This window comes from Protopterus annectens, chromosome 15.part0 (genome assembly GCF_019279795.1).
Source record: "Protopterus annectens isolate FY-2018-M chromosome 15.part0, PAN1.0, whole genome shotgun sequence".
Classification (NCBI taxonomy): Eukaryota; Metazoa; Chordata; order Ceratodontiformes; family Protopteridae; genus Protopterus; species Protopterus annectens.
The window spans coordinates 644,267,059-644,411,237 of NC_056749.1; the positions used below are offsets into that span (position 1 = coordinate 644,267,059).

Sequence of the window (144,179 nt, forward strand, 5' to 3'; positions counted from 1 at the left end):
TTTGCTCTGAGCTACTGCACAATGGTACCGCCTATACTGAGACAACAGATATTGCCAATATACTGGCTGACAGATTCAGTGCCAACTTTACCCCCCCCCCCCAATGGACCAATCACAGTACCAGTAGATTGCCAGGCACCCAGTATTACTACTGCACAGGTTAAAACAGCACTGTCCAAGGCCAAGAATACAGCTTCTATGGGACCTGACAATATCCCTGGGTGTGTTCTACATGATCTACAGAGTGAACTGGCACCTCACCTGTGTGGACTGTTCAATCACAGCCTCACCTCAGGCTTTGTCTCTACTGAAAGGAGCACTGCTACAGTCATCCCTCTCCACAAAGGAGGAGCGACTACAGACCCTGGGAACTATCACTCCATTAGCCTGATGAGTCTGATATGCAAAGCTGTAGAACACATCATGATGGACCTAATAAAAAAGGATATAGGGAATGTCCAAACTCTGGATCCCACACAGTTTGGTTTTGTGAAGGGTAGATCATGCCTGCTCAACTTGGTCAACTTCTTTGAGTCAGTCACCAGAGCTGTGGATGAAGGCAAGGTGGTTCATGCAGCCTACCTTGATCTGGCCAAGGCCTTTGATACCATTGCCCACTCAGGAATCATAGAAAAACTCACTAAGCTAGGGATCAACCCCTATATCACTTGGTGCATTGCAAACTGGCTCACAGATAGAACCCACAGTGTGAAAGTAGCTGACTCCAAGTCACACTGCCGACCAGTCACAGGTGGAGTCCCACAGTGTTCAGTCCTGGGTCCTCTCCTGTTTGGTAAATACTTCTCTGAAGTCCAGGCCAACACAAAGGGACTATGGTTGACAAAGTATGAAAACGATTGAAAGATGGCAGCTATTATTAACTCCCCAAGTGATGTTGACATCCTACAGAAAGGCCTCAATGAGAGCAACGACTGGTGTCAGAACCATGGCCTTAAGCTCAATGCCAAAAAATGTGTTGTCATCCCCTTTGAGAAAAACCCAGTTCCCACGAATTAACACATCGATGGTAGTCCACTAAATACAGAAGGCGTTATAAGAGATCTGGGAACACAGGGTGACAAGAACCTCTCTTTTAACCACCACATTGCCACTGTCATCAGAAAGTCCTTCTACGTAGCATATCTCATTACTAAGGGTTTTGTGTCCAGGATGAAAGAGGTCATTGTCTCCCTCTACTCTTCCCTCATTAGGCCAGTCTGAGTACAATGCCTAATTTGACATGTACCTCACTGGACAACTGCAACAACTGCAAAGGCCACAAAAGTACCTCACAAAGAGGATCCTAGGCCTTAAACACTTGTCCTATATGGAAAGACTCAAAAAAACTACAACTATTCTCTGTCTCATATCACCTACTTAGAGGCAATCTCTGCTTGACTTACAAAGCCATGTCTTACCCAGCTCTGTTAGAAATGCTACATCTAAAGAAATCCCAATCCCTCCACACCACATGCTCCAGAGACCTCAGCCTCATTACCACAATCAACGGAATGTGCTGCAGGTACAGGTTCATAACCCAGGGATTGTCAATGCTATGGAATAGACTTCCCATACATGTCAAACAGAGCACCTCACTCACCCTCTTCAAGGGAAATCTTGATGAGTAGATGGGAAATAGAAAATTCACCCCAGGGATCACTCCAGTGGCTCTACTCGACAGAGGCACTGGGAACTAAGGTCGGGTGGCATGATGCCAGGGTAATCCTATGGGCTAGGCTTGTAAAGACACACTTATGAACCTATAGGCTTGGGCCTGTTTCTTTTAACTATGTGCTGCATACTATGAACATGAGCTTTATTACTGTGCCTTCAAGAGAAATTCTCATTTGTAAGCATTTTTGTTTGCTTTTCTGTGAGCTCATATATCTGACAAATCTCAATGGCCTTATTCAAAGTTAAATCACTGTCATGAAGCAAAATCTTTCTCACAGCATCATCTTTAATACCCCACATACATCTGTCCTTTATCAACTCATCAATTAAATCACCAAAATCTGCATGTTTTAGCCTTATTTCTTAAGCCAGTTATATATGCTGCAAAAGTTTCACCAGGCTTTTGATCCCTTGTGTAAAATAAGTCCCTTTGCATTGTAACATTTGTCTGGGGGTTGCACATCTCTCTAAATTTATGTTTTAAGCACTCAGAATCCTCCCTTGACTCAGCCTGTATAAAAATATGACAGTTTTCCCCCTCTCCCTTATAGACAGCAGGTGCAAACACAAATGGACTTCCCTTTCTATGGCTTCTAACCCAATTAAATTAAGCAGAATAAATGTTTTTGCATGGTCATCTTTATCAGAAAATGCAGCCTGTATGGAAATGTCACACTCTTATTCAAGCACTCTCCAGTTCTCTGCAATATTACTGTCAAACACAAGTGCAATGGGTTTTCAAAATCCATCCGCCATGCCCACAGAGTATTTGTTTGGGCATAAGCAGAAAATATGGCCCTTGTAATTATGTATAAACTGTCCTGTGAGCTTGCAACAACATTCAAATGTGCAATAAACTCTTCAAAATATTGTACTTTCTGAAATATACTCTGAAATGGCTGTATTTTCCAAAATAACTTTAATGTAATACAGCACAAACAATCGAACACTTCATACACTTCTGATAACTTGGATATCTTTGATTAATATGAAAAATACGTGCTTAGTGAAAATGTGGTCATTTCCTCTTATTTTATTTATTTTATGCAATTCGGACTTTATTTCAAAAATTTTCTGTAGAAATTAGAATATTTTTATCAATATCGAACATATTGGTTATGTGAATATTGTTTAGAGCATTCTGTATGCCTCATTTCATAGTTGTGAATAAGAAATAGTGCTGAGCAAGTTTAATATCTGAAATTTGTTTCTGACCTGTTTTGCGAAGTATGACGCTGTAGGGAGAATTCATAAGTAGGTACTAGGCTATCGGCCCGAGGGCCTACGTAAGCCTAGCCAACAAGGTTACCTGGCTTACGCCGCCCAAGAAAGTTATTTTCCTATGCCTCTGTTGAGCAGAGACACAGAAGTGATCCCCGGGATGTATTTCCTATTTCCCATCCCCTCATCAAGATTTTTCTTGAAGAGTGCTAATGAGGAGCTTTGTTTGATATAGATAGGTCGTTTGTTCCAGAATATGGGAAGTCTCTGGGACAGGAATCTATCCCTCCAGCATGTCCTGTTTATTGTGGTGACAAGGTTTAGGTCCCTAGACTGTGTAGCTTGGAGGGATTGGGATTTCTTTAGGTGTAGCATGTCCAACAGCTCTGGGTTTGACATAGCTTTATATGTTAGGCAGAGATCACCTCGGAGTAGGCAATATGCTATGGAGTAAAGCTGGAGTTTTTTGAGACGGTCAGTATAGGGCATCTGTTTGAGGCCAGTAATCCTCTTTGTGAGGTACTTCTGTAGCCTCTTCAGCTGCTGCAGATGTCTTGTGAGGTACATTCCAAAAGGGGCATTGTACTCTATAATGGGTCTAATGAGTGTCGAGTAGAGGGGAACAATGACCTCTTTTTTTCCTGGATGAGAACCCTCTTATGATGAGGTGTGCCACATAGAAGGACTTCCTGACTACTGCGGCAATGTGACTATCAAAGGACAGACTACTGTCCACCTGGGTCCCAAGGTCTCTTATCACACATTTGGTGTTAAGTAGATTGCTGTCTATGTAGTAGTTCATGGGTACAGAGTTTTTACCAAAGGGGATGGCAATGCACTTTTTGGCATTGAGCTTGAGGCCATGGCTCTGACACCAGGCATCTGTCTCGGCGAGGCCCTTCTGTAGGATTTCCACATCATTTGGGGACTCAACTACGGTTCCTAGTTTGCAGTCATCTGTGAACTTCATTAGCCAGAAGCCTTCTCTGTTAGCTTGTACTTCAGAGAAGTAGATACTAAACAAGAGAGGTCCCAGGACTGAACCCTGTGGTACTCTACTTGTCACTGGTTTGAGGTCAGATTTGGAGTGTGCAACTTTTACAGTGTGGGTTCTGTCAGTGAGCCAGTTGGCAACCCATCTTGTGATGTAGGGATTTATACCTAGTTTAGTGGGTTTAGCTATAATTCCAGAATGGGGGATGGTGTCGAAAGCCTTGGCAAGGTCAAGATAGGCTGTGTGAACCACCTTACCCTCATCTACGGCTTTGGTGATTGCCTCAAAGTTGATCAGGTTCAGGAGGCATGATCTGCCTTTCACAAACCCAAACTGGGTGGGATTCAGAGTTTGGAGGTTACCAATGTCTTTGTTTATGAGTTCCATGATGATACATTCCATGGCCATGCAGACCAGGCTCATCAGGCTAATAGGGCAATAGTTCCTGGGATCAGTGGTGGCTCCCCCTTTGCGGAATGTGATAATTGTTGCTCAAAGCACAAAGCCTAATGTGAGGCTATGATTGAACCTGGTGCTTAGGTGGGGAGACAGATCGTTCTGAATTTTGTGTAAAATGCAGCCTGGGATGTTGTCCGGTCCCATGGATGCTGTTTATTTGGCTTTAGAGAGTACAGCTTTTACCTGCATAGTTGTGTTTACAGGGACTCTGCATTCTTCCTGTATAGATATGGGCCTTTAGGGGGTGAGGGGGTAAAGTTAGCACTGAACCTATCTGCCAAGATGTTGGCAATATCAGTTGGTTCTGTAATTTTCATGCTGTTGTGCTGTAACTCAGAGCAGATCTGGGTGTTACCATTGAGATTCTTGACATAGCTATAGAATGCTTTGTGGTTGTCCTTAGAATCAGTGGTGATTTTGTTTTTGTAGCTAGCTTTGGAGGATCTTATAAGGGATCTCAGCTTCTTACTAAGGCTGACCAGGGAGCTCCTTCACTCATGGGATTTTACTCTCTTTTGCAACAATTTCTTCCTTCTGTTGTACAGTTTGTTTATGGCAGGGGACAACCAGATTGGCTTCCTTTTTTTGGAGGATAGCATCTTGGTTCTGTTTGGGATAGCATGATCCATGCACTTGTGTAAGTGCTTATAGAGTGCATTTGTGTAGGATTCAGCAGTCATAACTGTATTGTCCATTTGCATGGGTGTCATGAAGTTCATCACTTCTGTCTTAAGAAGCATGAAGTTGGCTTTGGAGAAATTTTTTACCGTGGTTTCCTCAATGGGGGTGTGGGGGCAGGATGTGGATATCAAGGGTGATTAGCTAATGGTAGGATCAGACCAACGAGGAGTGGACTTCAGGTGTGGAACACCGGTCACTCATGTTGGTAATGACTAGGTCTAGGATATTGTTGCCCCTGGTGGGGTTGTGGATAAGTTGATTCAGGGAATTGGAGTTTATGAATTCCAGAAAATGTTGTGTGAAGGAGTTGGTACATGAGTAGTTTTCCCAGTTAATGGTGGGGTAGTTGAAATTGCCCATTATTAGGGTGTTTGACTGAACCCTAATATTTTGCAGTACATCAAGAAAAGAGTGGGAATCTTGGGGCATGGTGGGGGATCTGTAGCAAGCTACAATTTGGATTGCAGTTTTGCCAAGAGTTAGTTGCACTTGGATAACCTTCGATGCATTATGCTGAGCAACTAGCCTGGAGGTGTGGATATCCTTAATGAATATGGACACACCTCTGCCTTTGGTGTTCCGGTCCAGGTTACCTGGCCAAAAGTGTGGTATGAGTTATAGCCTGGTAGTGCAGGGGTGCTCTCTGGAGCCTTCAACCAGGTCTCAGTCACTGCACAGATATCGATGTTCTCCATTTTAAGGAGTGCCTCGAGTGAGTGCATTTTGAGATTTAGACTTCTGGCATTGAGTAGCATTACCCCCAGTTTTTGCTTGCCTGTTCCTGTAATGGTGTTGAATTTGTCATTTGAACCTTGCCTAAAAAAGGCACTATGGGTGCGGCAAGAGCCTTAGCCAGTATCTGGAATCTCAGGGGTGACAGGTGCAGGCCATCTCTGGCAAAGCATCGTGGTCTGTCGACCATATCATCCCGAGCAGACAGATACTGGATCCCCTTAGAGTGACACCAGAAGCTTAGCCAATTGTTGAAGTCAATCATTTTGTCCTTGTACTGCGGTATCATTCTGGGTGATGGCAGAATGCTACTCAGGGCTAGGGTCATACCTGCCTGGGCTACAAGATTGGAGAGCTCTTCCATGTCTCTTTTCATGTAGTCCAGGAAGGTAAGTCTCAGGTCATTCACACCAACATGGACAATGACAGAGTCATATTTGTACTTGTTGTGGAGTGACCTGAGTGTGTGGATTATGTGGCAGATCCTGGCACCCAACAGACAGATGACAGTAACCTTCTCCTTGTTTAGCCTGGTGAGTGGGACATCAGTGTGCCTGACTATAAAGTCACCTATGACTAGTGTATTGGATACATTGTTTTGCCTTATTGGCTGTGGTTGAGTGGCACACTGATTCTGTGGGCTGTTTGTCATTTGGGTTGTGTTGGGGGGTGGAAGTTGCTTGCGTTTCTGCTTTGGAGATCCCTGTTGCTTGGGCAAATTATTATTGAGAGCCTCAACTAATGTTTTTGTATTTCTATGTGTGGATTCTGGTGGTGTAGGTTCAGTGGGACTATGCGATGAGTGTGGTGTGGTGCAAGTGTTTACCTTCATCTCTTGAATGTCAAGTTCAGTCTTGGTTGGAGAGAGCTTTTCCTCCAGTTTGGCTAGATAAGTGAATTTCTCGCAGGTTGCAGTGTTGAGTGGTAGGAGGGGAGGGTTGTCTATGTACATGAGGCAATTTCTAGATTGCCCCAAGATGCCCAGATTCATCAGAGTGACAGGAGAGAACACTGGGAGCTAACCCTTGGACATGCCTGAATAAAAAACTATTTTCCTCTAGATAAGTGAGGAAAGTGAGTACAAGAGCTGTTTTTCTCTAAGCAAGTGAGAAAAGTAAGTGCCAAAACTGTTTTCCTCTAGGTAATGAGGAAGGTTTAGTGCTATTGTAATTAATAGCTTATATAGTGCTTACAACAAGTTCTGAACAAGTGCTGAGCACAAATAAGCAAATTCATGTGCTAAAACTAAAAATCTTTATCTGCACTAGACTAGTTACAGGAAAGAAACACGTGCAAATGCAGGCTTTCAAATCAGAAAGTTGAGAGAGATGGAAAAGATTGCCCAGACAGCCAATAACTACAATTTCTGGGCCAGAACCACTCCTTATGTGGTAGACAGGTTACCTAGTGCTCACCACTCCCACTGACAAGCTAGAAGGCTTCCCTCCAACACAGAAAGGCTTAAGGGGGCTCAGAAGCTTACATACAGTCCTGGATACAGCAAATCTGTATCTGGACTACACTAGTTACAGGAAAGGTAGGAAAAAGGCTTACAATTATTTTTTCACAAAACAGCTAAAACAGCAGTAAAAACAATTTAAATGCAATGCAAGCTTGATTCAAATGCATACACTTGAGTATGTAGCAATATTAGACCAAACACAGTTTAAAAAAATGCAATTAAATTAAAAATGACTAAAAACAAGTGCAGAAGGAGTGCATTAGGTAGAATGTTATAAAGAGATGGGACTGGGGGGAGTGTCCCAGATCAAATCTACAGTGGGACGGTCAACTGCAAAAGCCACCAAATTTAAACAACAAACCAGAGATAGGTAGGACGGATGAGACAAAACACTTTCAGCAGAGATCTGAAAAACTATACAGTGAATCAAAAATAGTGTGCAACTCTGAATAAAATTAGTCCAGCAACAATTTACAGTACACAATTCTGAGGACCCAAAAAATATACTTAGCTCTGTATATTTCCAGATAGTTTGAAAACAGCTCTGTTAGACACTCCTTTATATTCCTCCACTTCCAACCGGGTGCCCCTCGAACTGAAACTGAAGAATTTGGATTCCATCCTGGCCTTAAGTCGTTTTACACATGCCACTTCTGACACCATGTCACTCGCTCTTCTCTAACATAGATAGATGACAAGCAGCATATAGATGGTTATATACATAGAAACACATCAGGATGGATAGCAGCATTATAAAATATAAACAAACTACTTAACAGACCTTATACACGTACATGCTGACATCTCAACAGCTTACTACAAAATGGCAGCCAGATTTGCACGTGCTCAGTATTTATATACTTGTGCAGGCTCTCAGATAGCTTCTTAAAGATACATATACACACACACACACACACACACACACACACACACACACACATTGATCTACACTGTGCTTTCTATTTCAGGCCTCTATGTCTTCTTCTACTCACTACCGCATAGCTCCCTTTTTATACCTAAAGACTGGCAAGTAAACTGTTTTTGATATGTTCAATGATTAGACAAATTTCACTCCTAGATATTGTCTATGAATATTTCACACATGTCCTACTTGTTTACCTCTTTTTTGACTGTTTGTAATTATGTGATTGAGGCATATGATTCACATTATGTGACTCTACAACTTCCGACCTCATTGCTTTCTTTTAGGCTACAGTTATCCACCCTCCCTTCAAGTCACTTATAAAGGATTTCTTCCATATCCATAATAGGGTCTTTCCCCCAAAATACAGATTTCTATGGGTATACCATCTCCCCCAGTGACTTATCTGTATACTAACTGCCCTTCACCATTTGAATGTCTTCCTTTTCTATATTTAACTGTTGAGTCTCTGACTCCACCACCTTTGTAATTCCTGACTTACCATGGAGCTTTCCAACAAAATCCTACCCTGTTCTCCCCATTCACATGCTTTCTAAAGACTTTCATCAAATACTCACAGTAGTTTCTTAATTCATTCAGTAGTCCTTTATCATTTTCTTGGACTTAGGATCCCTCAGCTTTGCAACTGCTCTGTCCACTTTCTGCCTCCTTAACCTCTGTGCTCAATGCTGTTTCTTCTAAACCATTTTGCCCGAGTGCCACTTTTCCATAATCATGCATATTCCTTGATAATCTCTCTAACACCTGTCATTTTCTACCCTTTGATATTCTCTCTAGTACCTATAATTTTCTCCCCTTCCTCATCAGTGAGGTTTTCTAAATTATTCTGCACCCTAACCAGACCTTCACAATATTTTCGTTACCATCTTCCCATATTTCTCTTTTCTTTATTTCATGCACAACTCTAAAAATCTCATTTTATTGCCTCTCAGATGTTATCTAACTTTTTTACCCACTTCCATCTTCCCCTATTATTTTCCAAATCCTGTTACCCATTACTTAAATCCCTACCTTTTCAATAAATAAGTAATAAAATATAAGGGCCTGTCTCTTTTACCACTACTTAGGGCCCCTGCCCTAGAATTTATTAGGTGCTTGTCAGTTTTACCACTATTTTGGGAAGTTACCCTAACCTTTATAGTGTATAATCAGATGTTATAACCAGGTGTACCACTATTCCCTCACGTAGATTAACTTGCATTATATATCATTTTTCCGATGTGGCCAAATTCTTATAACTGTTGGAATGATGAGTAAATTCCACATGAGCTCCTAAGGCTATTTATTCATTGTCTAACCCAAATCCTTTCATATATTTCCTTAAGAATCTGAAATGCCTAGAAATGGTCTCTCTTCTTGCCCCCCTGATGTGTCCTCATAGGTTTATAGGAGGTTACTAGGGTAATGGCCATAGACCCCTTACAAGCCTAGCCTTAGTTATCCTGAGTTGCCCTAATTGTCAGTGGTTAACTGAGTGTAATCTAAGGGTCGATGGTAGTTAATACTCATTTCCAATGTCCAGGAGGGACATGGACATCACCCCAGCAGTGAATCTGCAGTAACCCATCCATTATATAGATCATAATCCCCTCTCCCCCATAGTTAGGAAGATTTCCTTTAACATTCTCATCAGTTATAATACTGCAATCTTGTGAGGGACATACGTACTCAAAAATGTAATTGTGTTTACAAATCAGTAAATCCTCACTATGGCAAGCCTTCTTCTTCAGGTTAATTTGCTAAATATCAACAATAATGTAATTCTCTACATTTCACTTTGTTTACAGTTATGTGACTGTGGCATTAATATATTTAAATTCAGTAGGCGTAAGGCGGAAGACCCCCCTCCCCCACCATACACACACTTTAAAGTAGATTTTTAGTTTAGTTGTACTTTTAAGTTAGGTATAGTTATGACCACAAAAGTAAATTATTTTATTTTTATTTGACATTTGTTAACCGGGTTGGTCTGACTGTGCAAGATGCCCTTTTTCAGCAGAGACCCGAGAAGAAAATCTCCATTACAAAATTTAGCAATACAGTGATAAATACAAAAACTTCAGGAAAAGAGTGATTAAACTTTATACAGAGTAACTAAAGTGTTACAAAAACAAAGAAAAGACATTTTAGTAAATGTTAGGTATTTTGCACTAAAATTTAAAAGTCAAAAGATTAAAATAAAATTGAGATCAGAGAGTTCAGCAGGACAACCATTGTATTAAAGTGCATTAGGAGGAGTAAGGAACTTGAGGAATAGTTAAGGTGGAGATGGGAAGGAAGTTAGTGGTGAAGGAAGAATGAAGGGGGAAACTAGCTGTTTGAAAGGGGGAGAGTAGAGGATCAGGAAGAAATATTAAAGATAAGAGTTGAATACAGAGATGAGGTATAAAAGAAAAGGAAGACTTAGCCGAATGAGAGAGAGGCAAGGGGGAAGATGTTCAAGTGGGGTCATTGCAGGAGCAGATACAAGAGGTATGCAGGAATCCCTTTAATGCTATTTTAAAACTCTGGCTATTATCAAGCATGCATATATGTAGAAGAAATTTGTTCCAGGCAGAGGTGACTGCGTAGCTATAGTGTATCTTACCAATGAATTTGTTAGGTTTGGAGATGCACAATAGGAGTTAGTCAGAGCTGCGTAGGTTATGCTTAGGGATATAGTTGGAGATAAGATTAGTCACAGATGGACAAACAAAAGGATGGTGGAGGATAGAGTGGACCAGATGGAGCTGTGGCAGGAGGATTTGGTGTTGGAGTTCAAGACAGTGAAGTTTTTTTAGGGAAAGACAGTGGTGTGGTTGATAAGGGTGATTACTGGAGAATTGTGCTATTTTATTATAGGTGAGTTCAAGCTTGGTAGTCAGATTCTTTTCTAGGTGGGTGAATAAAGGGGCGGCATACAGAAGTGCGGGAAGTAGGTATGCTTGTGCTAAGGGCAGTTTAGATTCTGGAGATATGAATCTTTTGTTCCTGTATAACAGTCCCAAGTTTTTGGTGATTTTTTTTATACAGTTATTAATGTGAATGTCAAATTTAAGTTCATCATCAATGCAAACTCCAAGGAGTTTAGTATGTGATTCAGCTTTGATGGAAGTGTTATTTAGAGAGGAGATGGATAAGGAGGTTTTGAGATGTTGGAGAGATTTAGGTAGGAAAAGTAAAAGTTTAGTTTTGTTAGGGTTAAGAAGTAATCAATTAGCAGTGAGTGAGTAAATGCACAGGTTACATTTGTAATCATTAGGTATACATGCTGTTGTTGATGTTATTCATTGCTGATACAATGGCACAATATTTGTGCCTCATGCAATTGTATCTGCAATGAATAGTAGCATACTGAGTTGTTGAGAAGTATGATTTTCAAGGACTAAAATTTTTCCCAAGTCTCACTTTTTCATATAGGTTATTTTGATAAGAGTAATTCTGATTTAAATGCTGCCCATGTAATATCAAATAGATTATTATCTTAATTTGTAAACTGTGACTTGGTTACTATTACAAATTATTGTTAGATATCTTTCTCTTTATGTAGCTGTGTATTCGGTCTTTAGTTCAGAGCTGACACTATTAAACTTAACATGAATTAGAGAATGGTCTGAGAATGACCTTGGTTTTGAATTATACAAAATATTGATTTTTCAAAGAGACCAAGAAAGAAGAAAAAAATGTACTTTATGAGATCTATGTGATGACAAAAATTTGGAATTCTTGCTTGTTGTATACATAGCATAATGCAGGCCAAGAAGAGCTTGATCATTCATAAAATTGTATAATGACTCTCTCTTATTACAAGGCACATATGCTCCCTTTCTATCATTAGGTAAACATAAGTTCCAGTTCCCCCAATGAAGTCATTGTTTTCAATAGTTGATAAGATCTGAAATAAATCTCTAAGAACTTGTTCTATCCAACACGGTGCATTAACCACTAATGGACCTGTTTGTTTGAAGACAATGACCCTTCCTTCCAAGTTCTTCTTTGCCTATACCACCTTGAAAGGTATCTTATTTAATTTAAAATGACCACTCCACATTTAATACTGAGTTTCTCCAAACAAATATGTGCAATATACTTTTTTTACTGTATGTATCAACTGGGAGCTGCACATGTGTGTTTCTTGTACAAAGCAAATATCCATTATCATATTACAAAATAAATGTCAAAATGGTTTCTACTTAGGGATCACCTGAATGTCAAGCTGGTTCTATGATGAGAATTAATTCAGACATCTCTTACAGATATTGCAATGTAGTATAAAGTTTTGGAAGATTGCTTCCTGACTCCCTTGCTTTTAGCACTAAATTGCATGTTAAAACTTTGATAGCCGTACCATTTAATCAATTGTGGAATATAGCCCCAGCTAACACAAGATGCAAGTGTCAAAGCAGCAGTGAGGACAATTATTCTTGAGCAGCTTGTTCTTCCATCTCTGGACCCAATACTACTGTCTTACATGGTAGCCAGTTGAAAAAAAAAAATCAAAACCAAAATCACTTGCAAAGACGAAGAATGTTCTCCCAAACTAGAATTTATACAGCAGTATTTTTTTCATTTACTAAATTTGCTCACCTTCTTTCTCAGGTTTTATATAGAATAACATCTCAGATTAGTGAATGGTTGTACAAGGTTTAGATCATCATGTCAACCTGAGGCTTTCGTGTGCTCTGACCACCTGCAGAGAAAAAAATATCATTCACTAAATGTTCCATTCTTGGCTGGTGTTTAATTTACCAAAGTCCATTTCTTTACAAAATTTGCATGCTAAAAAAACAATAGATCTGACCACTGAAGTTCATGGCTTGCTTTTGCCTTCTTGAAGTCCTTCTGACATACTGCTTTGTAAGCACTGTTTAATCAATCGCATCTACTAATTTGATATTCAGCATTTTGTTTCATGAGCACTGCACAGACAGTATCCAAAACACATTGCAGATAATAACATTTTCTTCACATACGTTATGAAAGATTTATTTACATTGTAAGAAAAAAACTGGTTATCACATGAAATAAGATACAAACAAAAATTATTTAACAATTTGTGGAAAGGTTTCTGCATATGAATGACCAAAATGCAGTAATTTATTAAAGATTAATTTATTGTTTAGATCATGTTTTTAAACTTATACAACCAAGATCATTTGGAATTTTATTAAGTCTACACCATAGCACAAATGATTATCTACAACATAGATTAGGTGTCACATAATAATGATAAAACTTAATCTATTAATGCAGTACATCCTTTATTTACAATAAACCATACACTGTGGATAAGGAACACATGTATGGCCTGAGTACCATGCACACCATATCAGAAAACAATGCATGTGTTGTAACTGGCTAGTCAAACAGTTTTATTCATGTCACTTACTTGTACTATGCCATGTGTAATGCAGTTTTTATGAAAGCCACGGCACAACTTCTCATAATTCTGTATACATGGATCTTAAGTGAGTATTGCTTGGTCATCATTCACTAACTAAAGGACTAAGACGCTTCATTTTTAATAGGCCAAACTACCATGTAGGAAACAAGGTGAACCCTCTGTTTTTATTGTTTTCTTATACATGGTCTCTGACACATTCTAAATTTTTAGAATGCAACTTAAGTCACTTACTCTAAAAATGGTACATACCTGGCCACAAATGTTTTACTCTTTGATTGCTCAAATGTACATAAGTAAAATAGTTCTTAAAAATTACCACCGTGCATCTACTAAATTCAGAAAAGCACATTCAGTAGTCCATCTAATTCTAAATGGGATATTTAATGGGATATTTAATCAGTCCAAGGAGATTAATGTAGCTTTTCTGCTTCACTGATATTACCTATTATTGAATACAGTGCTGAATATTGCAGCCTTTGTACAAGCCAACAGAAAGAACGTGAAAAAAATGGAATTAGTCTTTTCTACAACATCATAGCGTTGGGAAAATAAGAACGTCAATAGCTGTTATTACGCATTTTATTTCTCCTACGTTACAGGGCAATGTTTTATCTCTTTCTGTTTGAAAAGGGACAGATACATTGAACTGTGCCTTCCAAGAATATAATCTTTCTCTTACAATCAGGAGGATGCAGTTTTCAGCTCCTTCACAATCATCTTGATATGTAAATGTACAGAATGTTAACACGGTTATAACAATTAAACGTCCTGAAAGCCAAAACAACAGCCAAAGCAAGTCATAGCACGAGAGAAAATAATGACAAAAAACACTAAAGAACAAGTAAAAATTAAAAATAAATGTAACTCAATGTACTTTCAATCTTGTACACACGTTTGAGTGTTTCTGGCTTTTTGAAAGCAAGTATCTCATAAGGCAACTAAACTTATTAACGGGTGTTAACCAAGCATACTTACATGGCTACAAGATAATGTTGGGTGAGCGTCAGAGTTAAAATGAAAATTAAATATAGATGAGATGTGTAGAATGTGTCTGACAAAATAATATGCACTTATGGACCAAAGGAACATCAATATAGATTGCCACTTCTACTACTTATTAAGTTATGGTCAAGTGAGTAGTAGTACTGGGATATATACTGCAGCTTTACCAGGCTGCATTTTGTTAAAAAAAATGACCACCGCAAAACAAAAGGATAGAGTAATTTGCCTTGTGATGTAGAGAATAAATTTAACAAAGATAAAATGATGTTCAGTATATGAGACAGACAGAGAGAGTGAGCAAGAATTTCTTATGGATCTTAGCACGACATGTGACAGCATCTTCTACCTGCGTGATTTTCAAATTGGAAGTAGCCAGGTGGCTTTGCCAAAGGAATAAAGCATCAGACAGATGGTATAGTGGCGGTGGTCTGTCAAAGACAAAGAAAACCACAGCAATGATTGGAGAGATATAGTGGTCCATATTGTCACCAGGTATAGCACAGTGGCACATTTATATGTTTCAGTGCTCATCATTCTGCTTTTATATACTGGCAACCAAACAGGACTAACTATGTCACATTTTTTGAACATATTTTATAAAAGATTGAACCAGGAAGGCAAATGATGTCCTTAAATAAGAGAAGACGCTATCCAGGAAGCTGAATAGAGAAGTCGTGAGGGTAAATTTCATATAAAAAAGTGAAACGAACCAGAGACCAGTGAAGTTGTCATAAGATTCCTTAGGGGGAAAACTGGTATTTCAGGGACATATACAAGCAGACACATAAATGATGAGTGCAAAGTATATCAAATCACATAGGAGCATGAAAGAATGAAAATAAATGAACATTTATAAGTGAACGAGAGACTCAGCATTCTGTAAAGAATAGAAAAAAAAAGATTTATTATTTTGTTGAAAATGGATCAAATTTCTCCTAAATAGCTAAAGATAATCAGTAAATGTTACCGAAGCTAATAAGAAAACAAAAACATTGATGAAACATTTTGATTTCTGTGTTCCATGGATACACAAAATACAAAGATCAAAATAGTAATGATTAGCGTACTGAAGCAATGAAGGGTGCTATTGTTTTATGAAAGATGAGAATTAAAAACAAATCATAGACATGAAAAAGATTTTCAGATTTCTCAAAAATGCAACCACGTCACAATACAAAGTACTTTTCAGAAGGGAAATCTTTAGCGCTCAATTGTTTGTCCTGAAGCTGACAGGCAGCAACCAGATTTCAAGAAAAAAAAGTTAGGCAGAGCAAGTATATTTAGTGCAGTGAACAGTGTTCCAGACTAGTTAACAGCCTATAGAAGATAAAAGCCCATGAAGTGTATTAAGCAATTATTATTATTCATACTACTTTTCTAACTTGCATAATCCCCCCCCACCATCACAGACACACATACATACTAGCCTCCAGAAGTCACAAATACATGCTCATTATTGCCTGTATATAGACATATGGGAGTCAATCTCCCACTCTTTTTTATTTTACTCTATGATGGGTAACTTCTATTAATGCATGGGCTCTCTCTTAGCTACTGACCAAGACACAGGAGTAAACAGACCAGTGACGGTTATATCCAGAAACTAGAATTACATTATGAGTTTCCCAAAATACTCAAAGAAGAAATACATATTCACTGCCACTACACAGATATAATTGCCCTTTCAGAAACACAGCTTTTGCCAGGATCTGCCCTCCTGAGGTACTCCTACACGTCTTGCTTTTCATACATGATAGGCTGCTGTGGCATTTAGCAGAGAGGACTAAAGCTCTAACCTGTAAATGAGCTACTTCCTATGACAAGGGTACAGGGTTTGAAGCTTTCCATCTGTATTTGCCTACTGTGTGACTTAAGCAGACAGTGTTTGGGGCAAATGGGTATTTTGGCTAGCTTGTGTAACTACCCATGAACAAAAATGGGGAGGTAAGGTAACCTTGGTATGAAAAAGTATATCAAATAAATAGGGTCCCCAGAGTTGTGACAATATGGTGATACGTACATTTGTACAATATCAACAATTCATATATTAAAAAAGTCATCACAGAGATATAACATTGGCTCTGGTTTCCCAACACTATAGGACTGTACCTCCCAGGCAGCATGACAGCTGGCAGTCCCTTCTTGCAGTACTCCATCTAACTTGTTTCAATGGGCCTTCTGCAGTTGGTAGATCTGGCACGATGGAGAACCTTCCTCAAATGTCTTTTCTGATAAGTAACTGGTCCAAGGAAGACACTACTTCCATGAAGCCAGCACACAAAGTAGTACTGTCATCAGGCAAGATTTAAAGAGATGGATAGAAAGGCCTGTCCAACACCCCATGCTTACATTATAAACCTTCATTAGGATAGTGAGTGACTCATGTAACTGATGAATCTTATTTGTATATATTTTGGCTGCATGATATCAAATTAAAGAGACCACTGCATACCCAAGGAGGATTTTATAAAGCTGAAAAGTACTGGACCAAATAATTATTCTTGACTTAGAAACTATATCCAGCTTGCAGTGCCCAGCAATTTTATTTAGTGCTGTCTGAGTCATTGCCACATAAACCAACCACAGTGATACAGCAAAAGTGACAGCTGGTGGTAAACACTACTCTAGCAGAATGGTAAAAAATGAAAAAAATTCACCTTTTCCACCTATTTATAAAAAGACTAGTTTTTGAAAGAGCACATCTTTACACTGATGTACTCTATATCAGATCTCAGCACGCTGATGCAAAATCATCAACTTCTGATCCATTCTATGTTTCCATAATAACAGCTTCAAGATAAATGTGTTTTGTTGGTGTGGAGCTTTTTCTTTACTCCCAAGGCTTAGCAACCATGAAGTTGGTAAATAAACTTTAACAGAAGATAGGAGGGGAGGCATTGTAGTGCATCTCGTCAAAACGTCCAGCTCCCCAATCACTTTTCATGTGTTTTGTTTTTCTGTTTTATTTGCAGAAGAATAAGATCTCCAGCTATCATAGACACAGCAGGAGCCCTGCCATCAACCTGTGTCTAGGGGAGTGTAAGTGATGGTGTCCTGATGGCTGAGAAAGAAGAAAAGTCTTCTTTGCAGGAGAAATGCATATGGCACACTGAATTCTGTTACACCATGAAAATCTATGATTGCTTTTATTACAATGGAGATATGAAACATTCATACAGGAGCTTATTGGGCTAGCTGGCTGCAGATGTATCTGAAAAGATCCACCTTTGCAAGGAATCAGAAAGTAGAATTTTGTATACTTTGCACTGGCTGGAGATGCAAACAGATCCCTTGTGAGAGATCATCACAGCTGGAAATGACAGCAGAATGCTCATTTATTGAGTTACCACTTATGCAATAACAAGAAGCTTTGGTCCATCTTTTCCTTCAGGCTGCTGGGCTTACATAGAATATATATTGCTATAAGAGTGTTTCACTGTGGACATCCCATGCTGATGCTTTTATTGTTTTCAAGTGCAGCTAATATGATCCTATTTTAATCTGCTTCCTGATAAGCCATCACATTTCTTTGTTGAAAACTGCATAAAATCTGAGGTTTTAAAACAAGGGGTATAGGTAGGGGGTTCCAAATCTAGCTAAGACACATGAGTAGGGATCTTGATCACTAATGCCAGTCTCCAAGATTGCTGACCTAGTAGAATATTGACTCAGTGTACATACTGTGTATGTTATTGTGGCATGACTTACAGAGGTTGACAAGTGTACTCACATCCTGTGAATCATGGAAACACTGTACACTGAAAGTCCAGTGAGTAAGTCACAAGTAAAAATGATCTACAGTAAACCACAGGAGGATCACTGCTTCAAACTCCAGAAGCTGAATTGTGCTGAAGTTAACTTCAGACTGAACAGGATCAGAAAAAGAATGAAATGTCCTGAGGACCCAGTCCTGGCAGTCAGCTGAGTAACAATCTACACGTGTTGTATCCTATAGTGTATACTTACTACTCCCATGCACGTCATGTAATCACTGGTGCTAATGAGAGGCCGAACAGGATTCAAAACCGGGAATGATTTGTCTCCTACCAGAAGAGTAAGAAACGCCAGTCCTGCATTGTATTCCTGAGGTGTAGGCAGCTATCCTGGAAGTCCAAAGAGCACATGTTCCATACGGCCAGGAAAGGTATTGATAACTAAATGGTTGGCGTGCAAAGCATGTAAATGTAATAAACCTCTTCAGGCTGCTGAAATTCAGATGGGTCTCATCCTCATTTTATTTTGAGCTGAACTATAAACAGAACTGGTAGACAGTTCCCTTTAAGTCATTATTGATGTACATGCTTGCTCTGTTTTTATTTTATGGAGGCCTTTCTGCACTATGCCTGGCAAGGCAGCCTTTTTGTCTATGTATCTGTTTGTCTGTGTCTCTTTCTCTCTTTTTAAAAGTATACACGATGAAGGGTAGGGAGCAGATATTCATGTTTTAATTCTTGATGATATTTTTTCTTACCTATCATTGGCAGAAATGACTTCCCATGGCACATATAAGGGAGAAAGTATTTTTCCAAGCTTCTCTCTCAACAGAAAGCAGTCAGATTGAGAGGCCATAATGCTGAGGAGATCTTTGAAAAAAGGTTCCCTGCCTCCATGGTTTTATGGATGAATCTAGTAATGAAATCCATGAATGGACCCCATCCATAATAGCACATACAACTCCTGACCTGCTGCTATTACTTATGGGCCTGTTTCTGCATCTGAGGACCACGGCCTCAGCTAGCTAAGCCAGGACCTGCTAGAGGCTCCTAGGGTAAATGGAAGAAAACACTCACAGCCAAAATGAAATGACTTGATTATCATAGTCCTAAACTACTCATCTAGCTTAATTTCAATCAGTAATTGCCCACAGTAGAGAGTTTCAAGTGCGACTTTGAGTTTTTGCCAGAAAAATGCAATACTAGTTCCCATTATGTGGGTCACCACATTTGTAGTATTATATGCCAGCTAATTCTATATTTCAACCATTTCTGATTCAGATGATGATAGATTATCTGATCACCTGTGTGCAAATTTTCATCCTTTACTCAGATTCAGATGAGGTTTCCATATGTTTTGGGTGCTTTTTTCAACAACTACTGCTAGAAATAACCCATGAAGATCAGATAATTTATTGTCCTCATTATAAAGATGGCAGGCATAAATACCTGCTTTTCTATATAAATCAAAGTCCTAAACTAACCTTCTGTATCAGTGGAAGGACCAGCATGATCAGATGTGTGGATTTTATAATAGTTCTTTATCATAAGAGTCTGAATATGGGAGGTTATACCCTTTCCAAATCATAAATTATTTTGGTGGCCAGAACATCCTATCTGCTTTGTAGGGTAGAGGTATATCCATACTGGGCTCCCAGGTATGTGTTATAAGGTCCTTGAAAGTGTTTACAACTGGGGATCACACATGAAGTTTAGAATCCCAGAGGCTCATTGGAGAGATCACTTAAGAAATGGGTAGTCAGTCTGGACCCATTGCCCTTCATTTCCACACATAGAGGACCTCATGAAATTTGAGGTCATCAGGAGGAAATGATGGTGAGGAAGCCTCCTCTTTCTCTTTAATAGCTAGAGACATGCTGACATAATATAAATTCATACAGGGGTCTAGAAACCTCTCTGTTTTGTACTTTCATTTCATTGGTACATTTGATCATGAGGAAAAGACAGCCTTCTGCCAGAAAGAATGCAGACCAGAAGCTTGTAAAGTTACAGATCCTTCCACATTGAATCTGATGTAGGAAATAGTAGGAAACTGGAATGCAAGCTTAACATATAGGTAGCCAGAGCACTGGAAGAAACACTTGACATACATATATAAGATAATGTAGGATGGATGGATGGATATATAGATAGATATGTACTGCTAGATGCAGGAGATGAGTTGTTTGAGGAAGCTAACAGCTGGTGAGAAAGTCTGGGTTTACTATCATTTAACTGAAGTGGAGTCGGTTGACTCCACACGAAAACCCGACCTCGAACATTGGCAATGTCGAACTCTGATATTGCCGAAGTACAAATCTCGCCCCTATCTCGACACATGTTAAATCTCATTCCTGGGTCGCATTCAACATGCAATTCTACAATTTCGGAGTTCAGCTGTGTGAGTTTTTGTGGGAGTTGGTCAATGATATGATCAGTTGACCGAGTCCATTTCAGTTAAATTATAGTAAACCAAAAGTGTAGTATGTGGACATTTCAGAATTTTGGATTTCCTACCTTTAAGGAGAGATAAATACCAGGTACTCATATCTTGATCCCTAATGCTTGGCAGTTTTAGGAAATAAATGTTTGTCTTCTGTCCAATGGACACCCCAGTTAAGGTCAGGCAAAAAGAAAAAAACAGTCAATGTCTACTTCCCTTCTGGGGCCGATGCTGGGAGGGTCAGTATGTGGGGTCAATGTTGGGAGAACCACTGTCTGGGACTAAACATCGGGGTACCTGGCTGAAATACAAATAAGAATCAAGATTCAGACACTGAAATAATTCAAATGCAGCCAGATACCTGGTAGTGTAAAAGCTGTACCAAGAAGCCATGCACGTCCTGAGTTAAGGCCACAAACATGCTACTTTGTAGCCAACAATAACTAATCATAGTCCACTTGAAACAGAATAAACACTAGGGATCAGACATGGTGACACCCCTGTTAGAGCCTGCAACTATGACAAAAGCAGACAGGATAATTACTCTCTGTCCCCAGCTGGGAGGATTTGGGTGATAAAAATGAATTCTATAGAGGGGCATGTCACAGAAGGGAGCAAAACAATGGAGACCTCAAGATGAAAGGAGGGCACCTCAGGAGTCTGCTTCTTTATATAAACAAGTCCAGAGCATTATAAAGGAGAAGCCAACATGGGGTGACATTTGATACAGTTTGGAGATATTTGGGGTTTTTGCCTTTTCTTCTCTCATTCCTTTTATACACATTTTCTGTTACTGAGCTGTTCAAAGTACTGCTCAGATTCAGGAAGCCATGTGACCTCAGGACCTGTAACTATCACAAAGTTAGAAATAAGCCATGTGACGTCAGGACATGTAACTATCACAGAGTTACAAACAAGCCATGTGACCTCAGGACATGTAACTATCACAGAATTACAAATAAGCCATGTGACCTCAGGTCTTGTAACTATCACAGAATTATAAATAAGTCATGTGACCTCAGGTCTTGTAACTATCACATGGTTGTAATAAATCATATGACGTGAAGTCCTATAATCATTATAAGGCTAATTTCCAAGTGCTTCAAATTTCATGGCACTACACTTAGAGAGGAATTTATTGATATAGTGATCTTTTGCTGTGTAGTGAGTCTTGCCATGTATTTTAACCAGAGAAGACTAAACACTACTTATAATATAAGAAATAAAGGCTTTTTTTATCCACAGATTGTTGTTTTTGTGAAGTATAATAAATATTATGGTGCAACATGTACAGTGTTGACATTGCTTATCTACATAAAGATAGTAACTATAACTAAGTAGCATGTTACATCTTCAGAAAGTCAGCCATGTAAATGTACCATAATACAGACAATCAATGTCTCAAAGTCTATACTTTCTAGAAATTGGTGATTTTTTTTGGATACCACCCCTAAAGCTGTAAACAGTGCATAACGGGAGAATATGAATGAGGTTTAACCTTAAGTATCTCTTGGTCTGCTTAGATTTCATTCTGCCTTGAAAGAACTGTTTCAACAAAAAATACTAATTAAGTTACTTGCACAGCAGATGGATAACTTTCAGTGTGAAATAATTTTAATTACACATTAATGTATCTTACTTCTTCTAATTAAATAACATATGATCGTTATTTTCTTTGACTGAAGCATAATTTACAGACCCGCAGGAATCTAGACCTGTTTTTCTTAATTCAATTTCCATGTTTTATTTTTGAAGGATAGTATTCATTATGCAGTAGGGTAGAGGGAGTCCCTTTCTTTCGCTCACGTAAGGGGACATACTGATCAGTCTCTCACCTATAATTACTTTCACTAGTATGCTTGTCCTCTCTTGGTGGAAATGGTGCATCAAAGGGAAATTCTAACACTTCTGAGATCAGGTGCACTCCCTTTCCTGCTAGGTATTTACTCAGCAGAAGCAAACAAAAGACAGGATCTTTTTTGGTAACAAATCCAGTGGTCAGGACTCCATTCCATTCGCAGCTCAGTATTTATGAATGTTATAACTTCAAAGAACAGACTACCTGTCTGATCCGATTCATCTGTTAACCCCGATTACTCCTTAAAGTTTCCCCTTGCGTTCCACTGTCGATACCTCCCTCACTCAAACGTCATGATTAATCTACCTAACTTCAGTTATATAAATTACTGGAGATACATCTGTGCCTTAATAGCTTTTAACAGTACTCACATATTTGTTCAGGTTACAAGATATTACCCTAATGCAAAAAAGAGGAAATGGGTTGAATAATTTGTATATGTGTTTTTTTTTTCAAATGTTTGATGAACCTGATAACTAACATGTCAGTAAATGATCTATTGTGCTCAGCACATATATCAGACCATAAAAAGATAAATGCACAAATGAATCATAAGTCCAGATAAGAACTAAGATGAATGGAAATAATTAGAAATACTAGATAGGGGAAAAATGCACTCATTTAGCCATGAATATGGTATGCACCATACAGTTCTGGTACACCTGTTATAGCCATTTTAAAATTTTGTGAATATTGCCTTCACTTCATAACACTATTGGGAAAAGAACAACATTTTGCAGCATCTGTGGCAGCAACAGCATTTTTCTTTCAGTCAAACCAGAGTATTTGGTTCGAGCTTTGAATGTATAGAAAATTCCTACACACAGAAACATTAGTTTTGGAATACTCAGCCCCATCAGACATAGGTTCATAGGTGTGTACTAGGCTAATGGCCCTGGAGCCATAAACTCATGAAGGTGTTTTTATTATCACAATTTGTTGATACTTAAAACTCTTGCTTCAGATGCTGTTACTGGTCTTCATATGACACTTTCAATATGTGAAGACTTTCTAACTTGTGATATTGTGAGCATTACAGTATCTAAGCAGCAAACCTCCCATTTTTCATAATGCTATAATAAAAAGAACCATTAGAGATAGAGCAAACATTGGTTAGAACCAAAGATGGTAAGACCTGTGAGAATACTAAATCCATGTTAGGAGCACAGCAGTAGAAATACATTCTTGCACATGTTTTGTAAGTTATAGCAACAGCTGATAGTTAACATACATGTTGTGTTACTGTTCTCCACTGTTACTATCCACCATGTCCTTCTCAAAGAATGATGGGAAACAAGGACATGGAACTGTAAAAAAATTACTACTTCAGAAGTTTATACAAGCTGTTTTAAACCTTTCATGATTATGGTCTATTAGTTTCACAAAGTTTTGCATAAATGTGTGCGTGTGTGTGTGTGTGTGTGTGTGTGTGTGTGTGTGTTTGTGTTTGTATGCAAGTGTGTGAGAGAGTTGTGTTACAGTGCAGTGTTGAAACACAGAAACAGTTTGTCTGTAATGTCCATAAAATTACATTTGGATCTCTAGATTTAATGAAGGAGGCTTAAAATCAGAAAAAAACAATGCAGCCATATATAAACTTAAAGGTAAAACAAGAACTTCAAGAAGAAAAAATACAACCATTTGACAAATGCAAGTTTCCCACCAAAATGATCTTTCAGACATTTGCTTTAACACTCAAAACATACTTGTTATTCACAAAACAATACAGCACATTCAAGCACCTCCACATTGTTCTTCTACATTTTAGTGACGTATCTAAGATGGCTCCCTATCACAATGTTGGTACTTGTAATGCCAAGCGCTGTCATGCAAAAAAAAAAAAAATCTGAAAGCACAGTGGAAGAGCAAGCATCCAAAATCACTCTTCTCCTTTAAGTTGTGTTTTTTGGGGAGAGTGGAACCCCCATACCCTTAAACTTATCTAACTCTGAGATCATCATATCTCAGAGTAAATGGAATATTCTGAGAAATGGATATTGCAGACTTTTTTTCAACCATTTAGTCTCAACATTGCAGGACTCACTGATGCAGGTCCCAACATTTCAGTTACTATCTCAGATTAAGCAATGTATTTAGGATTAATAAGATATTTCATGATAACTGGTGCATGCTGAAGTCTGGGGTTAGTGATGAAGGTTAGTAGGAGAAAACCTAAATTAGTTTCTAGCATAAGAAAAAAATCATGAAAACAATGAAATTTTTTTTATGATTATGTATTTTAAGTAAACTTAAATTCTGAGTTGCCGTAATATATGGAAAGCAAGAAAAATGTTTTTGAGAAATATTCTAGACAAGTTAAATTAAATGCCGAGTTATCTGATCATATATTAAACAAACATATTTTCAGATATCTATTGACTGGCAACCTGCATTTATTATAATGTATTTCAAATGTGTTGGACAAGTAATATTGCTTTTATGGTTTTGCTGGGAAGATGAAAATGCATGCAAGGGGCACTTATGTGGCAAAATACATAGAAAAGAGAACCATGCCCTTTCTAGCCACTTCGCAAATAAAGTTGAGTGATATGTTCTAACATTTCAAATTTTAAAATGAATGCATGTATTTATTTAATGTGACAGGATAAAGTAAAATGCACATCAGGGTGTGCATTTAAAAAAAGACAAATTTAAAATAAATTGACAGTGGTACCTCAGAGGACTTGTTTTCATGTGTAACTTTGTAAGAAAGAGTTAGAAGGTCACACTGAAAAAACAATCGGAAAAAACTAAATGAAAACTCCAGCCAAGCTAGAACTTCCAGTGAGTGACCTCCCAAACCTCCTGTAACACACATTACATATACAAATACTTGAGTTGATGGGGTTTGGTGATTATTTTATCAGATAAGTACATGCTATTTTATTTTTTGTTTACATGGGTAGTGTACTGGTCAAAATGGACCAATTTCAGCCATAGCCTGGGGGAATACAGTTACAATGATGGAGACAACAATGAACAGCATTAAGTTAAATCTTCAGAGATGAACAGGCCGTAATAATAACAATACTGACACAAAAAGCCAACAGAATAGTACAGGTTATAGCTATATACATTATTTAAAGCATGGATTTTCAGTTTGAAGACAGCATTTCATGGAGGAAAAGACTGAGTTACTAAGAAGGAAGGATATAAACGGTTAGAAATAATGGAAACGATAGTCTAACCCAGCGTTTACTTTGTGAAACGTTAATTAAAATGGTTGAATTATTCTTGCTTTTCCTGTTACTGTTTACGTTTGCTTTGTGGAAACTTAGTTCAAACATGTATTTGCATAGATAACTACTTTTTATCATGCTTTTAAAAGCTTAAAAAAGGAATTCATTTGAGATCGAATGAACTCAGAAACATTACTTAACTGCATATCATTTCTAGCCTAACCAGCATTATCAGCTGACTTATAAGGGATGTTTCCATAAATAAACTGAATAAAATGTGTGTGGGTAATATCCAAAATGAAATGCCAAGTAAAACATTCCTATTTTAGGCAGTGTATGAGTAGTAACACTGTATTGCATCTACTAATATATACCATATATATATATAATTTTGATTATTTGTCTCTGCTGCAGACATATTTACTACTGAAGTATTTGTGAGCAGTGAATTTATTGCAGATAATATTTTCTGTCTGCTGTGGGACAGGGTCATAATCCATTAACGTTTGATATAGGTTAGTCTCCATTTTGGACACTTCTATTAAAAAAGGAGTCATTGAAGAAAGAGTTCACAAGTGCTTCCCAAATGACTCAATAAATGCAATATAATGCAACATTTGCTTTTAAGATGTACTTAAAAGTATTGAAAGCACTTAGTAAATGTGACTACAACCGAAAATGCATTAAACTGCTTGTGCCATGTAACATAAAATTACATACAATTTGAAGTAATCTAATAGTATTAATGAAGTGCTATAAATGTTTAAACATCTGTACATTCTGAAAGCCAGAAATAAGATCAATCCTATTTCTGAATATGTTGCTGCTTTATTATTTTAAGAACACAGCTGTATGCTTTGTTTTAGCAACTTATATGCACTGATTTACAATGAGTATGACGCCATTTTACTTTTAAAGAGCAATTTGATTCTGAGGTGTATTGTACTAGTACGCCTTTCTTAAATAAAGCACTTCCTAGTTGTGATCTTACATATAAAATGTGCACACTCATTTCACTCTTCAGATAAGATCTGTATCTATTAAAACAGTTTCCTTAGTGAGTATTTTTTGACCGGTAAATGCAGAGCTGCAGTAGTAAGTCATCTATAAATAGTCTTATAACCCAGAATTGACACTTAATAATGGTAGGGAACGCAGAACTGAAACTGATGCAAAGGCAACTCAGAAGTAAATTTTTTTTATCCTGTTTTAAAATACCATCTGAAGAAAGTTATCTGAACCACTCCTTTGGGTATGCAAAGTTTCTGCTTTTTTTCTGCTTTAATTATTTAGAATATAAAAGTAAAATAAGTGGTCAGCCCTTTTATCGCCATTTTGCTACAGTCCCAATATAACTGTCAGTTGAATTATCAAACTCTTTTCTATTGTGCATTTTTCTTGCTCTAAGATGTCTTCTGTCATTCTGACGCTTTTGTCTTTCTTCTTGATGCTGTTTTTGTCTCATGTATTGATATCTTTGTAAAAACAAGTCTTTTGCATAATCATATAATTCCATGTCTAAAAAATTTAAAGTCTGAATGCGCTGTTGAGTCTGATCATCAATATCGACACTAGATGCCCTCGTATTATTATACTGAGTAAATGGCGAAATAAAGTTCATGTTAAAAGTTTTTTCAAATAGGTACTGTGTTTTCCGCTGAAACTCTGTAAGACCAAAAAATGCCATACGTTTCAGATTTTCTTTTGCACTGTCCAGTAGAACCTTTTGTCTTTCCTCCTCTGGCATGAAAGACAAGTTGTAGCAGCCAACTAAGCTCAGATCAGCCAGCATACGAACCTGTCGATTGTTAGCTAGATTATATGGGCAGTCCATGAACTCTTTTAGAGAACATCCTGACCAGTCGTCACCACTATAACAGCTGGGAAGCTCATCAGATGTTGGCGATCGCCCATCACACACATGTAAGGATGCCTTCCATGTTGCTCCTCTCTGAACATGTCTCCACTCACTCAGATAACGTGATGTTGGATCACGAAGGATTGTGATATAATAAAAATTCCTGAAAAAAGAAATAAATCACATATTATTTATATAAATATTATTTCAAAACCACTTTTCTTAGTTGTATGCAAATATAATATTAGTATTAATAAAATAATCCATTTCAAGCAGCATGCATGTTTCAAGAAATATTACATTACAATTTTGAAGCAAGGACACCATAGGTGGCTAATGCAAAGCTAGCCTTTTCAAACTATTTTTCCAAACACTGGAAAATATAACTGTAGTTATACTTTTTTTAAAACTAAATGCACAGTGTAGTGAAGCCAGATACACATGCTCGCACATATGTCTACACAGAACACATGCACACACATGTATGAGCATACCCATTACATTATTTATCATAAGTGAAAATTATTGCAAATTATTCACTGATATGAGTAATCCATTGTGTACTGAGCAATCAGAAGTCTCAGAGCAAAAAGTTTCCATGAGTAGATTACTACTGAATTCATCAAGACCCAAGGAGTCCGGGTGGGTACTAGGTATAATATTTCTAGAGTATTTATTTATTTATTGTAAAATTACTGTCATGACTAAGCAAATAAATACGTAAGGGCACATTTCATTTAAAAACGTTAGCTCATTCTACAAACTTCTTACCTTGTACCCACAAAGCCAACTAGAATACCACATTTTAAGGAGGACAATATTCATAATAAGATGCATATGTCCTTTTTTTTTACCCAAGAATATAAAAAATGCAAAGCTACCAAACTTAACAACATCTTTAGCCAAGTTAAGAAATATTGATTTGAGCAATGAGCACTCACTAAACCCATCCCAAAGAAAAAGAAAAAAACACACAAAGGAAGACTGAAAATGCCAGTCCCAGATACAAGACAATTTACTTCTGTTAATATAATACATTTGTTTTGTATCTACCAAGACCTATACTTCTCCTGAAATGCAGAACTAAACTGGAAAATGAACTAAACCTAATAAAAAAACAAGTAGCTAGCTCCATTGCTAGTTTGAGACACATACACGACTGATCACTACCTTGGCCAGAAGGTGGCAGCATAAGCATGTCAGTTATTCTTTCACCTAAAAGAATAAATAGTCTTCCAAAAGCAAAACAGAAAAAAAAATCACATCAGACTGTTTAAATTGCCACACTACAAAACTGGGATGAAGTAAAACTTTAGTAATGAGGAAGCGGAGGTTGTTGATGGGCTGACTGTATTAGACACTGTGTAATAGAAATAATATTTGGTCAATGTGTAGGTTATACTGAGATGCATTCAGTTCTGCTAAGGATTTGATCACTTGGGTTTCACTCTCATGACCATACCAAAGCAGATATTCACAAAGTCCTAGGATCCAAGCGCTGTGAATTTCTTTAACATGTAGCAATGCTAAATAAACTTCAGTACAATTAGGTCATACAAAATGTCATCTGCACTAGAAGCCACTGCCTTGCTGTTTTGCGATAGTAAACATCTCAGTCTTCAGAATTTCACTTGGCTGTATAATCTGGGTATTTCAGGCATTAAACTCATCCCACCAAGCTTGATAAAATGTATACATACATTTTTATGTATAAGATTACTAGCCTTTATAAACCTGTGCTTGGTCAGTTTGTGTTATGGTATATTTATACTGGTGGGAAAAAAAGAACTCTAAAATAAGTTGCATTTAAAACCAAAGGAAAAATAATACATTTCTTAAGAAGGCTTCTATTATCCCTGTCACATCTCTGGAAAGGTTTGAATATAGCCACATTTACCATTTTATTTTACATCCTATGCATGAAGCAAAACATTAAAAAAAAAGTTTAAAAATAACATGCTTAGTGGAAACTTCTACTTAAGTCAGCAAACTACTAGTTGTGTATGTTATGTTACCACACCACTCTCACAAAGAAAATAGCACTAACACTAAGTAATTCAGGGATGAAATATTCCATGAGTATTGAGTGGCAAAGATGTAGTGAAGCACAGTTTGATGAGAACAGAGCACAATGGTAGAAAGTAACAGTGCTTAACAATAGGTGAGTCATGACTGGAAATGTATGTGGTCTACATATTTATAGAAAATCTTAAAAATAAAACCATGGCTGCAGTCTGGGACAGCAAATCCCCTATGGTGCAAGAATGGAAGGAATGGATGGTGAACAATAAATAAAAGTAAAAAAAAACAAAAACACACACTTAAGACGAGTTTTATAGTGCAGTGGGATAAAGGCCTGATTTTGTCTCAGATGTCCAAAGGTGAAATGACAGACCCAGTGATAAGGACCTGGTGGGGGGAGGGAAAGAACTAAGAACGGGCAAAACTGCAATTCAAATTGTAGCTACAGATCACCCACCATATCCCAGGACCCCCATTCTGCATTTCTGGAAACACTGGGAAACATAAAGGTCCTACCAAACACCCTGATATTGGGTGATTTCAATTACCCAAACATTAACTGGGAAAACTACTCAAGTACTAATTCCCTTGCCCAACATTTCCTAGAATTTATAAACTCAAACACCCTGGATCAATTGGTCAACACCCCCACCAGAGGTCACAACAAATTGGACCTGGTCATCACCAATATGGGTGACTGGTGTTCCACACTGGAGGCCAACCCCTCGCTGGTAAGATCTGACCATAAACTAATCACTCTGGATATCCACATTCCGCCCCCACCCCCGGTTAAGGAAACCACAGTGAAAAACATTTCAAAAGCAAACTTCATGTTACTTAAGACCGAGGTGGAAAGTTTCAAAGCCCCCATGCTAAAGGATAATGCTGCCCAAGCTGCAAAATCCTTTACTAATGCACTCTAGGGGCACCTACAAGAATGCATGGATCGTGCTATCCCAAGCAAAACCAAGACTCACTCCTCCAAGAAAAGGAAACCAGTCTGGTGGATCCCTGCCATAAACAAGCTATACAATAGGAGGAGGAAACCAGTACAGAAAAAGAGTAAAATCTCAAGAAGGGAAGACATCCCTGATCAGTATAAGCAAGAAACTATGATCCCTCATAAAATCATCCAAGGCTAGCTTCGAAAGAAAAATTGCCAAGGACTCCAAAGATAACCACAAGGCATTCTTTAACTATGTCAAGAATCTACATGGCAATTCTCAGATCTGCTCGGAGTTAGTGCAGAATGCACAAAATACACTGAACCGACCGATATCGCCAACATCCTGGCAGACAGGTTCAGTGCAAACTTCACCCACCACTCACCCCCAAAATGGCCCATAACCATACCAGAAGAATGTAGACCCTCTGAAATCACAGACACTCAGGTTAAAACAGCACTCTTCACAGCTTTCTTCACAGCCAAAAACACAGCATCAATGGGACCGGATGGTGTCCCAGGCTGCATCCTACACAAGCTCAAAGATGAACTAACCCCTCACCTAAACATACTGTTCAAACTCCGCCTCTCCACAGACTACGTACCCAAAGAGTGGCACACAGCAATGGTTATTCCGCTCCACAAAGGTGGAAATACAACAGACCCTGGGAACTATCAGCCTTTAAGCCTGACTAGCTTGGTCTGCAAGGCTATGGAGCGCATCATCATGGAACTCATTAACAGAGACATTGCGAACCTCCAAATACTGGACCCTACCCAGTTCGGCTTTGTTAAGGGCAGATCATGCCTTCTAAACCTGGTGGACTTCTTTGAGACAGTTACCAAGGCTATAGACTAGGGAAAGGTAGTCCACACAGCCTACCTAGACCTCGCAAAGGCCTTCAACACCATTCTCCATTCTGGTATCATAGACAAGCTCACCAGCCTGAACATAAACCCCTACATTATGAGATGGGTTGCGAACTGGCTCATGGACAGAACCCACATGGTAAGAGTTGCAGGAGCTAGGTCTGAATCTAGACCGGTTACAAGTGGCATTCCCCAGCGCTCAGTCCTAGGACCCCTCCTGTTCAGCATATACTTCTCAGAGGTACAGGCAAGCACAGGAGGACTATGGCTGACCAAGTTCACAGACAACTGCAAACTACTTGCTATAATTGAGTCTCTGGCTGACACAGACATCCTCCAAAAGGGTCTCTCTGAGACAGATACCTGGTGTCAAAATCATGGCCTCAAGCTAAATGCCAAAAAGTGCAAAGTCATCCCCTTTGGAAAAAACAAAGTATCCACAAACTACCACATAGGTGGTAGTCCCCTAAATACAGAAGATGTAATAAGGGATCTGGGGACCCAAGTAGATAGTAATCTCTCCTTTGATAATCACATTGCCAAACTGGTTAGAAAATCCTTCTATGTGGTCCACCTAATCACAAAAGGGTTTGCATCCAGATCAAATGAGGTCATTGTGCCCCTCTACTCATCACTCATCAGACCCATCATAGAGTACAATGCCCCATTTGGGATGTACCTTACAAGACACCTGCAACAGCTGGAAAGACCACAGAAGTACCTCAACAAGAGGATCACCGGCCTCAAACAGATGCCCTATACAGCTCAACTGAAGAAACTCCGGCTGTATTCGGTTGCATACCGCCTACTCAGAGGTGATCTCTGCCTGACATACAAGGCCATGTCCAACCCAGAATTGATGGACATGCTCCAGCTAAAGAAAACCATATTCCCCTCGAGCCACACGCTCTAGGGATCTAAACCTCACCACGATAATAAATAGGACGTGCTGGAGGGATAGATTCCTGTCCCAGAAACTTCCCATGCTTTGGAATAAGATTCCAATCTATATTAGGCAGAGCTCCTCACTAACACACTTCAAGAGAAACCTTGACGAGTGGATGGGAAACAGAAAGTTTACCCCGGGAATCACTTCAATGGCTCTGCTGGACAGAGGCACAGGGAACTAATCTAAGGGGGTGGCAAAAGCCAACACATTCTGGCTAGGCTTATAAATGCCTTCGGGCAGATAGCCTAGTACTTACCTATTAACCTATGAGACAGTGCCTACTTAACTCTCTCTGGAGAAGATTGGGTGAGCATACCAGAGCTACACATCTTAAAAGAAGAATCCCAGGTGGAGACTAAAAATCTTACAGAGAAACTTACAGCAAGAAGTAGGACCTTCACAAAAAACTATGCTGTTCCTTCAGCATCTATGGGAATGAATGGGAGAATTCCAGGGAGTACTACAAGAAAAAAGGAACTCCTGTCCTCCAGGAGGATTTTGGCAGACTCTTGGCATGGATGAAGTAAATGGTCAGGAGGGTTCTTGCTCCAAGAGAACAAATGGGTGATGTGAGAAAGCATGGGGAGGGTTGATGGGTAAGAGGGATAGGAGTAAACACACATACGTGCACACACTTGCAGATATGTGCAGTACATATAATCTATTGCTGTTGGTACCTCATCAGAGTACAGATACACAATGTAAACACAAAAAATGGAAATCTACTAAAAGGGCAGAGACAAATCTGACAAAATTAAGTTCTTTTAAAATAAAAATGAGTGGCTTCAAATATTTGACTGCTACCAAGTATATGATGCGAATACTGAAACTTCATCTTGTCATGTGGGCTGAAAGGTAAGGCATACTCTCTGCTCTGTGTAGCAGGTGAATATATACTCCACAGAGCAGAACACTGGAGGTATATGTTATTCCATAGTCGTCATCATCCTCACCCCATTTTAGATGTTATGATTCCACAACACAATCTTTTGCAGATCTAGGCAGGGAGTATAGAGCCATAATGTGTAACTCTGTGATGCAGTAAGATATCCAGGTACACTTGCTGTGGCCAAAGCACCTTATGATCGTGTAACCCCGCCAAGTTTGTATGACAGGTTGTGCACAAGATGTAAATGGAATCAGTCTTTGGACAATGTAGGCACAGCAAGCAGTAGGGCAGGACGTCCTTGGTTTCGAGGTTTAATCTGTTGTAAGTAAAATGATACAATATTTTAGTTGCAGTCTAGCATATTAAAGAGTTTTGTTTATACTCTAGGCTTTCAGGTGGATTTTAAAAGCATTGCATCTCATTGGTCCCATATTTTTCTGATACGATGATCTATATTAAATTAGACTAAGCTGTGAGAGAGACTCTTTAAAATTTTCAAAAGTAATGTGGCAGTACTGTTCATGATTGTGCCTATTTCAGGTAGCATCAACGGTGAAAGTGGTTATGCCTTAATGAGGTCTGAGGAAAACAGCTTGTGATTTTATTTAAAGCTACAGAGATTGTCAGATTTTCCTTGATGAATCATTAGAGTAGATGGGGAAATATTCTAGCATTTTGCTGTAGGCAGAGAGCTTCTGCCATATCTTTTTAGTAGGATTAGTGTTTCTAGACAACATAAGAAGTCCAGTGGCAACCTTACATTAGTCAGAAGGGGGGGGGGGGTATCCATAGATAGGAGGAGGAGGAACTAGGTAACCCCCTGATATTACTACATCATGCTGCAGATTGTCAGGCTGTGTTTTCATTATCAGTGCTGCAATTTCAGGCCCACAACACATTTGTTGCACAGCTAGTATAAAGAAAATGTTAATTTTAAATTTAGAGGGGAACAGCGATCCTGTGATGGATGCCTGTTTATAAACAAATAAATAAAGCATTGCAGCCTTTGAAAGCAGGCAGGAGAGAATGGGAAAAAATAGTCACACATTTTCTGATAATTTTGCTAAATAGAAGCACCACTGTGACTGTATATTGCACTAGCTGGCTTTGGAAAAATTGTGTGCACAGGAAGTTAATAGAAAATTCTTTGCAGGATAGGCAGTGGCTGAACCAATCTCCCTTCTTATATTGAGACTGATTTCTGAATTTAGATTGCCAAATATATAAAAATGGAGAGAGAGAAAAAATAAATAACTCTCACTTTTGGAATATAACTAAGACATATATTATTCTCAATTGTCTGCATCTAATGTTTTCTGGTCTTTATCAGAAAACAATTACTATTTGTCATACGATAGGACAGCACTGCCAGTGGCCAACATATGCTGCCATGTATATGTATATATATTTATATATATATGTATGTATGTATATATGTATATATATATTTATATATATATGTATGTATATATGTATATATATTTATATATATACATGTATGTATATATATTTATATTCCTCTCTCTACCATTCCTAACACTACTCAGAAACCTTACCTGCTATCATGTACACCTGTCCCACCCTCAACTAATCTCTCCTTCCACATCTAGCATCAAAGCTTTCTCTCCCTCCTATCCCATCTTAATCTCCCCATCTCTCTTCAACCTCACCTTTCACTGCTATCACAAACTCATTATAATTAACATCTACCTCCCTCCCCTATATACCCAAGTCAAAACTCCACCACCAGTTTTTCTCAGTAACACATTCTAACTCAGTCCCCAGCAACTTACTTCTTGCTGGTGACATCCATCCTAATCCTGGCCCACCCTCCCACACCCTAAACCCTACAGCCACAAACAGCCTTTCCTCTCCTACATCATCCCACTACCCACTCCCTGCTCAACCTCCCTTAAAACAAACCTCACAGAACGAACACCTTTCAATCTATGCACTGGATATACGAAGCCTCACAAACAAAATCACTGAACTACATGCTTGGATAGCTCAAAACACCCCACATATCCTTGCCCTATCAGAAACCTGGCTAAAACCACACATAACTAACAAAGAAATATTGCCATCTGGTTACAACATCTATCGCTCTGATAGACTCAACAAAAAGGGCGATGGTGTTGCCTTTCTCCACTCAAACAGCCTAAACCTCTCACCCATCAGCACACTTGCTCCTGATTCCCACCCAGCCGAACTCATTATCCTTAACTGCCATCTAAACCCCCATAAGACATTTGTCATTGTCTCCATTTATATTCCCCCTGGAAATAACATTCCCATCCAAGAATCCATCCTCTCTTGGTTCTCTCTCAACTTACCCTATGAAACTATCATTTTAGGTGACGTTAACATAGACTGGTCCAATCATTCCACTAACTCCCCACTGACCTCCATCAACCTCTATGGACTCCACCAACTGATATCACTAACTCTCCCAACCTTTACCGTAACTCAACTACCTTACCAGATTTTTTGAGTGACCACCTTCCTTCTAGCATACCTCGCCACTCTCCACAAGCAAACAAACCCCACTCCTATAGAGACTGTCGTAGCTTACATAACTTTAAATCATCTGAATTCAACTCTATCCTCTCTAATATCAACTGGTCCATCCTTAAACACCTGCCTCTGAATGATGCTGTTCACAAATTTAATAGCACATTCTTATTTATTCTCAACTCCCTAGCCCCTACAAGATGCATTAGAATCAAGGCTACTTTTGCCCCCTGGCTCTCTAAGGAAACTAAATCACTCATGCAAAACCGTGACAAAACCTGGAAAACCTGGACAAAGACTAAACAAGCCTCCCTTGTTCTTAAATACAAACAACTTTGAAATCTTGTCAAAAGACATGTCTGTAAAGACAAAAAGTCTTATTATAACTCTCCCCAGAATAACTGTAAAACACATCTGCAGAAATTCTGGTCCACCTTAAAGACAATCTTCAATCCAGGTTGCCCATCAAACCCCTCTCCTTCCCCAAACAATAGCCCACTAGAAATTGCTACCCTTCTCAATAGAGACTTCATTGAAACTGTCCAGATACTTACTCCCACAAACCACTACTTAAACACCTCCTATGTCCCTCCCAAGCCTCTAAACAGTAATCTCTTCTCCTTAAAACCAGTCCCAACCTCATATATAAAGTCACTTCTTCTAAAACTAAAACCTTGCTCTCCCTCCTCTGACAACCTACCACCCGCCTTCCTCAAACTAGCTGCTGAATCCATTGCTTATCCAGTTCCTATCTTGATAAATAGATCTATCCAGAAATCCACAGTGCCAGATATTTGGAAATCCTTCTTCACCACCCCATTGCATAAACTCTACAGAACCTTCAAACTATCACCCAATTGCCATCCTCTCTCCTCTCTCCAAACTTATGGAAAAATGTGTCCACTCTCAGCTCCTTCACTGTCTCCTCCAACATAATCTCCTCACACCCTCCCAACATGGCTTCCGCCCTAACCACAGCACCTCTACAGCTCTCCTGTCATTTATACACACAATAGCTAAAGCTCGAGATAAAAACCTCCTAGTATCCAGTCCCTTCCTTGATATCTTGAAGACTTTTGACACCGTCTCTCACCCTTTCCTCCTGACTAAACTGTCTAATCTCTGCCTGGCTCCCTCCACCATTACCTTCTTCTCTGGTTATTTGTCTGACAGCAGCAATCTGTTCGCTGGCTCTCTGCTTGCTCACCCTACCTCCCTGTAACTACTGGGGTACCTCAAGGCCCCATCCTGGGTCCCCTCCTCTTCAACATCTTTACACATTAACTATATACCTCCTGCAATCAGTACTAGTCCAATATGCTGATGATTCAACACTCATCTGTTCTTGCAATAACATCTCTGGCCTCCACATACTCACCCAGGACACCTGTCTATCAGTGGAAAAATGGCTAGCTGAAAATCTACTTATCCTAAACCCTAAGAAAACCAAGCTTCTGTTATTCTTCCCCCGGACACACTCTCACCTAAAATCGAACTTTCTTATCTCATCCTCCAATAACACCACGATACGACCTGACGCCCGCACAAAACATCTAGGCGCCATCACTGACGACAAACTTAAATGCAACCTACACATTCTACAAAGTATAAAGAAAACTCACCAAAAGCTAGGTATGCTCTACCAACACCCTAGATTCCTGACCTACAATGCCAGACTGTCCCTATCACAGGCTCATCTTCTCCCCTCCCTTCTCTATGCCACCCCTATTCTAACTAATATTCAAACAACTACCCTGGCCAAACTCCAACAAACATACCACAAAATAGCAAGGTTCATCACAAACTCCCCACACAACTCTCACCACTGCCTCTCTCTCAACTCCTTACAATGGCTAGAACTCCCACAACAACTTCTTCTATCTCAGTTTCAAATAATCCACTCCATACTGTATAAACCATTAACCTGCCCAGCAGTGTCCTCCTTAGTGTCCACCTATATACCAGTTGTACACTTCGTACCTCTAACCAACAACTCCTCAACATCTACAAACCAAAAAAAAATCTGTTAGTAGATTGCTTTATAAATCCTCCCTATCCCAGGCATGGAATAACCTTCCATCCCATTTACGCTCCATAACACACCGTTTACAATTTAAGAAAGAATTCAAACTACACTTTATGAGGACAAAAATCTGTACTTGCCATGACCCTACATAACCTCACTACACCCTGTTGTATACACTCCAGTACAATATATTTATATTTTTGCTTTTGAAATGCCTGAATTTTAATGAGAACATGTAATGTTTTTTCTCACCTGAATCACTTTGTTTTTTGAAATTGATCACTGTACATTTTGGCTTGTTAAACTATCATGTATACTTTATTGTATGTAATTGGAGCTTTTCCCCTCAGGTCTAAACTGAAAATGGGCTCCTGGCCCAGATGGACCAACCCAGTTAACAAATGTCAATAAATAAATAAATAAATGTATCTTTGCTACTAGAAGGCAATGCTGTGAGTTCTATTCTCATAGCAGCTACTTAAGAAAATCTGTTTTAATGGGCATAGTTATTTTATGACAATGAGGTGCTAATATCGGAGTCTTCACTGGGGGAGACAATTTTGTATTACATCCTAACATCCTCACCAGGACATAAAATAAATCACACAGGAGACTATGGCTCAATTACCAAACATCTACATAAACTGGGAGTATTTGTATAAAAAGTTAACATTGCTTCTGACATATTTATTCCAGCAGGTAGAGGATATAACATTAGAAGTAACTTACTGCCATCACAGACTAGTAAAAATCACAAACAAACAGTAATCATTACAGGAAAATCCTGAAAACTTTCTCTTCACCGGTTAACAGCGTCAAATATCAAAGAATTAATTCTAAGGTGAGAAGATAAGGACGGCTGCAACATGGTAAAAAGACCACATTTTTCTTTACCCACAACATAATAAAAAAAACACCTTCTGCAGACATGTCAGACTGTGTTTAAAGGAAGCCTGAAGCAGTGCTACATTTAGAGATGGGCATATGAAGTTAACATGTCAGACGGTGTTTAAAGGACGCCTGAAGCAGTACTACATTTACAGATGGGCATATGGAGTTAACATGTCAGACGGTGTTTAAAGGATGCCTGAAGCAGTGCTACATTTACAGATGGGCATATGGAGTTAACATGTCAGATGGTGTTTAAAGGAAACCTGAAGCAGTGCTACATTTAGAGATGGGTATATGGAGTTAACATGTCAGACGGTGTTTAAAGGACGCCTGAAGCAGTGCTACATTTACAGATGGGCATATGGAGTTAACATGTCAGATGGTGTTTAAAGGAAGCCTGAAGCAGTGCTACATTTAGAGATGGGTATATGGAGTTAACATGTCAGATGGTGTTTAAAGGACGCCTGAAGCAGTGCTACATTTACAGATGGGCATATGGAGTTAACATGTCAGATGGTGTTTAAAGGAAACCTGAAGCAGTGCTACATTTAGAGATGGGTATATGGAGTTAACATGTCAGACAGTGTTTAAAGGAAGCCTGAAGCAGTGCTGCATTTAGAGATGGGGCTATGGAGATATTCAGAGTGATGGATAGGCTACGATGGTCAATAATTCATTTTTTTGGTCCCAACAAGAAGACTGATAAAGTCTGATTTTAGCATCCATTCTCAATGTAGAACCTAATCCAATCCTCACTGAAGACATTGCTAAGCTCATATGTTTAACTATCAATCTTAGAGACTGTTTTTATATCACTTATTACTTTCTGTATGCAACAGTAAATTTTGGTTAGAGTTTTTGGGATCTATATCACAGCATTAGACTTTTATTTTATCGAATAGCTAATCGTCGAACTCTAATTGTCGACGTCCCTATTTAGTGAATGACCTAAACATTGAAGTGGAATTCACTGGAAAATTTTAGTTGGCCAAAGTGGGTAAGGTAAAATTTTTTTATGTTTTTGTAGGGTGGCTGCTCCCTCCTAAAACTCCCCCTGTGGGGGGCTGCACCCCCACCCCCCCTGCAAATTCAATATACCAACTTTGAGATTGCACTGCAGTGAGGTAATGGGTAAATCATGGCCAGTTGGCATGTCAATCACATAACATTTTTTCAGGTTGGACAATTAAAACAATTTTATAAATCCAAAATGCAGCCACAGTAGTTACCACAGCTTCCAATATCCAAAGCTAGTATCAGCTCCAAACGTACAAAACAGGAATTTATTAATCCAACGTAAGAGAAAGAAATCCAAGTTGGTATAAACAAAATATAAAACGTTTATTCAGCAACAGTTGCTGAATAAACGTTTTATATTTTGTTTATACCAACTTGGATTTCTTTCTCTTACGTTGGATTAATCAATTCCTGTTTTGTACGTTTGGAGCTGATACTAGCTTTGGATATTGGAAGCTGTGGTAACTACTGTGGCTGCATTTTGGATTTATAAGACTGTGATATATTTTGCCACAGAAGTTTTTACTGCCTGGTGGTGTGTCACTTTATAATTAAAACAATTTGATGAATCACACTGATTTTCAAGTTACTGTATTCAAGAATATAATGCAAGACAATTCATGGCATAATCCCGAACCATCTATCTATGAGGATTCTAATTCTTGTGTTGTAGGACTTTCCCATTTGCAGAGCTTTCACCCCCATTGTAATTACATTATTAGCAGTAGCGTCATGCTTTGAGTGCTTTTGGAGCAGCATTTTTAACTCTCTAATGTGCCTTTAAGGTTTTTATTTTGGCTGCTGCATCTGTATTGATGATTGTTTTATTTAAGTCTGTATTTATTTTGCTATTTCCTTCACTTTTGTAACCTATTGTTCTGTGAATTGTGGAAACCTCCCAGGGTGCTCTTGTTAGATTCTTTTCTCAGTTTGTTTACAGCACTCCCTAGCTGTTGCTTCTGTGATTTGATATTCCTAATATATTGGTTCTTATAATTTATTTTGGTAGTCCTAACTTCTTACGTTAGGTCAAGTTCGATTGAAACATCACCTGCTCCAAATTCAAAGCATCTAAGCAGTCCAACAGGCTCTAAACCACAAAACTATTGCAGCTCTTTTAAAACCCTAAGTGCTAGGATCAGCACATATAGATAAGGTTTTGGCTTCATCTGTTCAGTTCTAATACTTTACTAAAAGGTTTCAAAACCCTTTCTACCCATGCAGCTTCTTTGTTACGTAGAGCTATTAACAACTCCATTTTGTAACTTCTGATATTCTGTTTTCAGATAAAAAACATCATCATTTAATGTTTGCAAATCATTTGATAATTTCTCCTTGCCGCTCTGAGAAAACACAGTCTAAACCAGCAGCTGGCTTCTCATTTATATAACAAATGCAAGCATCAGTTTAATTTCTTTTTTTCCTCCTATCATTTCATCTCTGCTATGACAGGCTTTTCATTTTGTTATGCTGATTTTCATGTAGGTCCTCTCTCCCTCTATCTTTCTCAAAATCGTACATTTTTTCCATATATTTCTTTGATTTGACATTCTCTTTCTATAGGACGGGAACAAATTTTCCCAAATTCCACACAACTGTGGTGTGTTAATAATGCTATTTAGAAGGAAATCACCTAAATACATGAAGTACATTCTGTATCATGGGTTTACCATTGTATATTTTCCATTATACCATGACCCCCCCATTAATATTCCAAAACGTGCACGCTGATTGGCCAGCGTGCATGTTGTAAATCGACTTATACTAATGGAAAAAGGTCCGGTCACCCGGACTTTTTCCATTAGTATAAGTCTCTTTGAAAACACTGTCTCGCTATGTTAAAAGAGTTTAATATAGCGACACAGGTTTAAAAAAGCAACAGACATCTCCGTTGCTTTTTGTAAAGCTGTCTCGCTATGTTAAACTCCTTTAACATAGTGACACAGTGTGTAAAAAGCAATGGAGATCTTGCTTTCTCCGTTGCTTTTTTTTAAACCTGTCTCGCTATGTTGAATGGGTTTAACATAGCGAGACAGGTTTAAAATAAGCAACGGAGATCTCCGTTGCTTATTTTAAAGCTGTCTCGCTATGTTAAACCCATTTAACATAGCGAGACAGGTTTAAAAAAAAAAAGCAACAGAGAAAGCAAGATCTCCATTGCTTTTTACTGTTTCGCTATGTTAAATAGGTTTAACATAGCGAGACAGCATTAAAATAAGCAACGGACATCTCCGTTGCTTATTTTAAAGCTGTCTCCCTATGTTAAACCCATTTAACATAGCGAAACAGTAAAAAAGCAATGGAGATTTTGCTTTCTCCGTTGCTTTTGACCACAGCTCTGATGTACTGCATAGGCATGCGCAGTACATCAGAACTGCCGTGGATACCAGACAGCTGCGGAAGGGCAGCAAAGAGGCATTATACAATGCCATTATTTAAGAAAAGTAATTATTTCTTTTCTTAAATAATGTCATAGTATAATAGCAATAACCCACTTGTGGGTGTGGGTAATGCGGGATTTACCCACGGTTGTCTTTGTTTGGTCCCTCGGGCTTCGCCCTCGAGACCAAACCACGCCAACCGTGGGTAAATCCCGCATTACCCACACCCAGGAATGGGCTATTGCTATACCATATAATGGAAATGTATTTGTTGATATTTAATACATTCCTATGGCTTTTATCAGCAACATACACAAACGAGTCTCTATATCCTTAGTTTGTTTTAAAAAAATACATTTTATTCATTCACATTTTGTTCACAACAGTTACTTGACAATATTACTTCATTATTGTACAGCTCTTTGCAAGAATATTTATAACACAGATACAAAGTTGTTTCTCTCCACAATTTAATTTACTTAGATTCTCACAAAGTACCTTCAGCATAATTCAGGCCTATTTTTTTCAAGAAGACTGTCTACTTAGCTTCACTCTGATTTGCAGAGTGCTTTTCATAGCTCTGTTTTTTACCACTGGAGAATTGTCTACCCACTGGGTTTTGCTTTTTAAGGCTTTGGCCTCCTGAAATAACTTTCCATATTCTTTGTTGCCCCCCCTTCCCATGCCATCCCCAGCTGTTAATTCCTTCCTTTTAGTAGCAGGTTTCCTTTACAAAACAGGATTGGGTGTGATACAAGGAACACTGTTCTTCCACTCAGGAAATCTGGTTTGGTTTTGGCTCCCTCATGTGGCATAGCATCGTATGAAACCTCTGCATAATTCTTTTGGCCATATGGGCCATTTCAACCACAAAACTTTAGCCAACCAGGTTACTATACTGCTGGTTTTATATATCTATCCATACATACATCTTTGTATATATGTCTATATATACACATTTATATAGAGTTTATATGTGTGTGTGTGTGTGTGTGTGTGTATATATATATATATATATATATATATATATATACATACATATATATTTATACATATACAAATATATATATATATATATATATATATATATATATTTTTTTAATGCATTTTGTCTGTTTGAATGTTCAGTTAAACAAATGGACTGAGCAGTGCCACTTACAACTGAACATTCATTTTCTTATATAGTACCAGTATTAGTTGTGCAACATCAAACTACAGGGGAGGTGGGAAATTTGTCCTCTGCCCGCTGTTGTGTGACTTTGGACCTGGTACATATAAGTAGAAGGAGGTGCAAGTAGGTTCTACATGCCAAAAAAAAAAAAAAAAAGTAAAGTTTACTTTTTCTTTTATTTCAATTTCTGTTTTTATCACTGTTTTTGTGATCAGTTTTCATTTAGACATTCTTCTTCCAAATCTGGATATCTGCTATTTCATCACACAACAGTTTAAACAACCAGGTTACTATGCTACTATAAATATATCTATATATACCTATATGTATATGTGTATATATATATATATATATATATATATATATATATATATATATATATATATATATATAAAATGTATATAAATAAATACATATGTGTAACTGAATGTTCAGTTAATTGAATAGACTGAGCAGTGCCACTTGTGATGAAATAGTAATTGTAGTGTACAACATCGCACTACAGTACAGTTGAGGGATTTGTCTGTTCCCCACTGCTGCATGACCATGGACTTGAGATGTACCTCAATGAACTATATGGAGAGACATGATTGAGCTCTCTGGTTATGCATCTTTGATAGGTATGTCCATAGCCTTGAGCAGCATTTTATCCTCACCTAGGATGATACCTCACTACAAACAAAAAATTATTGTCTTCAGCAATTGGCTTAGTTTCCATTGTCATTCAAAGGGGATCCAGTATCTGACAGCTTGGGATGACATGGCCGACAGACTTCGATGCATTGCCTGGGATTTCGGTTACTGTCTAAGGCTCTTGCCATCCCCATAGTGCTTTTTTAAGGCTATGTCACAAGAACAAAATTCCCGATGTAAAAATACCCTCTAAAAACAACCTCAGGGTTATGCTGCTAAATGTTAGGAGTCTAAACCAGAAACTGTACTCACTGTAAACAGTTCTCACCCTGGAAGATGATAACATTTGTGCAGTCACTGAGACCTGGTTTAAGGCTGTGGAGAGAACACCAGCTATACCAGGTTACATTTTCTTCCACATGTTCAGACCACAAACTGAAGGCATGAGAACTAAAGAAGGTGATGTATCAATATTCATTAGAGAGACATACCCCTTCTAGAATGGTTAAACAGCATGACTCCCTTGAATTACTTCAGGTGCAATTGACTGTAGGTAAGACCCCTCTTCAGGTCATTGCTGGCTATAGGACCCCCCTCCATGAATCAGAACATCCACTCAACCCACTTGGATCTACTTGAGTCAATCAAGATACAACCAAACTCCCTGGTTTTGGGTTGCTATAATTACCCATCCACTGACTGGGTACATTATGTGTGTTCTAACTCACTTGCCCAAAGGTTCCTGGACTTTGTTAACTCCAATGCCCTGGACCAGCTGGTTGACACACCCACAAGGGGCTCAAATATCCTGCACCTGGTGCTAATCCCCAGTGTGTGTGGACATCCCTGGTGAGATCTGACCACAGGTAGTCTAATTAGAAGTAACTATAACACAAGACCCCCCCCCTTAGCAACAACTAGACTAAAAAACTTCTCCAAGGCCAACTACACCCTCTTAATTGACAGCATAAATAGCTTCATAGCCCCACCCCCACTGATGAAACAGATTTCTATGCTATGTTATACACCATGCTTTGTAAAAGAACCTGTACAAATGTACTGACTCTGCTGCACCTGACAGAATCAAAGCAAAATCTTCAGGGAAAAACAAACCTGCCTGGTGGACAACTGCCATTAATAGGTTATACAACAGGAGAAAGAAATTGCTGTCTAAGAGTAGGAAGGAACAGTCTCAAAACTGGAATCACTCCCTCCTCAACTTAAACAAGCAAATAAGACTCCTAGTGAAGTCCTCCAAAGCTAACTACGAATCCAAATTAGCTTCCCTAACTAAGGATAATCACAAAGCGTTCTTTAGTTATATTCCTAATCTCAAAGGTAAGGCCCAGATTTGCACTGAATGTGTAAGTTAATGGTAATACATATATAGCAAACCTCCTGGATGACAGATTCAGTGAAAACTTCACTCCCTTGTGCCCGCCTCAATATATTCCAAAGCATGCCTAAAACCTCATAGATTGGTACTAGGTTATTGGCCCTATGGCCTATACAACAAGCCTAGCCATAACAATTCCCTGGCTATTTCTTTCCACAATATTTACTTCCCTGGACCCCTGTCTAGCAGGGCGACTGACGTGATCCCCGGGGTGAATTTCCTATCTCCCATCCAATCATCAAGGTTCCTTTTGAAGAGGGCCAAAGAGGCACTCTGCTTGACATGTAGGGCAGTCTATTCCAGAGTCTGGGGAGTCTCTGGGTCAGGAACCTATCCCTCCAGCATGTTTTGTTTATTGTGATGACAAGGTTCAGATTCCTGGACCATGTGGTGCTGAGGGATTGGGATTTCTTTAAGTGTAGCATGTCCAACAGCTCTGGATTTGACATGGCTTTGCATGTTAAGCAGAGATCGTCTCTAATTAAATGATATGCAACAGAGTATAGCTGGAGATTTTTTAGATGTCAGCATAGGGCATCTATCTGCTTTAGGCCTGCGATTCTTTTAGTGAGGTATTTCTACGGCCTTTCCAGTTATTGCAGATGTCTTGAGAGGTACATACCAAATGGGGCGTTGTATTCTATAATGGGTCTAATGAGGGATGAGTACAGTGGGACAATGACCTCCTTTTTTCTGGGTGAAAAGCCCTTAGTGATGAGGTGTGCCTCATAGGAGGATTTCCTGACTGTTGTGGCAATGTGGTTATCGAAGCTGAGACTACTGTCCACCTGTGTCCCTAAGTCTCTTATCACACTTTTGGTGTTTAGTGCACTGCCACCTCTGTGGTAATTCACAGATACATGTTCTTGGCATTGAGCTTGAGTCCATGTCTCTGGCACCAAGCATCTGTTTCTGTAAAGCCCTTTTGTAGAATATCCACATCATTTGGGGATTCAATAATGGCTCCCAATTTGCAATCATCTGCGAACTTTGTTAGCTAGAGTCCCTTAGTGTTGGTCTGTACTTCAGAAAAGTAGATACCAAACAAGAGCAGTCCTAGGACTGAACCCTGAGGTACTCCACTTGTCTGGAGCTGGATTTGGAGTCGGCCACTTTTACAGTGTGAGTTCTGTCAGTAAGCCAGTTGGTAACTCATCGAGTGAAGTAGGGATTAATGCCCAGCTTAGTAAGTTTATCTATGATTCCATAGTAGGGGATGGTGTTGAATGCCTTGGCGAGGTCCAGATAGGCTGTGTGGACCGTCTTACCCTTGTCCACAGCTCTGGTGACTGATTCGAAGAAGTCAATCAGGTTCAAGAGACAAGATCGGCCCTTCACGAACCCAAACTGGGTGAGGTCCAGTGTTTGAAGGTTGTCAATGTCTTTGTTTATAAGTTCCATGGCCTTGCAGATCAGGCTCGTCAGACTGATGGGGTAGTAGTTCCCAGGATCCAAGGTGGATCCCACCCTTGTGGAGTGGGATAACTGTAGCTGTGCACCACTCAAGGGGCATGAAGCCTGAGGTGAAGCTATAATTAAACATGACACTTAGGTGAGGTGCTGATTCATTTTATAGTTCATGCAGTACACAGCCTGGGATGTTGTCTGGTCCCATGGATGCTGTATTCTTAGCTTTGGAGAGTGTGGTTTTTACCTGTGTGGCTGTTATTACTGGAATTTGGCAATCTTTTGGTATTGAGAAGGGCCCTTTAGGAGGTGAGGGGGGGGAGTGAAGTTGGCACTGAATCTATCTGCCAGGATATTGGCTATATCCTTGGGATCAGTATATTTAATGCCATTCTGTTGCAGCTCAGAGCAGATCTGAGCATTGCCATTTAGATTCTTGACATAGCTATAGAATGCCTCGTGGCTGTCTTTGGAATCTTTGGCAATTTTATTTTTGGAACTAGCTTTGGAGGATTTTATGAGGGATCTCAGCTTCTTACTGAGGCTGGTAAGCGAGTTTTTTGCAACCTGGGATTTTCCTCTTTTCTGCAACAGTTTCTTCCTTTTGTTGTAAAGTTTATTTATGGCAAGGAACCACCATATTGGCTTCCTTTTTTTTGGAGGAGAGCATCTTGGTTCTATTTGGGATGGCACGATTCATGCACAAGTGGATGTGCTCGTACAATGCCTTAGTGTAGGATTCAGCAGTCGAACTTTCAGTTCCCATCTGCATGGGTGTCATGAAGTTTGTCACTTTTGACTTGAGTAGCATGAAGTTGGCTTTGGAGAAGCTTTTTATGGAGGTTTCCTTACTGGGGGGTGGGGGAGGATGTGGATGTCAAGGGTGATTAGCTTATCGTCAGACCTGACCAACGAGGGGGTGACCATAGGTGTGGAGCATCTATTTCCCATGTTGGCAATGACCAGGTCTAGGATATTGGAGCCTCTGGTCAGACTATGGATTAGTTGATCCAGGGCACTGGAATTTATGAATTCCAAGAATCATTGGGCAAAGGTGTTGGTACACTAGTAGTTTTCCCATTTAATTTTAGGATAGTTGAAATCACCCAGTATTGGGGTGTTTGGTTGTATCTTAATACACCTAGCATCTCCAAGGAGTAAGTCTTTAATGCCCTCTCCATGGCCAAAAACATAGCATCTATGGGACCAGACAACATCACGGGCTGTGTTTTACATGGGTTAAAACAAGAATTAGCATTACTATTGAGCACACTTTTCAGTCACAGCCTAAGCACTGGCTTCATCCCAGTGGAATGAAAAACAGCTACTGTCATCTCTTTGCACAAAGGGAGTGTATCCATGGACCCCGGGAATCATAGACCCATTAGCCTGGCCAGCCTTATCTGCAAGGCCATGGAAGGAATCATCATGGACCTTATTAACAATAATATATGAAATCTCCAAATGCTCTGCCCCACCCAGTTTGGCTTTGTCAAGGGGAGTTCATGCCTGTTAAACTTTATGGACTTCTTTGAGACAGTCACTAAAGTCCTAGATGAGGGCAAATCAGTACATATGGCCTACCTAGACTAAACCAAGGCCTTTGACACAATCCTCCACTCAGGCATCATTGATAAACTCATCCAGCTGGGTATCAACCCAAATATTGTCATGTGGGTTGCAAACTGGCTGACTGATAAAACTTATACTGTCAAAATAGGGGACTCCCCTCCTCCAGCAGACCTGTAACCAGTGGTGTTCCACAGGGATTGGTTCTGGGACCTCTACTGTTAGGAATATATTTCTCCTTAGTACAGGTGAAAAACTAAAGGACTGTGATTGATAAATTTTGCTGATGACTGCAAACTGGAAGTGATCATTGAATCCCCTAGCAACATCAACATTCTGCAAGAAGGTCTTAGGCAGACTATTAACTGGTGTCAAAGCCATGGTCTTAAACTTAATGCAAAAAAATGAACTATCATCCACTTTGGCAAGGGTGATGTTCCTGCAAATTACTACATCAGTGGTGAGAGGTCTTGGCACACTTGTTGACAGCAACCTTAACTGCAAACACCATGTCTCCACAGTGGTAAGAAGGGCATTTTATATTGCTCATCTCATAAGTAAATCATTGTCTCCAGAAAAAAAGAGGTTATAACCCCCTTGTACTCTTCTCTCATCAGGCCAATAATAGAGTGCAGTGCTCCCTTTGGTATGTTCCTTTACAAACACCTGCAGCAATTGGAGAGACCACAAGGTTCCTTACAAAGAAAATTCAGGGTCTTTAAGATCTGTCTTATGCAGACAGACTGAAATCATTATCACTTTACTCTGTGTCATACAGACTGCCCAGAGGTGACCAGTGTCTTGCATATAGAGTAATCTTTGACCCAGCTTTAATGGAAATGCTGCACATTTGCAAATCAAATGGTACATGGGTCATTTACTCAAAGGACCTTAACCTGGCACTGACATCAACAGAACATGGTGGAGAGACAGATTTGTCTCACAGATGTTACCCCATCTTTGGAACAAGCTTCCTATTCATGTTAAACAAAGTCCCTCATTGATCCTATTTAAGTGAATTTGGACAATTGGATAAATAACTGGAAATTTACCCCAGGGGTTCCACCTGTGTCCCTCTTGGATGGGACAATAGGTGCTGATTTTAGTGTCTACTTGAACCAGACACCCTTGGGAATTCGGGTTGAACTTTGCTAGGCTTGTAAGGGCTCTGGGATTGTTAGCCTAGTAACCTCCTATGATATAAATAACCAGAGGTGTCTGGGGGGGGGGGGGTCAGGGAGGAATCCCTAAGTCCAAAAAGAAACAAACTTATTTACATATATATTTTTTATTTCTATGATGTGTATTCACTCACTGTTTTTGTGATATGTTTTTATTTAAACAGTTTTTGTTTGATTATTCACAGTGAACACGTGTGTGTTTGACTGTCAGAAAAAAAGATCAGTAAGTGTAGACCAGTAACTGGCACTGCAGATTAAAGTCCTAAAGGCTAAGCCATTAAGGCACTTTTTTCCATGAAGGAAAATATCAACAGCATAGTCATGTGACAATCAACTAAGAAGCGTAGATAGGTTTTCATGGAATGAGGCAGAGGTGGAACCATATTGTTAGGAACTTCATACAGGCAGAAAAGGTACACAGCATGAGCTGAGGTATGTTCCAGCATCTGAGCTGGGTCACTTTAGTTACAGTGACTACTAAAGGGAGGACATATGTTAGAAAAATATGTTATAATGTAGCCGTACTGCATAGTGAAAGAAATGGATGAGGAGAGCTTATACACTGCAGCTGTGACACAGGATTAAGACAATGGGCTATTAATTCACATTGACAGCTCAATAACAGACTTCAGTGCCTTTAGTGATGTTCTGTTACATATTCAGCTGCATCATTACTATCTTCTAGTAATACAATTTGCAAGATGTCAACTTCACTGCTATGTTTTTCAAACATTCTCTACATGGTCAAATAACATACGCTGATAGGATTATTTAGACATAGCTGAATACATGTTGTTGCCATAGTATGTGATTGTTTAAGTCATCAAATAATGTTAATACTGGTTTACGGTCTGTAATTAGCTTAAGAATATTACACAACACAAAAAAATACATACCATGACACTCAAATACTTTACAATTGATTCTGATTTTGGTTTCAGATAAACTGGTTTCAACACAAGGCCTTCATCAGTATCTAATCCATTCAGGCAAAAGAGACTGCCTCATATAACCCATAATGATATCATCATTAAACAGTGACCAGTACATAGAAGATAAAAGATAAAATATCTAAATAAATACCAAAATTAATACATTTCTGCATAAATGCAACATGTATAAATACATGCATGGGAAGAACACATATAGCTATGGATTCTTTATGAACCTTAAAAAACTTGATCTTAAAAATATTAATTTATTTTATTTATTTATTTATCGTTTGTTGACCGAGAAAGTCCGACTAGGTTCCACAGAGCCTATTTTCAGCGGAGGCCCGGGGAGAAATGCTCCAGATGCATGTCTTTGGAAACCAGGTGTAAACAAAGCAACCAGTACAGCAATCCATTGTTTTTCTTTTTCATCCAAAATTTGTTGCCAGACTAATTTATTTAGTCTTTTTTGGATATTCTATCTCTGTAAACCTAAAAAACGCATTAGGAAGCTTAGTCACGTCTGGAAAGTGAATTTGTTTGTTTATTGTATCTAATGTCACTAATATGTTCAGATATTCTTCTTTTAAAACTTCTAGAAGTTTTCTTGACATAGAACTCCAAACATATACATGTAGCTAAATAAATGATCCATATACTCTTAACATGTAATTAAGTTACGAGTGTCAGAAACTTTGGATAGATTAGTAGAAAAAAATATTTTCATTTTGTTTACTACATTACAAACTGCACAATATATACATGCTGAGCACTCCCCTGTAATGGTTCTCCCAGTAGGTTTAACTAGTTAGGAGCTTTCACATAATCAATAGCCTGTTTGTAATGATTAAACCATTGTCCAAGTGTTTCCTTTTCTATATCTAATTTGCAAAAGACAGGTAAAGTTTCTGCCAGTTCTTGTTCCACTTCTTTTTATTCCACTATTGTCCCAATATTTATGTATAAGAGATGCTAGTTTTTTAACATTTGATGCAAATGTGATAATACACTAACTCACTCCTAACTTTCTGATCAGTCTTTTCTTTTGCTGTCTTAGCTTTATTAGTCTTATAACCCCTTTATATAAACCTTTTTGGCCAAACATTCACAGACTCAGAGCCATGGACTAAAACTAAATGCCAAGAAATGCATAATAGTATCCTTTGGGAAGTCATCCATTCCTGGTAACTATCATATTGACAACACACCCCTTAAAAATGACCCAGTAGTCAGGAATTTAGGGACACACAGATTATAATCTAACCTTTGATCATCACATGTCTATAGTGGTGAGGAAATCATTCTGTGTTGTGTAACATATAAACAAAGATAAGGCATCTAAGTCCAAGGAAGCCATTGTTCCACTGTATTTGGCATTCGTCAGACCTATCACTGAGTACAATGTCCCCTTTGGTATGTACCTAGCCAGGCATATCCAACAGCTGGAATGTCCACAGAGGTTCCTCACTAAAAGAAAACAGGACGTAAGTAATACATCCTATGCAGACTGCCTCAAGGCCCTATCCCTGTATTCTGTCTTCTACAGGCTTTTTAGAGGAGATCTATGCCTGGCATGCAGGGCATTGTCAGATCCCACTCTGATGGACCTCCTGCATATCCACAAAACAAAAGTATCATAATTATCCATTCTAAAGACTTAAACCTTGCCTGTGATATAAAGAGAGATAGGTATGTATCCCAGAGACTACCCCATAAATGCAACAGGCTCCCATACATGTGAAGCAGAATTCCTCCCTAACCGAAATAAGGTGCAACTTGGAGAATTGAATGGAAAACTGGAAATTCATCCCTGGTTTGGCACTTATGTCACTAATGGACACAGGTAGCCTGTAAATGGTTCATCTCCCAGGCCCATGCTTACACTTGTCAGGGGTATCAGAACTTGTCAGAGATTTGGGATGCATGGCTAGGCTTCAAAAGGCCATTGTGGTCATTAGCCTAGTTTCATAGTTTAGTACTAGGCTATCTGCCCTGGGGCATTTGTAAGCCTAGCCATAGTGATGTGGCTTTTGCCACCCCATGAAATGGTACAAAAATGTACAGAATAAATTTAGAATAATGTGCCTCTGTCTAGTAGTGACACAATGAAGGTCCCCTTATGTAATATAATTAGTTTACTGTGCCCCTGTCTAGCAGTGACACAGATGTGACCCCTGGGGTAAACTTACAATCTCCCATCCACTCATCAAGATTTCTCTTGAAGAGGGTCAGTGAGGGGCTCCGCCTAATATGAACTGGGATCCTGTTCCAAAGCATGGGAAGCCTCTGGGTTATGAATCTATCCCTCCAGCATGTCCTATTCATACTTTTGCTGAGGTTTAAGTCTTTAGCTTTCGTGGTCCTGATGGATTTGGATTTTTTGAGGTGGATTATGTCCATCAGATCCTGATTTGACATGGCCTTGTACGTCAGGCAGAGATCACCTCTGAGCAGGCGGTATGCTACTGAATAGAGCTGAAGTTTCTTTAGTCTGGCAGAATAAGACATATGTTGGAGACCCTTGATCCCCTTTGTGAGGTACTTTTGTGGTCTCTCCAGCTGTTGCAAATGCCGGGTGAGGTACATACCAAATGGGGCATTGTACTCAATCATGGGTCTGATGAGGGAGGAGTATAGGGGTACAATGACATCCTTGGATCTGGATGTGAATCCCTTCATGATGACGTGTGCAAGGTAGAATGTTTTTCTAACCACTTTGGCAACGTGGGTGTCAAATGAGAGGTCGCTGTCGACTTGGGTCCCTAGATCTCTGATTACTTTTTCCGTACTCAGTGGGTTGCTGTCTATGTGATAATTTGTGTGTACTTTGTTTTTCCCAAAGGGGATGACTATACATTTTTTGGCATTTAGTTTAAGGCCGTAACTCCGGCACCAGTTGTCCATTTCTGTGAGGCCTTTTTGTAGGCTGTATGTGTCGGCTGGTGTATCGACTATGGCGCCTAGTTTGCAGTCATCTGCGAACTTTCTCAGCCACAACCCTCCCATGTTTGCTTTAACATCTGAGAAATAAATGCCGAACAAGAGGGGTCCCAGGACAGAACCCTGTGGGACACCACTTGTGACTGGCTTTGAGTCTGACATTGCTCCAGCAATTTTAACTTTATGGGTTCTGTCCTTTAGCCAGTTTGCAACCCATCTAGTGACATAAGGGTTTACGCTTAAGCTGTTGAGCTTATCTATGATGCCTGAGTGGGGTATTGTGTCGAAGGCCTTACCCAAGTCCAGGTAGGCTGTATGGACTGCTTTGCCCTCATCAATGGCTCTAGTGACTTGTTTCGAAAAAGTCAACCAAGTTCAAGAGGCAGGATCTGCCCTTTACAAAGCCGAACTGGGTGGGGTCAAGTGTCTGTAGGTCCCCTATGTCTCTGTTTATGAGTTCCATAATGATTCTTTCCATAGCTTTGCAGACCAGGCTGGTTAAGCTTATGGGGCGGTAGTTCCCAGGGTCTGTAGAGGTACCCCCTTTGTGGAGTGGGACCACTGTTGCTGTACGTCAGTGTTCAGGTACATATCCTGAAGTAAGGCTAAGGTTAAATAGCATTTTTATGTGCGGGTTTAGCTCCTCTTGGAGTTCACGTAGCATGCAACCCGGGATACCGTCAGGTCCCATTGATGCTGTGTTTTTAGCTTTAGTAAACACCTATGAACCCATGTGAATTTGTGATTCCACATCCATTGATCCAAACAGCATTTGAAGATGGCCAGAGAAGAGCTCTGCTTAATGTGAATAGGAAGCCTGTTCCAAAGAAGGACACTCTCTGGGACTCATATCTGTCTCTCCACCATGTTTTGTTTGAGTTGTTAAGTTTAGATCCCTAGATCGGGTGACCCTCATGCTATTTGACTTGCAGATGTATAGCAGGTACATCAGGGCTGTATTTGTGAATATATCATTCCTTAGCAGTTGGTAAGAGACAGAATAAATGGAAAGGGCTTTTAGTCTATCCATACAGGACATGCTATTTACACCATGTATTTTCTTTGCGAGGACCCTATGAGGTCTCTCCAGCTGCCGTAAGCGCCTAGTCAGATACATGCCAAAAGATGCAATGTACTCAATTATTGGTCTAATGAGGGCTGAGTATAGTGGGACTACAATTTCCTTGGACCTGGTTGTCATACCTTTACTTATAAGTTGTGCCCCATAAAAGGATTTCTTCACCACTGTGGACACATGGCAGTCAAAGTTCAGGCTACTATCTATCTGAACTTTGACCGTCATGTGTCAACACATGTCATTCCCTGTAGATGTTGAACTTACAGAGCCAAAGGCTGGTACTCACTGGATTTATTATACTTACCTGTGGGCTCCCCAAGTGCCCACAACCCTTTCTTTCCCCTGGGAAAGGTGAGTGGACCATGCCCTTTCAGTCCTCCGACTTCTCCAGTGACAGGGCTGTTATTTGAACCATAGTTGCCTGGGTTGCATTAGGGTCTCCATTTCTTTGCACCTCACAGCCAGGTATCAACACTATTGACTTTAACTCATTCAGCATACTTTCATTTATTGACATTACCTATTTCACACAAATGTTTGCAACAGCTTTATCCCAGACTAGAATATCCTTATCCTATTACCACACCTACTGGCATCTTTTTATACTGCAGCAGTTTTGTGACTCAGTACTGACAAACCTAAACTTATCTATTGTAGATGATGATGGCTTTCCTTCGAAACAATGTCTGAATCTTTCTCAGATATAATCAACCTTATTGTATGTGTATGAATAGTTACTCCAGTTTTTTTTTTTATCAATTTTCAGAAAATTAGATATAAACAACTCTTTCCCTAAAATAACAGTAAAAACATTGATAATTGTGTTTCCTATTTAAAAATGCGTTCTATACTGGCCAAATTCCAAAATATTTGCTCTCAGTATAAGTGACCACTTACCTGGGGAGCAGATGTTTTGAAATCTGGTCTCCACAGAAATGCTGTTTAGAGATGGGCATTACACCGAAGTAAGTAACTTACAATGAGAACAAGTCTTTTAGAATCAGGGTAGACTTGCACTGAGAGCAACTCTTTTGGAATCTGGTCCATACTTTTCTTGAGAACTTTTATTTTTACTCTTTGCATGGGATTTTATTTTACTATAATGTGTTAATTTTGTATGTTCCATCTTTGACGGTTAGGGCATTTCTCCTATCTAACGTTACAGTCTTGTGGGCTTAAAATATTTACCTTTCTGGTTACTCACCTTCTTCTTCTTTCAGCTTTTCCCAATTAGGGGTCGCCACAGTGGAACAATGGTCCGCAGAACAATTGGCAATGTAGTTTTATGGTGTCGAGTTGCCAGCCCAGTGCCCAACCTTCCATAGAAGGCACTCACGCCTAGGGCCATTTTATAGTGCCCAATCCACCTGCAGCATGTCTTTGGGATGTGGAAGGAAACCGGAGCACCCAGAGGAAACCTACACGACCACAGGGAGGACATGCAGACTTCTGGTTACTGACCTGAATTTGAATGTTCTATACAGCAACAACAGTTACTAAGTTTTTCCTCAGTCATTGCATATCTATATGCATAATGACATGGTTAGTGCTATTTAAAATACTCTTGGAAGTATCAGATTTGACTTATTACCGTTTGTCTGACAAGCACTATTGCAAATGCTACTAATGAATTTTAGTGTTATCCTTAATTCAAACTAAATTCACTGCTCACTGCACACTGTTTCAGCTATGCTGCACACCACTGCACAGTTTTGTTTGCCTTCTGGGTGCAATGACGAATATGAAATTCTTGTGGCATTATCAATGGCTTGGTTTCAAAATGTTCTTTAAATATTTCACCGATTTGTCTGAAACGTTTATACTTCAGTTTCTGTGGCTAAACCAAGTTTTGAAATAACTCATATATGTAAGCATACATTGAGCTCGGTAATGTTATCTCATACTCTCATTTAAGAAAAAAATATTAATTTCTCTGAGCATACTAAGCTTAAATTCATGAATTCTTCCTGCATCAGTTATCTTTGCTGAAAACACTTTAAGTAACCTCTTTGCCATATTTTCTTTGTGATGTATTGCGATAAGACAAAACACAAGAAAATCCAACTGCGATCTTTAGGTTCACTTTATTGCATAACGGCGGCACTCGTGTTGCAACAATTTGCGCCAAAGCTTGCTGGACTTTTACTGCTACTCAGTACTACTGGCCAGGAGATCAGATGACCACAGCTGGCATTTAATTCAGAAGCAATGTTGAGGAAACTCTCCGGTTATTTAAGGTGTGTAGCTGTGTGTTGGGCGTCATTATTCGTCAGTCTGTATAGTCCAAGGAGAAAGTTCTAGAATAATAATGGATGGGTTTGAATCAGTATCTGCTTGAACCATAGTGGGCTACCAGTTGTGAAGTTTGCAATATCAGCCAATACAAAAGACTCAAATGCTATTGTTGGGCCTCGGTCAGATATTTACTTCTTTACATGTGTAACACCTTTATTTACTATGATCATTGCACATCCTGCATTATTAGTACTGTTTTATGAATCTTTGCTGTACATACCACAGCATCAACATATGCACTATTCATGTTTGGGAAATCAAGGCTGCAAAGCCTCACTGATACTGAGTAGCAAATGTGTCCAGGGGGAGGTACATGTAGTGTCCTTGCATGGCCAGATCAGTGTTAATACTGCAGTGTACACACAACTACATTCATGCGTACCATGCAATGATGTGCACAGTCATGTATGCTTTACAGATGCTTTTCTATCTCATGAAGTATGAATATTACCACTCTGCGAAATGTGTGGTCTACTGTACATGCATCACATCTATTTCTGCAATCTCCTGTAGACTGTATAAATGTGGATCACAAAATCAGATCTCACTGTGTTCATACGACATTGATCTCCATTTGTATTTCAATGAGATGCGACCACAACACGTGAGAGTACACTCAGTCATAGCAAATTTACAGTTACTGTACTGCTGTGCATATACAACATGCTGCTTGTATAATTCCATGCCGCCATTCACTTTCAAATTAAAATTTATATGCATGCTTAAAAATTTAAATCTATGCACAGTAAAGATAAGTCAATGCCAGATAAATACACAATTTAAACAGTATAGGTCAAGGGGCTTGTCAGTATAGATTTTTAAGGGTCGGTAATATAAACATAAATAAATATGTTCTCAAAGAAGATTTAAAAACCAGGATGGAAAAGCAATGCAATTATGGGGACTTCAGAGAGCACTGTATTAGTCATTTCCAAAGGTTAGTAGTTCTCATAAAACGGATACTAGAGATCAGAGAACACAGGTTGCTTTGTCAGAACTACTATCATCCTAAGACTGTCAGAATAGGTGATAACATTGAGTGCAAGCTGTCAGTACAGATACAGAGCAATTCAGACTTTTTTCTCCCATGTCTCTCAGTAAATAATAAGCCTACCTTCTCCTCTTCTCCAGTCAACTTGCTCTTTGTCCATAGTGTAAGACCTATGGCCCATGCAGCCTGTCACATATACTCGAGACAGTGCTTATGTGTATGTTGCAGGAAGGCATTAGAGCAAGTGTGCAACCTGTATGACATCTTAACATACCTCTCAACCTTCTAGTGCAAGAAATCTGGACAAAGCCCGACAAAATGGGGAGGGGGAGTAAAGGCCCAAAATCAAGGACATATTTTAAATATTGCTCTTATAAATTTAGAAAGTTCCTGGAGTAACAGGGTTTGTTTTAACATACATTTTCTGAAGGATTTGATGTCTGAAACCCAAATGTATGTCATTATTTAGTCACTTCAATCCTTAGATCATCCTAGTGACTTTTCAGAAGACCACAAATTTTATGAGGAACAAACCAAAAATATGAACCAAAAATCTGGACATTCTGCGAAAATTTGTAAAGTTGGGAGGTATGTGTCTTAAGCATATGCTGTATGCCATATTCTGCATAATAACACAAGGCACCGACATGTACACATTACAGAAATTTCAACAGGACAGAAACTGCATAGCATAATACCCATATTTGGAATAAAATCTTCCAGCAAGAAAGAGAGCTGCATGATATTTTACACTTATTGATCTGAAAACTGTGGAAATTCCCAGCTTTAATTCTCATGTTATAACGGCATTAGTCAAATTGTGTATTTCAGTAATGTATTGCTAAAGGAAACATTTCATTGCTTCATACTCAAATGGAGTAGCATGTTTTTGGGAGGCATTTTGCCTCCTTTACAGATGACCATCGGCTGCTTCTAGTACTGCTGCTTGATTTCTGGATCTACTGGTCCATTTCATTGCCTTGGATTTGCTCAAATTACAAACCCGGTCCCGAGAAGTGATCAATGCATTTGAGGCAGCATCCTATGGCTGTTGAGGGAGTGTTTTAACCTATTTTCTCCTTACCTCTGCCTGTGCCCAGTTACACCTTGGTGGCGAGGCACGCAGTAGGCATCAGTGCTAAATCACCCCATATTTCTGCAATAAGTAACATCCTCAGAACTTCATGACATCTTCAAAGAGCACCACATGGCTGCTTCTCCTGTCCTTGCCAGTGTAGCCTAACCATGTGATTATGCCCTGCATCTTCCCATGGCAGGGATAGCCACCCAGTGGTATGCACCTTGGTGCTAGATGATTTTCACTGTTAAAGTGACACCCTGACCCCACGTGAAGAAAATGGGAAAAGACAATGTGAGTGGATGGATGTGCACCTTCCTCCTCACCCCCAGGATAGGCATATGAAGTGGTATGTTCTTTTTTTTTTTCAATAATAATTCTTTATTTTATTTTTTCCAAACAATTAATACAGTACTACCAACTACTTACAATATGTACATGAATGCTTCCAACAGTTACATAAAATCATTATAGAAGAAAAAAGAACTAGTAACTATATAAGACTTATCTCAATAAAATTCAACAGTTATTCAGTTTTTCCCGGAGAATAGAGGAATGGAACTTTAAGCTAATACAATGTTAAAGATTTGTTCCCATATTTTTGTATTGTTTACATTTTTCTTATGATCACTAATTAGAAATTTATGTGCTAGAATATGTTTGGTGGCTACTATCTTGAAATTTTTCCATGATGTCTGTAAAGGGTTCAACCAATTGGAAGCTATATATAATTTCATCAACAAAAAAATATTGACTAGTATAATTCTTTGGGTTCTTTCCAAGTTGGGTGGTGGAATATGCAACATCATAAATTCCCAGGAGAGTGTGGAATGTTGATATCCCATTTTTTGTAGTTGAAATTTCAAGGAATTCCAGAGTCTGAAAATACATTTACAACTCCAAAACATATGTAGGAGGTCGGCCATTTGATCTATACAATATGGGCATTTTGGTGAGTTGTTTGAGTTAAATTTGTGTAGAGTGAGACACGTATAATATGCGTTATTAAATATCATCAATTGGGTAAATAATAGCTTCTGAAGGGACACAGATTTTATGGTTAAGTGAATTGCTTTTAGTATTTTACTTTCTTCAATCGTCAACAATTTCTCTCTCCAGTATTTGGAAATTAATATTTGATTATTATATTTTATTTCTTTAATCAAACCATATGCTGCAGTTATATATTTACATTCCTGTGTAAGGGTTTGCCATAAGTTCAGACACATGTTTAAGTCTTCTTCTTTAATTATGTCATTCCCTTTACTAAGATAACTTATTGATAGGTCTTTTAATTGTCTTATTATAATTAGATACGATTTGGGGAGATTCAACTCTTCTAAAATATTGTGAGTTGGGATACCTAAAAAAGGATATAAATCAAATAGGGTTAAATTAATTATAAGTGGGCATTTCTTAAGGTCTATCAGCTGATTACCAATTTTCAGATTTGGATTTTTGTGAAATGGTTGAAGAATCATCATACTTTGCAAAAGATTTAATGAGTTAAAAAGATTTTATACTGAAACTATATATGTTTTGATATGTTCGAACACGAAGTACCCTTTAAGAGTATTTTTGTTTAAAAAAGGTAATGCCTTGCAGTTAATATCCAATTCCTTGACATGTTTATGATTAAGAACCAGCCATTTGGGAACCCATTTCGAGTTACACCCATCCGAGTTAATTATTCTTAAAAGTCTATTGGTGTTTATTATTAAATAATATGTTTTGAAATTAGGTAGATCCAACCCTCCCCTATTTTTTGGAGCCATCAATTTATCATACGATATCCTAACTTTTCTAGGTTCCCATAGAAATCTAGCTAGTTCTGTATGAAGCTGTTTGAAGAATTTTTTGGTGATTTGAACTTGTGATGCTCTAAAAATATATAGTAATCTAGGAAGTATATTCATTTTAATAACTGAAGTCTTCGCCATTATTGGTAATTTCAGATTATCCCATCTTTTCACGTCAGATACTATCTGCTCCCAAATAACCTTAACATTATTGAGATAAAAATCTCTGTTGTCTGTTGAGAAAACCACTCCTAAGTATTTTATTTTTTCTTCTGATTTTACCTGCCCTACTAATGGTAATAGTGAAAAAGGTGTAGGTGTCTTTAATGGGAATATCTTAGTTTTTTTTAAATTTAATTTATAATTGGAAATTTTCGCAAATTCTTCTACTGCCTTTATTATTTTATTAGTATCCGAAACAGGTGTTGTGCAATAAATACTCAAATCATCTGCAAAAGCAGCCATTGTGATCTTCATACCATAAATCCTTGGAGCATTATGATAAATATTTTGTTTAATGTGCAAAAATAGAGGTTCCAAATACAAATTGAATAACAAGGGAGATAAAGGACAGCCTTGACGGGTACCATTTTTAATTTGAATTCTTTTTGAAAGATTCCTGTTAATGACTAGATTTGTATAAGGATTGGTATATAATTTTTTTAAAGTTGCGGTATGTTAAAGCATGTTAAAATGTCAAATAAATATTCTAAGTTCACTCTGTTAAATTTTGTGCATCAATTATAAGTGCGTAAAGATTCTGTTTTTTATGGGTAGCATGGGAAATCATTGTATGCAGTGTTAATGTATTATCTATAGTTTGTCTGCTATTTATAAAACCGGCTTGTTCATCAGATATTATAGGGTTAATTACCATTTTCAACCTGTTAGCCAAAATTGATGTCATAATTTTCATATCTATGTTTAAAAGTGAAATGGGTCTATAATTATCCGGGTTTTGTCGATCAGTATTTTCTTTCGGTATGAGGATAGTTTTCGATGCATTAAAGTGTGGGTCAGTAATTTTATTGTTAATAATATAGTTAAAGACCACTGTGAGTATTTTCCCCAGAATATCGCTAAAAGTTTTATAAAATTCTGTAGTCAAACCATTTGGTCCCGGAGCTTTGTATGGCTTCAATTTCTTGATAACATCAGTTATTTCCTCTGAAGAAATAGGTTTAATTAGGTTCATATGAAGCTCATCATTAATCTTTGGAAATATAATTTTCTGAAGAAAGTCATTATTATTCTTATTTGGATTTACATCCTGTTGTTCACCATATAGTTCTGAAAATATTAGTTCAAAAACCTTTATAATCTCTTCCGTATTGGTGTATGTTTTATTGTTAAAGTATATTTCAGGGATTTGGGAAGGTGACTTCGATTGATTAATAATACGTGCTAGTGCTTTTGACGGGGTCTGTATGTGATTCGTATATTTTACCAGCATTTTTTGTTCATGGAATGATAATTTACTGTTTTGTAATATAAAAAGTTTCTTCTGACAATTTAATAATTCTGTTTCGGTTTGTTTACTATAATTTCTAATTAATTCCTGATCTAATAATTTAATTTTTGATTCCAAGTCATACATTTCTTTCACTTGTAATTTCTTGTAGAAAGTAGCTTTTTGGATAAACATTCCTCTAATTTGCGCTTTGGTAGTTGCCCATTCTATGTCTGACGGATGTCGGTGTTCTAATAGATTATTTAATAATTGATTAAAAAACTCCTGAGCTTCTTTTAATACATCCTCTTTATGTAATAGATATGGATTTAATGTCCAATTATAACCCCTAACATGCAATTTATGACAAGTATCTTTCTTAAAGGTTAATGTGATCCTGGAGTGATCCAACAAATAACGAGATTGTATGTATATATAGGGATCAAAACACATTAGTGTATCTGATATTAAAAAAAAAATCGATCCTGGACCACATTTTATGACAGCTCGAATAAAATGTGAAGTTATTTGGATTCATTTGGTCCTTATTATATTTAAATGGATCATAAAGTTTAAAATCTGCTTTAAGTTCCTGCAGTGCTATCACTGCCTGATTACTATAAGATCTATGGGAACTTATTTTATCTAATTTAGGGTCTTGGTATGCATTCCAGTCACCTCCAATTATTATATAATAATTGTTATATTGGTTTAAAATAAAGTAAAGTGATGCTATGAAGGTTTGCTGATTAGTACATGGGGCATATATATTAAGAAGAATCACCGGTTTATCGTAAAATTTTGTTATAAAAATTACATAGCACCATCTTCCTTCTTTATCCATTTTAAAATCTAAAATCATCTCTTGGAACTGAGTTTTGATGATTATTGCTACACCTGCACTATTAGTTGTCCCTTCTGAAGCTATTACCTCCCTGATCCATTTTTTATTTTTAATGGCCGTCCATTGATCATTAACCAAGTGAGTTTCTTGTAAGAAAATAAATGGTGCTTTTGACTGAAGAAGTAAATGAAAAAATAGTTTCCTTTTTATGAAGTGGTATGTTCAATAGCCAGTTTCCACTGTCATGACTGCATGCCAGTGCTCAGCATATGCATTCTGGGTAGACTTTGCAGCTGGAGATGTGACTGTGTGGTATACCCTTATGCAAAACAGCATTTAATACATATACTCAGATTTACATCCCTTGTTACCATATGCTCTTCCATATGTGTATTTCAGGTAGATGCTGTAGCAAGAAAGTGGAATGCATTATGTTCTGACCATGTGTAACTTTGCATTCTGTGCACGTATTTAACTATATTAGAGTAGAAATCATGTGAGCAGTTTTTCAGACAAAATGCCATACAGCAAAGAGATTGCAGGGCAACTCTCTGCATGCCAACACACTGAAGAGTGTTTGAAGATGGTCAAGAGAGTATACCATTACCAAATGTGCTACAAAATTTAACTAGCTTTGTAGTTGAGCAACTAAACAAAATTATAGACCACCATAAATAATCAAAAGCATTTTATTTTTTTTCCTCCCAAAACACTCCCCTCTCCCATTTCATTCCCTATTTCTTTTCTTTCTTTCTTCTTTAACAACCTCTTTAGCAAAATTATATATGTTCTGTCTTTCTCTCTTGACTTTTCATCTACCCTATCTATACAACTTTTCCCATTCCATCCTGATTTCTTACCTTTCACCTTTACTTCATCCTATCTGCCCAATACCTAACTGCGCTACCATCCCGCTATTTTTTCCACTTTACTGCTGCACTCTCTCTTTTTCCTTCTCTTCTACATTTATTGTGCAATCTGATCCTAACTACATTATCACCAATACTATTCTATATATATATATATATATATATATATATATATATATATATGCATATATATATATATATATATATATGCTGTAGGTGGATTGGATACTCTAAATTGGCCCCTGGCAACTCGACACTGTAAAACTCCACTGCCAATTGTGAGCAGACAAGTGATCCGCTGTGGCGACCCCTAACCGGGAAAAACCGAAAGAAGAAGATATATATATATATATATATATATATATATATATATATATATATATATATATATAATGTAATTGCTAATCATGACATATTGTGCCTTGTTTTTATTTATATTCTATGCATGTAGCAAATTCTGTAATTATTGTTTAAATGCCTGTAGCTACTACTTAATCCTACTTAGCTCACACTGTTTCAATTGCTTTCATCTCTCATTATGTACATCTTATTTTACTGGAGCTTTTCTTCCTGGGACTCCACTGAAAATGGGTTTCTGACCCAGTGGACTTTCCAGCTCAACAAATGTCAAATAAATAAATAAATGAAAAATAAATAAATATATCTGAAGTGTATGGCAGGATAGCAACACCACACAAAGACAATTAAGAAAGGACAGGTGCAGTGCATTTATAGAGGCTGCAGTGCATTTATGGAGGCTGTAGTGGGAGGGTGTGGCTGTGTGCATGTGTGTATGTGTGCGTGTGCATGCACGTGCTCAGGTGTGTGAATGCATATGCAGTGGACATGCCAAACACATGGGAATGTACTAAGAGCTGGTAGAACAGTTTAGTGAAGGCGGGGTTTGGCATAATGGTTAAGGTGTTTGGTTTGCAGACACAAGGTGCAGGGTTTAATTCTCACAGGGAGTAATTGGCTAGGCTTAAAATGGCCCCCCAAGGGTAGTTGACCTAGTACTGATCTATGAACCTATGTTCTCTATGGTTTTCAGCTCACAAGTTAGTTGTTTGTTGCTAGGAGTGGTAATCCTTCCATGTATGCATCACCATCTGAAAGGTGATAGGGAAATTGTTTGTTGTGGTCTACCTTAACCCTGTGTGAATGCAGCACAATCACTTGCATTTGATTTTTGTGGAAAATATTATTAGACTGGCATTTTTATTACCCAAAAAGTATCCCTCAGCCATACATGTAACATTGGATAATGTATTAGAACACTTGCAAGCATCCCTAATAGTGTTTGCTGGCATACAGAAATCCAGCAGCCTGTATGGCAGCAGGCATCATATGGTGATTGTCAGACAGCAGTTGCTGCTTTTGACAGAGATCACATATGACAGACTGTTTGTAAGAGAGGTGAGCTAGTACAAGCTGAGCTATCTCATATGGTGCAGTGTGTTATGTGTCACAAATAATGAAAGCACTTCAGACAGTAGAAGCAAGGATACTGAACCATGTACGTGATGATTCCTTAGTTTACGTGCTACTTTTTGTGTTACTGAGGAAGATGTGGGTGGCCGTGAAGAGATAATGGCATGGAACATTTATAACATGTACTAGGAATGTACTTTCATGTTCCATGGCTCATACTAGCTCCAAATAGTAGCTCCTGTAATACCAAGATGTAATAAAGCTGAGAATGGACTGCTCCCAGGAAGGTGCTGAAGGTGCAGTCAGTAGGCTGCAGGTAATGTAGAAACATTATGGGGCTCAGAATTATGTGAAATGGGAATAAGACAGGTGTGGGGGGAAATACAGAGGAACGGGGTTCAAAAGAGATGCCAATTCTGCTTATATGCTTCAGGGAGAAAATACAAACTAGGGAAGAAGGAGAGGTGACACATCTTAGTTTTCAAGAGAAGAAACCAGACTACAAATGGATAGAAATCTGTATTAGACGTGGCAAAATTACACACAAAATGCAAAAAATAGTCAGCAAAGGATACTGAACAATCAAGCCTAAAAGTTAATAAAGAACTTGAAACAGCTGACGTCTTAAGTGAATGTTATTTGTGATACAAATGTAGGAGACAGCAAATTAAATGGAAATACCTGAATCTAAAATACAATTACTATTTTGTGTACAGGCAAAATTAGTGGAGTATAACAAGCTGATTGGCTGTAAACAGGTGTGTGTGTGTGTGTGTGTGTGTGTGTGTGTGTGTGTGTGTGTGTGTGTGTGTGTGTGTATATATATATATATATATATGTTGGTTGAATATTTATTTATTTATTTATTTAAGTTTGATGACCAGGGAAGTCCACTGGGCCAAGAAGACCCTGTTTTCAGTGGAGGCCTGGGGAGAAAAGCTCCACAATAATTGCAAGTTACATTTCACATGTTACAAAAGGACATAGTGCATACAGCTAATTAAACATTTACAGATAAGCTCCATGATACTTGCAATTGGCTTGTCACAATGTTACAAAAATGAAAAGACATAATTCAATACAGAAATTTCAACATTTACATAAAATGAATATTTTTGTTATAAACTCAGTTGTAGGTTTAACATTTCAAAATATATAGCTACTAGCCATTAGTAGGTTAGGAAAATATTATGCATGGAGAGGGTAATAGTATATTTGAGATTGGAGAGTATAGTACAATACATATTAGAGAGAAAATTAGTTTTTAGTAGGGGAGGGATTGTTTTGGGTGGGTTGAAGTAATAGTAGAGGTAGTTGGATGAGTCAGTGGCAAGCTGGAATGGGGGGAGGGGTTTAAGTTGGAGCATAGCAACAGCATTCCCATTTGGAAGAAAGATGACAGAGTAGCTGAGATTTTAAATTTGTGTGGTTAGGTAGGTATATAAAATAAAATGATAAAAAGGAAAAAAAAAAATGTATCAATATCTAAAGATTTGTATTTTGTTTGTTTTGATGAACTACAGTGTTTTCCTACAAAACAATTGAATATCCCATAAACAGAATTAGCAGGGGAGTGATCATCCCCTAGTATGGACAGTCACTATGTAACGTCACTCCTATTTGAGTAATTATGCTTACTACAGCAATTGGTTTGGAGGATTGAGGAGCTCTAGATGTGCAGGGTTTGATTCCCACAGCCTCCATTGCCTAACTACGTGTCTAAGCCACTTAACCAGACAACACTCTTGGGCTGTGTATGAAAAGGGTCTGTACAGATCAATGCTCTACCCCAGGAAACAAATACAAATAAAGGTAACCAAGGAATCATGACATGAAGTCAAGAGTGTGACAACTCTGTATACGCTCTTATGCTGCTTGCCACAGAAAGAATTACTTTGATTCACTGAAGTGGAAATAGTCATTAATATATGCATTATTATTATGATTCAAAACAAGTGCCATACCAGTGTACCTACACAAATGTTACAATATATATATATATATATATATATATATATATATATATATATATATATATATATATAAATTCATCTTTACTGAATATATAGCTAGTAAAAGGACTTCCCTAACAAAAATTAGATATTACAATGTAAACTTTTCTTTTTCAAATAATCTTCCATTTTAACCTATAAGAAAAGAAAGAGACAACAATGTTCAAGATGGGACATGTTTACATTATTTATTTATTTAATGTATTTATTTTGCTCACCGTTCCGTTTTATTATGGAACTTACTTTTTAGAATAATGAGGAATAACAAGAAAACTGCATTAAGAACTTTTGCTCCTTATAAAACAAAAGTTTGTAGCTAGCATCTGAACAACTGTCAGGTTTTTAATACATTTGCTTTATGCTGCCTTTATCTTGTTTGCTAGATTGATTCAAGAGGAAAAAGCAATAACACAGGTCTAAAACTAAATACCTCAGGTATCATGCTGTTGAGTAAGATATGCACTTTGTCTTCCAAATGAATCTCAATATACCTCAGGGTGCAAATGTTTTCAATCTGTACATTCTTTACTTTATGCAGCAAGCTTTCAACACACCCTGTAAGTTTAATGTAATAGGTTCACAGCTACAACTATTAGCCCAGGGGATCTATTTAAGTCTGAAAATATCACATATTATTTGTAAATCTAAATCACAAGTAAAACTGTAATGTTGTTTCAAGTTTCCTGTGTAAGACATTTGGCAAATGAACACATTATCGGCCTACAAATTATGAGACATTTGAGGGATTAAAATTTTGCCAGTGGATTTTCAAAACATTGAATTGATTACATAAATATAAATGGCATAAAATGTTTTTGCCCATTTGTCATGCATTTATGGTTTGCTATGACAAAAGCTAGATTTTAAATGTACTTTAATAAGTGATTTAATACCTTTTAGCATGAGAACACAGACTCACAGTTATCATCACCTCTCAATAATCACCTTCTAAAAGGGACAGAAGGAACATAATGTTTCTCCAGGGCAGCACAAATTTAAGTAGTGAAAATATAAAAAAAAAAATTACATTAAGAAAGCACCAGATTATGATGCAGACTTGGTAAGGTAACAGTCAAGTGAAATAAATGTTAAGCAGGTGGGAGCTTAGATGAGATGCTTAGCTGTTGAAACGTACGTGCAGTGCACTTTGATCTGCATGGACACTTAGATTTGATGGACACCATCTTATTATCCTCTCGGCTCAGTGTATGGAGCATACTATAACTCTGTAACACAATCTACAAAGAAAACAGCTTAAAAATTAACTACAAAGCACTTTGGAAGGGGATTAGTGAAGCAGAGACTTGGAACATAAATGTACCTGTGCAGAAGTTGTACTTTTTGTGAATTATATTAAAGTAAAATACATAATTCCTGCTGTACTGCTTGTAAAATGATGTAGAACGGTTATGTCTAACCTGGGAGAAATAATCAAATGGCTACTGAAAGAGGCTATTAAAAACAATCTGTGACAGCAGGAAAAGATCCCTTACCAGCACCAATCATTTACTATTCCTGATAGACTAGTAGTAGCGCTCACTTAAACAATATTTGATATTTTCTAGATTCACTGCCATTTATAAGTATTAATTAATGTCTACCAAGTTTGGATGACTAGAAAGGTGGCATTCATAATAGTTTCCTTGTACGTGGTTATTATAATTCTAACTTTCACTACATATGTTTTCAGAAAATGGCACTCAAAAACATGAGCTGGTTAGTTAAAATGGATATTACAATGGACATTTTCAATTAACAAACGAAATATGATAGCCTAATTTTTGAGTTGATTTTTCACTTTTCAAATATATTTATTGCAATAATTGCCCAAAGCAATAAGGTGTCACAACATTGTCTATCTGTGCAGCTTCACAAAAGGCTAATGCCACCTATAGCTATATGAGTCAGTCGTTGACTTACAACTGCACTTTGGCCATGTTTGAGTGCTTTCAGTGAAAGTGACTGTTCTTCAGAAGGAAATTTAGTGCTCAAGGAACTCCCACACTCCATGGCTGCTATCCTACGGAATTCTATTCCTTTGAAACTGAATACAGGAATTATCAAGAGGGTTAAGGATGTCTCTGGCCCCAACAGATTCAAAGGTGGCAAAATGCAAGAAGCATATCATCCAGCGGGAGAAGAAAACATCACACTGTTCAGAAAGTGCTGATTCAGCTTAAGGATAACACCACAGACATTAAGTAGAATTTACAACAGCTTAAAAACATGGCTTGTAAGAAAAATAATTTGACTTATGAAGGCTTGAAGGGAGCATGGTCAGGAGTTGTTTGTAATACGGCAAACATTATTTTGGTATCCTGCTGTAGACACACCTCAAGCGATATACAGTTATACATGGCACATCATGTCCTTCCCAAAGGGATACAGGTCTATTGCATAAAAACCTAGTCTGTTGTCTGCTGTTAATTAATCTTTACCAAAAGATACAGTCAGCTGAAATGCACACATAGGAAAAGGAAGCAGTCTGGCTTAATGATAAAAGTGCATGTTTATCTGTTTTATGACCACTGCAATACAATGACAGGAGAGAAAAGTTATCTTTTGGGGAGTCACTTTCTTCAGCGGTGGTTATCCCTGCAGCTCTGTTGGTGATCTTTGCTGAAAATACTATGAGCTATTATATCCATGAATATTCTTTAGGACGAGGCATGAAAGCTACTTTAGAATATCAGATGGAGACAGAATTAACAAGAGAGAAATATTTTTAAATGAAAAGGAGGGAGCCCCCTCATTAATGCCAGAGACTCATAAAGAAGATGTAAAAAAGGATGTTAAGGCACAACTAATTATCTTCACATACTTGTAGGACTGAATTTCTGCTTTGATGCCCTGATAATGCAGGGTTTGATTCCCACAGCCTCCACTGCCTAACTACTGACTGGTGGCTCTTAGAGACCTTTCTGGTGTCTTTACACTGTGCATTGAATTTTGCTGAGAATCATTTATTTCATTAGCTTTATGTTCCATTTTAGTATAACTGTAGCATAGTACACTTTGATGTAGTGCTGCTGAAGCAGGGAATGAAAGGAATAGTCCAAAGCTGCATGCATTAGGTTGAATAAAGGATGGCAGTATACTGCTTTTTTAGACTGTGTGTTTTATTGCATTAGGCTGTAGAGATTTTTCTAGTTTAGAAGTTTAGATATACAAGCCCCATATTTTTGGGGTGAGGTTTTATTAAGGGGCTGGTGTTTAATGACGTACTTACTTTTGTCAGCAAGAACTTGAACTTTTGTTAAGTTTCATAGAGTGAGACAGGTTTGGTGGGCTATAGCAGTTTTATTGATTTTCCATACTTTCCAGGCTATGTCTCTTTGTCTAATGAGTTGCTTTGTTTTGTAGGTTAGCCATGGAGTTGGGCTGGATTTCACTCTTCCTTCTGATTGGGCAGGATTTGACCCTTCTTTCTGATTGGGGCATGGGTTAAGGATAGATTGGAAGGTGTGATTTCAATGGTTGATGGCAACATACAAATGTGATCAATGTATACCCTAAGATTCAATATCTTAAACTTGGGTGTTGATACTTCAAAATATCACAGTGTTTGGACATATTATATGCTCGTTAATATTTACTAATAAACTGTTGTCAGAAAGGATCTCATAGTCCTAGTCGTTAAAACGGACACCCTCTTTATAGACACTACATTTCTTCCCTCATCTGTTCCCTTTTCTAAGTTAAATTGCATTTATCACTGCTTGCCAACATCTTCAGTACTCCTTTTTTTTCCTTTGGACATAGTCCATGTCACAGTGTACCCAAATGCAGAATTTCCATATCACCCCAGCTTTCTTCCCAAGAGCCCTGCCTCGTGTTTTCTCAAACCCTTCCATATCTGTGTTGCCCAGTACAACTGTGACATCACCAGGTAGGTCTGCTTTACTTCTTTATCTCTTCATGTAGCTTCCTTTACAAAATGTGTATACACTGCCAGACAAGAGGAGAAAACGCATAATGTTTGAGCAGACATGAGAATGGAAGTGACTCAGTACATCAACAGCAATAATGAATTTGATTTTTGTGTATGACAGAGTATAATAAATGGTTATAAAACAATGCTTCTTAATTTAATTGAACAATGTGAACAACTGTAATACAGGGGAATGTAAGGGCCACAATGGAGGATGTTTCATAATGTCCAGTACTTTAGGAGTTATGCTTCCCCAACCTTTTTTGATTTTATAACTGCAGGTGGACTATGAATATATTCATATTAGTTGGTCTCAATGCCTAATCACTCTATAAAGTTCTCCATAACCTTTTCCTCATTCATCTGATTATCCCCCTATCCAGAGATATTGTTATTCTGTTTCCCATTTAACAATTAGTTGGTCCATTGCCACTGACATTTTCTTTGCATTAATTCCTTATAAATGTCCCTAGCTCTCTTCCTCTTAATCCATTCCAGTTTCATGACCATGCCTCACCCCTAGATTATGCCTACCTGTTTTGCCCTTATCAAGTGCCACCGTGTTTCAATGATTCTTCTTAATCTCCTGCAGTCCCTCTAGTCTTTGCTTTACAACATGCTACTTTTATCTCAGATCTGTGTGTATATTCGGCATCCCCCTTCTGGCTTATTTGATGTGCTGTCCTTATTCCTTTTCATCTATCTCTCTCTCTCTCTCTTTTTACCATATCCCATGCACGTTCTTCTAGCAAGATTCTCCACATCCATATTTGTCCCTCCCTCCAAGTGCAGTACACCTACTCTTAATGAATTTTCCTCTTTTATATCTCTTTCAGCAATTTGAAAGAGCATGTAACTTCTGGATTCTTCACGCCTTCAGCTTCCACATACATCTAGTTACACTGCCATATTGTCTGCTCTTTAGATCTATAATGATGCTACACTTTAAATGCCACCCAATATTTCAAAAAAAAAAAAAAAGACAGGTTCCAGCCTCCTTTCCCCCTACATGTTCTTGTACTTTAACTGCTCATCCACTAATGTTTTCCTTGCCATATACCTTTCTCATGCCTTTCCTACCATTCCTGTTAACATCTTTACTATGGATCACTCTGCCATAAGCACATAGTTATAATGTCTTCTAAGAGTTTTGCATTTCAGGAACCTGTCCTCTAAATTACCTTTCATGTTTCTATCCCTTTCGTGTTTTAGGGTCCTTTTAAACCCAACTGCCCTCATTTTCCTTTTTTATTGGAAACAATTTCTTCTAGCAGTTTCTATGCCAGTACCATTTTTATTCATACCCACATGTAAATGCCAGACAAAAACATGCTCCTCACCTTATTCTCCTTAAGGACTTCACATACTAGGCAACTTTTTCTTTAGTCTTCTGTCCTCTACATTAATTCCTAACTCATCCATTTTTCTGAGATGGTACCTAGTACAATTTCTTTCATGCTAGTGTGATTTGACTACCAACATTTCATCAATCTACAGGCACAGGATACCTTTCTTTTCCAACCTTCATTAAGAAATAAGTTCTATTTTGTATATGTCCACTTGTTATGAACATATATTTCAATTATTTGAGTATCTTTTCCACAGTATAACTCACCAACTACTCTGCTAGTAACAAAACCATCCAAAAACAACAATGGCATATATTTGATTCCATCAAGTGCATCTTCTTCTTTCAGCTGCTCCCGTCAGAGGTCGGCACAGCAGATCAACTGTTTCAATTTCTTTCTGTCCTCTGCATCTTGCTCTGTCACACCAATCACCTGCATGTCCTCTCTCACCACATCCATAAACCTTATCTTAGGCCTTCCTCTTTTCCTGTTACCTGGCAGCTTCATCCTTAGCATCTTTTTTCCAATATACTCAGCATCCCTCCTCAGCACATGTCCAAACCAACGTAATCTTGCCTCTCTGGCTTTGTCTCCAAACCTTCCAACCTGGGCTGACCCTCTAATATACTTATTCCTAATCCTGTCCATCCTCGTCACACCCAGTGCAAGTCTTAACATCTTCATCTCTGCCACGTCAAGCTCTGACTCCTGCCTTTTTGTCAATGCCACTGTTTCCAGCCCATATAACATAGCTGGTCTCACTACCCTCTTGTAGACCTTCCCTTTCACTCTTACTGGTACTCGTCTGTCACAAATCACTCCTGACACTCTTCTCCACCCACTCCATCCTGCCTGTACTCTCTTCTTCACCTCTCTTCCACACTCACCATTACTCTGAACTGTTGATCCCAAGTATTAAAACTCATCCACCTTCACCACCTCTACTCCCTGCATCATCAGCATTCCTCTATCCTCCCTCTCATTCACACACATATATTCTGTCTTAGTCCTGCTGACCTTAATTTCTCTTCTCTCTAGAGCATATCTCCACCTCTCCAGGGTCTCCTCCACCTGTTCCCTACTCTCACTACAGATCACAATGTCATCTGCAAACATCATAGTCCACGGGGACTTCTGTCTGATCTCATCTGTCAACCTGTCCATCACCACTGCAAATAAGAAAGGGGTCAGAGCTGATCCTTGATGTAATCCCATCTCCACCTTAAACACATCCATCATTCCCACTGCAGACCTCACTGCTGTCACACTACCCTCGTACATATCCTGTACCACTCTTACATACTTCTCTGACACTCCCGACTTCCTCATATAATACTACAAATCCTCTCTAGGCACCCTGTCATATGCTTTCTCTAAATCAATGCAACTCCTTCTGACCTTCTCTGTACTTCTCCATCAACACTCTCAGAGCAAACATTGCATCTGTAGTCCTCTTTCCCGGCATGAAACCATACTGCTGATCACTAATCATCACCTCCCTTCGTAACCTAGCTTCCACTACTCTTTCCCATAACTTCATGCTGTGACTGATCAGTTTAATCCCTCTGTAGTTACTAAAGCTCTGCACATCACCCTTAATGTTAAAAATCGGTACCAAAACACTTTTTCTCCATTCCTCAGGCATCCTCTCACTTTCCAAGATTTCATTAAACAATCTATTTAAAAACTCCACTGCCATTTCACCTAAACACCTCCATGCTTCCACAGGTATGTCATCTGGACCAATAGCCTTTTCATTCTTCATCCTCTTCATAGCTATCCTTACTTCCTCCTTGCTAATCCACTGCACTTCATGATTCACTATCCGCACATCATCCAACCTTCTCTCACTCTCATTCTCTTCATTCATCAACCCCTCAAAGTACTCTTTCCATCTGCTCAACACACTCTCCTCGCTTGTGAGTATGTTTCCCTCATTATCCTTTATCACCCTTACCTGCTGCACATCTTTACTATCTCAGTCTCTCTGTCTAGCTAATTGGTACAGGTCCTTTTCTCCCTCCTTAGTATCCAAACTTTTATACAACTCTTTATACGGCTTATCCTTAGCCTTCGCCACCTCTCTCTCTGCCATGCACCTCATCTCCTTATACTCTTGTCTACTTTCTTCATCTCTTTGACAATCCCACTTCTTCTTCGCCAACCTCTTTCTCTGTATACTCTCCTGTACTTCTTCATTCCATCACCAGGTCACACCAAGCACCTTTCTAGCCATCTCTCTTACTAGCTCTGCTGTAGTTACCCAGCTATTCGGTAACTCTTCACTGCCACCCAGTGCCTGTCTTAACTCTTCCCTGAACATCGCCTCACAATTACCCTTTTTCAATTTCCACCATTTGACCCTTGGTGCTGCCCTCACACTCATCCTCTTCTTGATCACCAATGTCATCCTACAAACCACCATCCTATGCTGTCTAACTACACTTTCCCCTGCCACCACTTTACAGTCTCCAATCGCCTTCAAACTGGCCCTCCTACATAAGATATAATCCACCTTTGTGCATCTTCCTCCACTCTTGTATGTCACCCTATGCTCCTCCCTCTTGTTAAAATACATATTCATCACAGCCATGTCCATCCTTTTCACAAAATCCACTACCACCAAGTGCATGATAAAAAAAAACATACAAATCCAATAACACTCAATATAGCCCAGGATAAATAAATCCACAATACTTTATTTAGCCCTTTATTTATATTTATAATTATACTACATCAGAATGAATAACACAGAACTGATATTCTTTCAAAATTTTTAACCAATAATCATCACACAGTCAAAATCCCCCAATCATTTATCTGACATTTGAGCTGCTTATATTTTAAAAATTTACTGTCTGACAGATTTTCATTTAAATCTGGTTTCTTATAGGATTCCATTTTAGTTGCCAGTACAATTTCTTAATTAATATGAGATTTTAGCAATCTTCCCTCATTACTGACGATAAAAATAAGAACTTCCAAATCCAAACATACTACATTATGTAATTTGGTGGTGGCAACGACAGCCACTATAGCACCGACAGTTGCAAACTTGGTTTTATGTCAGTGGGAGAAGGAATGTGTTTTTATTTCAATATATCATGAATACATGCAGTTTTATGAATGCTGCCAGGATTATATACTTATCCCCTGAAACACAAGCATTGTTAAGTTAAAAGAGTTTTTTACATATATATATATAGAAAGCGAAATAAACAGATAAATATAGATATGATAGATATGTATCTATCTATATAGAGAAAGAGATGTACATTTATATATATATATATATATATATATATATGTGTATATGTATATAGAGAGAGATAAACAGATAAATATAAATAGATATGACATGATAGATATATATCTATCTATAGAGAGAGAGAGATTTATTTTTCTTACTATGGATGATCAAGGTTACTAACTTCTTCATTCTAGCAGTGTCTTAGTCTTGTTTTGTAGAACCTTGTCCTAGCAACTCTCTTCTCATGACTGTTTGTTCATTTATGTTCCTTTCCTTCTACTTTTTCACTTTTCCCTCAGACTAAGATTGTGCCATTTACTTTGGAAAACATTCAGTTCCACTCCATTAACTTTTTTGTCCACAGTTATTCTGCATTATTGCCTTAATTACAACAACAAGCTTCCATTTGCCTTTGAAATATGTGCTGCAATGGCTTCTCTTCTTCTCCTGTGTATGTTACATTACTCCTACTGGGGAGTTTGGAATGGATCGTTTCTCTTCGGTTCCTCTCACATACTTGCACACTTTGTTATAGTATTTCTCCAGTGATGAATGCTAACCATCAATCCTCCCTCTGGATCCATTGTACAAATAACCATCAAGGGTTTTGTGGTTAAGTCCCTAACCTTGTACCCTGATGGCTAACTTAAGCACCCACAACAATGCTGCATCATTTTATTCCTTCCTGTATTGTGGATGTACTACCACACACATGTATATGAGAGCTAACATGAAAGGCATGGAACGCCAGTCAGCAATCCTTGACCCTATAGCCACTGTGTTCATGCATGCTACTGCTTTTTTGGGAGCAATTTGTTTAGTGAGGGAAACCATTTCCCTCCCCCTAGGATGGGCCACCCAGCATGAACAGCTCAGTCCCATCACCCACTGCCCAACTCTTCCAGTGCATGAGCTACCAGCTGAAATCTGTTCATCTGGGTCCTAGTGCTTCACCCTTTTTTTTACAAGAGAGTTGGATAGTTGGATATATGTCAGCGCATATCAGCTTCACTGTACCTAACTCTGTCTCTGATGAAAAACTTGCAACTGCTGTTTTCCCACAATAGCTCTAACTTTCTTTTTTTTCTTTTCTTTATGATAACTTGTAGCCAATATAATCCTTTTTCCTAATATACTATCTTTTTAGTCTCGCTAATTACCTTTTTAGCACATCACATGCTCTGTACCTTGCTTTGTTGTCTTGCCATCTCTGTTGGCAGGACATTTACAGGTTGTCCCTGGCTATAATATTGCTGAATGTTTAATGCACATAGCTTTAAGCTTGTTTATTGTGTTCACTGCTGCTTTTCTCTTGTATCCACTAAAGTTTCCTCCTTTTCTGTCCTTGTTTATTTGCTTATTGTTGTCACCTCTCCTAGACTACTAGAGGACCACCACCTGAGTCATAAGATTTAGCATATCCTCATATTGAACCCCCACCCCCAAGAATCTGAAACCGGTCTTTTCATCCCTTTATTTCCTCATGTCTTATACTTTTGCTTCCATACTAGTCTGTATGTTTGTTCTTCCCAGGACACCATCCATTCCTATGTTGTTTTCTTTGAAATGTGAATGTTTTATAAGCCTATAAGCTATTGATTTTTTTGTCCCTTCCCCTTGCCTCTGCTTTAGTACTGACAGACCAGCCTTTAGTTTTTCTTTCTTTCTCTATGATGCCTGCTTGCTCATTTTCTGAACCATTTTTCTGACTGTCCTACCTCATTCTATCTAGCTTTCACTCTCCCCTAAAGATGTGTACATTCTTTCTATGACTCTTTTTGCTATCCCCTCTGTCATCTGCATTCTTCTAATTCTACTTCATAGCATCATCTTCTCTTAGGTACCAACATTAGTGTCTCCTTTTTATTAACCAAGTGATCTGGTACACCTGTTTTTATTCCTGCATTTTACGCCTAGGGGTATAATCTGATTTGCAGACCTCTTTCTCTGTTATTCTTGCCACTATATTCACTCCTTCAAACACACCCCCCCCCCAGTTCTGTGGCCAAGAGTTTTGAGCCTAATGTTCCAAATAATGCCTTAGACATTGTATCTTGCTTCCACTGTAAACTTCACTGCAATACATGGATTGTGCCAGACAATTATCAGGCTGTCTGGAAAGCTATTTTTATTACTTTTTTCCTGCACTCTGCCTACCAATTAATGAGCCTTCTAAGTGCCTAGTTTTACACAGGCCCATTTATACCCTGGAAGTGAAGAACATCTTCCAATCTGCCAGTGCAGGAACTGGCACATGGGTGGGGGGGGTCATCATCCAGGCAGACCTGTGCTCGCTTGCCACCATCCTGGCAATGGTATCATTCCATAGTAGTGGACAGACCACTTCTGCTGATGTGCACACCTACTGGGGCTGTCAATGCTTCCCCATGTCAATTTATGCAAGCTACTTCACATGTGGGACAAAAACCTCCATCACTGGGTTAGGAAGCCAACGTGTATGGCCCCTCATTTTACTGGCTCCTTTCTGTATCCTGGGACATCTGTCCGACAGCACCAGAGCAATAGGCAGCTAATAGACCACTCCCTCCCTCACCCCCCCCCCCAAGATAGGCACTACCTGTCCTCCCTAGTGGCACCATCAGTCACCCAGCTGATAACTGAATCTGGGTCACCTGGTAACAGTTAAGGCTTTATCTCTCTGCATCATTCAAGCTGGATAGGCTCACTGGAAAGCTGATCCAGCCCAGTTTGACCAACTTAATCCTTTATGAGTCAAACGGCCTTCATGGTAGCATAAAGATTAAACAAATATCAGGTACAATTCTCATTTGATGAGCTCCAATAAATTCTGACCTTTTTCTACACATTGCTTTTAGTAACACATTTTCCTCTGCATAAATGAAATTTATATTAAGATACCTGCAGTTCAGCCATAAACAGTATGTCCTGTTGTAAGAATACCTGAAACATGAGAAAGCCACTGTGCTATTAGCATAGCCAAAAATGACAACCTATCAGAAGTTCTAGACTTGATACTAAGAGTTCTAGAACTCCAAAAATTAATTGAAAGTATTCTAAAATAGCACTGAAGTGTGAAACTCACTGTTATACATTAAAAATGTTTTTTTTTTTGTTTGTTTTCTTACAGGGGAGAGGCAAACCTACCTGCACTCCCTCAACACCTCTACTGCTTAGATTCTGTAAACAAAACAATCACTGAAATAAGCAATTTCTAACTTTGCATATATTTCACTCATATTAGCACTTAGATTTTTGCAGTTCTGTGGATCATCCTTAAACATACAATAGGAACACTTACTAATAAATATATTCTGCAACTACAGTTAGAGCCAGCATTGAAGGTCTGCATTTTGCTCCACAGTATTAAAGCTGTATATTCTATTCACTTATGGTATAATTACTTGACAATATTACCAACACTGCCAGTTTAGTGTGCCAGAAAGAATAGAAAGGGATAACTTGCTTTCCTTCTGTATTGTTTCATGATGGAAATGTTTAGTATTATGTTCCATGGTAAGGCTTACTAATCTGTAGAATAAAATAATGGCACTGCTAATGTCTGTAGTACTAAGGTGAACTTACTAGCAAGATATGCGTGCAACTCGTCCTAAGGAAACCTTTCAAAATCAAGATTATTTGCTTCCTTTCATCACAGGTGATGCTTCTGTATCTCAGAAAAAGTTCATCAGTGGTTAACCATGCAAATAAAAAGTTATTATAGTGGGATCAGTATATGAAAGGGAATGACATTGATTATGAATATAGGGTGGTGGCAGTCGTTTTAGATCAGCAAGCATAAAACACGCTTCATATCATTCGACATCTCTGTGCCTCAGGTACGCATAGAGAGATGCAAGTTCTGCCATACCAAACCCTCTTTACAGTTTCTGGTGATACTGATAGAATCATTTTCTTTTAACTATAGCTCAAGTACCTCATTTATGAAGAAATATCATTACATTCAATAAGCAATATATTAAACATGGCATAGCTCAGATGTAGAAACACATCTCACAGTACACTATATATCCTCCATTAGATTCATGAAGATGTGCATCTGGTACATTCTGTAATGCTTCTTATAATCTATGGGGTATGTTGCTCAATGCAGAGGTACTCCTTGGTTGCACGGTTTCAAGCCAGTGTTTTACAATTGTTTTTATACTTGTAGAAACAGCAATGTTTAAAAAGTGTAAGATGTAAAGAAGATTCTTTTGACTTATCATCATACTCATAAGCCTAAATTGAACAAATCCTTTAAAGAAATAAAAAGACAAATGAAAGTAAAAGATAAAATACAACAAAACTGAGTTCTGTACAGAATCTTTATTTTAATGTCATTCTTTCAAAGTACCATTGGATGGCAGCATTATGCAAACTCCCTTTTCATGTGCTAAGAACACAAGCAAGTTAAAAATACTTCCATTATCATGCAATCAAAATTACGACATAAAAAAAACACCAATGGCAGTCATTGGTGTCAGAGAATATGCATTTATATATAAATCAGACGACACAAGCATCTGTTTGAAACTGTGTGTGTGCTGGAAGAACATTATTACCTGATGCCAAAGTTTACATGCTAGTGCAGGAACTGAGAACTGTCTGTCCTTTGTTTTCTATGCCAAACTACAACAATTTAAATTAAAAAAACATATATGTAAGGCATCAGTCTCTGAATGCAGGGACCTTGTATGAGAGCTAACAGACCTGTACTCTAATAAAGGTTATTTCCTTACCTTATAAGGCTGCAAGATTTTCTGAATGATTTAATCAGATGTTATCATTATTTTAAATGATTATGTATTTATTTGTAGAACTATTGCAAGAAAGGTAATAATCATCACCAGTCAATTAATCTCTTCTCACCTTGTTTTAAGGTTCATATGAAAGTAATAGGTAATGAGCCTATAGACCATTACAAGTCTAGCCAGTAAACAGTCCCCTTCAGCCTCAAGAAAGGCAGCACATGATAAACCAAAGGAGAATTTGAGGCTGTGTACTCAATTATATAAGTTTACCTCAAAGGTGGTAAGGGTGCTGCTCTGTTTAAAATGTAATGGAAGTTTGTTCCAGATGAGGGGTATATGTTAGGGTATGAATCTATCATACCAACATGTCTTATTTATCTGCTGATGAAGGCTTAGTTCTTCTAACTGGGTATCTTGGGATCCATTTATTCTGCAGAGGAATGGCAGCTCAAAGAGAGGCAGATCTTTCATGGTGTGAAAGACTAGACACAGATCACCGAAGAGGAGACTGTAAGTGAATGAGTACATAGAAAAGGCTGCCAATCTGTCCAAATAAGCAATGGTCATGAGGCCACTGATCATTTGATCTTTTTAGTTAAGAATCTCTGAGGTCTCTCATGTTGAGTATGTATTTAGACAAATCCATGCCAAAAGGGAGCCATTACATTCAATAATGGGACAGAGGAGAGATGTGTAAAGGAGAATTAATACTTCATGGTATCTGTGAAGGCTGCCAGCATAGCAAGATAGAATTTTGGAAATAATTATACGTCATTGTAAATATCAATATAATCCACAGGCATGTTTTTACAAATGTAAGAAAACTGTGTTATATGTTCTGAGCTTAAAAAAATGTAACCACAGTGTACTCTGCTGGAAGAAAGCTGATAAGTGAAACATTTTGTGACTGTTTGATCTCAAGCTCAGAGACAGGATGTATGGACTAAGAAATTCTTTCTACTGTCTTAGGACAAGAGTTAATTACTAGGTTTTATATGTAAAGTGTCCTTTATTTCTGTGGTTTCCTGGCAGGTGCAAGATTACAAACAAATGTTAAATTTTGAGTTCTGTGAGCCTGGGAAACTTCAGCAGAGGTGTAAAAAATGATGTAATGTGAAATGGCTCAGCAGTAATGTGTATATCAATTTAAGACCATCTCACAGAGAAAGATTTGAGCATTTTGGATTTTGCCTAAAGCTGACAACAACTCACCAGGCACTTGCTTTGCTCTGTATGTTAGCGGTATTTAGAATCGTGATTTCTCTTAGAGTTAGACAGAAATACAGCCAGATTAGCCTAGCTGTTTTCTACATTTATTTCAGATTATCCTACTATATTGTTTTAAAAGTTTCCTGTGATCTCTGAACTCTTGATTAGCACTGTGTTAAATTGATGAGATTTGTCTTGTATTTTTATTATTTATTATTAAATATTTTTAAACCTTTCAACTGTGGCTGTTTTGAGTAGAGATAATTTAAGCTCTAGAGTACTTGCATGTATTTAGTGAAACTGTCCAAGCCACTCCAGTAGTCTTGCTGCTCAGTCACACTTACTATTTGGTTAACAGTAATATTACACAGTAAAATTGGATACCCTTTGGCAAGGGCCTTATTAGTAGCTGATAAATAGTGGTTGGTGGCAGTGATTTCTACCTTATAATCTGGAGAGAAGGGGGCATAGCTGCAGAGCCTGTGCCAGCCTTCCCCAGGAGGGTCTGTATGTTTGTATATAACTCATATCTTAAAGTGTATGTGCATGTTTCAGCTACTTGGGCAGGGAAACGAAGCACTGACTGAACAGAGAGGGTGCTGGAGGTTTTAGCTTGACCACTAGGCTGAGATCTGGACCCTATAGTTGTGCCAGTGGGGAGTCTTTCTGGGGATCTGGAGAGAAATGTCAAAACCAGCCCCAGACTGGAATGTGATCTCTGTGTGCTCTTAAGGGAAATTGTACTTTACTGTGTGTGTACTTGTTATCCCACCAATGTGCATGCCCTTCACTGGTGCTAGTGGTGAGGACTGAAGCTCTTTTATTACTGGGCCAGTGCGCAGGAGTCATAGAATCTACAGAAGGTAACTCTGGAAATTAAATAAGCCATATAGATGGCTTTCCAAACTTCTGTGATGACACAATAATAGATAAGGAATCTATCAGATGGTGCCTGACTGAAAGGATGTGTCATCTATATGCTATGATGTGGAAATATTTTGTTTAGCAAAATTAACTAAACTATATTTTTTCATGTTTAGCTTGTAATTGTTGTCCTTGTGCCATCTGTTAATATTGCTTAACCCATATTAAAACAAGTATGATTCCATTGGGGAACAAATAACAACACCCAAATTACAATTGCCTACAAAAGTAGATAGCTAAGGCCCAGGAGTATCGGCTTGAAGGTCTGAGAAACAGATGCCAAACAGCAGTGGTCTCGTCCGTGTGCTTCACAAGTGGTAGATATTTTGTTTACACAAGTGCTACCTGTGACTTTAACATGGGTTCTGACAGACATCCAACTAGCTAGTTAATGTCCAGAATATGGATTTATATTCAGATGTGTAAGTTTGTCAACAATTCCATATAAAGAAAAAACATTTTCCAGACTCAGATGAGATAAACGTATTGCATAACAGCCATTCAATACTCAATGACTTTTTCAGAGAAATTAAAAAGACAAGACCTGCCTTCAACAATGCGGAGTTGAGAGTCCAAGGTTAATGGATTTTCAATATATAGATTATTGATATCTCAGATAAAATATTCTGTCACTTTACATATGAAACTAGTAAGACTAATGGGGCTATAGTTACAATGGTCCATGGCTGGGCCACCCTTGGGTAGCAGCATTACAATTCCCATTACCTGTCTTCAGGAATGTAACCACTGAAGATTCGTAGGGGAAAAAAGAGGTTAAGGAAGGGTTCAAAGAGATAATTGGTACTGATAATTAGCAACTTATTATGCTATTAGGGTCCATAGATGAGGCGTTTGCAGTTTTTGAGGGGCTGACAAGGCCTTTCCCAAAGTAATAATAGTGGGTGCTTAAGTGTATGATTAAAGTTGGTAGAATGAAACCCCTTGTAATCATTGAGTAATTTATCCTGTTATATAGTTTATTTTTATGAGTAATTCACATTAGGAGGTTATTTTTAAATTTCTCAATACAACTCTGAGGTATTTTCAGGGGGGATTTCACTAGTTTTATAGGAAAGGGTCACTAATTTATAGTTTGATTTAATGTGAGATCATCATGCATATGGAAGAATGCAAGAAAGGACCTCATTTCTGAAGACATGATTGAGGGATTTGGGTCCCTACCAGGATGGTTACTATTTGTACAAGGGAATTAACATTTATAATGTCAGGAAAGCACTGGGCATGCAGACCACTGGCAGTGCAGGTCAGTCATTTTATTGAACTAGAAAGGAATTCAGTTGAGAGGTCTTAGGATTAGAGGGTATTAGAGAGATCTGGGTAGAGCACTTAAGATAATTCACCCCCATGTGGAAAACTATCAGATTATAATCATATTTTGTCAGGATGGCAAGATCTAAGAGATCTTGTTATGTCATAGATCCTGCCTCTGAAAGGTGATCCAAGTATCATTCCATTCCCTATCCAAGAGCTGGTGAGGGTGGTGTCCATATGTTTGACTACAGAGTCACTTTTTAATAAAACATTACCAGGGATAGATGCAGACTTAGTGGACACTGACTGGTTAAAGTTTGCATTTGTGTGACTCTTAGAAGTACATGGATTGGTTGTGGGTATAAATGATTCAGATGGATGTGTTGTGTGAATTAATGGCTGAGTTTTTTTAGTCAATGGTTTGGTAGGCTGAACAACATAAGATGGTGTAGGAGAGGTGTACATGTTTTGTTTACAAAATGTGTTTTGAGGTAAGATGATACCTTCCAAGTTGAGCAAATACTCCCACATGGAATGAGTTACTCTGAGTAGCAATTAAGTCGTTTTGGTAATTGTAAAGCAGCTGCCACAGTATTTCTGAATACCTTGACCTGTTAGGCTATTTAAAGAATATACAAGAGCTGAGTGAGATTCTACAATGGCCAGTGAGGATGAAGGAGTATGAGGAAATAGGATAGCTTAATAAATCATTCTTCTTATATGAAACAAGGGAATAACTGACTTCACTAGAAAATGGTGATTATATGAGATATGGCTAAACAAAACAAGAATATTGACTACTGTAAGTTTTAGACTCAAGAATTAGCAGTGGTGGCATTCACAAATGCAAAAAATGCAAAGCAAAATGTGACAGCAATATGTAGACTAGGTAAAGTAATCAGTAAAAAATGGAAATTTAAATAATATAGTTTTAACCTCTAGTTTCAAGTGCAGTAACTGAAAATAATGCTTTGATTTCCGAAATAGTGAAAAAAATCAGTAAGAGCTATAATACTATAATGGCAGCAAAGGGAATCAACTGCTGAAATAATAGGTTAGTTTGGTCTCTGGCTAACTAGTAACAGCAGTCATCAACAGATAGTCTAACCTTGTGGATGCAGGAGCAGTAACTACAGTGTAACAGCTATACATGATACAAATGAATAGTTCTGAGTGCAGTAACTGTCAAACAAATAGAAAGTATTCAGATAGGATGCAGCACAAACAGCAAAAGTATATGAGGTTGTATAATCTGGTAGTCACTACTGCAGATCTATAGAGACGTAGATTTAAATGTCACAACAGTACAATAGACGACAGGAAATGGAAACATTATACCACCAATGATCACAAAGTACAATCAATAACTAAAATAATAAATTAATTTTACTTCTATCCACCCACTTTTACTAATTCTCAAAAGTGCAAAATTACCCAACAAAGTACTAGCAATAGTGCAGTATTATCGCTGAACTGTAACAAGGCACACAAATACAGCGTTTATGGTTAATAACACTAAAGTCAGCATTAAGCTAATAAGAAGGAAACCACAGTTTCATTGTGTGAAATAACCCTGTCACAATAGTGCAAATAAGCTAAAACAGAAAAGCCAATGAAATGTATATGATCTACAACATGGAGGTAGTGGTTTCATTCCTGTAATAAGCTAGGCTGTTGCGCTATTTACCCGACAGGATTAACACTGCTTTGTATTGCTGCACAGAGTGCAGAAGCATTCGCAATGTAAAGCTCCACCCCAGGGAATCTGGCCAATCAAAACCCATCCAACCTCTAAAGAAGCTGGGAAAGCAAAAACAGGCACTCTGCCATTCTTCACTAGAACCCAATACAGGTAGTGGTCAAGCAGAAGTCTCTGCTCTGACCAGTGGCTAGAAAACTACAGATCTGATTCTAGGAAGTCAGTGAAGTCATTTTAGTGCTCTAAATCAGTAGGAAGTCAGAAGAAAAAATGGGGTTTTGTGCTCTTTTTCTCTTCCTTCTCTGTAGTCTGCTTCTGACTTCTCTGGATTAAATATTAGAGTACTGTTAGCTATCCTTCGAGTATTTCAAGTCCGTAAGGCTCTACCCACAAAAGCCAGACCATCAAAATCTAGCCAATGCTGTCACACAAGATGTCAATCAAAACCAGGCACCCTGATCCTTCACTACAGCACCCAAGCTTAGGTAGTTGTCACACAGTTTTATTTTTACCTTTTGTTTAATCTCTACTTGCTTGAATTCCATGTATCTTCTAATGAGTTATGCTGCTGGCAAAACACTAATGTGAAATCTGGAGAAGATAACAGGTGTAATGTGTGAGGCTGGAGCAGTGAAGACCCAGTCCTAGGAAGTGAATGAAGTCCTTAGAGTGAACAAAATCAGTAGGAACCCAGATGGAGAAGTGCTTTGTGGTCGTCTTCCCTGTGGATTCTTGCTGTCTTCTCCAGACTGCACATTAGAATATTGTCAAAAGCTTAACATATTACGCAACAGATGAAATTCAAGCAAGTAGATGCTAAGTAAATCAGTGCGAAAAACAACTGAAGTATATATTAAAAGATCAGTGTGTATATAGTTATAAAAATCTACTGAAATAATAGCATAAACAATAATGCATATTTTACAACAGTAATAAGATTAATAGATTAAGGCAAACTATAATTCATTATAATTTTTTTTTACCTAAAGTTATTGTTTGATTACTCAGCTTTTACAACAGCTATAATTTGAGGCAGTTGTATATGGATTTTCTTCAACACTGATATATATATATATATATATATATATATATATATATATATATGTGTGTGTGTGTGTGTGTGTGTATGTATGTATGCATGTATGTGGGGTGGGGGACATCCTCTACTCTGTGCCATGATTTCTCCATCTACAAAGCAGGAAGAAAATTAAAATAAGTGCCATTACCAGGGAAAAACTGATACTGCGGTGGTGATGCTGCGGTTGCGTTGTTGCCTCACAGTAAGACGTTGTCCTGTTCGATTCTCAGCTAGAGCGTCTTCTGTGTGGAGACATGCGTGAATGGGCGTACCTTTGTTGAAGGTTGTGCATCAGGGCTGGCAACTCGGCACATAAAAATCTACTGCCAATGATTAGCGGACCGAAGTTCCGCTGTGGCGGAAAAGCCGAAAGTTACAACCACAAACTGGTCATGATAAACAGTGCATTATGGCTGGTGGATCATTTTTTTGTATGGACAGGACTGTCCCATGCCAAAAGGTTAGGGTAACTGCATTGCTCCATATGACTATCCCCTGTTATTCTGTAATATTTTAAAGTGTCTCATGAGAAAGTGCTTAATTTTACAACAGGAGATATAGTTTGAATACAGAAACAATTATCAAGTTTAAAGATGCAACAAATAAATTATTAATGTTGATTCACTAAGTCCTGATTGTGTTGAAGGAAAAAAACCTTTCCAAACCCCTCTCAAATGCAGCAAGAGATTATAGAAAACAGAGAAGCAAAGCTTATTCAAATTGCTAAATTTGTGGATGTCTAACTAAAGCCTTTACCTGAAATGGAAAAGTGGTCCGCAGTGCTGGAATGGAATGTGCACCTTTATTGTGAAAACTGAGATGTCCTTGAAAATCAGATCTGTGTGCAATAATGCATAAATAGTGATTGTCTTTGAGCAGATCCCAAATGCAGATCATAATATCCTTTATCAGCAGGGCTCTAGCAGATGCCATACATGTCCCCTGGAATCTCCAGGCAGAAACTGAAAGAACACATGCTTTGAGGAGTTACTTTTAAAGCCTAAGCTTTGTACACTGATCTAAGTGATGTGGTCATGTTATACAGTGTTATTGCTACATATAAGCTCCACACTACTGAATAAGCTGTTAACACCAAAGGCAAATGTGGAACCCTCTTTGTTATAATCACATTCCAACCTGGAATAATCTTTAATTAAATCACTTATGCTGGACTCACACTTGTCAAATTGTCTGTGATAGACTTTAGTGGATAAAAGTATATTGCAACATTAAACTATATTCTCAAGGTTATTATTTGCTCTCGTAATCAGAGAGCAGGTCGATGGGGCGGAAGGAGTTACAGTTTTTTATTAGCCTACTACATGCATCCAATGCTGAGAATAAAATATTGGTAATAGTTTTAAATTCCAAGTGTGACTCACAGAATAGTGAGACTGAATCGAGAAAATGGAGAAAAAGCTGATTTTTCAACATTCTGATGCTCTATAATATCTTTTTTTTTGTAATCAAGGACTCAAAGTTATGAGTGTCAGAATTAAAAGAGGGAGCCTAAAATGTCACAGCTAATTTGCAATCTGTTTTCATTCTTAGCAGATTTAAGTAATGTAGAGGACTACTTGTAATGATTACATACTGCAGCTGTTTTACGCAAGAGTAAAGCCAAGATTTTTGCAATTATACATCAACAGAATGTAGCCTTCTTCAACACAAATACAGCCTGATCTCCCAAAACTCCTGAAATATCAGCCTTAAGGAAAAAAAAAATAATTTAACTATGCAGGCATTCTAGAAAATACAGGTTCACCATCATCATTAACTATTGCAGAGATGACAGAAAACTCGTCGCCCTATTCCTCGACCTCTCAAAGGCTTTTGATGCCACCTTCAAGACACACACACACACACACACACACACACACACACACACACACACACACACACACACAAGGAAAATAGAAATACTGCTAGTCATCTTTTCTGGCAGTCACTGTCAGGATAACTTATGGATCCTCATGTTCCACCTATTCAACCTATTAACAGATTATTTGAATAATACAAGTAAACATGCTACTCTTATCCAATACACAAATGATTCTACCCTCATTTGCTGCACTCAGAACCTGTCCACTCTTCAACAACTCACCCAAGATTCATTCCCTCCAATAAATCTTGGCCAACAGATTCTCAACATTTCTTAATGCAAAAAAAAAAAAAAAAAACTTTACTTTACTCTTAGGTCAGAGGCTTCACACAAAACCACCTTTACTATCTTTTCCTCCAATAATAAAATAATAGAAGTAGTCTCCCAAATAAAGTTTCTAGGGTTGATCATGGATGAATTTTGAAATTTTATGTAGATATGCAACAAGTTATCCAAAAAAATGTAAACTACAATGTTATATAGATCTAGACATTTTCTCACTGAGTTTAGAAAGAGAACTATTGTCTCTACCTTTCTCTTCCCTACTCTTTTGTATGGCTTCCCAATATTCGCCAACCTCAAAGGTTCAAACTTAAACCACAGCAATGCTGCATAAAAATAGGAACGTTTGCCAATAACCAACTCGATAGGTCTCACCACTCCATAGGCCTTAAAAACCTGAACTGGCTTGAGCTTCAGCAATACTACAAGTATTCACAATTAGTTACTGTCCATAACATAATACACAACCATGATACACCCTCCATCTTTTTAAAATGAACAGGCCCCTTTACCCTAAAGACCATTTTCTTTACCTCACGTAAAAAGCCATTAACTCAGCCGGTGATGTCTTATCCTCAACTATTTCAAAATCCTAGAACCTGATCTCTACTACTCTCAACTTCTGAACAATCTCCTCACCTTCAAATGTGAGCCAAAACAATTTCTGCAGCAATACTGGGTCTGTCCCCATTTTTCCCCAGGTTGACTGTCTACGTATCTCTATTAATAACTAACAAAACTCTATATTCATTATTCACAATAACCTTATTTTGCACTAATAACTAGTAACACCATACAGATATTATTTCCAAGGCACATTGATGTTTTAGGGCACAAAGAATCATGCAGAGTTCTGAAATATACCATGTCCAATATGCTTCTTGCACTTTGCACTAGTGACAAGAGTCTCACTTGAATTGTGACTAATTTTAATTCCTATCCAGTTGTATAAGGCCTATATGTCTAATAGTTTAACACTTGTACATAAATACTAGTAAATAGATGGTTACTGGGCTATTGACCTGAAGGTCTTTATAAGCTTAGCCATGTGTACCCAATATAATACAAGAGAAACCAAATATAAAGTATCTTGCCACAACTCAAGATCTTAGTTAGCAATGACTGCCCATATCCAGGAGGGTCAATGACTGCCCATATCAAGGAGAGTCATTGGTGAAATCTCTAGCAGGACTTTACCATTTCCCATCCAGTCATCCAGGGGCTCTGTTTGATGTGAATTAGTAGCCTATTCCAGAGGAGTGGCAACTTCTGAGATATTTATCTCTCTCTCTCCAGCAGGTCCTATTTATGTCACAGGCCAGGTTAAGGTCCCTGAAGTGGGTGACCCTTGTCCCATCTGACTTGGGATGTACAGCATTTCCATTGGGTTTGGATCCAAGATTACTCTGTAGGCCAGGCACAAGTCTCTCCTAAGTAGTCTGTACACTACTGAGTACAGTGACAGTGACGTCAGTCTGTCAATGCATGACATGTGCTGGAGACCATGAATTTTCATGGTTAGAAATCTCTAAGGTTTCTCAAGTTGCTGCAGGTGCCTGGTAAGGTACATACCAAAGGGAGCATTGTACTCAATTATTGGCCTGATGAGGGTCGAGTACAAGGGTGTTATGACCTCTTTCGCTCTTGACACAATGGCTTTGCTAATGAGGTATGTGATGTAGAATGCTTTCCTTACCACAGTAGGCACATGGTGGTCAAAGTTTAGGCTACAGTCAACTTGCATTCTCCCATCTGTCGCTACTGAGTTGTCACTTAGGGTATTATTATTTATATGATAGTCTTCAGGGATATCATTTTTACTGAAGGGGATGATTATGCATTTCTTAGCACTAAGTTTGAGTCCATGGCTTTGGCACCAATCATTAGTTTGTGTAAGTCCCTCTTAAAGTATATTGACATCATTTGGGGGTTCAATGTTTGCACCTAATTTGCAGTCGTCAGCAAACGTTGTCAGCCACAGCCCCTCTGTTTTGGCCTGAACTTCTGAGAAGTACATTCCAAACAACAGGGGGCCCAGCACTGATGTTAATGTCTATGTGTGTATTGCAGAAGACGTATACATAATTACGAGATTTACTACATAAAGTTTAAAAGTCTGTTGCATAAAGCTTGTGCATAACTACTTGATACAGTATGTGAATGCCCCTAGCTCTGTTTATAATGTACTTTAATGTTAATGGAGCTTTTCTTCCCAGGTCTCTGTTGAAAACACATTCAATACCCAGGCAAACTTTCCCAGTGACAAATGCCAAAAATAAATACATTAATATACGTCTGCTTTTTATTGCAAAAATAACTTAATACATAACTAAATAACTAACTAAATAAATAAAAGTCTCCAATGACATTTTAGGAGTTACAATTCATTTCTTGCACACATTCTGTTTGTGCATCCAATAAGTGAGCAGAATGTCTTGAGGTACTTGATATCAGCGTTAAATATTTGTTGAATGTAATGTGCAGTGCTAGCTATTTGTGTTCATTTCTTTAAATGTGCTATACCTAAGAATTCTTGTAGGTTTAAATACTGACAGGGATTCATACAAGTTACCACAAAGTGTAGACTGTACACTTACTGTAATCTTTCTGAGTGACTAGAAAGCACAAAAAATGTGATAAGAATTTAATTGAATGCATATTGTGTACACAATGCAATCTTTATTGAATCTAGCTATACCTTTGTGTATGAAAGAAAATATCACAATGGTTACTAAATGATTATAATGCTGCCAATAAAGGTCAGGAAGCCATTGTCTGATTCATTTCAATTCATAAACAAATGATACCGACATTTTATTTAAAATGGGACATGGAAAAACTGAGTTACGTTGATTCTGAGCTGGTAGATGAATGTTTAATCATTAGGCTCCAAGAATCCCAGGGCCAAGCATATGCAAGAATATATCTGACCAATGCGTGTTTTTTAACACAACTTATGGAATGCTTCCAAAAAACTGGGGATAGGCAGTGAAGGGAGGAAACAATTGGAGCTAACATTGTATAACTCTGATTTTTGATGTGCAGGGTCATGTAATGTTTCCACTTAATAAATAGTAAAAACACATTTAAATAGTTAAATAAGAACATACTAGTATAGAATGTCTGCAGGAAACAAATTAAAAAATTAAGATACTTATTTGTTGGAAACCAAAGTGTTTTGCCATGTATAACTGCTCCATAAACCAGGGAGGAGAAAGGGGAAACATTTTTGTTTAAGAAAACTTTGGAAATGATGACAGAGAAGGCAAAAGCTAATAAGATGGGAAAATAGTTAATTTCACTGGCCTAGCACAGACAAAAAATAGAGTTGCCATCTTTTGTCCCAAAAATAACTAATTGCAAATGAATGCAAAACAAAAGTGGAAGGTAATTCTGCAACATGAGAGCTGAAGTGCATGTTATTGGGAAGCATAATTACCTGGTGGATCCAAAACAGGTTATATTGTTTTCCACTTTTTCCTAAAACACTATAATATTCTCACAGTATTTCAGTGCAGTTTGCATAACCAGAACTCAAGACATTAAGTATAATAAAACATTAACATTATTCCTTTTAAATTATTTTATAAAACTGTTTTCCTTATTTCTTGTCTTTTAATTCCCACCCTTTTAAGTCCGTTTAGCCCCTCATTGTTGCACTTCCATGTGCTTATAGATTCATAGATTCATAGGTTAGTACTAAGCTAACGAGACTCAAACCCTGCACCTTGTGTTTGTAAGGCAAATATCTTAACCATTAGGCCACCCTCCCCCCTCCTTTATCAGACTCACCTTAGAAACTACTGATACTCAATTTATTGTATTGTCATCCATTTCCCTAATCAGCATCCTGCCCTTCAAATGTTATCTTATTCTACGATTACTACCATTTTACTGTCATCATTTCCCACTATCCAAGTACCTTATTTGTTGCTTTCCCCATTTCTTATTCCAGTTTCTATATATTTTTTCCATCCACTCTCCAAGAGCATCCAAAAGAGTTTGGCTAAATGGTTGCCTAATATTCCTGTTAGATTCTAGCTCCCCAAGTGATTGGTTGTCCAGTAATAGTAGCCCATGAGTGCTGATCACAGTGCTGTGGACAATATTTAGGGCTCACTTGCTTATTCCTGTAAATAGTTATAGAAGAACCCCATCCCCAAACCACAGGAGGGTGGTCTGCTCAGCGTTCAAGAATTACACACTTGTCTCTACAAGCATTTGCAGCTGTAGATCATTGATATGCACTCATCACTTGGGTTATTATGTTAATCCTGAATTATCTGCAGGGTTGTCTTGTTAATCCAAAGTTATCTGTAGGGCACTCAGAAGCATAGCAAGTAGATTTCAACTGTTCTGTTCCCCCTCTACCCTAACAGATCAGCTCACCAGCTGAAATGTAATGTTATATAATGAGGCTTATCACTATGTCCTATGTAACATGAGTGAGTGTTCCTATAATTTACTGATTTAGAATTGGACATAGCACTTAAATTTATGTTTACTGAGACTCCATGACTTCCATTTCTTTTATTTCCTAAGAAGGTATTTATCAGTGCTATCTTCACCAGCAGACTTACATCGGATAAATTTCATACCTCCTTTGCTCTTTTTTTTTGTGGGGGTACTTAGCAACTGTTCATATTCTGAGAGGTTATAATCTTTCCTGTGAGTTGCCATCCTGCAGAGTCACTTCCACAATACTTTCTTTACTCTTCTTAAAAATTGCTGTCTAAAAATCAAAAAAAGCTAGAACTTCTTATTTACATAGTAAGCAAGCATTACTATCCTCACGTACAAACATTTTCTACAAAATATTAATGTTACTACCCCATATTACCAGCAATAACATTTAAATACAAAACTCATATTAAAAATGTTAACACGAGAAGCCAAAAAGCACATTTCTATACAACAGTAATGCAGTTATATTCCTCAAACTCCTCTAATTCTGATCCTTCTGCTCTATTCTATGTTAGACTGTGTCTTCTAAGACTGTATTTAAGTATTAAAAATACTTCCAAAAAATGGCTAACCCAGGCAGGGGTTAGGCAACATAAGGATACTGCCCTAATGGCTCACAGGATGATGTTTCCACAACCATTACTTGCCTCACTGGAAAATAATGGGCTGGGATCAGCTTTCACCCAGTGAGGAATAAATGGGCCAATTGAATTTGGAGTGTGGATGGTCTGAAGGCTGTAGGGTACCACAAAAGTAAATAAAAGGGCTGACCCAAATCCATATTTAATCCATAATTTTCTCCTACATATGGGCACATCATCTCTTTTAAAACCTGTTAAGCTCATGCAGAACTTTTTATTAAGAAAAAAGACATTGTCTAATCAGTTTATGCATGCTAGTATAATTTCCCTCACTAAAGTTATGTCATCACCCACATTACAAGCCTATTAACATATTACAAATCTCTCTCTCTTTCTCATCACCAACCCCCTCTTTCATTTTCTACACGGGGTCAGAATGTTGTGTCAGCTATAGCCATCTCTCTCTATTCATTGCCACTCTCCTTCTTTGACACTTATGCCTGACTGTCACAGGTCTTCTCTCAAATGATCCATCCACCTCTTTGCTGGTTGCGCTCATTTCCTCTTGTCTTTTTTATGTCTGCCTCAAATCTTCTTCACCAGATCTTATTCTACTTTTCTGCACATGTGCCCAAACCACTGTAATCTGTTCCCTTTGACCTTTTCTGCAATTAGAACTAGTTTGGCTCCTCCTCTTATGTCCTCATTTCTTCATAGGTTGGTATTAGGCTATCAGCACTAGGGCCTATACAAGCCTAGCCATAACAATTCCCTGGCTGTTTCTTCCAAGAATATTTATTTCCCTGGTCCCCTGTCTAGTAGGGTGACTGACATGATCCCCGGGGTGAATTTCCTATCTCCCATCCAATCATTAAGGTTCCTTTTGAAAAGGGCCAAAGAGGCACTCAGCTTGACATGCATGGGAAGTCTTCCAGAGTATGGGGAGTCTCTGGGTCAGGAACCTATCTCTCCAGCGTGTTTTATTCATTGTGATGACCAGGTTTAGATCTCTGGAGCATGTGGCTCTGAGAGATTGGGATTTCTTTAAGTGTAGCATGTCCAACAGCTCTGGGTTTGACATGGCCTTGTATGTTAAGCAGAGATCGCCTCTTCCACAGTGTACATCCTACCACTTGTTTCAGAAACTTCATCTTCATCACCTCTAGCTTTCTCAACTGCCCTGCCTTTATTGCCAGGTTTCTGTACCATACAGTACTACTGGTTACATCACTGTTTTACTTTTCAGCTTATTTGACATTCTTCTGTCATACACTACACCTGACACACACTGCCATTTGGCTGCAGCCCCTCTGATTCTAGCTTTGACATCCCCATTCAGACTTCCATTTTCATCAACCATTCCTTCCAGATATTTGAAGCTATTAACCTGTTCAACTATTTTCCCTTCTGTCTTGATTCTCAGCTTCTTCTGAATTCCATTTGTGGCCATTACAACTGTCTTATCTATACTTAGTTTACTCCATGTGCTTTCAGTTTTGCATTCCATTCCCCTGTCCTTGCTGAAGTTCTTGCTCAGAGTCTGCCTGTAATGCCACATTGTCTGCATACAGCAACTTTGTTGATTTGTCCCCTCTGACTTTACTATCTTTACTAATGCAGTCCATCACCAGTATGAACAGAAGTGGGTTCAAAGTTGAACCCTGGTGCACACCAGATCCCACTGGGAACCCCTCTGTGAGACAGAACACTGCTTGTACTTGAGTCATTGTGTTCTTGTAAATAGCTTGTACTAATTCTACCAATGTTTCTGGGACTTTAAACCACTGCAGTACTGCCCAGATCAGCTTTCTTGGGACCTTGCTATATGCTTCCTCTAAGTCTAAGATACCTCTCAACTGTAAAGATTTTCTCAGAATGTCCAGATTTTTGGCTCATATTTTTGGTCTGTTCCTCTTTTTTCCTGGCAAATCACTGGAATGATGTCAGGACTGAAGTCACTAAATAGTGACATACATTTGAGTTTCAGACTTCAAATCCTTCAGAAAATGTATATTAAAACAAATCCTGTTACTCTAGCAACTTTCTAAGTTTATAAGAGCAATATTTAAAATATGTCCCTATTTGTACCCCCATTTTGTCAAGATTTGTCCAGATTTTTTGCACTAACAGGTTGAGAGGTAGCCCAGTTGTACTCTCTCCTCATCTCTTGCTTCTTCTCAACTATCAGTCTCACTGCAAAAATCAGATCAGTTGTGCTGCATCCAGATCTGAATGTGAATGGCTCCTCTCTCATCTTACTTTCTACTGCTCTGCATATTCACTTATCAATCACCCTCTCCGAAACATTCATGTGTGACAGGAATTTGATACCCCTAAACTGCCCACAGTTATTGAGCATCGGCACTAGTACGCTTATTCTCCAGCCATCTGGGATATGCCTTTCTCTCCACACTGCTATGAGTACCCTCAGGAGCCATTTCTCCCCATCACATCTAACATCTTGATCATGTCTGTTGTGACCTCATATGAGCCTGTGATTTCCCTGATTTAATTTCCTTAGTGCTGTTCTTTCTTCTTCTATGATGGGCTCCTCCTCCTCTCTCATCATAGGCCGTGTCTGGTGCAGTACAACTTCTTTAGGTTTTTCATTCAGAAGCTGCTGGAAGTACACCTTCCATCTGCCTTTGATGTCCTGTGGACTGGTGAGCAGGTTGTTGCTGTCATCCCTTATGAAGGATGTCTATCTTCCTTATCTTTCTGAATTTGCCTTGCAACCTGATATAGTTCTTTTGTGCCATCTGCTGACTTACTTTCCAGAAGTTGGTAGAATGTTCCCTGAAGACTATTTCTTTGCTATTGCAACTCCTTTCTTAATTTCTTTGTTAGCAAACTAGTATTCTTTCCTAGCTTGGTTTGTCTTTTCTATCATCCATGTTTCCCTGCACGCCTCCTTTCTTTTGATGACTTCCTGGACTTCTACATTCCACCACTAGCTTTCCTTATGTACCTTGTTTCCATACCTAGCTTGGTCACATAGTTCTGTAGTCCTAACACATGCTGTTTTGAGGTTCTGCCACTCTTCTTCAACTCCACCTATTTCCTCTTCTTGGGGTGCTACAGCCCTGATTAATTCTTTGAACTGGTGTGCTTTCCCTCCAGTCAACTTTCAAGTCTTAAGCATGGTTCTGATTACCTCGGAGCCTTCTCTGACCACAGCCTGTAGCTGATTGCATAAACCAATGGTTTGTGCTGTGGGATGACTCTTTTACTGTGGATTACTTTGCAGTCACTAATTCTGCTCTCAGTACCTCCTTCCTTACTAGGAGGAAGTCTACCTGAGTTGCATGTTGGCTACTTTTGCATGTGATCTTGGGACTGTCTTTTTTTATGAACCATGTGTTGGCTACTATCAAACCATTTGCTAAACAGAAATCTAGACTGGCCCATCCTTCATTATTCCTGCTGCACCACCTGTGCCGTCCCAGGCAGTCCTCATATCCTGTTATGTCTGTCCCGATATGTGCATTCAATTCACCAATTATTAACATCAAGTCATGTCATCTTGCTTTACCTAGTAAGTTCTGCAGCTGCTGTCTGAATGTACTCTTCTCTTTACTATCACAATCCTGCTCTGGAGTGTGATTGCCATGAGTATGTCACTAATTCTGATGACATCCCTCACTGCCTACTCAAAGCTCTTCCTCACCAGAATTCCAACATCATTTCTAACCTGTCCTACTCCTGAATAGCAGACTCTGGATTCAAAGCCAAATGGCTTGGCAACACTGCCCTTCCGTTTTGTCTCCTGAATGGACAGCCTCCTCTGACCATCATATCATCAACTTCCAAGCTGCTTCCTGTAAGTGAACCTACACTAAGAGTAGCAATTCTTAGGTTATGTTTGGCCATGATGTGATGGATATTTTACATGCAGCTTATGATCAACAGATCTATCCCAGGTAACCCAAGCTGGGCAACTGGACGCTGACCAACCAGTAGCTAATTGACCCAGGGCTGCTGGGCTTTATGGCAGGGCATATACACCCATCCCACCATTAGCATGGGTCCATAACCCACTTATCACCAGGAAATATACATGCTCATTTTGGCAACATTAGTCAAGATGACGAAACCACCTTGAGTCATATTTTATACTGCTAAGTGGTTAACCCTGCCACAGCATACAGTCTGTGATTCATGTTCTCCTATCATGTAGATACTGTGCATCACAATAGATGCTCAAAGTGGCTGGTTTATACAACTCTTCCTAATGTAGAATCTGTGCTACTGCCAACAGATCCATTCTTTGATGACTTTGCAATAGAAACACTTATTGTGTTTGTTGAAGGTAAGGGGAGTCCCACAGAAACTCAGGGAGAAAAAGCAAACTCCAAACAGACACTGGCCAGAGGGCAGGTTCAAATTTTGCACCTTGTGCTTGGAAGGCGAAGATTTTAACCATTATGCAAACTATTATCTTGTCTCTCATATGACTAAATTATTTGTGAAAATAATCTATTCTCAAATAAAAGACTATATCAATAGCTATGGACTGTTATCTTATTCTCCACAGTTCTTCAGGAAGGGTTGTGGCACTTCAACTGCTAACTGTACTGTAACTAACAAAATTTACTCCACTTGGAAAATGGTTAAACTTGCAAGCAAATCTGAATGTGTGGGCAATCAAATGCTCATTCAAAAGCTTCATATCATCGTCTTCCACGCTAGTGTGATAAAATGGATATTATACAATGACTGGCCATTAACTTTCCAAAAGGCGCATGCTGATTGGTCAAGCCTAACCAGTGTGCCCATTGTAAATCCAAGCATATACCAATGGAAAAAGTCCCAGACGTTTTTTCCATTAATGTATGCTGCAAAATTTTCTACTTACCTTTCAGCATTATTGTACTGTGATCCCTTTGTTTTATTTAAAAAAAAAAGAAGACAAAAAATGGAGACTTCAAACTAAGGAGCGAGATGGGACAGACAAAAATAAAAGGATAATCGGGTACATTATACAAAACGATTGAATGTACCTGATTAGCCTTTTATTTTCACTGTCCCATGTCTCCTATACATTAAAAGTATCCCGGTTTCTTTTTTTTTTTTTATTAGAAACAAACAAAAAAGCAAAGGAGGCCTTCCTTTCTCCATTACTTCTTTTACACAGAACTGATGTACTGTGTAAACATGGGAATGAAAGTCCCACACACATGCACAGTACCTCAAGAAAGCCCCAGGATACAGAAACAATGTGGAAGAGCAGCACAGAACCATTATATAAGGGCATTATTTAAGAAAAGTAAATTTTCTTGAATAATGTCATTGTATAATAGCAATAACCAACTCCGTGACATGGTATATTGAAGATTTACCCATGGCTGGCTTTATTTAATCACTTGGGCTTTGCCCTCATGATTAAACCACACCAACCATGGGTAAATCTTCAATACACCACACCCGTGTCATTGGTTATTGCTATAATCAACGATTTCAAGACTCCTAATCCAGCTTTCCAGTATAGGTACATCTAGGGACATTCAAACAGATGTACCACAAAAGTCTATACTAAGACTAGTTCTCCTTTCTATATTTATAAATGTTATCATTACCTCTCCCTTATCTTCAGCTATTGCACCTTTCACAGATAACATCCTTTTCCAAAGAAATGGAGTATTTACACAGATGACACTGTTATCTTTAGGTAGGGACCACCTATCAACACTTTTGGAGACAGTTGCAGGATAACTGTCTCTTTATGGATCTGGGGTGCAATGCATTCAACACACAATATGGAAACAGTTTATTTGGTCTCTTTGGTGAAAATAAAAGTTACAACCTTCATATACCATTAAGCTTCTTGACCCATTGAGAAGAAAACAAGATAATGTGCAAAGTTGCAAGTACCTGGGAAAGTGCTTTGCTCCTATCATATCATTCAAAAAGCATGCAAAGCTAATGATAGATAATCTAACTCATCTGCTAGCATACTGTATGAAGTCATCTAACCACAAGATCCAAACACTCTTTACAGAGGAATATCTTAACGCCTAGAGTCTGGTCTTTCAACAATTGCCTTTGGATCCGGTCTAAATTCACAGCATATTCCAGTTAGTAACAGCACTCTAGTCCTGACAACATCAGCGTCTTACACTTTAAAAATGAATTGATCCCTTTATGTCATCCTTTGTTTTATCATCCTTAACTTCCAGTAGGTTGCAGAACAAGTACTGCCTTTACCTGTGGCACACTAAACAGAATGGTATCTCTCTATACTCTATGAGCCAATACAAAAGCATCCCCTAACATTGTATATGCCTTCATTTGTAATAACAACTGGTGGAGAGCTTTAGGAAGGTTATCCCAACAAAGCAGAGATTCTAACATGTGGTAATCAGAGTGAAAACAATTAGTCTTACTTTCAGAATACATTACTATAGTATCTAAAAGAAAACTATAGCTGCTACTGTTACATGGATAATATATATTTTTTTTACTTTTGACTTGTAAGATAATCTCTTTCTTCAAATTCAACACGTGAAAAAATATATACACATAATTTATATGCAACAAACCTTCACTCAAGCACCTGTGGTAGTTACTGGCTAGCTTATAACTCTGAGCTAACCTCTAACTTTGCCAACCCTTCTTTCTCAATCATTTCTTCACTGTAGCTCTATAATTCCCTACCAGTCTTGATAACTAGTCTGTTACGCCTTCAGAGAATACATACCTGGGACTATAACATGTCATAATTATAAAACTGCCATATCCCAATTAAAAGAATGGTGTATAAACAATTTTACTAAATGTAAGCATATTTGCCCAAGTTGTTATTACAGAATTATACTAAGTTTATATCCAAGGAATTATATTTTCCATTTTAAAGCTATTAGTTATCTATTTTACGCAGTTTCCAAATATGTGAATGTTAAATGTACAGCGTTCAGCAACTTTTAGCAGCCTCACCTGTGTTCTCAGAGTGTTTTGCATCAAGTGCCATCCAGGCCAGAATAAGTACTTTACTTTGAAAAGTTGCACTTGTCTATGTTATTTAGATATATTGCTATTGTTTTCTTGAATTACTGATTGCATTGATCTACATTTTAAGACTGTAAAGTGCATTTATTTTTCATTGTATTTGCTGCTGGATTTATTTGAAATCACCTTAAAGTGTTGTCTTAGCCAGTTGTTAAAATAGTTTCTGTTAGCTTTTGTTTGTTTTTACATTGGGAAGATGTAGGATTACTCATCTAGTGACAGTAGGGGGTAGCCCCGTCTGCCTTTGTTGGAAGATGCACAGGATGGCTAAAAGTGAAGTTGTTTTTCTGGCAGAGGGCTATTTAGTAAATTTACTCAGTTTTCATTGCTTCAGTAAATTTGTCTTTTGCACTTGTGCTTTGCGCTGCCTTGGATAAACGCAGGTACTTAGAAACTAAATGTTCTCTGTGAAACTTTACTCAGTAACTCATCTGCTCTTAGACCAACTGGTGTGCAAACTGGTGAGCACTGCCCCTCAAATTTAGTCTTTCATAACTCTAGTCTTGTTCCTGTTCTCTGAAGCAGCTAAGCTACTAACCTCTCCTGTACCCCACCTTTGTTGTTCACCTAAAACGGACCTGACATTGCAGATATGCAGTTTCCCAGTTTTTTCCACCAATTTGGTAGATATGGACTTTCTGAGACAATTTAGCAATTGTCTCATGTTCACTGAGAACAATTTGAATCTTACAGAAACTGAAACAGTATGTACGGGATGTATTTACACTATGTAATTTGAGCCAAACCTCTTGCATACATGCACTCAAAATAAAATCCAGGTGGTCAGAGAGACACACTACACCCACCACACATACTATGCAGCTGACCCACAGACCAACATATGCTGAGGCACTTAAATACAATCTTTCTAAACCCCAACGAACTCCCAGACATTCCACCGGTAGCAGTTATCATCAGAAACCCCCAAAGAACTCAACCAAAACAGCACCCAGCACTCCAAACACAGCCACACACTGTGGAACCTCAGCTATAAAACCCATAAGGCAAGCCAGCACACTACCCAGGATTCTAGTCACAGGATACTCCATTGTGAGACATACTAATGCCCCAATCACCAGGCTGAACAAGGAAAAAAATCACAGTCAGTTGTCTATCAGGGGCCAGGACCCACCATATTACGCATGCACTCAAGTTATTGGATTACAAGTACCAGTATGACTCGGTCATTGACCATGTTGGTATGAATAACCTAAGACATACCTCCCTAGACTATATGAAGGGAGACATTCTGGAGCTTTCAGACTGTGTCTCCAAGGCTGATATGAGCATAGCATTATGCCTTCACCAAGAATGATACTGCAACATGAACAGATGCTTGACTCTAATAACTGGCTTAGCTTCTGTTGTCATTCTAAAAAGGTACAATATTTGTCATTATGGAGGAATATGGTCAAGAAACCACTTTTTTTTGCATAGGATGGTCTGTACCTGCTCTCTCTAGGCTTAGAGATATTGGCTAGAAGATTGTCCTCCCCCATAGTGCCTTTTTTTAGATAATTTCATACCAGGAAAGCTTCCAAATCATCAAAATTAACCAAATTGAATTTATTATTTTACTGCTGAATGCTAGGAGTTTAAACAAGAAGTTTCACTCCCATCAAGCTCTCCTCATGTTGAAGAATGCAGACATATACACAGTTACCAAGACATGGCTTAAAGCTATGGAGAATATACAGGCAGTGCAAGGCTGCGGTGCCTCCAACATATTTAGACCATCTACTGCAGGAGCAGAGACTAAAGACTGAGGTGTCTTGGCCTACACCAATAACAAGCATACAACTAGACTGGTTAAACAGGGTGATGGTTTTCTCATGTCCACATCATTATAGGAAAAGTCCCATAGCATATCCCATCCAGTCATCCCTCTGCACAAGGGTGGTCCATCAACAGACCCTGGGAACAACAGACCCATAAATCTGACCAGTCTCTTATGCAAAAACATGGAAAGAATTATCATAAAGAAGCTTAATAATGACATAGGAGACCTCCTGACACTAGATCCAACCCAGTTTGCCTTCAAGGGTAGATCATGCCTACTGACCTTGTCGACTTCTTTAAAAAAGGTCACAGACACTGAATGACTGCAGAACTGTGCAAGCTGCCTACCTTGACTTGGTTAATTCCTTTGATGTAATAACCTACTCAGGCCGTGGTAAACAAACTCATGGAATTATGCATATGCCCATATGTTATGAACTGGATAGCCAATTACCTCTCAGATAGGACCCAGGAAGTTAGGATAGGGGAGACCACCTCAACAATGCATTTTTGGTATTTACTTCTCAGACGTCACGGCCAATATCAAGGGCATCTTGCTGTCAGGAAGTTTACAGATGACTGCAAACTGGAAGCAGTCATAGAATCCCCTGAAGACAAAATTATCCTATAGACAGGACTAGCATACACAAATGACTGATGCCAAAGCCACACCTTAAAATTCAATGACAAAAATGTATAGCGGTACCTTTTGGGAAGTCAATCACCCTTAGGAAACTAGCTCACTGATAACACACCCCTAAGCGTAGACCTGGTGGTTGGAGATTTGGGGATGTATGCAGACAATAAACTGGCCTGTGACCAACATGTACACAAGGTAGCAAGGAAATCTTGCATCAGGCCTGCTATTAAGTACAGTACCTCTTTCGGTTTGTAGCTGACCAGGCACATTCAGCAACTAGAACATTCACAGAGGTTCCCGCAAAAAGACTACAGGGCATTAACAATATGCCCTATATAGATCACCTAAAAGCTTTATCTCTGCACTCTGTTTCCTACAGACTGCTGAATGGCAATTTATGCCTGGCATGCAAGTCATCCTTGGATCTTGTTCAGATGAACCTTTTGCATATCCAAAACACCAGTAGCATCAGAACTTCTCAATCTAAGGATTTAAACCTCGCTTGCAACATAAATAGGACTTGCTGTAGAAAAAGGTACATGTCTCAGAGAATTCCCTTTCTCTGGAACAGGCTTCCCATCCATGTGAAGCATAGGTCTTCCCTTAACCTATTCAAGTTTAGCTTGGACCAGTGGATTGTAAATTGGAAATTCACCCTGGTCTAGCACCTTTGCTTGTAATGGACAAGGCTACCCTGTAATTCATGCCTTAGCTTACACACACTCCTTAAATAATTTCTAAGGTACAAAAAATTGTGGGATACATTTAGGATGCGTGGCTAGGCTTATAAAACCTCCGTGATCATTGAACTAGTACACACCCATGACCCTATGAATATTTAAACCTGTATACATTATGGTTTTGATTATGTATGAAACACAGTTCCCTATTAACATACTGAGACTCATAACATCTGGAATGATGAAAAAAACTCAGAACAGGGACTGTCCAACAATGCTTTTCTCTTGTTTATTGCAGGGGGAACTCCCTTGCACACATTATATGGAGAACAAGCTGCCCATACCCCCAAACTGATATATATATCATATGAGGAAAATGAACCCAGAGATGTGGAAAGGCGAATTGGTGCTGAATCCAGCAGTCTGGATGGTTTCCCTCGGGTTTTTCTTGATGAAACTGATCGCGGACAGTCTGAGCAGCCTAACAATGGCAGAAATACTGGCGAGGGTGTTCGTTTTGGCCCTGGTGTTAGCTTAAACTCTACAGGTACCAAAAGACAATTCAGTGACTTGTTTAATGTTGTTTATGATTTTGCTACTAAAAGCAGCACCAAAGACAATGATCAAGGAACTTTTTCTCAGAAACTTGAGGACCTGGACTATTTTTTGTACAAATATAAAATGTTAGAAATGGACAACACTTACTTAAAGTACTGTTTAGAACAAAAGATAGTGCCCAAAGGGCTTAGGGTATGCAAATACCCTAATAAAGTGGTGGAGGGAACAGAGTTTCATTTTGATTTATTAGAAGCTTTTGATAATTGTGGCTTTGAAATAATGAGGGCCATTATTAAGAACAATGAGGTGGAAATCAAGAAGTTGCAGGAAACTGTAGAATGTGTAAACAGGGACATAACTCATGATTTATTATTCACAGTTGATGAAGAAAGAAGCAAGTATCATAAACTGTTAAACAATTTAGAAAGCAAATGTTTAGAAGTTAAAAATAGGAAGTTAAATAAGATAGAGAGAGACTTAAATGAATATAAAGCTAAGAAACAATACCCGAAGCCTAAGAATTGGGTAAGAAATGTTATAAATTATGATGTTAATTATTATAGGGAAACCAATAATGACATTCCTGACAATGAATTACCTTTGGACAATGATTACGATGCTGCATTTCCACCTTTAAGGCGTTCAGAGAGGCTCATGCATAGGGAACCTGTAAGTTACAGTTCAAAAAACTACAAAACCAGGAACTGGGGAGCTCAAGAAAGAAGACGACCAGTCTGGGAGTAATAGCAAATAGTGGATACAGATACAGTTACAATGATTTTAATATTTACAATTATACAGATGTTTTAATAAATATTAGTCATTTTGAACTATTGACAAAAGGTTTTGGTTTTGTACCCAGAGAGAGAACAAATATTTTTAAACTATTAATTGATATCAAATTATTTATTAGGAAGAAAAACCTAGAATTATATTTTAAAGGAAATGGTTTTAATGCTAACAATGAAGAATCCAGCTTAGAAACTTTGAATTGAGCTTGGAACATGAGTTAAGGAAAATTCTGAGTTGCCATAAGGTGCAGTCTAATTTAACAGATGATGAACAGAGGATTTTAAAATCATTAAGTGAGAACAAGAATATAAGAATTATGAAGGTTGATGGACTCCATTAACTATGAGAGTAAAATGTTTGGCATCTTCAACAAAATATACTAGAATATCCTTGAATGAAATTAACATTGCTTTATGTTATTTTAAATGACTTATTAATGGATGGAGTTATTGATATGAGTACTTTTAAATACTTACATGTAGAAAAACCGAGAATACCCTCCATATTTGGGATACCAAAGGTGCATAAAGATGAGGAGGACCCCATTGAGAGTGATTGTGTAATACATTGACAAGAAAGTAAAAGCTTGTTTGTGATACACTGTTATTTTAAAAGATTCTGGCTGGCATTTTAAGAAAATTAAATGAATCACTTGTTAATGAAACAAAAGGTTTTGGTACCTTGGATGTGACTGATCTATTTACAAGTATACCTCATGATGTAGGCTTAGAATGGTTTGAGGAAATGTTACTTGATTCCAAAATACTAGGCATAATGAATTTAGAACTGTGTTATTATTAATGGAGATTGTCCTAAAGAACAATTTTATTTTCTTTCAGTATTTTAGACAAACTAAAGGTGTGGCTATAACATTATTATGTCATTCTGGGAGAACAAGTACGTCCTGAATTCAGAATATAGTAATATGTGGAAGCTATATGGTAGATTTCTGGATGATTTGTGTTTTTTATGGGTGGGTACCAAAGATGAATTTGTCAGCTTTGTTGAATATCTACTGAATTTTTGAGATTCACCCATAAATTCACAATTGAGGAACTAAAATACCTAGATGTTAATATAGTTAAGACAGAGTATGGTTTCAAATCCAGAATTTTTTTCAAATTCTTATCTGCACTATTCAAGCTCACACCCCACACCAGAAAAGAAGTGTCATAGATGACTTGATGATGCATGGTATATTGATGAAGGTAAAAACTTGAAAAACATGTTCTTGAATAGAGGTTATCCGGAAGAGCTTATTGACAGTGTTTCTAAAGAAGTCAGTGATGGTAGAAAGGACAGGTTTGCCCCTATATTGGGTAAAATGGAAGATAGTGCAACCCAATATGTCACAAACAACAAAGTGGATAGCTTAAATAATGAATTTATTTCAGGTATTATTACCACTTATGATGGGCAGGCTGGTTTAATAAAAAGAACTTTTGATGAAGAGTGGATTAACTTTTCAAAAGTTTCTGACTTAAACCATATCTTTCAAAGCACATTTATAGGAAAGGTAACACTCTGAAGGACATTTTTGTGTATATAAATGTGGTGCATGTAGTTATTGTTCTTAGCTGATCACTGGAAATACCATTAATTTACGTGCCAGGAGTAACAAAACATTAACTTTAAAAACAAAGGATTATTTATCTAGGTTTATGTAAAAATGTGATGCTTTTACATAGGCAAAACACACTTATGATATTAAATTCTTTGTATAAACACACTAAAAGTTGTTTTGAAGCTGAATTTCAAGAATTATACTGGCAAGTGGTGTTATTGATGTCAGCAGAGGGCAGTATCTCAATGTATTTAAATGTGTTTATTCTCTTGCATATTATAATGGAGTTATATTTGATGTTTTTTTTAAACAAATATTTAATAGTGTCAATTAGGTGTTTGTTTTCTAATATATTTTCTTAGCATTTAATAGGTTCCCTATGTACAATTGAGTCTTCAAACATGTTTTTTAATGTTTTTTAATGTATTTATTTATTTAATGTATATGCTGAGTGTTTCTTTTGGTTGATTCAAAAGTCAGTGGAGTATATAAAAGGTTTTAATGGAATGTACTAGCATTATCTGATGAAGTTGTGGGCAGCGTAATGGTGATTTTCAGCAGCGTTAGTGTATTTGAGTGAACTGTTTTGCCTACCTAGCAGTGGTTCAGGGTGCTTGTTTTGGTTTACTGGTTTGCTTTGCATCCTCCGTTTGCAGTTTATTTGATATATATATATATATATATATATGTATATATATATTTCAATTCCAAGAATGCAATACCTTAGAGAAAGTGGAATATTGTAAGGGGGATGAGGGTTAGCATAGTGGTGAGGGTCTTAACCACACTTTTACAAGGTTTGATTCTGATCTCTGGAATAAATAAATCTAATGAATAAGTAGTTAAATAGGTAAATAAATATATGAATACATAAATAAACAAGACAAGAGCTGTATCATATAATGTCATTATTAAAAAAAGGTAAGACACTTCTTTAAATAATGAAATTGTACAATTAGTATAGAAACACTTTAAAGAAATAAGAAATTAACATTTAACGATATATATATATATCATGATATACAATACTACTAGATACACTAAATTACCACATGTAATGATGAACATAGCAAGCATAAGCTGGAAAAAATGAAAGGTACATAAAGCTCAGGGAAAACCTGAGGAAGTATTTCTTACATAAAGGTGATAAATCACTTATTGGAATCTTTTTGAGTAGGGAGAATGTCAGCAAATAAGAAGAAAACAAATCACTGGCAAAAACAATTTTTAGAAGCTATTTGGAGAATTAAATATTTACTGACATAGTAGGTCTGAGCAGGAGACAAACCAGGCAGATTATGTTGACCTGTTATTCATTATGTGTTTTCCATGTCTGGCTTGGATCATATAGTCAGTCGTTCATAACAATATCTTATAAACTTGAACATCATTTAATGATACAGTGAGCATATTACATTACAGTTTGACATTTTGCATCACATAGACTTCAAGTACTACAACAGTACGCATTTCAAATACAAACAGTATGCCTGGAAACATAATATATTCCAGTTCTAGTTCCTGGGTGTTACATTAGATACAGATGTTTTCCATAGGTTCATAGGTATTTACTAGGTTAATGACCACAAGGACTTTTTAAGCCTAGCCATTCATCCCAAATATCTGACAAGTTCTGATACCTGTGATAAGTATAAGCATGGGCCTTGGAGATGTTTTATTTATTTATTTATTGGTAGCAAATATGACATAACCAATTCCTTCATTCTTGTGTGGCATACTTTATATTAGCCATTAACATCTGATTCTATTTAAGTTATACCCAGCAGGTGCTAGACCCCAGAAGGATTTAGTTAGGATTAGTGGTTCACTGACAACATATTTTCTGATCTTAAGTCATGTCTGTGTGGATGTCACCAGTTGCACTTAGACAACATTTTTTCTTTAATCATAGAATATTTTCAATAGAACACAATTACGTTTCTGAACCTGTATCTGTAATTTCTAGCTTTTCAACAGAATGAAAATTAAATGTTTATTCTTGCAGTTCCCAAATAATTTACAGATGCTTTCAATGAGCAATACTCTGGCATGGTAGAAGATGACTATTTTGTGGACATGGCAGTAAAAGGTGGATTTAATTCTGACCATCAGGATTTAATCCTAATGGTGAGACTTAAGGAAATCAAACACTCAAGCAAAAAGAATATAAATCAATGTGTAACCCCCACACACACACACACACACAAGATACATCACTGTTGTATCATCTTTAACTTTTTTTGTGCCCAAGTCGAGAGAGTAAAGATTATGCAAGAATGGACATCTATCCCCATCTTGGGTATTTATCATCAAGATGTAGAACAGTGAGTTTAAACAGATGTTACAGTTTCAGACAGTAAGAAATAATTCTTTGGCTGTTGTTTGTTGTCCTTTTTTGTCAAAATGTTGTTTATTAAACATTCTTAACAGTAACAAAATGAACATCTGAGTTTATCTGCAAGGAAAGCACTTTTCCATTTTAAAAGTAGTGTACTGAGTAAACTTCTAATGAGTTTCTAATAACCAAGTACTCAAAAACAAATAATATGATGAGAACAGTGGCATTTAACAATTACTTTAGTACATTTTTTATTAAGTGTATGAATGTAGCAAAAACATGTATGGATTTGTCATGACTGCAGTTAGATGATCAGAATATAAACATAATTACAAATGCATAAATATTTGAAGGGCACACAGTCATATTAGGGTATGCAGAACAAAATGAACAAACTGAAAATAGAGAAGTGATTCATCTTGCTGATTTTAAAGAGTATTTTCCAGTCTTCAAATCTTTATTTTAAAAGTTTGTAAGCATTTAAATTTGTTTCTATGTATGAAGAGAATCTTTGGATATATATATCTCACATAAGGATGTCCACTACATTATGATAATCAATTTGAACACGGAGTATAGTACATTGAAAATTAGGTAATTGTTCTTGTATGCTTTATCTAAATCCTAACTTATTAAATCTTATTACCAAGTTATGCTATCATATATAAAAAGGATGTGATTTTGGTACTAAAATGAGACAATAAGTTGCTGGTGGGTGGGAGGGGGTTGCAGTCCTTTGAATGTTTTATTTTCCAGCATCCTTTATAAAAGTAGTTTTTCTGTTGTTTGGGACATAAGGTATAATGGTGATTTCCAACAATGGCACCTAAACTGGATTTAGCAGCTCCTTTGGCATATAATAAATAAATGATACTTAATGTTTATTGAGGGGGGTTGTATAAGCGAAAAGAGATAAGATAGGTAGAGCACTGTTTATAGGTTCATGGTTAGGGTGTGAGTGCTTTTTGTGTTCTTTAGTTGTCATCACAACTCATCAAAATCCAACCCATCAGTTCGCAGGTACAGCTGTTTCTGGTTATGAAGCTGATAGAACTACTGCTACTGACTATTTATTATTTATTTGACATTTGTTGACCGGGATTGTCTGACTGGGCTAGTGTCCTTTTTCAGCGGTGGCTATTAGACTTAAAATTATGCATCCTGTCAAGTTTTTGTCTATTAATAAAACTTACAAAACATGTCTATGCCAGTTCCATTGCCATGGAGACAGAATAAGTCCTGACTATGACCCAGGTGGCCTGAATTTACTAGCTGGTGTGGATGTTCACTGCAGCTGGTAAGGAAGGTGAGAAGTGACGCACCTCATCTGACTTGCCTGCCCTTGGAGAGAGGGTGTAAGGGCATATGCCTGGGGTGAACATTCCCATGGATGAATCCAAGGTGGAGCCCAAAGACCCCATGGGATTACTGGTTTCATGGGGACAGAGTTGTTCTAAAGAGTTACTTAATTTATGTAAGCAAGGGGCATGCTCTCGCTAACACCCATTGCAAGATGATTTTAAGGTGTTACTGACCATTCACAGGAGGTATGAGACTGCACATTAAAAATAAAGTGCACTTGGTGACTGCCTCCATGATGGCTCTTCTTGGTTAGCCTTGGTGATTGGGAAAGGAAAATGCCAGAAGACTGAGAAGGGGTCTGATGGCAGACGGTGATGGTAAAACAGACAGAAACAAACTATACACACCCATACTCTCACATGATGAGTGAAGTACATGGGAAAGTAGCTATCCATTTTTAACTTTCATTTGTAGCTTCTAACTTAATTATTAGCCATCTTAAATATAATATGTATCAACTTCTGTTTCGCAAAAGGACATTTAGTTAGGACTACTCAACTGATCAGAAGTCCCTTGAAAAATCCTGAATAAACTCAACCACTTTGACATTTGTGTTTCTTTAGGAAGGGCTTCAATCTAGATGTCCCTTCCCCAGTTTAGAGACAGAGCTCAGCATTTACTGTCTCGACTACTCTATAAAAAAAGTAACGCAGACCATAACAAATAGGCATCAGACAGAGCTCAGCATTTAGTGTCTCGACTACTCTATAAAAAAAAGTAACACAGACCATAACAAATAGGCATCAGACAGAGCTCAGCATTTAGTGTCTCGACTACTCTATAAAAAAAAGTAACACAGACCATAACGAATAGGCATCAGACAGAGCTCAGCATTTACTGTCTCGACTACTCTATAAAAAAAGTAACACAGACCATAACAAATAGGCATCAGACAGAGCTCAGCATTTGCTGTCTCAACTACTGTATAAAAAAAGTAACAAAGACCATAATGAATAGGCATCAGACAGACCTCATTATTTGCTGTTTTGACTACTGTATAAAAAAAGTAACACAGACCATAACGAATAGGCATCAGACAGACTTGAGGATCAGGCAACTAAATCCACCTATTTTGTTTTGAATTATGCCCACATTAGAAGTATATTTGTTATGCCTGAAAATCTTTACTTAGATTTTTCAGCCTAAGATGGAGTTGTTTCCCAGCTAAAACCAAACAAAAAAAAGTAAATGAAAACACTGCATTCAAAACAAGAACTGCAAACATATACATAGTATGTTAATGCAAAAATGTGACACTGTTGAGCAGCTTATGGGCATCACTTTGCCATCCCCAACTCTTTTGGATGCTAGCTCATTTAATTTTAGTATATTTTTCCTGTCTTTCCTTTAGGAAATTAATCAAATGATTTAATGTATACAGATCTACTTTACAGCTGCATGGATTGCAGAAAGCAACCATTGCACACCCTAGTAAAACTAATACTTTTCAGTTCACATGAAAAGATCACAACACCGAAGCACACTAAAAAAAAAAAAAAGCTTTACTAAGTCAAAAGAATACAAATTGTATGTGTTGACTTTTCTTTATAATGACATGACAAACTAACTGTACAGTAATCCCAGGTCAACAGCAAAGTTATACTAATTAACATTCATTTAATTAAAACAGTAATCATTGCTGCTCCTTAATATTTATATACGAGAAAATAAGGCTCCAAATTTCGTATTATTAATCAACACCATTGCATTGCTGCTGAAATTAGTGAGAATGGCAAGAGGAATAAAATCATGCTCAGCATATAAACTTTAGGTATTTGCTTACACTTTTGTTGTAAATTGAAACATCTCCAAAAAGCAGCCTGTATGTTATGATTTATAGCTAATTACTCAGTCTTACATATATCAGCAATTATTTTAGTTAAATAAACATGTGAAATATATTTACAACACATCCAAGAAGCTGTGGCACAGATTAATCTAATGAGTCATACAGAACACATATCTCAGTGTCACATGTCACACCTCTGGCACTTAAAATCTACTTTAGTTGCTGACAGTTTGCACGAGTCATAAAATTGCCATTAGTAAGACATACAGAATAAGGGTCTATGTGACTCAGTGAGTCTGTCAGGCAACAGTGATGCCTACATAAAGTGACAAAGGAACCTGTGAATGTTTCATAAAGTGAGTGAGTGGGACCTGAAGCAACTGCCAGCTAATTAGTTAACATTTAAGTTGAACAGCACTGTCATGGAGACATTCGCCCCGACAGTGACACACCAATGTAATTCACAGAATGTGTGGGAAGAATCATCTAGTTCCTTAGGGTTTTGCTATGGACATGGGAACAGTGAAGGAAGGAAAATATAAGTGACATGATGACAGCATTCATTCTCAAGCATGATAAAATGGTGTGCTGTACAAGGCTGAAGTGGCACGAAATAAACATTTAAATTGGTCAAGTAAAACTGATAAGAGCTGATGTTTTTCTATAGAATTCTTCAACATATCATAGCAAAGTCCAAACAGGAGCAATGTTGGACCTAAAGCATTGGGTGATTTCTGCACGGACACAAACCTAATGAAATACTAAGACTTATGACAAGTATGCAAACGTCAAGTTAGAGTAATTTGCAAATACACAGTATAATGCTCAACCCAGATTAAAGAAAATTCTTTAAGCAGCAAATATTACCCATATTAGATAATGAAGCATGGTCTGCTAACTACTTCTACCTGTTAATAACACATTCATTTAAAGTGAGGTATATAGCATCTCTCTGAAACAAAGTGGTCCAAATATTTTTTTATGGAGACAGCTGTATAACATCCTAACATACTGAACATCTTCAGACCTTGTGCACACATACAATCCAACCCAATTCAACACACACACACACCTACAGAAAATGCACTAACTCCTAAATGTTCATATATCCCAGCACACAAACACATCACACAGTAACTTACACATAATTCATATATTATTTTATGTGTGGGGCAACGGACAACATCCACCTTAACATAAATAATTCTGAAGCATCCCCTGGCATGGTAAATGAAGCACGGTGATTCTCATTTTATCCACAAACACATCACACTACTTACTCACCTCTCACATTTTGTATTCATAAACCATCAACACTTAATACTCAACTCTACTCAAAGCAACAGTGCACCATAGACAGAACCACCCGAAACACCTGGACAGTATACATAAAAGCATGGTCAAACACATGCATGCACGCACACATGCACACACACATACCACCGACTCCTGCATAATTTGTTACATACATCTGGTCTGACATAAATCAGTAGTTGGAAATATATAGATTTTCTTAAAAAAAACTACGAGGAAAATCAACCTAAAATTATAAGTACAGGTTAAATACTGTTGAAGTCAAAGTCAAAGAAAACTTGATTGTCATTCAGAACTACACAGCAGTGTAGCTGAACAAAATTACAACGCTTCATTCTCAATGCAGGAAACAGTTGCACATACAGACAGAAAAAAATTAATAAAATATCACAGTAGAATTTTAATAAGTAGCAATTTGTAAGTAAATTAGGACAGCAGTGACCCACACCCATCCCAGAACAGGAGACAAGGAACAATATGAAGGTAATATTATCAAAGTAAAATTGAAACAATAGCAGAATATCTATGAATAGAATGAATTATTGCACAGTTTCTATATTGCACTTTACAGTCCTTCAGTGTGTAGGTGAGCTACCTTAGTATTGCACTTAGTTATTGCATATCCATAAAATAAGCCCCTTGTTAGGCTAGTTATGTAACAGACGTCATGGTTCGTTTTTCCCAAGAGTTCAACAGTCTAATGGAAAGCAGAAAAAAAATGTTTTTTGGTCTGGTGGTCTTACAATACAGGCTTCTGTATCTCCTGCCTGAGGGCAGGTGAGTGTACAAAACATTGGCAGAATGCATTGGATTGCTGGAAATCTTTTTGGCCCTGTCGATGCATCGGCATTTGTGTAGATCCTCCAGAGGTGTAAAGGAGGTGCCAATGATTCTTTCTGCTGACCTTACAACTTTCTTGATAGCCTTCTAATCCTGATTATTACAGCTCTCATACCAGACTTCAATGCTGTTGGTCAGGACACTTTCAATGGTGCCCCTATAAAAGGTTTGAAGCATGGAGCTTGGTAATTTTGCCTTCCTAAGTTTCCTTAGAAAGTCCAAGTGTTGCTGAGCTTTATTGATGGTGCTGGATATACTGGACTCACCAGGATAAATTCTCCGTGACATGAACACCCAGGAACTTTGTACTCTTGACCCTTTCCACTGTCATCCCTTTCATCACTAGAGGTTTGCGTGGTACTTGAGATCTTGTGAAATCAACAGTCAACTCCTTTGGCTTGCTGACAGTCAGTGCTAGATTGTTGCTGTCACACCAGACCCGTAGTTGATTAATCTCTTTCCTGTAGGACTTCTCCTCTCCATCTTTCACAAGGCCTATAACAGGGTTACTCTACCAAGATTCGTCATGCACAATGACTCAAAAATATTTTTCAGTCTAAATGTGGTTCATATTTTATCTTTTAGCCGACTAAAGTACTCACTTACTCACTAGAGAATGTAAAAATAAGTAAACTGCATGCACCTCTTTTGCTATAAGGTAATGCCACTAGAATTTCACTAGTATAACTGAATTCTGTGCTTAAGTATCTCCACTGTATATCACACCGATCTTGTATCATAGGTCCTACATATACTTATAGCCCCCCTACAACCTAATTTACAGAAAGATGCTTATGTGGTGTCAATCAGTTCTACACAACTTATGTAGTCAGTTTTGGAGAATACTTGGACTCACTAAGACTTGCACTACTTTTTTTGGATGTCATCCTTGAATACAAGGAATTTCTGTGATTGGTTATTTAAAGTAGGCATAACAGGTAATTTCCAGCTTTGTCACTCGTACAGGAAGTGTTTCTGGGATGATTGATTTACCCAAGTGATTCCAATAATGAGCATAAGGAAACGGATACAGCTAAAATGTCAGCAGATGGCGATGTGCCCAAATAATGCTGCATCAGTTAGTGTTCCCACAGGAGTGAAATCTCAGGTAATATGTCAGGTATTGTGAGAATCCAGATTAGCTGTGCAAAACTTGATGAGGTTTTAAGCAAGAAAATCCATGCAAGATTTGCAGATGTGGGGCAAAAAAGCAAAACTGTTCTTTGTTGCATGCTAAAAAGCGTGCACACACACACACACACACACACACACACACACACACACACACACACACACAATTAGCAATCATACTTCCAACCCCAAAACTGAGAGCTACTAATCTCAGCCCCTTTAATTGCTACATATTTGTTTTCCACACTAGATTCTTTGAAGACATTTTGTTTTGACTAAGGTGATATTCAGATTTGAAAAGTATATATAATTCTGATATCTGGCATATGTAAAATGTGTTGTCCCCACTGTTTTCTTCAATGCAATAATAGCTCATGTTGTGAAGTAAATTTCTTCACTGTCACTATAAATGGCACAGACACAGTTCTGTTATCCAACAAGAAAATGTTCATTCCTTTCCAGCTGACTACTTTCCCTTCACGTCTCTGTTAGCAAAGCTGCACTCTTCCAGATTTATACACCATGGCTTTTCCTCATAAGAAGACAAAAAAGATTTCAGGCTAGATGCAAGGACATTTATAAATCATATTCATATTTTATAATTGTAATATTTATATGATTATCAGGTAGGTGAACTGGGACGTGGTTCATCCTGTTTTCAGTTAAAACTGGGATGTGATTTAAAAGGCAAATGGATTCTTTTTGTGTATAAAGCAATAACATTTCAATACTTTTACTAGTACCCAAATGTAAAATGACAGATGCATCACATTTAGTCAAAATATTACAGGATTTTGTGTAAACATAATTATCTTTTTCTTAGAATTGAATGAGTGCAGGAATATTAATGTTAGCAACCCTTAAATATTATTTTTCAGTAACATGGGTATCTGTATAATATATGCTTGAACTAAGAACGATCTGTTATGTAGAAGCTTCATTTCTTTGTATCATGCATTGTGTACTCTTTAGATTTGTACGTTTACAAAAGTATTTTTCTTTTAGGTCCTGTATTTGTCGTTATGAGGCAAGTGCTACACTGTGAGAGGTAAAGTCTTTTATCAGTTAATATATTCCTGTATGACAGTTTATAGAGTACTGCTTTAAAGAAATTATGCAGATGACATTAAACTCTATCAAGAGATAATGACTACAGATCAGACGTACTGCTGCATGAGAAGGTGACCTTCCAGGGTAACTAGATCACAGGAAAAAAAAACTGGAAGATAAATGTAGGAACATGACATGTTATAGAATTATGTAAGAAAAAGATTGAACAGATTTACAGGCATACTAAGCAAGTGTAAGAGGAGGATGGGGTAGAATTTTTCCAATGGAATACTTGGTAAGTGAAGGAAGCTCATGAAATACAGGGTCACTATAATCATAGTAAGTACAGTTGTTAGGCCTTACAGTATGATGTCTAGTTATTAGCCTGTCCACCATAACTTATTAGCCTGTCCACCATAACCAAATAGAAGTTTAGGAAACAAATGACACTGGGAGACAAAGCCTGATGACTCAAGATGGGATTATCAGTTTGGATGTTGTTGTTAAAATGAGTATCCAGTTAATGTCTAAAGGTTTTCCAAGACTAACATTTGCACTATAAACTTGAACAGCAAAGGATTACATTAAGAAGTTACAGTATAATTAGTCACTGCATTGTTTTATTTAAAGGCAACGTTTAGCTTAGTTTAGCTTAGTTTGAGAATATGACAGTTTATGAAACCTCAGAAGTTAGAGGAACTGAATAGGTCTTCTGGAATCCCTGGATTCATCACATCTTTTGGCAAAATGAGAACACTGTTATTACCTTTGTGCTACAAACAGAAAGAAAGCAGGGGTATATGTTTGTACTGTAAGCTATTCTAATGACTTCCATGTTGCTATTATAGACTGCTCCATCAAGTACAGTTTAAGAATTTAAAGAATTAAAGGATAGGGTAGTTATCTGGCTTGAAAGCAATATTTTGCAGTATAATTTATTTATTGTGTTAGATTAATTAATGATTTGTTCTTTTGACCACAGTTTCAATGTATGCAGCCATCTAGATGTCTAATCACCAATAAAATTGCTTTCTGTATCAGTTGATGTACCTTGACATGGTAAACTGAGAACAGTTACTAACCAATATATGCAACAAAACTCCATGCCAGGTTTTTTTCAGCTTCCAAATTTAAATGACAATCCAGATATAAAAATTATTGCTGATGAAGAAGTGGCCTAAAATAGGACTGATGTTTTACATTAATGTGCTGTACAAAGTTAGGTATTTTGAAACTTAATTTTGTGACAAAAATGTGACATTTTCTATAACAGGAACCTTGTATCGTGGTATCCTGTGGCACTTGAGTTTGATAGTTATATATGTGGTTTTGGGACATGCTCATTCTGATGAGAATGTGAGGTGTGTTGTTCAGAGCATTTATCCTTCATGATCTTAACTTTAAGGAAGATTCAGAGATATGCTGTACACTGCATATGGCAGCTGCAGAAGTGTATGCAAGTAAACCAACTACATGCAATCCAGAAACAATATTCTGACAGCACAGCAGCTGAAACAGTACTATAAACCAGTGGCATGAATGGAATATGCTGTCATATATGAACTAAAAAGTCACAGCTTGACTTACAGAGCACATTATCTGTTTTGTATATTATGGTACTGCTAACTATAACCCCACCTTAGAAAACTATTTTCTGTAACACTACTGCTATTCAAACAAATTTGGTCTGAATGTGGTAGTGGGGTTTATATGATAAGCTCACAAAAGGACATTATTTTCCCTTTCAAATTTTTTTGACTTTCATTATGTTGGGTTGTTGGTAAGCTTGTTTTCTGGTACACTGTTATTGATACTTTGTCATTCAATGCATGTATATTTCAGACATTTACCAGAAACCTCTCTTTCTATATATTACATATAAATGCATATATAAATAGATTTTATTTATTTATTTTAAAATTTGTTTACCGGGTAAGTCCAACTTGGAACATGTCAATTTTCGGTGGAGGCTCAGGGAGAAACGCTCCAGATGCATGTCTTTATAATTTGGGAGGAAACTGGAGTACCTGGAGGAAACCCACACGAATGCAGAGAGGACATGCAGACTCTGCACAGAAGGCACCCCAGCCAAGGATTGAACCAGAGAACCTCTTGCTGTGGGGTGACAATGCATACCGCTACACCACTGTAGCATCCACATATATGCATGTGCAACATCCTAAATTATTTTCTCAACATTTTTATAATTTTGCAAGGTGGACAATGGCCACTGGTGGTGTAGGTGGTTAGTAATGCTGCTGTCATCCCATCATTTTAAGAACCTGTTTTGCAGTTGTACAGGCCAGCAGTGTCTTAGGATGTAGCCAGACTTCAACATCTTTAGTCAAGTACTATGAAATAGTGCAATACAAATGGTAATGGCATATGGGATTACAAAATGGGGCATGTAAATGTGTATCTGTTTCTGAAAAGCATACTGCAATATAAAGCAGCAGTTGATGCCTATTCTATGGCATGTTGCATGCAACAGTATTAACATCTGTAAGGCAATCTGTATGAAACAATCAGCTGCTGATTAAGAAGGATCAGCTGATTATGCAGATGTAAAACTACCAGACTGAATCTTACCTACAGTTACAATTTAGATTTCTATAACAGTAATTCTATATCTACATTCAGGACACAGATAACCTGTGATAGGTTGCCTTTTCCATGCACATATTTCTGTATTACATTTATTATTATTATTATTATTATTATTACTTTTATTATGCTTTTTGCAGAGTAGCAATCTACCCCCTTACCCATGGTCAATTTTGGGAGCACACCAGCTTTTCTTTCTTAGAAACACCTATGTATATGCTGGCAGATGTACTTAACCAGGTATGTCCACATGGCCAGTCTGTGCCCTGTGTTCCTTCCTACCATGGCACACTATGCACTGTATGAATGTATGTCCCAGATGATGATCACACAGCATCAACTTTGGTGAATGGAGCTTACATCTTCAGCTTGCATTTTGTATGCTCAATTTGAATGTGAATTTTTAGTGAACTGCCATACAAACAGCTCTCTGCAAAATATCTAAGTAGATTCCTATGTAAGCATATTAACCCCAGCTGCATAGAATGAAAGACAGAGTGTAGTCTGCACTTTGTCAGATGTAAAATGGATGTAGGTTAAAGTCATCAATTTCAGTGACTAATTCTGAACTTCTTCATATTATTTTCTATAGGAAATCTCCATCAATGGATTTCTATTTGTGCACCAAAATGATTTGGTGTGTGTGGGAGGGGGTGTATGTGCACTTTTCTGTTTAGTTGCCACTGTTGTGTAACTGTACAGTTAGTATATGTGTGAAGAGGGTGAGTGTGGGGTTGGGGCACCCCCATATTTCACTGCATGGGGGGACTTGCCCTGCTAAAAAATCTTTTTTGTAGCTTATAGCTTTCATTAAACTATTTCTAATAGCTTTCATTAAACTATTTCTACTTGGAGTAGGGTGATGTTGAAGAATGAACTTGTAATTTTTAAATTGATCTGAAAATTAACTACAGAGTCTCATTTATTACAAATTACATGGTGAAGTAATGGAAATGTACATTACAGAATGACTGCATGTGTGCCCTCAAAATATGTTAAGCAGCAATTGCACATTAAAAATCATATCTAGAAAACATAACTGAATGAATAAGCTGCAAAAAGTTTAGTATTCCTTATTTAATGGGGATTAGCGTATTTGAAGTTCTAAATTTTAGGCTGCCATGCTAACAATCACATACCACATTTTTTTAAGTGAATGGAATTTTACTCAGTGGTGGTCTGATTAAAAAGATTTGTTCTCTAATGTAAAGCCATGTCCAAAGGTCAAGAGTGCAAATTTACTTGTTTATTTAGGAAAACAATACATTGTTACAATGCCACAAATATGTAATGATATTTAAAAATTATATGTGCATATTTTTATCAAATGTATTGTTCACAGAACCTGATCTAATCCAAGTAAAAATTATTCTGGCTGACTAATCACTGTAACATAAATAGTCATTATAAATCATAAACATTTTTAAGTAAGTTCTGATGCATCTTTAATAATATCACTGGGTAGCATGACAAATTAGTGCTAATATTTCTGCTTCATAGCTCCAGTTCCTGGGGTTTAATCCTTACGTCTAGGCACTGTCTGTGTAGAGTTTTGCATGTTCTCCTCCCCACGCCTGTCTGCGGTTTCCTGGGTATTCTGTTTTTTTCCTACCTCCCCCACACCCCCCACAAATGCTGTTTGATTACTTGTAGTAAATTGTTCATATGTGTTTATTGTATTTACCCTTGTCTTTATGATCTGGAAAATGGGTCAAGAACCATTTTACTTAACTGGTTATAAAATAAAATTTAATTTTGTCTTTCTGCAAAGGTCTAGGATTCTTATGGATGATGCCAGCTCTGTGGTATTGAGAGATAAATATGTTACAGGTCACTAGAATTCATATTACTTTTTGAATACATATTAGAAATGGCTGGGGAGAATGGAAGTCAGCAGTCAGTGTTGACTTACCTACGGGTGGATCTGGAACCCAACATGAATGACACCTAGCAGGAACACCTTAGTGTTCATCCTGTGAAGTTTTAACCTAGGGAGATGGCACTGGCATGTGGATGTCATGTTTAAGTCAAGGGGAATTCAGTGCCTGGAGACATGCTTCTCCTTGGGGGCTAGTATATAACTCATATGAACCACTGTAGTGGATGGGGTACTTCCCTGGGAAACAAAGAGAGAGAAAGGCAACAGTCTACTCCACAGGACCATGAAAAGCTGGCCTACATTTAGACACCAGAATCTTGCCACAGAGTATATGAGATGCCTGGGGATTCTTGGAGAGGAAAGACTGGGTCATAGGGCTCTTATCTTGCCTGGGGATTCCCAGTTCTCCTTAACCTCAAAGAAATGTGTTAATTGGATGCAAGTATACGAGTCATCAGGCTCAGTCCTGCAGGAAGAGGAGATTAATGATAATAGAAGTAGTAATAATAATAATAATAATAATAACAATAATAATAATAATAATAACAAAAAAACAAGAACTCAGATAAACACCAAGAAACTAAAAAATCCACAACAAAAGATGACAGAGAAGTAATGTTCCATGTTTTATTATCCACAAATTGAGCATTTTTGTCCTGGTACAATGGACTTCATCAGAACGACTACAACATAAAAATCACCCTCTTTTATACATCTCAACAAGATATGGCAATTACCAGTTACACTAAATCAATTGACAATCAATTATTCTTTAAAGTGATAAAAGATTTAGTTCACCCCACTTTTTACATTTAAGAAATACTTCCAGCTAAAACATATAAATTCAAAAAATTACATAATGATATCTCACAAAAATCTTGATTAAAACCAGTAACAATAATATAATAAAAATCAATGACATAAAATAAGCTGCTTTAAGTGTCAAAACACAGCTAAGAGACACTTGCTGATTGAGTCCAGGGGGTTCCAAAGCATTTGTTCCATCTGCCAATTAAGTTCTTTATACTTTAAACATTGCTCATTGAGTCCAGGGGGTTCCAAAGCATTTGTTCAATCTGCCAGTTAAGTTCGTTATACTTTAAACAATCATTAGCCGGTTCCCCCCTGGACCACAAATCCACATGGTCAATAGCAAAAAATGTAAAATGACGGTGCATATATTTTTTAATGTTTTAAAGTGTTCCTATAATCTTGTACCTTAATGTCATTTGTATGTTGATATATTCTGTTCATCCAGGCCCCTTTAGTTTTTCCTATATAATATCCCTTGTATAGTTGACATAAGGCAATGTAAATTACACCCCTCTGTAAAACAGTAATATTTATGTGTAGGCTTTATGGTTCCATATCTCTTAATACAAAAACTGTCACCCTCTAGTATAATTTACACTGAGAACAGTGCCCACATTTTATCATACATCCCTTCCCTGAACTAAAGTTCCCCCTCTCAAGCAGCATTTTGAAACTAACATCTTTTTTATATGCAATTCACAGTTTTTTCACCTACTATTCCTAGATGCTTTTGGTCTAAAGTAAAAACATTCCAATTTCTCTGTATGATGTCCTGAATATCATAAAAGTGAAGATTAAATGGAAGGAGTAGAGCTTTCTGAAAACACATGTCTATCACACAGAAGGACTGCCCACCAATAATTGTACTCATCCCTAACAAAGGTGTAAATACTCCTGCTTGCCTTTTTGTTTTAACTTCGAAAAAGATCCCCTGGACAAAAGACTCAGGGCATCCTCTTTTTCTAAGCATCTCTTGGAGTTTTACACACTCTTCCAGAAAAGTACAGTTTTGTACCTACCATAAATGTAGATGTTCGAGGATCCACATTGCTGCAGTCCTAACCATTGGGTAGTCCGCTGTCCAGTCGGCCCGAATACCAAAGTATATGGCTGACGTCGGTCAAGGCGCATTAGACTGATGTCAGGACGTCAGGGTACTAATGCGCATGACCGTATCTCAGTCTTTTCTTGCCCCAGATGTCAGAAGACCCTAAAAGACAAGGCCCAAACCAAAACCAAAAACCCTGCACCAAACATATATACAATATATACAAATGTACAAGAGTATATCCTAACCCACACCACCACCCCTAAACACAGAGGGAAGGAGGGAGGGACTGCAGCAATGTGGATCCTCGAACATCTACATTTATGGTAGGTACAAAACTGTACTATGTTCTTCATTCCACATTGCTGCAGTCCTAACCATTGGGTAGAATCCCAAAGCAGAGTTAAGGGAGGCTGGCAAATCACAAGGAAGCAGGAGCTGTCAACATGCCTTGCAAAATAGCTGTGGCAAACCAGCCCTAGATTTAGAGTAGAGAGGAAGATGGTAATGCTTAGAGAAAGTATGCACTGAACTCCAAGTAGCTGCCTCCAAAATATCCTTAGTTGCCACCCCCCTTAGAAATGCTGTTGAAGTGGCAGTAGCCCTAGTGGAATGAGGCCTAATCCCAGCTGGAATCTCCTTGCCATGATGGGAATAACAAAATGAAATGCAAAACCCAATCCACTTAGAAATAGTTTGCTTAGACACAGGCTTGCCCTGAGAACTCAAAGCAAAAGAAACAAACAACTGCTGAGACTGCCTGAAATCCTTAGTCCTGCTTAAATAATAACGCAACTGCCTATGTACATCTAAAGTGTGCAAAATCTTTTCCCCTTATTTTGGGGATCTGCATAGAAAGTAGGCAAATGAATAGTTTGGTTTAAAGCCACACTAGAAACCACCTTAGGCATAAAGGAAGGATTAGTACGTAAGGATACCCTATCCTTATGGAAAATCAAAAGGGCTCTACTGCCATAAGGGCCTGCAACTCAGAAACCCTTCTTGCAGAAGTAATAGCCAACAAAAAGCAGTCTTCCATGACAAGTATTTCAATTCAGCAGTAGCCGCAGGCTCAAAGGTTGTAGAGTAAGTTTTTCCAACACAAAATTGAGATCCCAAGCAGGAGTAGGAGCTCACGGGGGTCTTATATTCTTTGCCCCTCTAAGAAACTGCTTGAACAAAGGATGCGAAAACAATGGTGGGTCACAATCATAGTGAGCTGAAATTGCTGCAGCATGAATCTTAATGGAAGAGAAGGACAAACCTTTGTCCAACAACTCAGTAAGATATTGAAGAGCCACACTCAAATTAGGCTCAGAAATCTCCAAATTCTTTGCTGTACTCCAAAATAAAAATCTCTTCCATTTTTCTGCGTACACCTTCCTTGTACTAGGTCTTCTGGCTTCCCTAATCACATTTAAAACTTGTTGAGGAAGTTGAGACCTGCTGTGCTTCAGAACAGAATATGCCAGGCTGTTAGATGAAGAGAGTGAAGCTTGACATTGAGCAGGTGACCGTCCCTCTGAGATAACAGATGTGGAATCAAAGGCAAAGGCCATGGAGGCTTCCTTACCAGACTCCTTAGTAGTGGGTACCAGTGTTGTCGAGGCCAATCTGGAGCTATTAAAATCATCCTTGGCTTGTCTTGTCTGACCTTTAGAAGCACCTTTGGAAGAAGAGGCAGAGGTGGAAAGGCATACACATGAAGATTTTTCCAACTGAAAGAAAGAGCATCCACTTTCCAAGCTGTGTGATGAAACCCCTTTGTGCAAAACTTTGGCAGCTGGTGGTTTAGTGGAGAAGCGAACAGATCTATGTCTGGAGTTCCCCATGACACTGTCAATTTCTGAAATACATGAAGATCCAGTTTCCACTCGTGGGGATCCATGATTTGTCTGCTTAACACATCTGCTAAGGAGTTCTGTGCTCCCGGCAGAAACCTTGCCTGTAGAGTCAGTTGCAAGCTGAGCGCAGTTTCCCATAAAATCATTGCTTGCCTGCATAGAGGATAAGAGTGTGTTCCCCCTTGTTTGTTGATGTACCACATGACAGTTGTGTTGTCTGTTAGAATCAACACCTGCCCTGGAAGAAGTAACTCCTTGAAAGCCATTAATGCAAACTGGACTGCTAACATCTCCTTCATGTTGATATGTAGATGCTGAAGTCTGGCAGGCCACTTGTCTTGTATCCACTTTCCATTTAGATGAGCTCCCCAAGCAACATCTGAGGCATCTGTCGTTAGAATCTGACTTGCCTCTGGCCGGGTCACAGAGAGTCCCTTGTTTAGGTGACATTCCTGAGCCCACCACAAAAATTCCTTTTGAATGCAAGGTATTATTTGAATGACAGTGTCCAAATCCTGGCAGTGCTGTGTCCACAGATTTTTGAGATACCATTGTAGCTTCCTCATATGCAGTTTGGCATTGGGAAGTACCAGAATACAAGATGCCATGAACCCTAAGGCTTGAAGGACTGTCCTTGCAGTCAGCCCGGACTGAAGAGATAGATGATGGAAGTAACTGGAGAGATTCTTTTGTTTGTCCGGGGTTAAAAAGGCCATCTGGGCTGCTGTATTCAGTCTCACACCCAGAAAGCACATGTCTTGAGAGGGTACTAGACTGGACTTTATTTCGTTCACAGAATACCCTAGGCATCTTAGCACTGCTATGACATATTCCAAATGCTGTAGAAGGTCTTCCTTTTCTTGAGCCAGAATCAGGCAGTCGTCCAAATAAGGATAGATTTGAATTCCTTTTAGCCTGAAGTAAGCTATCACTGGAGCCAGAACCTTTGTGAATACTCTGGGCGCAGTAGATAAGCCAAAGGGCAATGCAGAGAACTGATAATGAGAATTTCCAGCTCGAAAACGCAGATACTTTCTGCAACTTAGTGTTATAGGCACATGAAGGTAAGCTTCCTTGAGATCTAAAGTTACCATCCAGTGATCTTTGCCCAGCAGAGGTAAAAGCTGTTGTAACGTCAACATTTTGAACTTGGGAATGTCCAGAAAAGTGTTGAGGATAGATAAATCCAAAATTGGTCTCCACGTGTTCCCCTTCTTTGGTACTAGGAACAGGCGAGAATAAAATCCTAGGCCCCTTTCTGGTACAGGGACTGGCTGAATGGCCCCTATTTGGAGTAACAGAGAAATTTGCTTGTGAGCCTCTTTCCTTTGTGGAGGAGGAACGTCTGGCATGCCTTTGAAAGGGGGCAAAGTATGGAAATAAAACCTGTAACCGTGATGAATGATATCCAAAACCCATCTGTCTTGAGTAATTAAATCCCAATTTTCTTTGAAAAGAGACAGTCTTCCTCCCAAAGGAGCTGCCAGACGAGAATGAACTGGCAGCTGAAAAGGCAGGTCATTGGGTCTGTTTACGAAAGGACTGACCCCTGCCCTCACCAGAAGTCTGAGCAGGAGAACTCCCTGTTCTAGGCCTAAAAGAACCTTGAGCTCTGCCTCTACCACGTCTAGACCTACCCTAGACTGGGAATCATAAGCAGGATATGTCCATCCCTTAGTAGGCCAATTTCTGCTAAACTTTGGAGGCTGTACCTGCAAAAAATCTTTAACAGTCTGCATAGATTTAGCCTTGTCCTCCATTTTCTTTAAAACTGCTTCCACAGGCGAACCAAACAACACATCAGACTGTAAAGGAGCATCCAAAATCCTTGTCTTAACATGCTCAGCTAAATTCTGATCCCTCAACCAAGCGTGCCTGCGAAGAACAGAACCAGTGGCAGCCACCCTCGAGGAGGCCTGCACAGCATCAAAACCACATTGCAAAGAATGCTTACCCACTTGTTCAGACACATGAACTAAATCCAGCAACTCTTTACACTCAATACCTTCCGCCAGAGCATCCACCTTAGATTTCAATTGTGAAAGGAGGTAATTTTGATATTTTAGCATGTGAAACTGACAATTCAACGCCCTCATGGCTAAAGTGGAAGAAGTATACACTTTCTTTCCCCATCTATCCAAAGCCCTTGCCTCTTTATCAGAGGGAACAGGATTTTTAACAACCGAGGCCTTAACACCCTTAGGCCCCTGAGAAACAATGTCTGGGGCTGCCCTAGGACGCTTAAGAAGATACTGATGAGCTTCAGGCGGCCTATAGTACGTATCAGGTTTAACAGGGGCAGGAGGCAAAGAATCAGGGTTCAGGAAGCCTCTGCAAAAACATCTTCCACCACATTCAACACAGGAGGTATAGCTAAGGGCCTATGCTGGGGTAAAACAAAAATTCCCTAAGCCTCTTCCTGGAATCAGAGAAATCTTGGCCTTCCCATTTAAAATGCTCCCTCATGGAATGCAGAGTCTCTGAAAATGAAAAATCCTCAGGAGGAGAAGCTGAAGGAGTGGAATCATCCACATCAGAATCAGAATAATGAGGAAACTCCTGCAAGTCTTCAGCGAAGACTCAGAAGCCTCTGAACACTGTTCAAAACTCTCAAACTCAGGCTCCACCCTAGGCCTCTTATCAGGAGGGGGCATAGAACCTCTAATCATAGTAATCAAATCCTCTGCCATTTTAAGCATATGTTTCTTAGGCACAGAACCTGAAGTGCTAGGAGAAGCCCCCACTGAGGCTAAACTTGGCCTACCTCTCAAAGAAGTCTTGGAAACAGAAGGAGAGGATCTAACTACCTTAGGAAGAGAGGGAAGAACAGATACCTGAGAAGCCCCCTCAGCCTGGCCTACCTCCTGAGAGGGCACATCCTGTAACAGTAAAGTCTCTGCCTGAGACTCCACAGAAACTCCTGGCAAAATTTCTGGCTCCACTGAGCCTTCTAAAGAACCGACGTCCGGGACTGCCGGTTCTTCAACCCTAGGCTTTGCTGCTTTGTCCTTGCGCTTTTTGGGCCGGCGCGGCGAGCATCCGACGGCATTTTATAATTACAACGCTTCCCAAACACTAACCTGGCACAGTCTAACCTCCTCTTAATAGTGCGTTTGTTAAATCTAGCACAAGAGCGGCATCCAACAACGTCATGCTCAGGCCCTAAACAAGGTATACACAAAGTATGGTAATCCCTATGAGGTATCTGTTTCCCACAAGAAATACAGTTATTCACTTTTTCTGACATCCGGTTAAATACTGAGGCAAGAAAAAAACAAAATGTTCCCCAACGGGGTACTTAGCCAACTTTGTTTCGGTCTGAAACTCCGACTTCAGAAAATTTCAGAACGCCAACCTGCACTCGCAAAACTGCTTCTGCATCGGACCATGCAGCAAAAAAGACTGAGGATATGACGTCGGTCATGCGCATTAGTACCCTGACGTCCTGACATCAGTCTAATGCGCCTTGACCGACGTCAGCCATATACTTTGGTATTCGGGCCGACTGGACAGCGGACTACCCAATGGTTAGGACTGCAGCAATGTGGAATGAAGAACATCATCAGGTCTTCAGACACCATCCTAGCCAATCCTACATATCGTCTCTTCACCAGAGATTTTTTTCTGGTGAAGTGGATGCCAACTGGCAAAATGCAATAATGAATTTGAATAGGTTGGATTCCTATATAGGGAAGACTGAAACTGATGAGCACAATCATTTTTGAAGATACTCACATCAAGATAATTAACCCTATCCTTGTTAACTACTATAGTAAACTTCAAGAACTAGGTGGTAGCATTCAAGTAATTATAGAAATCTCTCAACTTGTCAAGGCTATCCTTCCAAAAAAATTACAATGTCGTCTAGGTATCTCCCATATAGGGCCCAACATTACTGTATTGGGAGGGGAAAACAAAAAGTTCTTCCCATTGGACTAAAACAGCATTAACAAAAATAGGGGCACAAAGCTATGCCCTTACTCTACTTAAATATATGATTTTCAAAGATCAAAGGTGTTCTCAAGTACTTTTTCCAATAGTGCAATGATGGTGAGGATTTTATACTACATACTAAATTTGTTTTTACAGAGAACAACATAAAACCATTCTAGGCCCTAATAATGAGGGATTATGGAAAACAGATCACATACATTAATTGTGACTGTTATTAATTGGTCACTGTAAAACTCATTAGACACCTTGGACAAAAAGTCCCAGGAGTCTGTATATAGATAAGGACATTTTTCTAGGACTCCTTTGTCTGTTGGTCTATCGGTATGAGATGGACAAGAAGACAATTTTAATGTGATTACAATGATTTAGTATTCAGGAGGATAGTCTTCATTTACTGACTACCATCATGTGTATAGTACAGTTATAGGTAAAAAAGTGAAGTACTGAGAAAATCAAGGAAACCCAGGCATATTATACGTGATACGAACCAGAAACTGAACATAAAGTGACTTAGTGCCACGTGTCTGTACTGTCCTAATGTAATCATTCAACAGAAACTTTTAAAAATGACTTGAAAACTAAAAAAAGTCATTCAAAGATCATTGAGTGAAAAAAATAAATTCATAAAATCAGCAACATCAAACTTCTGCAAAATAATTTTATTCAAAAAAACATATTGGACTGTCTTTTGAAGGACAACCAAATCAGTTTGAAGGCTCAGCATTTTGCATCAGTAAAATTATTTTAGCAAGGTTTGATAAAGCTGATACATTTTAATAAATTACATTATAGAAATTTTAAGTATACCAAGTATGTCCTTAAAAAGGCATTTCTGCCTACAAGAGGTACAACTTTGTGCAGTCTCAGGAGAAGATATAATTATAACTAGTGCTGTAAATCCGATTATGTTCTACTGCAGATATTATTATAACATATGTGATATTCATTTTAAAAACTACCCTGTTGCATAGTAGATATTATGACCCTGAAATACATCTAGGTGTTCTCCTTTTCAAATAGCTTTAGCAGTAACTGCCCTGAAGTGCCCTCTATGGACATCTTTTTAAATATGTCCAGAGCATGCCTTGCGTTTTTATCAAAAATATGTCCTTGACATAAATATGTTTTATGGACATTTAATCAACATCCAGCCTGTTGAATGATGCCACAAAAAAACATAACATCCTGCCAGAAGAAGGATTTTAATCAATCATGTAAATACTTTTCTAAGTTTCTTCTCCCTTTCTGAGAATATTCTGATGAGATTTGTATATCAACTAGCACATGACTTTTGTCTGAAAATGGGATATAGCAGCTGATACATTTTGGAGACTTTGATGGACATTACCATTCATTCACTGCATTTTACACAAGAATACTGTGCCGTCTGTGCAAAACTGCAAGTACACGAGTTCTTCTCCTATTCACAGTGCAATCCTGCTTGGATGTTTGTGAAATAACTAGTAGAAGCTTTATGTAAAAATACTCTTCTTAACTCAAACATCAATATACCCAACTACAAATCAGCTGTCTTTTCTTTGGATAATTTGTAAATTGGTTTCAACAATCTGCCCATCAACTCAAATAAATGTTAAAGCAGAGTTGCTACCAAGTGTGGAAAGCAAATGTTTGAATACATATTTTCACATAAAAAAGATTTCAGAAATGTCATACCTTTCTATAATGAAACAGGCTCATGCAATATAATATTTTAAAGTTGTATAATATAGTTATTAATTAATGTTTGTTTATTGCCAGAAAAGTGTTTCATTGTCCCCAAGAAAAAAAAAAGAGACCTACTTCAGTTTATACTGAAATTTCACTGCAGTATTTCCATGGTTTTAATATCTGGATGAATATCAAAGTAAATCACTTAATTAATCTCATGCTACCTACACAAATTTTTATTAAAATGTAGCTGAGATTATTTATTGACTGCCTGAGTAACCGACTGTCACAGAAAATACTCTGCTGCAGAGTACCACTTGTTCTTGTTTCAGGTACTAGAAAGGGGTTTACATATGAAAGTTTAGCAATACCATTTTATGGCTCACCATTTTCCAAAAGTATGAGTTCAAATTTTATTTTATGCTTCACATTATGCTTTAATAGAAAGTGTGTGGATTTCACAGATGATATGCTATTGCAAAGCAGATGTTCTCCAATGGGTATTAATGTATGAGGAGAGACCAATAGCAGGTCTGAGGGTGGCTTCTTGGCAGGATCTGCTGCCATCAAGCACATTCTGACAAAATAATCAAATGGCTGCCATCTTGTTTCTTCTAACTAAATACAACAATTTAATGAGTGTAGGAAAAATAAGTAAATAAAAAGAAAATGAAGACAAATGACTTGAGTAGCAAAAACTAGCTACAACAGCAGTTTCAAGAACTTACTGTTTTACTTTATTCAAGTGGGAAAGAAAAACAAGAAGTACTTGTAACTGCTGCTCTCTTGGAAAAACCCACACATGAAATAAATATAAATTTTTCAGGTTCAAATCTCATGCACTTGTTGGATATTAATTATTTGCTCTTTCCACATAACATATTTACTAGTGTATTGTTTTCCCCTAAAAGAAAAAAAAATATGCCAAGGATAAAAGTTTTGTGAAATTAATTATAAAGCAGTGTAGTAGAAAATATTTTTAATCAGCTTTGAGTGCATCTTGTTTATAAAATAGCCTTCTGATAGGTCTAGTTTAAAATAACAGCATATAAAGGAATTCTTATGGTTAACTTTTGACAGTAATAGTAGAGATGTAAAAATATTCATTTTACTCCGTCATTGACCATGTGCCTGCAAATATGAAGGTGAGATTTCAGTCTCTTTTTTTAATTTTTGGCTCCTAAGGAGCAGACTGTCAGCTGCTACTGATACCTTCCTTCAATTGTCACACCTGGAGTCACTTGAGAGACCCCCAGTCCTAATCCAGTACTTTTATCCATTGTCAGAGGCGATTGAGAACAAAGGGATTTTCTTGTTTCTGTTTTATACTCCATTCCTTCTCCATCCTCATTCCCAATTTACAATGAAGTAAGGCCATTAAGAACCAAAACATTTCCATGGCATGTTATCATATTTCTGTGGTTCATAGGTTGGTACTAGGCTATCGGCCCTAGGGCCTATACAAGCCTAGCCATAACAATTCCCCGGCTATTTCTTCCCACAATATTTACTTCCCTGGACCCCTGTCTAGCAGGGTGACTGACATGATCCCTGGGGTGAATTTCCTATCTCTCATCCAATCATCAAGGTTCCTTTTGAAGAGTTCATAGTTGTATTTGTCTGTACTAAACAACACAGTTTAAAACATTGGTTTAGCTGATGAAATTATAACTCTTTCTTTGTTTTATTTTTCATCTAAAACTGACACCATTAAAGAGAATCTGAACAAAGGTTTATACTAAGTGAATACCAAGTTTGTCCGATTTTTCATGTCCCCATAGGTTAATAGCTTAAAGATCTATGTTACTGCCAACAGACTGCGAAGAGATAAACTGATTCCTTTTTTCAAAGCTTATCATAACCACCCTATTATTCATCACTTGCTCATTATCTGCTGTTCAGTTTTTTTCTCAGCTTAAGGGATGCAAGGAGATAGAGCTTATCCCAGCATTCAACAGGCACAAAGCAAAAGATAAATACATAAATAAATAATAATCCTGGAGTGTACGCCTGTCCTTAAATCCATTCTATATTAATTGCAATAACTCTTCAAAATGTATATGTTCATGTGGAATGATATAACATTATCATCTATTATAACATCATTATTAAAAGAGATACATTTATTACACCATCTGTTGTAGGACTCTGAACTGATTATTTGACATTAGAACTTCTCAAGCACTGATCACTGTTAAAATATGATTAGCTAAATGGATATGCTCTCTCATGTAACTGAACCTACATTCCATAAATACCAATAAACCACAAAAAGGGAGAGTGTACAATGACTGTATTAACCTGTAATTCAGTACTTGTAAGCTGTTACAGAACTTTCAACATTGCATACGATCATAAGCAGAAATTAGATCTTCTTTTTGCTACATTAGATAACTCAGAATTCACAAAGGTTCCCTAAAAAGGGGACATGATGATTATCTGGTAACACCTCTTGTAAAGCAAGGAAATGTTTACCTCCACTGTGGCACAACTTACCTTTCAATAACTGCATCCTTAACCTTTCAATAAAACATTATAACTCCACAGTTCAAACAAAATGTCCAAATGTATAGAATATTAAGAACCATTAAAGAAGGGTAAACACCAATATTGTTTAGCACAGACTCAATGGCAGTATGCAGATCCAAAATGAGGTAACTGGATTTAGCTGAAGCATTGCTGGAATAACAAAGAAAGTGGAACATGTAGAACAAGGCATTAGAACTGTATCAGTCAATCGACCAACCTTGACACTCAGGGAGTAATCCTGGACTAAGTGGAAACATTCTACCTCTTTTTCAAACACAGGTTCTTAATCATTTTGGAAATAAACAAAGGGATGACTTAACTATAAACCATGTTTATAATATGTTTATCAAAATGAAGCATTAAGCAAGGTCTTCAAGTTGTTTCTTTAATTCCAAAAGAAATACAAAATGATATATTCAGTTAATAAGTAAGAACACAAGATCATAGACAGGAGAGTTACAGCCTTTCGACTTATAGTGAGATATGAAACTGGACTACTTTGTGCCTGTTGAGTTTCACCTCTATCCCTGGGTGTATTAGTACTGTTCAGAAATTATTTCATTCCTGTGGTATCTTTAGGCTTCTAGGCCTCTTCCAATTGCACAAAAGAATATCAAGTTGAAGGTGGTCTTTTTTAAATCCCACATGTCTTAATAAAATAGGTTATTCAGATCCTTTCCAGTACTTCCAGACGTTGACTACTACGTCATTACTGAAACCTGGTTTTAAGATCCAAACTGTATATCAGAAACTTTGCACTAAATCCCCTCCATTGTTGTTGATCCATTGTTGTTGATCTAACAGTGCAGATAGCAATGTGTATGCACTTGCAATGTCACACTTTAAATGCAGAATGTAAAAAAGAAATTCAGATTTAAAAAAATGTTTATATGATGATTAATATACATATATAATCTCTGTCCTCAACAAAGCATGAGGATTTCTGGATTAAACTCCAGGTTGTAAATATCAGTGAAAATACAATACTTATGAAGAAATTTAATTACCTAAGCCTGCCTGCATAAATTACTCAACATGAAATAAATATGCCCATATATGAACTAACTATATTAATCAAAACAATTCCCAGCAAACAGCATGACATCTGACTAGGAGTGGTAATATCTTTAGATAGAAGGACAAACCTGGCTTCTTTGTTTTTCTTCCTAACCATGGTTGTGCACTTTGTAATTCACATGGTTAATGGGAGTATCTTAATTTGCCTAACAGCACATCAAATCTGTCACAAATTATCCTTTTTTGACTTTAGCAATAAAAACTGTAATGCAATAAATGAGATGCTTATGAAAACAGATTGGGATACTATGACTAGTGCCCCAAATAAATCTGCTGAAGATTTTAACAATAAGCTGTATTATAGTGTTAACTTCTACAGTCATAAACAGATATGGGCAAGTCAAAAATGTATGAATAAATTCAACTCCACTTAAATACGCATGCAAACACACACACACACACACACACACACACACACACACACACACACACACACACACAGAAAACACAGGTAAAATAAAGAAGATAAACTACAGAAAAGGTGATACTGCATAGCTTTAAAAAACACCATTTATAAAAATATAAAATGAAGTCTGGTTAAATAAAGTAGAAAGTATTTTTTTATCCAATTTTCCAGCTCCAATAAAAACTTGGCTTGATCTTAAAAGTTGAACGGAGTCAGTGAGTCACAGGATATAATGAATATGCTTATATAAATTTCTATGCAGACTTCAGAAAAATCAAAGTCATATATAAGCAGAGTCTAGGGAAAAACAATAGTAGTTGAAAAGGTTTCTGCAGGATGGTTGGAAAGAGAAACAGCTACAAGCTGGAAAGGTAGGGAATAAAAAAAAATAAACAATATCCTAAGAGGAAGTCAGGTTATGGATAAACCAAATAACTGGTGAATTAAAGAATGTGCTGTATATTGAGAATGTCAGAGATATGGTTAAGGAAGGACAACAAAATATAAGAAACACAGAAAGTTGGAAAGGAAATACTATAGGTGATCATAATATGAGGCGAAAGGTAAAGGGAGGGATTAACAAATTGATCAATGGTGGGTACTTACGCACAGGTATTATTAAGAGATTGCATTAAATTTGAATAATTAGTCTATTGGCTGTATCCTAAAAGTTGGACTGAAATGTAAACTACTCTTATAGAAGAGTGCTTATTGTCAGGGAGGGGCTGTGCATATTTTTTCTCTATACATGTGAAATTATACGATGCAATGTAAAAATTTATAAAAAAAAAAAAAATAGGAAGAGAAAAGGAATTAAGAGAATAAAATAGCCTTAAAGACAATAGTACCCTTATATTAGTTTGACATTTTGAGTGCTTATGCTTTGGATAGCTCTGTTATTCTTGGTGCGAAAATAAATCTACAGAAATATAAATAAAGTAATAAGCAGGATTTTTGTCTTTATTATAAGAATACCTTCCAGGTGCAGGAGGGCTTGCCCCATGCAAAAACACACCCTAGGATTTAATAAGATCTGTGTAGACACAGTGTAGAGTCTACCTGGAATGTATCTGTTTGGGTCTACCTGATATGGTCGACAGTTCATAAGGTCGAAACTCATTTGGTCGACAACCAGTATTCAAGGCACTTAACAGGGATTTGCCCCCCTCCCCAAAGTTGTGCGACCCTGGAGGTGATATAGTTAGGGGGGTGTGGGAGGCACAGCCCCACACATTGGGGGGTGGGGGGGTGAAGCCCCCCACTAATATTCATTTAATATTCATTTAAAACATGACAATGCAACAAAAACTAAACATTTTAAAAATATTTAGGTGGGGGGCTGTGCCCCCCACCCCCCCCCCCAACTATATATATATCAACTCCAGGGTTGCACAACTTTGGGGAGGGGGTAAAATCCCTGTTAAGTGCCTTGTATACTGGTTGTCGACCAAATGAGCTGTCGACCAAATGAGTTTCGACCATATGAAATGTTGACCATATCAGGTAAACCCATCTGTTTACATGGTCACAGTTCCTCCTCGGAAGTGCGCCATGCATGTTAATGATGGTGAGCTGCCATGGGAGAGCCAAGGAACATGGATATTGATTGAGTGTAGGGAGAGGTGTAACGGCTACCCATGACTGCAGATGAGTGTAAGGCTCCCTGTAATGCTCCCGTCCACTGTTGTAATGTTATGAAGTGTGTCAAATGTATATGTCATTTTTATGATGTGTTACTTTTTTTTTAATTACTTTTTTTAAGTTTTTTTTTAACTGCATGTTTGCATGGCGTGAAGCACACCACTGCTAAGCTGTGCTCACATATAGACAGCTGACACCTTACAGACATCTAAAAATAGAAACTGAATGTAATTAATTATCATAATTACATTTTTTCTTTTTTTGTAAAGAGCTACCGGTCTTGGTGTCAGGATAGTCCACCATGGCTATGACTGCCACCTGCACCTGATTGAAGACATGCTGGCCAACCTCTTGGGGCAGCTTCACCCTGGTGCCCAGTCTCCAGCACTGCCACCCCCAGGGCAGTGAAGGAGCAGTATCGTCATTCCCATGGGTGGGGATGTGAGTCATGTTGCTGCTGTCTGGAGGCTCATGAGACTTGTATGTCCACAACACCCTCCCTATCCAAGTGTTCACCCACCTCATGTGTCACACACCTCCCCTGTCTGCTGTCTCATCTGTTTGCAAATGCATCCTCACCTACCCAACTTACCTCCCCCACATGTACCTATGTCCCTTCCCCAACATTCCACTTTCACCTTATTAAAAAAAAAAGGGGGGGGGGCACCTGTCCAAAAAATATATATTTTTGTATTCATTTCGCATGTGTCCAATGGACACATGCAATTTTATCCAATTGGGTTGACAATGCAGTTATGTTGTCCTCACCCCTCTCTCTGGGGTTTGAGAGTCCAAATTCAACTATAAATTCTGTCAAAGTGCACAGTTGTTGCTGTACAGGAAATGGATAGCTATGGCTCTTCCCTACACCCATCCTGCACAACCCTCCCTGCTTTTCACTAATTTTTTCCCCCGGTTGCCTCCATTTCACTACTTTCCTATCTCCCATTTTTTCTTTTCTTTATATTTTTTTATTGATGCACCACGTCTTGCAGCTTTGCTAAGCTCAGCTAAATAGAGCTAAAATGAGTATATGTGTTTATAACATTGTAAGACACATGTACAAAATAAACACCTCTGCCATATTTTGAACCTGAGCCCATCACACAGCACACTGCATTAACCCTGCTATGCCACTCTTAATTAAAACAGGTGGTTTAAGCAAAACATAGTAATTGCCAATTACAGTCATTAGGCGTATTTCAGTGTAGCTGCATGCCGAGCTACACCGTGCAAACTGGAATAAAAAGTAATGGAAAAAATAGGAGTGTATCTTGTACTCTGGTGCAATAGTACACCACCAGACAGCCAAAGACATGATAGTGGATGTAACTGAGGCCTGTGATAGCAGGTAATTCTGCCCTTTTATCAGTATCATGCAGAAAGTCACTTGCTAAGGCATTCATGGCAAAATACATATTCATCTGGGACGCGGGTGCAGAAATACATCCATATAAAGCCATGCACATACTGATGGATGTAGAAAATGTTTGTCACAGCCTGTATGTGCACACATATATCTTGCAAATACACCTGCTGTAGCACTGACTCAGTGACTCAGTCTGTTGAATGCCTTGCATACAGTACATTTTGCCACACACAGTCCTGGGTTCAAATCCAGAGTTGTGTTGCATTTCAATTACATTATTGTGAAGACAGCAATTAATGAATGGCTCATGCACTCATTATCCACACACAGCATTGCAAACTAAATAACTGCTTTTCAGCTTTGGAAGTCACAGGCCGGTAGGTAGAGACACACTTCACACAAGCACAAGGCACAAAACAAAAATAAAGCACCAAAACTGCTCCTAGTATCTGTAAAGGCTGTCCCTCCATCAATGTCTTCTATTCAGAAGAGTATATGACTAATATCCACTCCAAATAATGTGCACAAGACAGGCTCCAGGAAAACAGATTTATTCAAAATATATATAAGACTAAACTAAAAACAAGGCAGATTAAGTGATTTCATCACTATTCAGGAGACTTCATCAGAATCATCTGCCACAATACCATTACACTTATTATAGTAGTGAGTTTCACTCCATTGGTCAACCAATTAATTCAGAAAATCCATATATTAACCCTTCAAAGCCAATTGTTGTGATATAATTATGTAACTATTGTGAATACTCTTATAATTAATACATACACAGTATGTTAAAAAATCACTATAAAATATGTATATATGTTTATGTTGTATGTTTATGCATTGTCTATAACAATAAAACTCATACTTTCAATAAATGCAGACCAGAAATAAATAACTGCAGACCAAAAAATAAAACATAAACATAACAGTGTAAAACCTAATAATATAGTATTGTTCCTCTTAGTTGTTATTGGGGAAGACTTGAGAAATCAGACTGGGGAATCAACCAGTTCCCTAGGGGGGAAAACAATGCATAAATATACAACATAAACATATATACATATTATTTATAGTGATTTTTTAACATACTGTGTATGTATTAATTATAAGAGTATTCACAATAGTTACATAATTATATCACAATTGGCTTTGAAGGGTTAATATATGGATTTTCTAAATTAATTGGTTGACCAATGGAGAGAAACTCACTACTATAATAAGTGTAAAGGTATTGTGGCAGATGATTCTGATGAAGTCTCCTGAATGGAGATGAAATCACTTAATCTGCCTTGTTTTTAGTTTAGTCTTATATATATTTTGAATAAATCTGTTTTCATGGAGCCTGTCTTGTGCACATTATTTGGAGTGGATATTACAGTCATATACTCTTCTGAATATAAGACATCAACAGAGGGACAACCTTTATAGATACCAGGAGCAGTGTTGGCGCTTTAGAGACACATTTCACATATCTGTATGGCATTACTATATGTTGCCTAGTACTCTGTTACTGACACAGTTGCCTAACATACGCACCTTAAACACGTGCCGTAACTGGAGTGTGAAGGGTACCCTCAACCCTGGCTCTGCCTCTACAAGGCTGACACAGATACACCTACAGGTTAGCTTGTTGTCCTCCACAGTGTTCACACACTCTTCCTATGTCTATTACATGCAGCAGCAGCTGCAGCCTGTGGTACACACAGCTCTATGTAAAGGTGTCTACTAAAAACCTACCCTCTGTGAAATGTAGTCTCCTCACCCCAGTAATGTCCATCTCAACAGCTAAGAAAGGTGTCATGTTCTACATGAAGGCCTTATATATTGCACAGTGGTTACATGTCAATGGTTAATAACAGTGCAATTCAGCTGTTTTGGCTGCAATTAGCATATGACAGCCACAGATTGGTTTAGAGGCAATTACTTGCTAATAAGAAACATATTAAAATGTAAGCAGCTGGCTATGGGGAAACATTCTGTATGCAACTTTTCTCACACAGAGCACGCCTTTATGAAACATTACTAGTAGCACATTTCAACAGAGGAGTACTGCACTCCATCAGGTATGTAACTGTTTTTTGTGTATAACAGGATGAAGATGGGAGGATAGAGGTATGTGGAATAGGGAGTACAGCAGTAAGACTGTCTTAGACCTGTGGCAATGACATGTCATTGATACCCTGCTGTCTTACACATACAGGGGACATACAATATATTAGGACTGCATTGTCTTTTGTCATTGTGGCACACTGGTGTTGGACTGTCCCTATATAGTGTTTGTAATAGCACACTATTTGTCTAGTCATTGGTGTTATGACATATTATTGGGTGTCTGGCCTTAGGGGACATACTGCAGTGGACCGGAGTGTTGGGTGTATGATCATACAGCAGAATCTCTCATGGCACACAGGGAACTACCTCATTAATGAGACTATCTCGGTTGCAGCCACACAAATAATATGTTGTCACATTGTGGGGTATGATATGTGTGACCAAGCAGTCAATAGTACTGGCCATTTTGTTCTTGATGTATCTGTACATGTGGACATCCATATCTTTGATCCTGTAAAGTGTTTCCCTTTTGGTGTCTTTCAGGACTAATGTATCGTTGATGCCATGCCCCCTTCTCAGTAGTGGAGAATGAACTAATACTTCAAGGACTATGGCAGCATCAGCACATCCTCCTATCCAGGGGGAGGCATAACAGGGAACAATGGGCTGCATTGTTGGTAGACCTTGTCTGGGATGTGAATGGCAGTGGCCACCAGGACAGGACATAAGAGCAGGTTCAACACCGGGCTACAGACATGGTGAATGTTGCAAGAAGAATGGCAGCTGATGTAGCCAGACATCATACCAACACTGGTAGAGGGCCTGCAATGGAACAACTACTCACAGTCACTGAGAAATTCCTGATGAACCTAGGGACACATGACAGCTTCCAGGCATCCATCACATCATACATCGTGGAGGGGGATGCCACAGTGTCAACAGGAGAGGAGTGTGCAGGTAAGCTTAATGTGATTACCACTGTAATACTGTAGCAGTCATTCTGTCATGCTGTACATACCTTCACGTGGGTGTTAGGACTATGTGCTGTGGGGGGTTAAGCTCAGTCATACACAGAATGTCACCAATACATCAAGTAACACAGTAGCTACTGTACATGTGAGATATATGTGGGTATTATCTTGTTGTGTTGCAACATGCGGTGGTATTGAAATTACCTCACCCTCACCTTCTTACAGGTCCATAAGAAGTTGTCCAAGGCCATGGTCCTGCTCCCAGTAAGCTTGATACTGTTTTGTTATGAAACAAATACATGCTATTAAAGTTAATGGCAAGGATAATTCCCTATGTACAGATAATGTTGTGTGTAACCAGAATAGACTGTTGGTATGTTCCACTCTGGAACATTTACCTAAGTTTCCTAGAGTGGGTAATCACAGAAGTGTAGCTGAATAAGCAAAAACACTTTTACAGTTATAGTTCAGAGTGAATAAGCCTCCTAGTGTACATGAGGCAATTAATCCGACATGAATTGTAAAAACCGAAAGGTCGATGGTACATACCTTAGGCACTGAAAATTGTATTTGTATACATTTGTTAAGGTAGTTGTACTGGGTTTTGTGTGTTGCTTTATCAGGTACAGTGTCATATTGCATACCTAAAAGGTACATTGTCCAGGTCAAGTATCACGTGATTTACCTGATGTGCTTGTTACAAAGGCCTTGAGTCAAATGTGTATTTTGTTGTGAGGAAGTCTGTTTGTTTTACATGTAGGTGGAAATGAGAAGATGTGTGAGTGGTAATGAAGTTGTGGATTCTCATTATTATGACTCTTTGTGGATTTTCTATACATAATAGTGCAGGTAGCAATGTACTGGTTTTGTCTTGGTTTCCACAGGTGATCGGAGGGGTTGGTGTCCCATCCTCACAATACCTGATGTCAGTGTCTCTTCAGACTCTGATGATGATGGTGGCCACAGTGAGGCACAGGTGTGGTTGTCGGGGGCTGAATCTGTCCCAGAGGTTGGCATCCCTCTTCTGCCCCCATTGTCACCACACGCAGTCCCCACAGGCCTCAAATATTAGGCAGTCAGAGGGGGAAGACACTAAACAGGACAGTGTGGCAACTGTGGCTTCACTGAGTGTAGACACTGGTCATAGCCAGAGAGTTAGCAAGGTCCCACACAGTGGATTGACAGGGGTGCTCATAGGAGGACTGCTTTCCTCGGCACCTGTTTTGGGCCATCATGGAGGCACAGGCATGTTCTGAAAGGAACACCAGATGTATGTTTAGGGTTGTGGATGAAGCACAGACTGACATCTGTGACTGCATCCACCACATTGGGACACCCTGAATTGGTTCACTGATGCAATGGACAGACGGTGGGCTGAGACAGTGACTGTCTTGGACTGCACATTGTCTGTGCTGGAATATGTGGTTGGAGTTGGGCGTCAAACCAAAGGACGTAGGTCAGTAACACCATCTGCTGAGAGTCCACGCGGCCATGCACAGTTACACTCTCATAGTGGTAGTACATCCAGCACTACAGTGGGGAGTGTGCTGTCCACAAAACAATGTGGCAGGCCATGGGCATGTGGATCCTGAGTAGTTTCGTGGGGGACATGGTCCCAGCAGTAAGCAGTCATCATCAGGTACTAGCACCATGTCTGACTTTGAGCATATAGTGTCAGTGCAACTTCTGGCAAGAGCTATTTCCTGTTTTCAGGGCTGGAGATGGTGAACTGGCAACTCTACCATGTACGTTCCACAGCTGTCCAACATACACAAATGCAGGGCTAGCACTGAGCTTGACTGTTTACATGCACACGCTTGCACACCACTGTCACATGCAGGTCACTCACACACTCACACACACACACACACACACACACACACACACACACACACACACACACACACACACACACACACACACACACACACACACACACACACGCACAGCACCTCTCCATGCTCCATCTAACCTGCTCCCCTTCCTGACACTCACACATGCTGCCAGCCTAGACCTCCAGCACCCCACACATCACCCTGTGCAATTGATACCACCTGTGCTACATCCCTGTCATCCTTCCCATCAATGCAGGGGAATGAAGCTGTGTGTTTGATGCACAGGGTGACTATATTACTTGACATGTACTTGTGTAATGCAGTATTGTTTTGCCATGACACTTGTAATGGTCACCAACATACACTGTATGCTGGCATGTGTCATGAGCATGCAACATCATTTTGTGTACCTTATGTTGTATGATGTTGTACTGGCAGTATTGTTATACAATGACAGGCTTGTCACGGACCTTTTTATTTTTCTGTTCCAGGAGTCTGAGGGGATAACCTATGGACACATGGTAGTAGTGAAGTGGCACAGCATGGCAGCACAGCAGAAATATGACTTCAACAAGGTACAGGAGCATATGTGCATGGCTCCATAGGTTCACATCTGTATGAAAGTCTACCAAGGACAATGGCAGCAGTCAGCGTACTCATGCATTCATAATTTGTGATAAGGTCTGCTACAGGGCAAGGTGTGACCCTGCTGGAGTGCATATGCTGCCTATCTGTAGGGCACACAGTAGATGGATGACTCACTGTAAGGACAGTAACCTACTATGTGACGTTAGTACTACATGCTTGTGGGAGACATTTGTCTAGCAGACAAACACAACCTTGAAACAGACCCTGCCTAATTTTACACAGAACACCTCAGTGCACCTCAGCACATGCCATCTGTTTGATTGGCTGGGTGGCTATCATCTCAAAACACTGCATCTGCCTAAGTCCCTCTCGGACTGGGGCAATATATGCTGGTCCTGTACCGAGGGCTATACAGATGTTTCTGATTGTGAGGGCTGTATGGCCATTATGCTAGCAAAGTTCACATGTACTGTGGCTCCATAACATGATGTATACTGCTGTAACAGCCTCACACACAAACATGGCCATATTCCGGCTAGCACTACTTCCACTCACTGCATATAGGACATGCCAAGGCACACACATACTGCAAGTTGGCTGTATGTAGATTAGAGCACTTACCTATGTACTGGTACACACTACAGATCACAGTACCCGATACATGCAATACAACTCATGTCTGCTAGTACTGTCAGTTTAGAATATATAATGCTTGTTGATATCAGCAAGCCTTGTTGTGGTCAGTCATTTGGGGGCCCACATCACCAGCTACAAATAAAATGATGCAAAAGCCTAACTATGTCTTACTTACAAAGGTTATTATATGTATGCCATGTGGATACACACAGACACACAAACACACACACACACACACACACACACACACACACACACACACACACACACACACACACACACACACACACACACACACACACACACACCATGTTGGGCAGAGTGAGATTAGATCCCCTACCTATCTAGGCTTATACATTATAGATCACAGTACTTATTGCATGCACCACAGCTTACATCTGGTACTACAATGTCATCTGGTAGTCTTAAGGTGGCTGACATCATCAGGCCTTGTAGAAGAGGGCAGTTGGAAGTCAGCAGCAAGTTACAGGCCCAAAAAGTGCATAACCATTGTGGCTAGCTAGCCCATAAGGGGATGTTTGTTGTTTTGCAGGGGTATATACACATAGAGATACACACAAAGATG

General features: G+C 38.2%; 1 protein-coding gene across 1 annotated transcript; it reads right to left on the reverse strand.

The window, feature by feature from the left end:
• Positions 1-13,238: 13,238 nt before the first annotated feature.
• LOC122789867 (heparan-sulfate 6-O-sulfotransferase 2-like) lies at positions 13,239-80,911 on the reverse strand. Its single transcript, XM_044057300.1, has 2 exons — positions 80,802-80,911; positions 13,239-27,765 (listed from the first exon to the last, which is right to left on the reverse strand). The coding sequence occupies exons 1-2, from the start codon at positions 80,909-80,911 to the stop codon at positions 27,069-27,071; spliced, it is 807 nt and encodes a 268-aa protein (XP_043913235.1). The 3' UTR covers positions 13,239-27,068.
• Between the last annotated feature and the right edge of the window lie 63,268 nt (positions 80,912-144,179).

Coding starts and splice junctions, on each gene's coding strand:
- LOC122789867 (XM_044057300.1), bottom strand. CDS start 80,911: ATGAAAGATCTGCCTCTCTTTGAGCTGCCATTCCTCTGCAGAATAAAT. Junction 27,766..80,801: donor CAGATAAATAAGACATGTTG/GTATGATAGATT, acceptor TTCTTTTTTCAG/GAATTTTTATTATATCACAA.